This window comes from Ovis canadensis, chromosome X (assembly GCF_042477335.2).
Source record: "Ovis canadensis isolate MfBH-ARS-UI-01 breed Bighorn chromosome X, ARS-UI_OviCan_v2, whole genome shotgun sequence".
NCBI lineage: Eukaryota > Metazoa > Chordata > Mammalia > Artiodactyla > Bovidae > Ovis > Ovis canadensis.
Genome location: NC_091727.1, coordinates 3,007,863 through 3,152,041, shown reverse-complemented (window position 1 = coordinate 3,152,041; position 144,179 = coordinate 3,007,863). Strand labels below are relative to the sequence as shown.

Sequence of the window (144,179 nt, the reverse complement as noted above, 5' to 3'; positions counted from 1 at the left end):
TTTTCCTATCTCTCGTGGAGGCTAGTGGTCTTTCATTCCAGACAGAGAGTCAGACGTGATGGAACTCAGCATTGCCAAGACACTTCGGATCATGGTCGCTGGGACGCTGAGGAGAAAGTTCATTACTTAAAGTCAGGCATTTATAAAGTCTTGGCTGTGCTGTGCTTAGTTGGACAGTGTCCGACTCTGCAACCCCATGGACTGTAGCCCGTCAGGCTCCTCTGTCCATGGGATTCTCCAGGCAAGAATACTGGAGTGGGTTGCCATGCCCTCCTCCAGGGGCTCTTCCTGATCCAGGGTTCAAACCCAGGTCTCCTGCATTGCAGGCAGATTCTTTACCAACTGAGCCACAAGGGAAGCCCCAGAATACTAGACTGGGTAGCCTGCCCCATCTCCAGGGGATCTTCCCAACCCAAGAATGGAACCGGGGTCTCCTGCATTGCAGGTGGATTCTTTACTAGGTGAGCTACCAGGGAAGCCCTTATAAAATCTAAAAAAGTATAAAAATAATTTCAGTTTCAACCAATGATTCTTGTTGTTCAGTTTCAATGTCATGTCTGACTCTTTACGACCCCATGGACTGCAGCATGCCAGGCTTCTTTGTCCTTCACTATCTCCCAGAGTTTACTCAAACTCATGTCCATTGAGTCGGTGATGCCATCCAACCATCTCACCCTCCGTCATCCCCTTCTCCTCTTGTCATCAGTCTTTCCCATCATCAGGGTCTTTTCCATTGAGCAGGCTCTTCCCATCACGTGGCCAAAGTATCAGCTTCAGCATCAGTCCTTCCAATAAATATTCAGAGTTGATTTCCTTTAGGATGGACTCGTTGGATCTCCTTGCTGTGCAAGGGAATCTCAAGCACCGTATTTTGAAACCATCAATTTTTGGATGCTGGAGCTACCCACTTCAGTATTCTGGCCTAGAGAATTCCGTGGACTGTATAGTCCATGGGGTCATAAAGAGTTGGACACGACTGAGCAACTTTTACTTCGTTTCAGCTTTCTTTATGGTCCAACAAATGAATGAAAAATTAGCTAATTGCCCAAATCAGTAAATCTCACATATCACAATTTGTTGAGGAATAAAAACACTATTTTAAAAAAGAACATTGTAAAGCTATCATCCTTCATTTAAAAATACATTTATAAAGAATGGAAACATCCTGAAACATTTGAATGGGAAAAACATTTGAATGGTGCCCTGAGTACATTCCGTAAGAGGTCCCTCTCATTGTAGCATTTGTAATTCGATGATTTGGGCATTCCCCCTTACATTTAATTGATAATAAATTGATAATAAGTAGGACTGCTGTAAGGGCTTCCTTGAAGCTCAGTTGGTAAAGACTCCGCCTGCAATGCATGACACCTGGGTTTGATCCCTGGGTCGGGAATATGCCCTGGAGAAGGGAAAGGCTACCCACTCCAGTATTCCTGCCTGGAGAATCCCATGGACAGAGGAGCCTGGCGGGCTACAGTCAGTGGTGTCGCAGAGAGTCGGACACGACTGAGCAGCTAAACCACCAACCACCACCAGGATTGCTGCACTGATGAATGTCACTGCGACTTTCCGTAAGGAAAGACTAAATCAGACCCCGTGAGCTTGGGTCCCCATGGCGTTTCTAACATAAGTAGGTGAGCAGTTGATGAGGACTCCGGGTAAGCTGAGAAGCAATTACGCTAGCTGGAACAAAGCCTGGAAGGGCCCTCAGTCCGGGAACTCCGTCAGGAAGGCACAGGGATTTCACTCCCAGAGCAGTTCTCTTGCTGATGGAGATACGAAGAAGGAAGCGACACGGAGAGAGAACACACGGAGTCTTCGTGGAGACACAACCCAGACAAGGCAGTGGTCCCCACTAAGTGGGAGGAGCGTGGTGCTGAGGTTGTAGCCACGACAACAGCGTCTGTCCAGGAAGCAGAGAGACACCATCAGAGCCGGTTCCCTTGTGGGAACAGCAGTCATCCGTGATCCCCTCTCCTCCTGGCTGCGTCTGTGTTCCAGCATCATCAACACTGACACTCAAGAAATCCAATGAACTGAAGCCGTTGGGAAAAAGCATGACTCAATGATGTTTACCAGGTCCTCTTGACAGGCATATTGTATTAGCCGCTTAGTCTTGTCTGACTCTTTGCCACCCCGTGGACTGTAGCGCGCCAGGCTCCTCCGTCCATGGGATTCTCCAGGCAAGAATACTGGAGTGGGTTACCATTCCCTTCTCCAGGGGATCTTCGTGACCTAGGGATGGAACACAGGTCTCCTGCACTGTAAGCAGATTCTTTACCTCTGAGCCACCAGGGAAGCCCAGAAGCCTCTTATCCCCTGTTTATTTAGATGGTAGACTCTCTGATGATACAAAGGATGTCATTAACAAAATATAATAAAGAGTGAGTCTCCAGAGCAAAAGCAGATTCGCACTTTCTGAGCCGGGGGTCGGGTTAGGATTCATTTTTGACTTTTCTCAGATAAATATAAATGCTTTTTAAAATTTATTTTTAGAGAGATTTAATTGACATAGAGCATCACATTAATTTCAGGCATAGAATATAATGATTCAGTATTTGTATACACTGTGAAGTGATCACCACAATAAATCTAATTAATATCCAACACCATGCATAGTTACAAACTATTATACTTGTGATGAGGACTGTTAAAATCGACTCTCTTAGTAACTTCAATGTATACAACACAGTATTGTTAACTGTGGGCTTCCCTGGTGGCTCAGACAGTAAAGAATCTGCCTGCGATGCAAGAGAGGTGGGTTTGATCCCCTGGGTTGGGAAGATCCCCTAGAGGAAGAAATGGCAACTCACTCAAGTATTCTGGCCTGGAGAATTCCATGGACTGTATTGGTATAGTCCATGAGGTCACAAAGAGTTGGACACAACTGAGTGACTTTCATTTTCACGAGCATATACATTTATGTATATGATATATATATCTATACATATACATGTATACATATAACATTTATATAACATGAATATACATTTATGTTATATATAGCATATATAATTATTCTAATATAATATAAATATAAATTGTTACAACTACTTCTAAATATAACAAATAATTATAAATTATAATTGTAAAATACACATTTTAATATATAATATACCATTTACAATATCATATATTATAATACAGTATATGTCATACAAATGTATCTGCATACCTTAACATCTTTTTCTCCCTAATATGTTATTCACTGTTCAATCTCATGAAATAAAAATGGGTAGTTCTTGTTCATCCTTGGTATTTTGGGTTAACATGTTTTTTTTGTTGTTGAACATATAACACCAATTTATATTTTCCTTTCCTTTTGCCATAAGAAAATATTTGTTTGACATGTGGACCAGGAAGCATATGCAGTTTTTATGTACTTTCCCTCTGTGAGTGTAATATGTGTGAAAAAGATAAGTAATTTAAATACCAGACTCTGATGCTCACGTTTACTAAAAGGAGTTCACTGCAAGATTGCCAAAGAAAGCAGTCAGCACACCTTTGTGCGTGCGCTGAAAAGAAAAATGGCTCTGAAATCAGTATCTCTGGCCAAGATGTTATCACCAAGCCACTGATTTTAACGCATCACGTCATGAGTGGATGAAGCGCTAGTCGCTCAGACTCTTTGTGACCCCATGGACTATAGCCTGTCGGCTCCTCCGTTCATGGGATTTTCCAGGCAAGAATATTGCAGTGGGTTGCCATGCCCTTCTTTAACAATGATAAAGCTAAAGCACATTGGAGAATTACTTTTGTTGCATCTTGAAAATGATAATCCTTGATGTTGAGTGGCTAGAACTAAGATCCTAGTATAGTGAGGTTTTTGTATTTGTTTGCTTGTTTTAAATGATGTGGTCTAGTAGGTTATTTAGACTCAAGTTTCTGCTTAAAAAAAACAACAACCTTGAATTTTAGGAAAAAAGCACTTTTGAAGTATGATGGTGCTCAAGAAGAGAAGAATAATGCCTAAGTTGGAACTTCAAACATGAAAAAATAAGACAAAATTATAATAAAAAAATTGTAAAACTATGTAAGTTTTTTTTTTCATCGAAATAAGTGACAGTTCCTTTTACAGCTTACTTCTACAAATCAGCATTGGATGTTTGGAGCTGGCGGACTGATTATCTCCACTGTGCTCAGTTTACAGAGTTGAGGATTATCGTTTTTATAGAAATACCATTTTCCCTCCAAATCCAAAATGATTACTTCGTATCCTGTGCCATTCAGAACTCACCAAGGATCTTTCCTTTTGGCATGAAAAGGCAGAGAAATCTGTGCTTCTCTAGAGGAAAATCAATTTGAAAAGAAAAAAAAAATATTTTTATTACTTCTAAGGGAAGAGATTAAATCTAATTAAAAAAGTAATAAAAATACTATTTCTTCCACAGCATTTTTCTTGTTAGATTCGGGTTGTGTGTGTGTGTGTGTGTGTGTGTGTGTGTGTTTTCTGGCTTCACATTTTATTAGCTTCCTAGTGGAAAGAGGAATGATTTTAGGATGCTTTCCAAAAGCTTATTCTAGTAAAAACTAGAACAGAGTTTTAACTGAATCATTCTCATCTTTGAGAACAAAATTCTGACTTTGAGAAGAAATATACTTCTATAAATGAACAGAATTTGAAGTGGAAAGAATATTTATTCTGCATATATGTACATACAATCTGTATGCAAATGAGCTAACTTTTAAAAATGAATGTGCTTCTTTAATTTGCAGTTAATTATGATAAAAAGGGGTTTGGCCTGATAGCTTTTAAATTGCACATTAACTTATGTTGAAAACTCCACAGAACTAATTCTTGCCTTTGGGGGCCGATGTGGGTATCAGACATGCTGGTTCAGAGACAAGACTTTTCTCCTATAATTTAGAGAACTCCTTTTAGGACATTTGTGTTTGGTCTGAAAAAAAAAGTGTTCAACCTAGAACTGGCCCACTTTCCAGTTTTCTTAGAAGCTCGCCAAAACAACAGTAAACTCGATTGTGGATGAACTGATGTGGGTTAGGAGAAGGAAGAGGTTTCGGTGCTGTGCTCATATTTCAGATTCCATATAGGGTCTCATATATGATAATACAAGCTTCCCTTACTTCAGATTTCATTTAGGATCTTACATATAAGATATTTTGCTTTTGAACTGTGGTGTTGCAGAAGACTTTTGAGAGTTACTCGGACTGCAAGGAGATCCAACCAGTCCATCCTAAAGGAAATCAGTCCTGAATATTCACTGGAAGGACTGATGCTGAAGCTGAAGCTCCAATCCTTTGGCCACCTGATGCGAAGAGCTGACTCATTGGAAAAGACCCTGATGCTAGGAAAGATTGAAGGCAAGAGGAGAAGGGGACGACAGAGGATGAGATGGTTGGCTGGCATAGAGTCAGACACAGATGAGCAACTGAACTGAGCTGATATGATGATATCCGCTCTGTAGGAGTGACAAAGGCAAGTTGACTTACTTTTGTAGTATTTTGAAATGACTCGGAAAGCGTAAAGACCATTGCTTTTCTCTACCATCTGCATGCTCTGTTGTGCCCAACTGTTTGCAACCCCGTGGACCATAGCCCGCCAGACTCCTCTGTCCATGCGATTTCCCAGGCAAGAATACTGGAGTGAGTTGGCATTTCCTTCTCTATCTTATCTTGAGGTGTGAGGCTAAGGACATAATGAGATGGAAAGAGGGAGAGGGAGAGAGAGAGAGAGAGAGAGAGAGAGAGAGAGAGGAAAGCAGAGAGAGGAAAAAAATATAGGGAAGTATCAGTAGAGTCTTTGTCCCCTGCAAACTAATATAAGAGTTGGATTCCCACCTGGGAAGTGGATCAACACCTTAGGAAATGGGGTGGGGGAATTGGGGGAGGCAGGGAAAGTGAATATCAGCTTCTGTTAGATCAACTGTGGGTTCATTCCTAGGGTATCCTAGGGTTTCATGGATGAATTACTCTCACTATAGACCTGGAAATCATAGATGATTAAAAAAAATTGTCACAGTAATTATGAATGACCACTAGCACTCTGTACAAGGAACTTGAAATGTGTACACTCACTCGTCACTCTTATCAGAGACTTCCAGATAAGGGTCTGCAATGCTTACATAGATAAATCTCAAGAGATGAGACAAGGCATCTCAAAGGGCTTCCCTGGTGGCTCAAGTGGTAAATAATCTGCCTGCAGTGCAGGAGACCCAGGTTCGATCCCTGAGTCAGGAAGAACCCCTGGTGAAGGGCATGGCAACCCACTCCTGTGTTCTTTCCCGGAGAATCCCCATGGACAGAGGAGCCTGATGGGCTACAGTCCATGAGGTCTCAAAGCGTTGGCCACAGCTGAGGGACTAGCCTTTTCAACCTTTCAAGGCTCCTTCAAAGTGTTCACGATTACTGCCCCAAAGTTTTCTTTGACAAGAAGTAGAGGAAATTCCCAGGTGATCCAGTGGTTATGACTTCATCTTCCGAGGCAGGGGGTGTGGGTTTGATCCCTGGTGGGGGAGCTCAGATCCCATACGCTTTACGATCAAACAACAGATAAAGGAAGCAATATTGTAACATGTTCAATACAGACTTTAAACATGGTCCTCATCAAAAAAATTTAAAAAAAAGAATGTATATGGATGTGAAGAGCCAGCTCATTGGAAAAGAGCCTGATGCTGGGTAAGACTGAAGGCAGGAGGAGAAGGGGACGACAGAGGATGAGATGGTTGGATGGCCTCATCGACTCAATGGACATGAGTTTGAGCGAGCTCCGAGAGATGATGATGGACAAGGAAGCCTAGCGTGCTTCGGTCCATGGGGTCGAAAATTTGGACACGACTGAGCGACTGAACAACAACTAAATTCCCAAACTAAGCAAATAATCCTAATAGACGATATATTCAGACATACTACATATAGTATCCTCTCATCCAGTGAGGAAAGTTGCTTACTCATTAGCAAAAGTCAGAAGTAGAATGTGGCATTTAAAATGCTCTCTCCCTGTAGCTTCTTTTCTCTGTATCTTCATGAACAGAGATGACTTTCCTGCAGGCTGCATGCATTCAATCCCTGGTTGGGGAGCTAAGATTTTGTATGCTTCATGGTGCAGCCAAAAAAATAAAAAATAAAACCCATAAATTTTGAGGAATGATTCTAATTGCCATAGGGAGAACATTGTGGACCAGGCAAATAGTTTTCATGAATAGACTTTTTTGGACGCTATGCAGACACTCTATTTTCGTGTGCAAAAGTCTGCGTGATCATTACAAACTGAAGAAGCAGGACCACACGCTGCAGTTCAGTTCAGTTGCTTAATCGTGTCCAACTCTTTCCGACCCCAAGGACTGCAGCACGCCAGGCCTCCCTGTCCATCACCAACCCCCGGAGCTTGCTCAAACTCATGTCCATTGAGTCAGTGATGCCATCCGACCATCTCATCCTCTGTTGTCCCCTTCTGCTCCTGCCCTCAATCTTTCCCAGCATCAGGGTCTTTTCCAATGAGTTAGTTCTTCCCATCAGGTGGCCAAAGCATTGGAGTTTCAGCTTCAACATCAGTCCTTCCAATGAATATTGAGGGTTGATTTTCTTTAGGATGGACTGGTTGGACTGGTTGCAACACACTGCATTAGATTCTAAAAATATCCCTGTCTTAAGTTCATCATCTATGCTGAAAACTCACTGTCTGCAACTAATTGCCTGTCAACAGTCACGATAATCTGATCACATTTCTTAATAAGGAGCTAAAAACTGTTGATCTTAAGGAACAATAATTAATACAGGTTCCCTATAGTGCCGGCATCACATTCTCGTAGCTGCAGTGTCTTGCCAGCGTAAAGGACTCAAGAGTGAGCCGGTGACCCACATAGATCTCACATGCGGAACCGCTCAACCATCTCCTAAAAATTATTTCCCTCATAAAATGTAAACAATCACAGGCAGATTGCTGGAATGTAAAGTCATGCTTTGCTTGTTGAGTGGGATCTGCAGTCATCTGGAAATGCCAAGGAGCTCTTCAGAACAGAAGGGTTTACCTACAATACACCAAACGTTCTGTCTGAGTCTCCCTCAGGTTACAGTGGTAAGAAAACAGCCTCGTGGAGGCGTTTGGAGCATGCCATGCGTCAGGAAGTTCCCCTGGAGAAGGGATTGGCTACCCACTTCTGTATTCTTGGACTTCCCTGGTGGCTCAGCTGGTAAAGAATCCACCTGCAAGGCGGGAGACCCGGGTTTGATCCCTGGGTTGGGAAGATCCCTTGAAGAAGGGAAAGGTTACCCACTTCAGTATTCTGGCCTGGAGAATCCCATGGACAGAGGAGCCTGGCGGGCTACCATCCACAAAGCATGGAGTCACAAATTGTCAGACACAATTGAGCGACTAACACTTACTTAGAGACAATTAACAATGCTGTGATAGTTTCAGCTGGACATAAGTTGTCAGCTGCTCAGTCGCGTCTGACTCTTGGCGACCCCATGGACTGTAGCCCCACCAGGCTCCTCTGTCCATGGGATTCTCCAGGCAAGAATACTGGAGTGGGTTGCCATGCCCTCCTCCAGGGGATCTTCCTGACCCAGGGGTCCAACTGGCCTCTCCTGCATTGGCAGGGGGGTTCTGTCCCACTGAGCCACTGGGCAAGTCAAATGCTATAGATGCATAACTAATGAAAACTTACTGTATGGCTCAGGAACACTGCTGAACTCTCTGTGATGACCTCAGTGGGAAGGAAACCCCAAAAGAGGGGGGGGGTATATTTATACAGAAAGCTGATTGACTTTGCTGTACAGCAGAAACCAACACCAGCCTGTAAAGCAACTATACGGCAATAATAATTAATTAAGTAGGAAAGATGAAGAGAGTTGACAGGACAAACACACTCTTGTCCTCAGCAAACCCTTTCTGTCCATGGTTGCAGATGATTCGTAGTTCCTCCCTCCTGGTTTGTGCTTCATGCCGTCCCAGGGAGCCTCCTTTCTCACTGTGTGCACACCTGCCCCCCCCCCCGCCCCCCGGGGAGGTGTAGTGGGAGCATGTTTCCCATCCTGTTGATCCAGGGGGACTGGAACCATGATCAAGGAGCAGACTCATCACTGTTTCCCTTGCTGCTTGAAATACAGGGCATCCAACAGGAAATGAACTCCTGCCGCCCTCAGAGCTTCACAGCTTATTTGTAGATGTGGCATCGAGTCCACATTCCACACCTAGCCAATAGGGCAGCCAATAATACCTACCTGTTTTGCCGTATAACACAAAGTGGTTGTTCAGTCCCTTGCTGCTGCTGCTGCTGCTGCTGCTGCTGCTGCTGCTGCTGCTGCTGCTGCTGCTGCTAAGTCGCTTCAGTCGTGTCCGACTCTTCACAACCCCATGGACTGCAGCTCACCAGGCTCCCCCGTCCCTGGGATTCTCCAGGCAAGAACACTGGAGTGGGTTGCCATTTCCTTCTCCAATGCATGAAAGTGGAAGTGAAGTCGCTCAGTCGTGTCCAACTCTTAGCGACCCCATGGACTGCAGCCCACCAGGCTCCTCCATCCATGGGATTTTCCAGGCAAGAGTACTGGAGTGGGGTGCCATTGCTTTCTCCGGTTCAGTCCCTTAGTCGTGTCCGACTCTTTGCGACCCAATGGACTGCAGCACGCCAGGACTCCCTGTCCATCACCAACTCCCGGAGTTCACTCAGACTCATGCCCATCGATTCAGTGATGCCATCCAGCCATCTCATCCTCTGTCACCCCCTTCTCCTTTTGCCATCAATCTTTCCCAGCACCAGGGTCTTTTCCAAAGACTGTATCAGGTGGCCAAAGTATTGGAACTTCAGCTTCAGCATCAGTCCTTCTTATCACTAGTCAGGGTTGATGTCCTTTAGGATTGTTTTGATCTCCTTTCCATCCAAGGGACTCTGAAGAGTCTTTTCCAGCACCACAGTTCAAAAGCATCAATTCTTTGGCCCTCAGCCTTCTCTATGGTCCAACTCTCACGTCGGTATATAACTCCTGGAAAAACCATAGCTTTGACTAGATGGATCTTTGTTGGAAAAGTGATCTCTCTGCTTTTTAATACTATAAGGGGGGGAAACATCAAATACTTGTAACATAAATTATCTCATTTGTACTGATCAGGAGTAAGGGGACTTAACTGATGTTCTGGAAACCACTTGCATTCTACTTATTTTGAGAGGATGACTTTAGATTTTTATGGAAGACTGCTAAACACACACAAACACTTCCTCTGATTAATGTGAACTTCTCTACCTGAAATTAGCTTCATCAAAGAAAAAAATCATCTTAGGATAGCAAATATAAGTGCCTTATCTCCTAATTTTAAACATAATCATCTCCTTGCTTGCATACTGATAGAAAGTTAATCAGAGAGAGAAATCTCTAACAATTTTTGTCCCTTTAAATATTAATAGGATATACCTGATGTTTTATGTTTCAGGAATAAATTTCATGACTGTCTACTATATTTCCTCAGATAGAAGTCTCAATAGATAGTTGTTTTCATCATGAATTCCTTTCATTTTTACATGTGCCATAGTTGGCAAATTTTGTATAGTCAGTGGAAATATAATTTTTCATGAAGATCAGGCAGCACAGTTTTGTGAATTAATAGCGAAAGAGCTTAAACAGAACATGTAACCACATTTTGTGGTGACGTTTATAAATATACTTTAGCTTTAAATCTATGAGATTGTTTGCATGCCCAAGTCAGAAAACCAGTGTATAATTTTGTCCTTTGTCTTACGTATCATGTCTCAAACTTGTAGTAGTTGTGCTGGAGAGATTCTGTCTCTTTCACATTGCGCTTGCAGGCTATGTCGCTTCGGTCGTGTCCGGTTCTGTGTGACCCCATGGACTGTAGCCTGGCAGGCTCCTCTGTCCATGGGATCGTTCCAGCAAGAACACTGGAGTGGGTTGCCATGCCCTCCTTCAGGGGATCTTCCCCACCCACGGATGGAACCTGCATCTCTTTCATGTCCTGTGTTGGCAGGTTGGGATCGTTACCACTAGCGGCACCGGGGAATTCCCACCATTTTCACCTTTAGAAAAATGTAATAAAAATCTTCTAGTGATGTTAGCTGTACCTTTTAAAAAACTGGTATTTAACAAATGGCATTAAATTGAGAAAAGACGGTTTTCCTTGAGTTAAATTTTGTTTTCCTCAGTGTTACATTAATTTTCGAACACAAACTCACCCCCACTGGTCAGTCACTGACAAGCATATTGAATATCTACATGTGGCTTGTTGGGATAAATAGATTCTCAAGAATTCTTTTAAGCCACAGTCTATCAATCTATGCGCTCAAGAGTTTTACAGAATATATTCATTTTGAGAAAGTACCTCCCAAGATTTTTAAAGAACATGATGTTAAGATACTTTCTGAAATTATTTGACCGTATGTAATATGTGCATATATATGCAAGGGCCAAAAATCAGGCCTCTTTGTAAGTGGCAACGTCCATTGTTGGGACTGCTAAGGTTTCAGCCAGGGAAACTTCAAGCTGGATTAGAAATAGTCTTAGTTTTGTAGTTTAATACTAGGTTGATCCATTTTGGATTATGGAAAAAACTGATACTTCCTAACTATGTATTTCAGGGCTTATAAACTCATTATATATGCAAGACCTATGTTGATTAATATTATATATATCCTCTGCTTCATTGATGGTCTTAATTCTCAGATTTCAGTTTCCTCCATTTTTAAAACCATTCCCATTCAATGTCATAGCAACTGCTATTCAAACATTTCTTAAGTAAGATCTTTAGCACCCTGCTTCCTAAACTGAATCATCATTGTTTCGTCACTAACTCATGTCCACCTCTTTTGTGATCCACCATGGACTGTAGCCCGTGAGGCTCTTCTCTCCATGGGATTCTCCAGGCAAGAATACTGGACTGGGTTGCCATTCCCTTCTTCAGGGGATCTTCCTGACCCAGGGATCAAACCTGGGTCTTCTGTATTGCAGACGGATTCTTTACAAGGAAGTCCCAAATCATCACTAGACACTTTTTTTATCATAGCATTATTTTTTGTGCGTGTGTCTGTCTATAGTGCACGTGTTTCCATGAGTGAAACTGTAATAATTGAATCTGTTTACCTGTAGAAAACTTAGCTGTTATCACTATCTCCCTCTATATTTGCATAATGTCTGTCCATACCTAATGTCTAATCTATATCTACAGAGAGATGATAAATAATGAAAGTCTTTCTAGGTGGTTGAGAATGTTAAAAGTAGGGACAGACTTTTGTTTCTTTTTAACTGCCTCAGTTTTATGTCAAAAATATAAATATTATGTTGTAATACATAAGAAAGGAAAGGGATTCCATTTAATATTTATGTTATAATGTTGATTGTCCATAAAACGTATAGTAAATAAGGTGTTATCCCTAGCCGTTTTATAAATAGGATCTCTTAACTTTAAACCAAGCATTTTGGAGCAAGAAATGATGATTTCATATTTGAGGAATATTGGCAGGTGTTTACAACTCAGAGTTCTGGTGTTATTTCCAGGAAATAAGAATGATACATTTGCATTCAAAAGCATGATTTTTTCTTTTTTTTTTTTTTAGAACTGAAAAACATCTGGAACGGTGTTTATTTATTTATCTATCTTGATGGATAAATCTGAACAGTGCATTTTAAGCTCAACCATATACAGTTTTAGGGCTTTCTTAGTTGCTCAGATGGTAAGGAATCTGCCTGCAATGCGAGAGACCCAGCTGTGATCCCTGGGTGGAGAAGATCCCCTGGAGAAGGGAATGGCAACCCACTCCAGTGTTCTTGCCTGGAGAATCCCATGGACAGAGGAGCCTGGCGGGCTACAGTCCATGGGGTTGCAAAGACTCGGACGTGACTGAGCGACTAACACACACACACACATACACACACACACACATACACACACACACATATACACACACACACATACAGAGTTTTGCTGTTTCGTGCAGTGTACACACATCCTTGCGTCATTTTCATTTCCTACCTATAGTACATACTTGCCAGCATATTTATAATTATTGCGTTATTAAATGTGATTTTAAGAATTTTTGACATGAGGTTCAATTATCCATGCTTGGCCAAGTGTCAAGGTTCATGGGGCCATCCTGTATCTATTTCAGACGTTAGCGCAATTTTTATGATCCAGTGTCTCTTCTTCTGTGGCTTTCTTTTGGCTTTCTTTTATCGTCCTTACAGAGAACTGTTTATAAAGCAGCACTATGATTCATTTGACTCTCTCTCTCTTCCTTTGCTTCTCTTTGCTAAAATTCTTAAAACTCAATTTAATTAGTTCAGTTTTGGTAAAGATAATTAAAGCAAAGAGACAAACATGCACGTTGCTGAAAGTACTAAAGTGAGAGATTTATTTGAAAAGCTCCATTAGGTGACAGCATGTATTTGCACACATAGGAAGGTATGCATTGTATATTTTCCATATCTGCAGCCATGTATCTTTATTCATTTTCATTTTGTTCTGTGTACTCACCACTCACACAAATGATGGAGAGAGCCATTCTGAAATGTTCTCAGTATTTTACTTAAATGGTCAGGGGGAAAAAAAAAAAAGACTATTTAAATAGGAGACTATTAACTCAATCATTGAAGCAGAAAATGTTCCGAGAGTCATCCAAAAGTATCTTCCTTTATACCACTTTCATTTTCATTCCAGAAAGTTGGGTTATTAAGACCATAATGTTTTCCTGGAAATTCTGACATTTACAGATAGGTGCAAGTCAGCTGGAAAGCAAGTCCAAAGACTTATTAGGCATCTGTAGCTAGCAGCTGAGTCTCTCCATGTGGACTTCATTTTCGTCACCTATTGTCTAGATTTATTTTAGGTTAAAAGTGAAGTGAAATGGAAATCTGTGTTGTGTTACTCGCTCAGTCATGTCGGACTCTTTGCGGCCCCATGGGTTGGAGCTCAGCAGGCTCCAGGCAAGGATACTCCAGGCAGGAATTCTCCAGGCAACAATACTGGAGTGGGTTGCCATTTCCTTCTCCAGGGCATCGTCCCAACCCACAGAAAGAACCCAGGTCTCTTAGGTCTCCTGCATTGGCAGGCAGCTTCTTCATGGTCTGAGCCATCACGGAAGCCCTTAGTAACTAAAAAGACAATTCTGATTTTTCACAGTTGAAATTGGTCTGAGAAATAGCACCCACCTGATGGGACGTCCCTGATGCGTCAGTGATTAAGACTACACCTTTCAATGAAGGGGTTGCCGATTTGATCCCTGGTTGGGAAACCGAGGTACCACGTGTCTTGGGGCCAAAACACTAAGATGTGAAAAAGAAGTAATATAGTAACAACTTCACTGCTGCTGCTAAGTCGCTTCAGTCATGTCTGGCTCTGTGCAACCCCACAGATGGCAGCCCACCAGGCTCCCCTGTCCCTGGGATTCTCCAGGCAAGAACACTGGAGTGGGTTGCCATTTCCTTCTCCAATGCATGAAAGTGAAAAGTGAAAGTGAAGTCTCTCAGTCGGGCCCGACTGTTAGCGACCCCATGGATTGCAGCCTACCAGGCTCCTCCGCCCATGGGATTTTCCAGGCAAGAGTACTGGAGAGGGTTGCCATTGCCTTCTCCGACAAATTCACTAAAGCCTTTAAAAATGGTTCACATTAAAAAAAAAAAAAAAAACCTTGAAAAAATGCAACGAAAACAAGAGGCAGAAGGGACATATAAAAGCCAATTTTGTGTTTTGCATGTTCTCATGAAAAAGATTTTTAGTACATCTTTTCTCTTTATAATTTCTTTAAAAATAACATTTGACAAAATAATGCTACTTGCCGTGAAACTGATGGACCTGGAGACTGTGATCCTGAGTGAAATTAGTCACACAGAGAAGGCCAAATACCCTATGGCATCCCTTATACGTGAAATTTAAAACGAAATGATACAAATGAACTTATAAAACAGAAACAGCCTCACAGAGTTTGAGAATAAGCTTATGGTTGCTGGGGAGAAGGATGGGGGAAGGGATAGTCAGGGAGTCTGGGATGGACATGGACCCACAGCTGCATTTAACATGGAGAACCACCAAGGACCTGCTGGACAGCACAGGGAACTCTGCTCAATCCTCTGTAATAACCTGATGGTTCCCAGGAGGAAGGATGGGGGAAGGGCTACTCAGGGAGTCTGGGATGGACATGGACACCCTGCTGTGTTTAACATGGAGAACCAGCAAGGACCTGATGGACAGCACAGGGAACTCTGCTCAATCCTCTGTAATAACCTGATGGTTCCCAGGAGGAAGGATGGGGGAAGGGATAGTCAGGGAGTCTGGGATGGACATGGACACACTGCTGTATTTAACATGGAGAACAAGCAAGGACCTGCTGTCCAGCACAGGGAACTCTGCCCCGTGATATGTGGCAGCCTGGATGGGAGGGGAGTTTAGGGGACAAGGGATCCGTGTGTATGTGTGCCTGAGTCCCTTTGCTGTCCACCTGAAACTGTCACAGTGTGGGTCATCTGCTATTTCTTGTCATTCAGTTGTGAAGTCCTCTCCAGTGAGTCAGCTCTTTGCATCAGGTGGCCAAAGGATTGGAGCTTCAGCTTCAGCATCAGTCCTTCCAATGAAAACTCAGGGTTGATTTCCTTTAGGATGGACTGCTTTGATCTCCTTGCTGTCCAAGGGGCTCTCAAGAGTTTTCTGTAGCACTACATTTTAAAGCATCAATTCTCATTGCCTGTACCTCAATACAAAATTTTTTTAAAAAAGAAATAAATAGAAATAACATTTGAAATGCTTCTTTGCTAAGAGATTACTGAAAAATAGATTCCACCAAAAGAAAACAAACAAAAAACGCAAGAATGCTAATGGTTGAAACTGCTGTCCAGTTTTCACTTTTTGAAGGCTTCCCAGGTGACAGTAGCTCTGAAGAACCCCCCTGCCATTGCAGGGAGCAGATTCGATGCAGGTTCTATCCCTGGGTCAGGAAGATCCCCTGGAGGAGGGCAGGGCAACCCACTCCACTATTCTTGCCTGGAGAATCCCATGGACAGAGGAGCCTGGTAGGGGCCACAGTCCATTGAGTCTCAAAGAGTCGGACATGACTGAAGTGACTTAGCAAGCAACCACTTTACCTTTTTCTTTGTTGGTTGGCTGATCAATTTTTCTCTTTATTAGGCCCCTGGAAAGGAATTGCTCACCCTGGAGATAATAAATTAACAAAAAAAAGAGCCTGTCCTGGTTTGTTTTCTTTTTTTTTTTTTCATTCTTGCTTGTCGAAGGGGTCCATCTCAGTGTGGCTGCTCCCAGGATGATGGAATTGGGAACTTTTATTAGTTTAATTGTTGAAATGCCTTTCCCTATAGGCCACTTACAGAACTCTTAACAGAAGGCTGTAAATTGTGGGAGACAGCCAGATGAACTAGGACACAGTCTCATTTGCTGTTGAACTGGACAAGCAGTTAATGGTTGGCAGGGGGACGTGGGCGGACGGGAGTGAAGCAAAGCTAGATAGAAACGTCTGCTAATAGACAGACACGTGTAACATGGGATATTTTGTAATTAGATGTCTTTGGTTTTTTGGAGCAGAGGGCTGTTGTCTCCGGGAGCTTGACCTGCAAAAAGCATGACCTAGCCTCAAGCCAGAAAATACGTATTCAGTGCCAATGTTTAAGGAGGTGCTGTGAATTTCCCGAGAGAGGCGAAGACTCCGAAGACTTCCACAGATTTGTGTCAACAGCATCAACTGTCCATGGTTCATAAACTTGTGAAAATAGAATTGCTTATCCATTTGTCAATCATTAGGCTGGGTGGCATCACCGACTCGATGGACGCGAGTCTGAGTGAACTCCGGGAGTTGGTGATGGACAGGGAGGCCTGGCGTGCTGCGATTCACGGGGTCGCAAAGAGTCGGACATGACTGAGAGACTGAACTGAACTGAGCCCTATTATACATTTCTACCGATTTTTCCCTAGGGGGCCTGTCTGAAACAAAAAGACATTAGTTTTGCTATGTTTTGGACCCAGGTCCGAGATCATCATCATCTTTTTTTTTGTTGTTGTTAATATTTATTCATAGATTTATTTGGCTGCGTTGGGTCTTTGTGGTGGCATACGGGATCTTTTGCCTTGGCACACGGACTACAGTTTGTATCCCCTGGAGAATGAATAGGCTACCCACTCCAATATTCTTGGGCTTCCCTTGTGGCCCTTGAGGTTTGAACTGTAGGGACTGAACCCACGTCCCCAGCATTGCATGGTGTTCCTAACCACTGGACCGCCACGGACGCCCCCAAGGCCATTCTTTCAGCAACCTTCTTCCCCTAGACTCTGAGAGACAAGCCCCTCTTCATCACCTAGAGACTTCTGTGGGGCCTTGTGAGACTGCGTGAACTAGAATCGTTGTTACATGGACACTCATTCTCTAGGCTGCCGTGATTTCAGGACTCACAGTTTGCGAGCAAAGAGGCAAGCCTTGAAAACATTAATTGTAGCTGAGCAAAAGCTTGAGACTCGCTGACCCCTCAGCCGAAGAAGATGGTAGTGTGTGATATGGTAGTATGTGAACGTCCCTCAGTCGTGTCCGACTCTTTTGTGAACCCTCAGACTATACAGACCATGGAATTCTCCAGGCCAGAATCTTGGAGTGGGCAGAGGTTCCCTTCTCCAAGGGATCTTCCCAACCCAGGGATGGAACCCAGGTCTCCCGCATTGCAGGTGGATTCTTTACCAGCTGAGCCACTAGGGAAGCCCAAGAATACTGGAGTCGGTAGCCTATCCCTTCTCCAAGGGATCTTCCCACCCCAGGAATTGAACCCAGGTCTCCTGCATTGCAGGTGGATTCTTTACCAACTGAGCTATCAGGGAAGCCCCCATAAGCTAATAATAACCTAAGAAGATATACATTTTCAAACATAAAGTTTTAAGTGACGGAAACAAGTCCTCATTTTTTTTTCAATTATATGAAAAACCCTAGTAAATTCATTCTAGTGTAATATATATGTGCTGTAAAAAAAAAAATGTCTTTCAGCGACTTATAGTCTCATTCTCTGTGAAGAATTTCAGAAACAGGAAATGTGGGCCTGCCCTCCCTTGTGTGAATCTGTAAATACATTTTGGAATTAAAACTATTTTGAATTTCAGCTAATTAATGTACCTTCCAGAGTCTAAAAAGTTTTGCAAATCTTTGTGCAAATTTATCTTTCGCTGCACAATATTAAAGACAGAAACGGGCCCTCTTTTCCAGAGCATGGTCTGCTAAGAATCTAGTGTGTGGGGAACCGTGGTGAGGTGTTTACTGCCTGGTAATGTTTTCTCAAGAATTAAATGGTAGCAGCAATCTCCCTGACTCAACGATTCATACACCTCCCGTCTTCTGACCACACCTCCACTCTCTGCTGGCCTTATGAGCGAGTTATGGAAACTCTGAAGCCTTCTGTGTTTGAGAAAAGTCACCCCTTCACTCATCAAGTTATTGGAGAAACGTCTGTAAAGGGTAGCACGTGTGGTGTCTGTGTGCAATCTCTCAGTGACCTCTTCCCATTAACTACAGAGCTGCCCCCGTGATTTTCAGTCCAGGACCAAGAAAAACAGCATGTGTGCAGACACACACACGCACACACACAAAGACACACACACACACACACACAGAGAAATAACATGTACATACAGACACACAGACATATACACAGGGAAACGCAGAGACACACACACAGACACACACACACACACAGATGCATACACAGACATACAAACCCACACACACATAGACACACACACACACAAACACAGCTGCACACAAACAGAGCCACGCTGGTATCCTCAATCTGTGGGCACATAGTAGCTCTGGTTCCATATTTGTCTTGCAAAACTTGGCACGTAGATAAGCCTGGGGCTTGGTTGCCCAGGACCCTTCCAGGCGCTCCGCAAGTTTCAAGATTCCTCCGCCATCTCTGTCTATGGTGTTGCAAGCCTCAGACTCACAGCAGGCAGCATCCAGGCAGGTTAGAAGCAAGGTCAGAGGCCCGCTCTGCTTTGCCTCTGAAGCCCCAACAAGACTATTTATTTAATTCCCCTAAGGATGGTCCAGCCAGACTAAATAATAATAGTTTGGTCATTAAGCAAAGTCAAGGACCTTCGGTTCCTCCTCAAGGGGTGCAGGCAATACTCTGAGCCGTATTCTGTGGGCTGTCTTATAGCTACCGAAACTCTCACCAGGTGGAGAGGTTTCGATGACCAGACTGTAGCCAGGTCATGGGCTGACACAGTTCCAAGACCTGGCCTCGAGAAATGGGAATGGAGCAACTCTGGAACTCAAGGTTAACTGCACCTGAGATAGTTAAGATGACGCTTAGCAGACAACCGGTGATCAGTTTCAAGCTGACTGTGAGAGGTGCCTGCTGTTTGTACTTGCGTGGAGCAGCCCCCCTCTGGCTGTAAAAGCTCTTGCCTCCTGACTGTCAGCTGGAGGGAGGGGGCGGGCAGGGTGTCAGCCTTTGGACAGGAGTTCGGTCTCCACCTCTCCCTTGCTGCCGGCTTTCAAAATGAACTTTCCTTTCCATCAACCTGGTCTTATCACTGGCTTCGGAGCAGGGAGCAGCCAGACCCCACTTTGGGTGGCATTACGAAGCTGCCCACGTTGGTGGGTTGTTCCACTTCATTTCTGATTAGAATTCATGTGTGAATACCCCATCTTTTTTTGTTTGTTTGTTTGATCCCTTGTCTGTGCTGTGGGCATAATGAGAGTACTTCCAGTTTGGGGTTCTTGAGGAGGAAGCAGCAGGCAGTTAGTTGACTTTCGTGGGGACCGGGCTCAATCATCTTACATAAATATCTAGGGGGGAAACTAGATAGGAGAGATTGCCATAGATGTCGGGGAAGTGGGAGGGAACTTGTCAGAGTGGCTGAACTGGTTTTCATCCTCCCCTGCAGGGCATGACAGCTAAATAGGCTCCCTTTTAAGAACCCTGAAGGGTCTGTAAGGAAAGACACAGGGAAGGGGAACAGCTGCTGTCTTTTCACATGTCTTTTCTGGCATCAGAGAAGTTGGTGCTGGAAAATAAAATATATACGGTAGCAAAGAAACCCCTGCTGACGCAGCAGACCTGGTTTTCATCCCTGGGTTGGGAAGATCCCCTGGAGGAGGAGCTGGCAACCCACTCCAGTGTTTTTGCCTGGAGAATCCCACGGACAGAGGAGGATGTGCTTTGTCACTCAGTTGTATCTGACTCTCCGAGAACCCTGGAGTGCAGCCCACCAGGTACCACCATCCGCATGGATTCTCCTGGCAAGAATACTGGAGTGGGTAGCCATTCCCTTTTCCAGGGGATCTTCCCAACCCCAGGGATGGAACCCAGGTCTCCCGAATTACAAGCGGGTTACTTACCGTCCCTAAGTCCCACTCGTGTGACCTCCATGGAGTGAAGCCCGCCAGGCTCCTCTGTCCATGGGATTCTCCCGGCAAGAATACTGGAGGGGGTTGCCATTTCCTTCTCCCAGAGTAGCCTAGTGGATTACAGTCCATGGGGTCATAAAGAATTGAACAGACTGAGCTACTGAGCAATAAGCAGCCCAGGTGTCTCTACTGTAGCAATCACGCTGCAATCGTGGGTTAATCCGTGATTAACCGCTACCCTGAATTTTTGGTTTGTTTTTATTGTAGTAAAAGTCACATAATAATAAAACATATTATTCTAACCATATTTAACTGTGGTAAAGGGCTTCCCTGGTGGCTCAGACGGTAAAGCATCTGCCTGCAGCAATCCAGGAGACTCGAGTTCGATTCCTGGGTCGGGAAGATCCCCTGGAGAGGGAAATGAGGTAAAAGTCATATAATAATAAAACATATTATTTTAACCATATTTAACTGTACAGTTCAGAGGCAGTAAGCACATTCTCATTGTTGTGTCCTGCAAGTATTTATTTATCATCTCTGGCCTAGTTATTATGTTGTTTTTCTGTAAGGTTATACCCAACTCTTGCCACCTCATGAATTGCACGGATCCAACTCTTGCTGTGTGTGTGTGTAAGGTTGTATCCTTCTGTGTAAGGTTGAATCCTTGCACAAGGATACAAAGTTGCATCCTTACTTTTGTGTAAGGTTGTATCCAACTCTTGCGAAACCCCATGTAGCCTGCCAGGTTCCTCTATCCATGGTGTTTTCCAGGCAAGAATACTGGAGTGAGCTGCCATTTCCTTCTTCAGGGAATCTTCCGACCCACGGATCGAACCTGAGTCTCCTGCATTACAGGCAGAGTGCTGTCTGAGCTGCACTCTAGACCGTGCTTTTACATTTTAATTATTTATTTTTATTTTTGACTCGACTGGATCTTTCTTGCGGCACACAGGCTTCCTTTATTTGCAGGGAGCCGGGGCTACTTTTCCTTGGGGTGGAAGGTTTCACGGTGTCTTCTCTTGCTGCACAGCACTGGGCTACATGCTCAACGGCTTCAGGAGTATTTCTCTCTCTCTCTTTCTCTCTCTCTCTCTCTTTCTCTCTCTCTCTCTCTCTATATATATATATTTATTTATTTATTTTTCTTTGAAAGCTTTACTCTTTAACCAAAGACCTACAGAGAGTTACCAGTCTTCCAGTCAGCAGGCAACCTGCAAGGCTGCGTGGTTGGCTGCAGTCTTTCTCTCCAGGAACCTGGAGTCTCAGCTACGCTTGGTTGAGCTGAGCGACTGGCTGGCACCACGCGCCCCTCCCCAGGCCTGCGCACCTGTGCCTGCGTGTGCGGGGTACCCTCGTGATCGCGGGGGGCTGGGGGCACAGTCCTGTCTGCACAGAAGGACCGAGAGCAGGCCTTGTCCGCATCTCCTGTGTGCCCCTGGCCTCACTGTGCTGTCTCTATGGGCCTGCCCGCCAGTGTGTGTGTGTGGGGCGGGGGGGGGTACCCTTGTGATCACAGGGGTCTGGGGGCGCTGTCCCGTTTGCATAGAAGGACCTCGGGCAGGCTTTGTCTGCATCGCTCTTGTCTCTCTGGCCTGGCTGCATAGTCACCACCGGGCCTGCAGCTTCGTCTCCTACCATCCACCCTCCGCCCTGGCCTTCCCTGGAGGCGGACTGGCGGCCGGGTCCTCCCATCGCCTCGCCTGGTGCCAGCTGGACGCCCTCTCCTTCCACCATGCTGGGCGTCTGCATTTGCTGGGCGTCCAGCTAGACGAACTTGGTTCAGTGACCTGTTCCGGAAGCCAGCAGGAGCCAGTCCTTTTAAATTAAAAAAAAAATTTTTTAAAATTTATTTTTGACTTTGCTGGCTCTTCGGTTGCTTTTGTGTGGGCTTTCTGTAGTCATGTCGAGCGGAAGCTTCTCTTCCTTGCAGGGAACAGGGGATTCTCATTGTGGTGGCTTGTCTTGTCGTCCAACATGGACTCAACACTTGTGGGTCCCAGACTTAGTTTTTCTCCAGGAGACATGTGGGATCTTTGTGGAGCAGCCCCGTGTCTCCTGCATGGGCAGGCAGATTCTTTTTTTATTTTTACTTATTTTTTTTTAACAGTATACCATTTATTATTGATGGTTTTAATGAAGTTAGTGAAGCTGAAGATAAAATCAGGCAAAATTTATGTATTTGATAGCTTAGTGCAAGTTACGTTTACGTTTAGATCCATCTTTTTGAATACATCACCAGTCAGTTCAGTTGCTCAGCCGTGTCTGACTCTGCGACCCCATGGACTGCAGCACACCAGGCTTCCCTGTACATCAACAACTCCCAGACTTTACTCAAAATCATGTCCACTGAGTTGATGTCACTAATGTTTATACATATTTGCACATGTTTGTACACATTTGATGCAGAAGGTGATGGCACCCCACTCCAGTACTCTTGCCTGGAAAATCCCATGGATGGAGGAGCCTGGTAGGCTGCAGTCTATGGGGTCACGAAGAGTCGGTCTCGACTGAGCAACTTCACGTTCACTTTTCACTTCCGTTCATTGGAGAAGGAAATGGCACCCCACTCCAGTGTTCTTGCCTGGAGAATCCCAGGGACGGGGGAGCCTGGTGGGCTGCAGTCTATGGAGTCTCACAGAGTTGGACACGACTGAAGCAACGCAGAAGCAGCAGCATACACATTTGATGGATATATTGCTCATTATTCCAAACACACTTTCTAGGTTCTAGAAAGTTTATTTGCAAAAAATCTTGGTATTTATAGACAACATCTATTCATTTACATGATAGAGTTTTACAAATGTCCTTTAAATTTAGTACTTTTTTGTCATGGGAGTATTCTGATATGTAGTTGCCAAATAATAATAATGGCGTTCGCGCTACATTTTTAAAAGAAAACAGCAATTGACTTCATCAAGTACCTAGTTTAGATCGTTGTGGTTGGCAGGTGGATTCTTAACCACAAAGCCACCAGGGAGACCCAGGGATGGCTTTAAGAATGAGCTGTGCGCATTCAGGGATGGTGGCTTTTTCTGTGGGGTTCAGGTGTCCCGCTCCAGGCATCTGTTTGGGGACCCAGCCACGTGCGTTACAGAGAAGCAAGCAGCTGATGACTCATAGGAGCATGACACGCAGACACCCTGGATCCTTCCAGGCCTGCTTGGAACAACCCTTCAGAACCCCCATTCCAGGGCCTTGGCTCTGAATGCAGAAAAGCTGGGTCCTTCTCTGCGTCCTGCTCACTATAAACCGTGAACGTGGCTTTTCCTTCTGTCTCGGCATCCCTGACAGCACATCCCATTCTCACCAAGGGTGGAGGTTGGGGGACCGACCTGGTAAAGGGACCCAAGGCATCCAGTTGTACTGACTTGCGGTGGGGTTAGGCTGACTGCGGTGTTTACTAGGAGATCACGTGTTGAGGGAGGAAGACTGAGCTAGTGGAGGTGATGGAACCCCAGTTGAGCTGTTTCAAATCTTAAAAGATGATGCTGTGAAAGTGCTGCACCCAATATGCCAGCAAATTTGAAAAACTCAGCAGTGGTCACAGGACTGGAAAAGGACAGTTTTCATTCCAATCCCTAAGAAAGACAATGCCAGAGAATGCTCAAACTACCTCACAACTGCGCTCATCTCACACACTAGCAAAGTGATGCTCAAAATTCTCCAAGCCAGGCTTCAACAGTACATGAACTGTGAACTTCCAGATGTTCAAGCTGGTTTTAGAAAAGGCAGAGGAACCAGAGATCAAATTGCCAACATCCACTGGATCATAGTAAAAGCAAGAGAGTTCCAGAAAAACATCTATTTCTGCTTTATTGACTACGCTAAAGGCTTTGACTGTGTGGATCACAATAAACTGTGGAAAATTCTGAAAGAGATGGGAGTACCAGACCACCTGACCAGCCTCCTGAGAAATCTGTAGGCAGGTCAAGAAGCAACAGTTAGAACTGAACATGGAACAACAGACTGGTTCCAAATCAGGAAAGGAGTACGTCAAGGCTGTGTATTGTCACCCTGCTTATTTAACTTCTATGCAGAGTACATCATGAGAAATGCTGGGCTGGAAGAAGCACCAGCTGGAATCAAGATTGCAGGGAGAATATCAATAACCTCAGATATGCAGATGACACCACCCTTATGGCAGAAAGTGAAGAGGAGCTAAAGAGCTTCTTGATGAAAGTCAAACAGGAGAGTGAAAAAGTTTGCTTAAAGCTCAACATTCAGAAAACTAAGATCATGGCATCCGGTCTCATCACTTCATGGCAAATAGATGGGGAAATAGTAGAAACAGTGACAGACATTATTTTTGGGGGCTCTAAAATGACTGCAGATGGTGCCTGCAGCCATGAAATTAAAAGACGCTTACTCCTTGGAAGAAAAGTTATGACCAACCTAGACAGCATATTGAAAAGCAGAGATATTACTTTGCCAACAAAGATCTGTCTAGTCAAAGCTATGGTTTTTCCAGTGGTCATGTATGGATGTGAGAGTTGAACTATAAAGAAAGCTAAGCGCTGAAGAATTGATGCTTAACTGTGGTGTTGGAGAAGACTCTTGAGAGTCCCTTGAACTGCAAGGAGATCCAACCAGTCCATCCTAAAGGAGATCAGTCTTGAGTGTTCATCTGAAGGACTGATGCTGAAGCGGAAGCTCCAGTACTTTGGCCACCTTATACAAAGAGCCGACTTATTAGGAAAGACCCTGATGCTGGGAAAGATTGAAGGCAGGAGGAGAAGGGGGGCGAGAGAGGATGAGATGGTTGGATGGCATCACTGCCTCAATGGACATGAGTTTGAGTAAACTCTGGGAGTTGGTGATGGACAGGGAGGCCTGGCGTGCTGCAGTCCACGGGATTGCAAAGAGTCAGACACGACTGAGTGACTGAACTGAACTGAACTGTGCAGACTAGTGACTCAGTTGTACACATACAGATATTCTTTTTCTGATATTCTTTCCCCATGTGGTTTATTTCAGGAGACTGGATATAGTCCCGTCCTCTACAGTAGGACCTGTTGTTTGTCCATCCTGCATATACAAGTTTGCATCCGCTAATGTCAAACTCCCACGCCATCCCTTCCCTACCTCTTGGCACCCACAAGTCTGATCTCTATGTCCGCGAGACTCTATTTCTGTTTTGTCAAACAGGTTCACTTGTGGACGCTCTATGTTATTATTGCATGTTGTTCCCATTGCAATCCAGGGGAGGCACTGTAAAACTACTGTCTGTGGTTTATTCTCTCTTCTTACCAAGACAGTTTAAGGATTCACACCACGTGTCCTAAACAGGGTTATCACCTGCTTCATTGTGCCCTCGATTTCTACCCGGTTGGATTTACATGCTTTGTGCGTTAGATGTATGGCACACGCCCTCACTGACACCTATGTGCATTAATCAGTTTATTGATCACTTTAGGAATCCAGTAACATCAACAAGAGCACAGGGGACTCGTAGTAGGCAAGTCGCGGGTCGTGACTTCCTGGGAGAGACGAAATGACAATTTCAAGGAAAAGGTCTATTATCCTGATACAGATGATTAGTGCTATGATGCTGCTCGTATTCTTGACTTTGTTTTCTGCTTGAAACACGAAAAAAAAAAAAGTAGCACTTGCTGAGCTGATTAGGATTAACATGATGTTGGTGATAGCAGAAAGGAGAAGAGAGAAGCAGTGGATGGTGGACCCAGGGGAGAATTTTTTCCCTTCACCTTTCACAGAAGTCCTTCTGTGAGTGGGGCCGTGAGGGATTATCCTACAAGACCCTTTTCACAGAAGTCCCTGTGTGTGTCCCTGTGGGCTTGCATAGCGTTACCACCTGGTGAAACTAGCGATAAGCAGTCCTGCATCAGCTCATCTGCTGAGAGTCGCTAGGTTACATATTCAGAGGCCTGAGATGTAGGAGACGATATCCTGTGTCACCTGTGCGGCTTACGTCGATTGCAGTCTCCTTTATCATCACAGATGTGTTGCGGCTGCAAGGTCCTTCATTCCCAGTGGGATTCACCGGGGGGGGTCATCACATCTCACAGCTCGGGGCTTCACACCGCCTCCTCCTCTGTCCTCAGAGCATCTCACCGTGGAGTCTACACCAGTGTTGTGTTTGGACATTTAAATCCAACCACTTACGGAAGCCCGAGGCTTTGCTGTCCAGCAAGGTGGACTGTTTTCTTCTCCTATTCTTTCTGTAAATCAGTTTTTATTGAAACATCCTAGATTTGCAGCGTTGCGTTACTTTCAGCTGTACAGCAAGTGATTTGTCTGTACATTTGTGGTGGTTTAGTTGCTAAGTCATGTCCCACTGTTTGCATCCTATGGCCTAAAGCTTGCCAGAGTCCTCTGTCCATTGGATTTTCCAGGCAAGAATACTGGAGTGGGTTACCATTTTCTACTGCAAGGGATCTTTCTAACTCATGGACAGAAGCCACGTCTCCTGTGTCTCCTCACTGGCAGGCAGATTCTTGACCACTGAGTCACCTCCAAAGCCTCAGTTATACATATATGTAGGTAAATGTATTTCGAAGAAGGCAGTGGCACCCCACTCCAGTACTCTTGCCTGGAAAATCCCATGGACGGAGGAACCTGGTGGGCTGCAGTCCATGGGGTCGCTAAGAATCGGACAGGACTGAGCGACTTCACTTTCACTTTTCACTCTCATGCATTGGAGAAGGAAATGGCAACCCAGTCCCGTGTTCTTGCCTGGAGCATCCCAGGGACGGGGGATCCTGGTGGGCTGTCGTCTATGGGGTCACACAGAGTCGGACTCGACTGAAGCGACTTAGCAGCAGCAGGTGAATGTATACCTTTTAGATTCTTCTTTTGAACGTTATTACAAGACATTGCGTATAGTTCTCTGTGTTATCCACTATGCCTTTGTCATTTATTTTAAAAGTTTTACTGTGTATCTGCTCATCTTAAACTCCTAATTTACCCCTTGCCTGCTTCCCCTTTGGTGACCATTAATTTTGTCTGTGTTTGAGAGTCTGTCTCTGTTTTATGAATGGTTCATTGGCATCATATTTTTACGATTCCATGTGGAAGTGATGGCATATGATGTTTGCCTTTCTCTGTCTGACTTAGTTCACTTAGTAAGATCATCTCTGGGCCCATCCGTGTGGCTGCAAATGGCATCGTTTCATTCTTTTTCACGGCTGAGTAATATTCCATTGTGTATGTATCCCATTCTTAAAACAGTGAAAACTTGCACCTCCCCCAAAGAGCGAACCGACGGAGAAAAACCTCAGTGTCGGAAGTGTTACGTCTCTACTCACCCAGCTGATGTTCTCTGTTCTTATGGAGGACAGTCGTCTGTGAAAGAGAATGAATAAGGGGAATAATGACCATTGATATGCCTCTGTTTCCAAGGATTATTTCATAACAGCTTTGTACAAAGATATCTGTGTCAATGGGAATTTTGAATTGGATGTCCTAGTGACGTGTTTTCATTTTGGAAACCTGTCATCCTCTGGGGCTTTACCTGTTTCGATGACATGTTCTATATTTTCATTTGGAATCCCTCTCTCAGTGTTCAGCTGCTGATACTTCTGAAATTCTTCTTGAGTGAAACTGGTTCCTTTGGCTGGATTTCATAGCAGACAGGGCAGAAGAGGTGTGTATTAGAATCTGTTTTGGGTTGTAGAGAGTCACCTGGCTCCTACCTGTAGTGATCAGTAAGTCTCACCAACACCGCTGGCCTCCACCATCACCTAAACCCAGGTATTTTTCTACAGACGTGCCTGTGTGTGCACACAGGTCTTCACGGGAGTCCATGGGGGTAGAGTCCACATAGTTACCATGTTACCACGTTCCAGTTCTTACCACTACTGAGTGAGCTACAGGTCATTCAGCTGTGAGCTTAAGCATGCCCCAGGGAGATGCAGCTTTTCATGGTACAGTGGAGAAGGTCGTGGTAAGTCTGAGACTCAACTCTCAGACTCTAATGCTTCCTGTCCACTTTGTCTACATCCTAGAATTCCATCCCTGGGGTTTTCACGAACCCTCATGAAATGGAGAAGGAAACGGCAACTCACTCCAGTCTTCTTGCCTGGAGAATCCCAGGGACAGAGGAGCCTGGTGGGCTGCCGTCCATGGGGTTGCACAGAGTCGGACATGACTGACGCAACTTAGCAGCAGCAGCATGGAATGAATGGGCGGGGGGATGATTTGGAATTTTCAAAAGCACACTGACCCCACTGAGATGGTGGATCACCTTATGTTCAATGCCCCATAGCTGATATTTTCTGCCTGCTTTTTGTCTGTGAACGATTTTAGTCAAAGTGTAAGTTTATCAGAGGATTGCGAATGTCATATAGCAAAGGAAAACTGTCAGAGGAGATGAAATAATAATAATGTAGTCATGAAGCATAGACAAGGATCTGTAGTTCCTCCCCAAGAGCAATAGATACTGTTCTGGGTCATATCCTATGCGCTGTCTTATAGACGCTGAAACCCCACCCTGATGGACAAGTTAACTACAGGATGACTAGATTGTAGCTGCAACATAAGCTGCCACAATTCAGAGAATTGGTTTCAAGGAGTTGGGAACTGTCGATTCACTGTGCCTAAAACAGTCACGATGATGCTGTTCGGACCACTGATGATCGATTTCAAAATGACTGTTGGAGCTGACCTCTGTTTTTGCAAGGAGCCCTCTCCCTCTGTCTATAAGAGCACTTTTCCCTCTGTTTGCCAGTTGTGGGCTGGGGCAGTCAGCCTTTGGACAGAAGTCCACTCTCCCTGTAGGTGTCTGCATCTGAATGAGAGCAGACTTTTCTTTCTAAGAAGCTGGGCTCTTGGTTGCCTTTTGAAAGGCAGGCAGCAAGATCCCACATTTGGTGACAACGTCACACATGCTACTGAGGAAAACTCACACTTTGTCATCCTCAAAGAACAGACACAACCCCCACCCATCCCCGATGAGGATATAATATCAGAGGGGATAAAGCGGTGTGGGAGTGAACCCAGGGGATTGGGCGGATGGCAGAATGACTACCATTCCAGACCACGCTGCCTCTGCAGTCTTCAGTGTGGTCCGGTGGTATCTGCAGAGCATTGGGTTCAGGTTCAGGCAGTACTTTCATGACTGTGACAAAGGAGAAAGCATTTGTCATGGAGATGAATGCAGTCATGGCCGGGGACCTGTGAGTTTCTAAACTCAGGTTTACACCTTGGTTCACTTTGGCGTCAGGACCCAGCAACTCTGTATGATACTTGACAAGAAACTCATGGAGCATCCTGAAATGTTTCCTTGGATCTCTGGGATAACTATATCTCATTTTTAAAAGAGCCATCTGATAGAATCCCCCAGTGGATACTTTTCCACAGTTTTCTAGCAGACAGACTTTCTGTATCCCCGACTCACATCACATGAAGTCTGAATTCGCCGTGTGAACACACATCTGTTCAAATGCGCTTCATATAAGGTGCTGTGCTCAGTCGCTCAGTCATGTCTGACTCTTTGTGACCCCATGGAGTATAGACCACCAGGCTCCTCTGTCCGTGGGATTCTTCAGGCAAGAATACTGGAGTGCATTGCTATTCCCTCCTCCAGGGGATCTTCCCAACCCAGGGATCAAACCCAGGTCTCCCACACTGCAGGTGATTTCTTTCACATCTGAGCCACAGGTCAAGCCCTAATATAAGTTATGTGTGTACCTCTCTCCTTTCTGTAAAAATACTGATCATGTGAACACATCTAGTTTGTATTGGGGAAGCTATAGTACATACCGCAACCTTCAGTTAATTTTGTGATCTTCTGTCCATCATCATTTTCAAAATAAAGTACCAGGATGTTGTCTGATACGTGAATGATTTGCAAATAATTTGCACCTTCGACTGTGGCAGAGGAAAAAAAACAAACAAACATCAAACCTCAATATGATTAACTTCTTTTCATTTGAGCCTGACTTATTCTTCACATGCTATCGTGAGTCTTGCCTTGGATGGTGAACTGTATCTCACTGAGATTTCTAGTGATGCGTTGTTAGAAGTAGTTAAGATAGCTAGTGAACTAGGAAAGCTTTCTCCACCCCACCCCCTCTTCTCCTGAAGATGAAGACTTCCAGTCTTCTAGACTGAGCAGTCTTTGAATGAAAAAAAGTTGTCTATTGTGACTCTAGGAGGTGTTGAACCTCAGCTATGTCATAGGACCTCACAAGAGCTGACTGTTAAATTTTCAAGAATTTGGTAACCCAGTTTGCAAGTACAATCATGGTTTGAGAGGAATTCAAAAATTTAAATGAATGATATTAAAATAAATGTCAGTCCATCATCCAGAGTTATTTCCTAGGACAAGAGGAGATAAAAGAGGTACAGATTAGTCTATCGCAAAATGTTGGGCATATATAATGTGAAATGCTTGCAGATTAGATCCTGCGGCTCTGTGTCCACAGTTGAAATTAAAATAAATGCATAAGACCACAATTAGAGTGCTCTGTTGTACATTTTTTTCCCCATAAAAATGAAACATACAGACATTTGATCACTGAGTAGACTATTACAGTACTGATATTAATATTTGAGATTTATGTCCTCTTATTTTAATTATAGGTAGAAATCTATGTTAATCCCCCTTTTAAATTATGTATTAATATTCATATTTGAGAATTATTTCTCCTTATTTTAAGGTATAGAGATAGAAGTCTATGCTAAAGTCCCTTTCAAATTATATAAAAAATGAGGTTGAAATTTTGGCTGTTATTTTAACTGTTTCCATTTTTGGACTTTAAGTTAATCATGTTCTACTTACTAAACCTATTAATGAAAAACTTTGAATATTTAAAGAATTTCTTTAGTCCAAACAAATTTAATCATGTAGGTCAAGTAAAAGAAAAAATTGTAAAAGAGTCATCATTATCCTAAGTAGGTGATCACACTTCTCCATGCCCAAGGAACATGAGGAGTCCATGTTCTGGGGCTTTTTCTCAGAGACCATCAGTGGCCACATTCCAACCTCGGACCTCATCCTGGTGTTGTGGGACGGAATTCATTGCTGAAAAGTTAAATGGCTTTTCCAAGGTTGCACTGGTGACAAGTACAGGAAATAGTCCACCCGTCGAGACATCTAGTTGTTTTGGGTGAAACACAGACTATCCATCTGAACATGCTCCATGCTTTGGGGAAGACCACCTGTCCGAGGAGCTGGAATACTCACATTCTATGAAGTAAACACCTCCTTCTTGTCTCTTTAGCACTCCTGAGAAAAACTGGCATCTCCCGTCAAATCTGAAAAACACAGCAGACAAGACAATTCCTTCCCACCCGTTCACTCTCCAGGGCTTGAGGAGGACACCCTTCTGGGAATAGAGTTCGCACACCCAACTTCACAGCCATGCCTCACATCTCTCGCTGCACATTGGAGCCTGGACCCCATGTCAGAAGTCAACAGACTGCTGGCTTTCAGCTGAGGAGGACTGTGCTTACTTGACGTAAAATGAAATGGAGAGGTGTTCGCAGTCATCAGTGCATTCGATCTTGCGATTGTAACACCTCAGCGGGCCCCCTTCCACAATCTTCTCCTTGTTATCCGCGGCCGAATAAATCGTGCGCCACTCACCTGTAACCTAAGAAGGAAGTTCCTCATAAACAGCAGTCAATCTCTTTTCTGCTTACTTACCAATACACCGCACCACTATGCTTCTGCGTTTACCACAGAAGAGAAGCAAATTGAATCTTATTAAAGCAAAGAGGAGTCCCTCCCTCTACCTTGCAGAACGACACGACAGGAAATCATCTTTCCTATTGGAGCACAAAGCGTAGAATTCAGAAAGTTTTGCAGACAATGCAGAGTGTTTTGAAATAGCTAAAAGCACGCCTGTAAAGGCCGTGACAGTCCATATCTTTCTGAACGTTAGCTTGTTAGGCTTTTTGTTTGTTTCTTTTGCCTACAGATGAATAAGATAAATGGAAAATAACCAAGAACAGATAAACAGAGGGCAATATTACGTTCATGTAGATATGTCGACCACAGAAGGTACACAATCTGGTCATACATGTACACAGAATCATCTCTGTCAGATGCACACACAGCCTCTCACACACACATGCACACACACACACACACACACTCGATCAAGCAAGCAAGACCTCCTAGCAGATCAGCTCATGCTGGGTACCTTTGAGGGGTCTATCTCAGCTGGAGTTTCCTGGGCGGCACAAACCAGGACAAGGACGAGACTCAGCAACAGAACCTTCATCTTGTGACTCTCGACGTCCTTCTTCTACAGAATCTGAGGGCTCCCCGGTTACTGGAGAGTATGTACACTGGTCCCGCTTTTCATAGGATACATCCCTTGGCAGAATACATATTGGTCAAACAGTGGCTAATCGCACCATCACGGTGACCTAAGCATAATCTTCTGACATCCTGGTTGGCAGCGGAGCAGTTTGGCATTCTGTCCTTCTTATACAACTCCTGTGTTATTTCTTTCACATTGAAGAGGTCTGTTTAAGCTTATTTTCTAAAACGAATGTTGGCACCTTTGGTTTAAGATAAATAGGAGGTATCTCTACCAGGAATCAGTTACCAGGGAATTCGTCAGAGGGGTCAATATATATATTTTTAATATTAAAATTGCACTACAGATGATGTACAATATTTTTTTGCTACAAGTGTAGCACATAGGTATTTATAATTTCATTTCTACCTTTAGACTTATAAAATATTGCCTTTGTTATTCCCTATGTTTTCCAATCTTTATTTGTCAAATAATCTTTGTATGTTATTAAGAGTTGGGCACGACTGAGCAACTGAACTGAACTGAACTGACCTCTTATTCCACTCCTTGTCTGCGTGTTACTGACTTCTTTCCCTCAGCATATTCATTTGAATAAACATCTATGTATTTTTCTAGACTCCTTCCCCACTGCCCCTGCATAGTGCCATCAGGATATGTCCCACTTTTATCCATTCCGGTGTTGATGGATACACATTTATAGACACGATTTCGTAAGGAAGTGAGCCATCTTAACTCCTGGGTAGAGACTTAGGGGTTGAGCTGCTGGATCTCTGTGGCTCTGATTTTCGATCCCTACCAACAGGAGATGAGAATTTCTGCTGCTCCATCCTTGCCAGGACTCAGTATGGTCAGCTGTTTTCATGTCAGAGACTGTAACGAGTGTGTTAGTGCATACAGTTTCAGGAGTATTTTCCATTTCCTCGGTGAGTAAAGTGGGGTGGTTGCCATCTGTTTATTCCCTTTGTCAGGCATCTCTGCAAGTCGGTTTGTTCACTACTGTGTGAATTATTTGTTTTTCATGAAGTCTGTAGGTTTTTACCTTTTCTGGATATGAGTCTCTTTTCAGATGGAGATGTGCGAATATTTTCCCCCTGTCACTGGCTTCACTTGTGTTTCCTTAAGGTTGTCCCTCAAAGATGTAAATATTTTGATTGAGGCTTGGTTATTAACATTCTGTTCCCAGTGTGGGATCCTGTTTGGTGTATATTTTAATCAGTAACCGCCTAATCTTTGATCACTGTGTCCACCTGTGTTTTAACTCTAGAGTCTTTCTTGCTTTGGGTCTTACATACACGTCTATGAATCTCTCTGTGTTAGTTGTAAAACGTGGAGCAATGAAAGAGTTGAAGTTATTATTATTATTTTTTTGGTCACATGAATTCTCAATTTCTCCCACAGTTTTCCTTATAAGATTATTGTTCTCTTCTGAATTTCCTTTGTAACTGTATCCAAAATCTATTTGTCTCTATATTCCTGTCCTTTCCCCACGAGCATATTTGGTTGTGTCCTGGTTTGTGTTTCTCCATTCTTGGTTCTCTTTTTGGGGCAGTGTTAAAAAGACAGTTAGAACGTGAGGATCACACGAGTGGCCTTCAACAAGTTTGTGTCAAAAGCAAAGCATTCACAGTTCCCATCTTGTGAAAATAGAATTGTCATCCATTTACGGATCATTAGAGCAGTACATGTTTCTGTTGATTTTCACAAAGCGTGTCTGAAAGAGCAAGACATTAGTTTTGCTGCATTTTGGAGCCAAAAGAAATAATCCTTGAATAAATGGTGGCTTCAGAGTTCTCAGCATAAGCAAATACTCAGTTTCACACATAAGGGTTTAATTGACTTAAGTTCTACTTCAGGTTTTTTTTTTTTCTTTTGTTATATTTTTTCCTGTTTATTTATAACTAGCTAAAGAGCTCCTGTGATTTAAAGAAATATGTAATGAACTGAATGGTGACTATGACAAATAGGATTGCACATATACCTGTCAGTGGCTTAGAGCAAAACTTTTAAGTGTTTTTATCACACACACACACACATACACACACGGGGTAAAATGAGTAACAGATGTGTTAGTCAACTTATGTCTTATGTAAATCACCAATGATGGTTTTTCTTTGACTCTAGCTTCCTACTCCTGATCTTCCTGCAAACTTCTAAGAGTTGGTATATCCACACTGATTAAAGTTTATACACTTGTGAGAGAGGATCCCTCTTCCCCAGGATGTGATATATTGTCAACTGGATAGAGATCCTTGAAAATAATTTTTCAGGTAAAATTTTTTTTAACGGTTCCTATTTCCTGCCTGGTTCCTAATGTTTTCATTATTCACACGTCAACTGTTTCCCTGAGAATTTTTTAAAAGTATTTTAGTGGGGTATCTCAGTGGCCATACTTCTTATAGCTTTTGCTAAGGGTTTGTTTTCGTTTTAAATTTTACAACGCACACTGGCTCTTGCTTGCTGTGTTCTGCCTTTCGCTCGTGATGGAGGGAGGGCTTGTCGTTGTGATGGTTCTCTTGTTCAGGCTCTGGAGCACGAGCGGAGTTTGTGTAGTGTGTGGCCTTTGCTATCATACACACGTGGGATCTTCCAGGATATGGATTCAGTGTGTGTCCCCTGCGTTGGCAGGTGGAATCTGAACCACTGGACCCCTGGGGAAGGCCCTCTGCTCCGTTTGTCCTTTCTTCGTTTTAATTCTTGTTTAAGGTCGCTTCCTTGGATCAGACCTAAGTGAGCATAGCTTCATTCTTCCTGGGGCTATTAGTAGCTGTCCTCCACACCGCGCCAGGAGCAATATTGGACACCTTCCAACCTGGAGGTGGGGGGCTCATCTTTCAGTGTCATGTCTGTTTGGCACTTTGTACAGCTCATGGGGTTCCCACAGCAAGAATACTGCAGTGGTTGGCCACTGCCCCCCTCCAGTGGGTCGCCTTCTGTCAGAACTGTTCACAGTGACCCGTTCTGTCTTGGGTGGCCCTACACGAAATGGCCCGTAGCTTCGCTGAGTCATGCCAGCCCCTTCAGCACAAAAGGCAGTGATCCATGTAGGGAGTATAGCTTATTCGTCAACCGCCATTGTTCTGTTTTCCATCAACAACCCGAGTCAACGGACACCAGTATCTTGACCTTGGACATCAGTGTGTGCTTGTAACATGCATTCAGAGTGCACACAGCTTACATTGAGCCCTGGCAGGGTCCAGGCCCAGTGCCCTATTCTGTCTTGCCTCTCACTTCACAGCCGTTCAGGTGCACCCAGCCTTCCACCTCCTCGTGAATCCACCAGAGATCTCCAGAGTGGTCTAGGATGGCCTCATCTTTTTCACCTCCCTGACACATTTTTCCTGGTGCCTTGTCTGGTCAAGTGGCATGACCTACGGGACACCCATGATGCTTCTTTGGCCCATTGGTTGGCACCAGTCAATGACTATTACTTTGAGAAATATCTGACGAGCAAGCACCTTCTATGCAGAGCTTTAGGTAACTCTGCACCTGCATTGCGTCAGCATCAAAGTCTCTGCTTCTGGGGTTTGAGAAGGAGAGTAGCCCCCCTCTAGTCGGACATCACAGACCCTGTGCTTTGTAAACACCATCGCTGCCCTTTCTTTAGTAAACACTGTTCACTTTTGGTGTGTGTGTGTGTGTGTGTGTGTGTGTGTGTGCGCGCGCCCGCGCGCTCAGTTCATAAATCATGCCTGACTCTAACGGCTCCTTGGACTGTAGCCTGCCAGACTCCTCTGTTCATGGGTTCTCCAGGCAAGAATACTGGAGTGGGGTTCCATTACCTTCTCCAGGGTATCTTCTTGACCCAGGGATCAAACCTACATCTCTTCCATCCCCTGAAACAGTAGGTGTATTTTTTTTACCACTGTGCCCCCTGGAAGCCATGTAAGACTTCATTCTGAAACATCTCTACCACCTCCTGCAACCCCACAGCAGATGAACACTGCTTGACACCATCGTTGAGTTGTTTTCAGGTTCCACTTAGGACAGCTCAGAATAAGGTACCTGAAAACCAATCCCATTTCTCATGTGACAACTGATCAGAACCTCATTTCAGCATATAAAACTACCTTCTGTGGCTTTTTCTCTCATCTCACAGAAACACTTGCAGAATTCACACCATGCATCCTAAACAGAGTTATTTCCACCTTCTTTGTACACTCGATTTTCCACACAGTTGAATTTACATGTGTAGAGTCTTTGCAAATATAGAAACTTTGTTCACTACACATATGTGCTTTAATCAATTTATTGATCAGTTCAGGAATCCAGTAACATTAGCAAGAACAGAGGACATTCATAGTTGGACAGCCGTGGGTTCAGGGTCATGATTTCCTGGGAGAGAATAAATGATGATTTTGAGGAAAAGGTCTACCGTCTTCATATGGATGATTGGAAGACCTTAGTGCTTTGATGCTGCTCTATTCTTGCTTCATTTTTCTCTTTTAACATGAAAAAAAGTAAAACATTGTTGACCTGATTAGCACGAATATGATATTGTCTGAAACATGATAGAAGCAGTTGCTGATGGAAGCAGTGGGGAAATTTTCCTACAAGACTCATTTCACAGAAGTTGGTCTGTGTGTGTACCCCTGGGGGTTCCATGAAATTACCATGTGGTGAAACTAGCTGTGAGCAGTCTGGTATGAGGTCTGATATCGAGAGACACTAAGTTACATGTTCACAGCTCTTTGAGATGCAGGAGATTATATGCTGTGTGCCCTGTGCCGCTTACATCTTCTGTGATATCATTAATCATCACACATGTGTTGTGGCTGCGAGCCCATTCATTCACAGTGGGATTCCCCAGCGATCATCATCACTCCCAGCTCAGGCCTTCACACCACCTCCGTTGTCCTCAAAGCATCTCACAGTGGATTCTACACCAATGTCAGTGTTTAGATATTCTCAATCAAAGACTAAGGAAGCCCAACCCTTTGACACTTGGCAAGGTGAAGGGTTTGGTCATCCCAATCTTTTTTTTAAGTTAATTTTTATTGAAATGTAGTTGATGTTCAATGTTGCATTAGATTCAGGTACAGAGCAAAGTGACGCATTCATACTTTTGCTGCTGCTTTCTCGGTATGTTGTTGCTACCGTGACGGTATGCACTATAGCTTCCCAGATTCCTGCGTCCATTGGAATTTCCAGGCAACTTTACTGGTGTGGGGGTGCCATTTCCTATTCGAAGGACCTTCCTGACGCAGGGATAGATTCATGTTTCCTGTGTCTCCTGCATTGGCAGGCAGATTCTGGAACTCGGAGTCACCTGGGAAGCCCTCACTTACATATATGTGTAGGTAAATGTATACCTTTTTTCATTCTTCTTCTTAAAAGTTATTAGAAGACACTCAGTATAGGTCCCTGTTCTCTCCAGTTGGTCTTTGTCATTTGTTTTGTGTATTTTAGTGTCTATCTGCTCATATTATCTGTGTTTGAGTCTGCCTCCATTCTTTATTGGTTCATTTGAATGCTATTTTAGATTCCACGTGGAAGTGATGGCATATGATATTTGCCTTTCTCTTTCTGAGCTACTTTACTTAGTAACATCATCTCTAACCCCATCCAGGTTGCTGCAAATGGTATTTTTCATTCTTTTTGTTGGCTGAGTAATATTCCATTGTGTATGTACCCCATTCTTAAAGAGGCAAAAACCCCCCTCCCCCAAAGTGTTAAGCTACTGAGGAAAAAAAAAAATATGTTGTAAGCGTCATAATTCTACTTACCCAACCGCTCTTCACTGTTCTTATGGAGGACAATTGTCTGTGAAAGAGAATGAATAAGAGGGAAAATGATTATTGACATGCCTCTATTTCAAAGGATTATTTCAAAACAGCTCTTATTCAAGATATCTCTGCCAATAGGTAATTTGAATGGGATGTTCTGGTAATGTGTTTTCATTTTGGAAACCTGTCATCCTCTGGGGCTTTACCTGTTTCGATGACATTTTCTATATTTTCATTTGGAACCTCCCTTTCGCTGTTCAGCTGCTGATACTTCTGAAGTTCTTCTTGAGTGAAACTGGTTCCTTTGGCTGGATTTCATAGCAGACAGGGCAGAAGAGGTGTGTGTTAGAATCCGTTATGGGTTGTAGAGAGTCAGCTGGCCCCTACCTGTAGTGATAGGTAAGTCTCAGCAACACCACTGCCCTCCACCATCACCTAAACCCTGCTTTCCAGGTAGTTATTTACAGAGGTGCCCAAGTGCACACAGGTCTTCAGATGTGTCCGTGGGGGTAGAGTCCACACGGTTAACATGTTATCCCCTTCCAGTTCAGAGTACTAGTCATTGAACTGCTAATCATTCAGCCGAGACCTTAGGCAGCCCCCTGTGAGATGCAGTCTTTCATGGGACATCACAGAAGGTCATGGCGGGTCTGAGACTCGGAATTCCTCCCAACTCCATCTCTTCCTGTCCACATTGTTGACATTCTAGAAGTCCATCCCTGCTGTTTTCATGAACCCTTGTGAAATGAATGGGCACGGGAATGGGGAAGTTTTGAAACCACACTGGTCCTAGTGAGATGGAACAGAACCTTGTGTTCCTTGCCCCACCCACCCTGTTTTTTGGCCTGCCTTTTGTCTGTGAAATATTTAAGTCAAAGGATAAGTTTAATCAGAGAAATGAGAATGCGGGAAAGCAAAGGGAAATGGTCAAAAGAGACCAAGGAAGAATAATGTAGTCATGAAGCAAAGACAAGCACCTGTAGCTCCCCTCCAAGGACAACAGATACTGTTCTGGGTCATATCCTGCAAGCTGTTTGTTACCCCATGGACTCTAGCCCGCCAGGCTCCTCTGCCCATGGGGTTTTCCAGGCGAGAATACTGGAGTGGGTTGCTATGCCCTCCTCCATGGAATCTTCCCTACCCAGGGATCAAACCCAGCTCTCCCACATTGGATGTGGGTTCTTTCCCAGCTGAGCCACCTGAAGCCCTATCATAAGGTGTCTGTACCTCTCTCCTTAGTGTAAAAGTACTGATCATAGGAGCTCATCTACATAAGCTCCAGTGCTTACCAAGACCTTCAGTCATTTTTGTGATCCTCTCCCCATCATAATTTTCAGCATAAGTTACCAGCATGTTTTCTGACACATGAATCACTTCCAAAGTATTGGTACCGTCGACTGTGACAGAAAAAAAAAAAAATTCAAACCTCCGTATGATGAACTTCTTTCCTTTTCAGTTGAACATGTATTATTCTTCTCACGCTCTCTATCGTCTGTTTTCTCTCTGATGGTAAACTTTGTCTCAAAGACATTTCTAGTGGTGTATTGTTAGAATCTTTAAGAGAGCTAGTGAAGTAGGAAAGCCCTCTCCACAGCCCCCTCTCCTGAAGATCATCAAGAATTTCAGTCTTCGAAACTGAGCACTCTGTGGACGATAGCAAAGTTGCTTGTTTGCAACTATAGTTGAACCTCAGCCATCTCATAGCCGCTCACAAGAGCTGACTGTTACACTTTCAGGAATTTTGTGACCCAATTTGCAAGTACCATCATGGTTAGAAAGCAGTTCTAAAAAATTAGATGAATCTTAGTAAAATGAGAGTTACTGCATATCCAGAGTTATTTCCTAGCATAAGAGCTAACAAAAGAGGTATACGTTAGTCTACTGTCTGATGTTGGACATACATACTCTTGAACGATTGCAGATGAGATCCTGTGGCTGCATGTCCACAGCTCAAATTAAAATAGTTGCATCAGACCAAGATCAGAGTGCTCTGTTGTATACGTTGTCAATGAAAATGAATCCTGTGGACACTGGATCACTTAATGTAATGTTACAGTGTTGGTATTAATACTTGAGGATCATTTCCTGTTATTTTCAAATACAGGGAAAGAAATCTGTTAGTGCTCCTTTCAGCTTATGTATTGATACTATATTTGAGAAATATTTCTTGTTATTTCAAACTGTGGAGATAGAAGTCTATGCTAAACTCACTTTCAATACATGCAAAGATTCTTTGAAATTTTTGCTCTTGTTTTGAAGTGAAGTGAAAATCACTCAGTTGTGTCTGACATGTGTGAACCTCGGCCTGCCACCCATCAGACTCCCCTGTCCATGGGATTCTCCAGGCAAGAAGACTAGAGTAGGTAGTCATTTTCTTCTCCAGGGTACTTCCAAACCCAGGAATAAAACCTGGGTCTTCTGCATTGCAGAGCTCTTATTTTAGCTGCTCTCATTTGGGGGCTTTAAATTAATCATGTTCTACTTACTACACTTACTAATAAAGAAAGTTAATACTTAAGAAATTTCTTCACTTTAAGCAAATTTGATCATGTAGATGAAATAAGAGGTAAAAACAACTTTGAAAGAGTCTTTATAATCTTAAAATAGTAATATATACATAATCTTATGCCCTTCACCATGCCCAGGGAACATGTATAGTCACCGTTCTGGGGCTTTTTCTCAGAGATCATCAATGGCCACATTCCACCCTTGGACCTCATGCCGGTGTTGTGGAACAGAATTGATTCCTGAAAAATTAAATGGCTTTTCCAAGATTGCATTGGTAATGAGTAGAGGAAGCAGTCCACCCATCCAGACATCTAGTTTTCTTTGATGGAACCGAGGCTATCCAACTGAACATGTTGCATGGTTTTGGGAAGACAGCCCATCGGAAAAGCTGGAATACTTATATTCTATGACGTACACATATCCTTCTTTTCTCTTTGCCACTTCTGTGAGCAACAGACATGCGCCATCGTCCCTGAAAAACCAACAGACAAGACATTCCTTCTCACCATCCATTTCCCAGTGCTTGAGGACACCCTTGAATAGAGTTCACACCCTCAGCTTCACAGCCATGACTCCCACCTTTCACTGCACATTGGAGCCCAGACCCTGTCTCCAAAGTCAGCAGTCTCCTTGCTTTCCATTAAGGAGGACTGTGCTTACTTGAGATAAAATGTAATGGAGAGAGATTCACAGTCATCGATGCATTCAATCCGACGATAGTAATTCCTCAGTGGGCCCCCTTCCACAATCTTGTCCTTGTTATCTGCAGCTGCGTAAATGGTACGCCACTCTCCTGGAATCTAAGAAGGAAGGTCTCCATAAGCGTCAGTCAATATCTCTTTTGGTTACTCACCAGTACACAGCACCACCTTTGCTTCTGCCTTTCGCACAGAAGAGAAGTAAATTCAGCCTTATTAAGCAGAGTTCTACCCCTTACCTTGTTGAATAACATGACATGAATTCATGATTCCTGTTCAGGCAGAAAGTGTAGAATTCAGGGGTTTTTTTGAAATAAAACATGTCATGATTGGTCATGACTCTCTGAATGATAGCATGATAAATTGTTTCCTTTTTTTTTTTTTAGCCTATAGACTAATAAGATGAAGAAAAAATAAAAGAGCGGATAGACAAACGGTTGCATTTTTCTCAGGTAGTTACATGGACCCCGGTATGTATACAATCTGACCCTGCATATAAATGAGCTAATCTCTTACATGTACACAAAAACAAGCACACACACACACATGCACCCAGACATACACACACACACACACACACACACACACACACACACACACACTCAAACAAGCAAGACCTTCTAGGAGATCACCTCATTCTGCGTACCTTTGAGGGGTCTATCTCAGCTGGAGTTTCCTGGGCAGCACCAACCAGACCACAGAGGAGAGTCAGGAACACAGCCTTCATCTTGGGATTCTCGTGGCCCTTCTTCTAGAGAAGCTGAGGGCGTCCCAGCTGTTGGAGAGGTTGTGAATTGGTTGCACTTTTTATAGGATACGTCTCTTGGCAGAATACATAATGATCAAACAGTGGTCAGTCACACCATGTGCTTACATAGATGCCATCTTCCCATATCCTGGATGGCAGCTGAGCTTTTTTCGTGGTTTTCTGTGGATCTTATAAAGCTATTTACTTTTAGACAAGCTGCAGTGGACCTGGACATTAAGTCTTCGCTGTAAATAAGAAATCACAGGACACTTGAGGTATTTCCAGGACAGTGATATTTATATTCTTGTCCATCCTCCAAGCGTCCAAGACACATATCCTCAACCTCTGTGTTATTTCGTTCCCATTGAAGAAGTCTGTTTAAGCTTATTTTCTACAAGTACAGATGGCACTGTCCAATTTAAGAAGATAAATATGAGTTGTCTCTACCAGGACTCAGTTCTCAGGGCCTTCGTCAGAGGGGTCTGCATGTTTTTTATGTTGAAATTGAAATATAGTTGATGTACAATATTTTTTGGTACTGGTATACCGTATAGGTATTCGTAATTTTATTGCTTCTTTTGAAGTTACAAGTATGCAGGCTTTGTTTTATTGCCTATGTAGTACAGTATATATTTATATGTTATTTATTTTAACATAGTAGTTTGTACGTCTTATTCTACTCCTCCTGTCTGAACCTACCACTTTCCTTCACCCCACTGGTTGCAACTAGTTTCTTCTCTGTATCTTTTTTGTTGTTGTTGTTATATTCTGGAGTTTGTTTTATTTTTTACTTTGCACATATAAGTGGGATGCAACACTTTGGCTCTCCATTCTTTTATTTTTTCTTCATCTTATTTTTCTGTAGGTCTATAAAAAACTTGGCATGTTATCATTCATAGAGTCCTGAACTGTCACAGCCATTTGCCATGATATTGTACGGTATTCGTCTTTCTCCATCTGACTGCTCTCACTTAGCATCATACCCTAAGGTCCATCCACACTGCTCTAAAATTCACATATTTATGGTTGGCAAGTATTCCACTGATTTGTGTATGCATATACACAAATAGATACCGGAGAAGGTAATGGCACCCCACTCCAGCACTCTTGCCTGGAAAATCTCACGGACGGAGGAGCCTGCTAGGCTGCAGTCCATGGGGTCGCTAGGAGTCTGACATGACTGAGCGACTTCCCTTTCACTTTTCACTTTCATGCATTGGAGAAGGAAATGGCAACCCACTCCAGTGTGCTTGCCTGGAGAATCCCAGGGACGAGGGAGCCTGGTGGGCTGCCGTCTATGGGGTCGCACAGAGTCAGACATGATTGAAACGACTTAGCAGCATACACAGGTACGTCTATGTGTGTATACGTATATAGATGTTCAAGCTGAATTTAGAAAAGGCAGAGGAACAAGAAATCAAATTGCCAACATCTATTGGATCATCCAAAAAGCAAGAGAGATCCAGAAAAGCATCTGTGTGTGTGTGTTAGTTGCTCAGTCGTGTCTGACTCTTTGCGATCCCACAGACTGTAACCAGCCAGGCTTCTCTGTCCATGGATTTCTCCAGACAAGAATACTGGAGTGGATTGCCATTCCCTTTTCCAGAGGAACTTCCCAACTCAGGGACTGATCTCTCGTCTCCTGCATCGCAGGAAGGTTCTTTACTCTTTGATCTACAGGTGAGTCCATCTACTTCTGCGTTATTGACTATGCCAGACTTTGACTATGTGGATCATAACAAAATGTGGAAAATTCTTCAAGAGATGGGAATACCAGACCAACTTACGTGCCTCTGGAGAAATCTGTACGCAGGTCAAGAAGCAACAGTTAGAACAGGACATAGAAGAATGGACTGGTTTCAAGTTGGGAAAGGAGTACATCAAGGCTGTATGTTGTCACCCTGCTGATTTAACTGATATGCAGAGTACATCATGAGGAATGCTGGGCTGGAAGAAGCACAAGCTGGAATCAAGACTGCCAGGAGAAATATCAGTAACCTCAGATATGCAGATGACACCACTGTTATGGCACAAAGTGAAGAACTAAAGAGCCTGTTGATGAAGGCTAAAGAGAAGAGTGAAGAAGCTGTCTTAAAACTCAACCTTCCAAAAACTTAGATCACAGCATCTGGTCCCATCACATCATGGCAAATAGAGGGGAAACAATGGAAACAGTGAGAGACTTTATTTTCTTGGGCTCCAAAATCACTGCAGATGGTGACTGCAGCCATGAAATTAAAAGTCACTTGCTCTCTGGAAGAAAAAGCTATGACCAACCTAGACAGCATATTGAAAAGCAGAGACATTACTTTGCCAACAAAGGTCCATCTACTAAGAGCTATGGTTTTTCCAGTGGTCATGTATGGATATGAGAGTTGGACCATAGAGATGGCTGAGTGCTGAAGAATTGATGCTTTTGAACTGTGGCGTTGGAGAAGACTCTTGAGAGTCCCTTGGCCTGCAAGGGGATCCAGCCAGTCAAACCCAAGGGAAATTAGTCCTGAATATACATTGGAAGAACTGATGTTGAGGGTGAACCTCTAATAATTTGGCCACCAGATGCGAAGAACTGATTCATTGGTAAAGACCCTGATGCTGGGAAAGATTGAAGGTGGGCGAGAAGGGGATGACAGAGGATGGCATCACCAACTCAATGGACATGAGTTTGAGCAAACTTGGGAAGATGATGAATGACCGGGAAACCTAGCTAGTTGCAGTCCATGGTGCTGCAAAGAGTCGGATATGACTGAACGACTGAACTGAACTAATGTATATAAATAAATATATATGCATAAACTTCCTATGCTTCTTTGGGCTTCCCAGGCAGTGCTAGTGCTAAAGAACCCACCTGCCAATGCAAGAGATGAGTGCAGATTCCGTCCTTGATTTGGGAAGATCCCCTGGAGAAGGAAATAGCAGCCAACTTCAGTGTTCTTTCCTGGAGAATCTCAGACACAGGAGCCTAGCGGGCTACAGTCCCTGGGGTCACAAGGGTTGGACATGACTTAGTGACTAAACCATCATCACCATGCTTTCTTTATATATTTTATTTAAATTTAATGAAAAATTTTCAACAGGAGAAAATTTTCATCTTCTGCCCCACTCAAGAATGCCTCCCAAATTTGTCTCTCCAATGTACTTTTGCCTTTAGGTTATAAACTACAGTCAGTGCAGCGTATGAGATTTCTGCCCTGCATGCAGCCCCTGACACTGAGATCCAGGTTCTTTCAACCATCCTCCTGCCTGTTGATGCATCAGGCAAACTAGATTAACGAACCTATGGGCAGCCACTCTCTAAATGACAGTCTCTTGGACAGTTTGCTTCCAGGATGCCACCAGCACGACGATGATCATCAGTTCAGTTCAGTCGCTCAGTCATGTCTGACTCTGTGACCCCATGGACTGCAGCACGCCAGGCCTCCCTGTCCATCAGCAACTCCCAGAGTTACTGAAACTCATGTCCATTGAGTCAGTAATTCCTTCCCACCATCTCATCCTCTGTCGTCCCCTTCTTCTCCTGCCCTCAATCTTTCCCAGCATCAGGGTCTTTTGAAATGAGTCAGCTCATCGCATCAGGTGGCCAAAGTATTGGAGTGTCAGCTTCAGCATCAGTTCCTCAAATGAACACTCAGGACTGATTTCCTTTAGGATGGACTGGTTGGATCTCCTTGCAGTCCAAGGGGCTCTCAAGAGTCTTCTCCAACATCACAGTTCAAAACCACCAGTTCTTCAGCGCTCAGGTTTGTTTTCAGTCCAACTCTCACATCCATACATGACTCCTGGAAAAACCATAGCCTTGACTAGATGGACAGTTGTCGGCAAAGTAATGTCTCTGTTTTTTAATATGCTGTCTAGGTTGGTCATAACTTTCCTTCCAAGGAGTAAGTGTCTTTTAATTTCATGGCTACAGTCACCATCTGCAGTGATTTTGAGCCCCAAGTCAGCCACTGTTTCCACTGTATCCCCATCTATTTGCCATGAAGTGACGGGACCAGATGCCATGATCTTAGTTTTATGAATGTTGAGCATCATCTTGTAGGATTTGAAATAGCTCAACTGGAATTCCATCACCTCCACTAATTTTGTTCATAGTGATGTTTCCTAAGGCCCGCTTGACTTCACATTCCCAGTTGTCTGGCTCTAGGTGAGTGATCACACCATTGTGATTATCTGGGTCATGAAGATCTTTTCTGTACAGTTCTGTGTATTCTTGCCACGTCATCTTAAAATCTTCTGCTTGTGTTAGGTCCATATCATTTCTGCCTTTATTGAGCCCATGTTTGCATTAAATGTTCCCTTGGTACCTCTAATTTTCTTGAAGAGCTCTCTAGTCTTTCCCATTCTACTGTTTTCCTCTATGTCTTTGCACTGATCACTGAGGAAGGCCTTCTTATCTCTGCTTCTTATTCTTTGGAACTCTGCATTCAGATGCTTATATCTTTCCTTTTCTCCTTTGCTTTTCACTTCTCTTCTTTTCGCAGCTATTTGTAAGGCCTCCCCAGACAGCCGTTTGCTTTTTTGCACTTCTTTTCCATGGGGATGGTCTTGATCCCTGTCTCCTGTACAATGTCACAAACCTCCGTCCATAGTTCATCAGGCACTCTGTCTGTCACATCTAGTCCCTTAAATCTATTTCTCACTTCCACTGTATAATCATAAGGGATTTGATTTAGGTCATACCTGAATGGTCTACTGGTTTTCCATACTTTCTTCAATTTGAGTCTGAATTTGGCAATAAGGAGTTCATGATCTGAGCCACAGTCCACTCCAGGTCTTGTTTTTGCTGACTGTATAGAGCTTCTCCATCTTTGGCTGCAAAGAATATAGTCAATCTGATTTTGGTGTTGACCATCTGGTGATGTCCATGTGTAGAGTCTTCTCTTGTGTTGTTGGAAGAGTGTGTTTGCTATGACCAGTGCACTCTCTTGGCAGAACTCTATTAGCTGTCGGGAGCCAGCATGAGGAATTCCACTCGTGACAAGGTCATGCGGCAGAACTCTGATGGCAAGGCTAATCAGACCTCAGGTTTTCCCCCTGGAATTTCCTGAGCATCCACCCCTCAAAAATAAGAATCTGCCTGCTTTTCCACTCTTCTAATATTCTCTGGAAAAAAGTCAAATCAGGGCTTTAGTCTTCTGCATTTGAAAGGGATGTTTCAGTTAAAACCCCCTCTGATAGCTCTCTAGCTTGCCTAACAGGTTCCCTCGGACCTCTTACAGCTTGTGAATTGCTTACAGGCCCCCAACTGCGAGAAGCATAAAGCTTAAAAGCATCTTAAAGATACAGAGCCTTTTCTAAAGAGTTAAAAATTATATTGGTAGAGGGTTTTCACTGTTGACTCAATGACTGCTGCCAGGCCTCCGTATTCTTTACCTTTTTGGCACCTGGGAGGATGTTAATCAATGTAAACGAGATATGGAAAAAGATATATAGTAGTTTTGATGTTACCAACACTAGACTTTTGAGTTAATTACTTTTCTCTTTGTTATATATCACTGCACTCCTCTTGTGTCCTTGCTACTTAAGAATGCAACTTTATTTAGTGCTTTCTGAGAGGGGCACCAGACTTTGGGAAGATCAACACAAATAAGTCTTCTGGTTGACAAACCCTTATCAGAAAAAAGGCTGCAAAATGTTAATTTGCCCTTTTTGGCCAGAAGATGATGTAAATCACCTAAGACTTGTGTATACAATTAGGTATGCAGAGAGAAAAGCCTGGTTTTGATAACAGTCTGGACTGCTAACGCTGCATAACTTTGTGTTAACCATTGATCTCCATGTTTTATCAAAAGTATAAAAGGCCTTCTGAACAATAGAGGACAGAGCCAGTCGCTGGACTGGTTTCCCCCGTGTCTCCTCTTTACTCTAATTTCAGGCGGAATTCCCATCTGGAGCGGGGTGGCTCACTAAGTCTACTTACTTGCCCTGGTTTTTAAGACCCGCATGAAAGGGAGCTTAAGGAGGGGCACCCTTAGATATTCAAGTGGGCGCTGGTGGCCCAGCATAGATAGTGCAGGCTCCTTGTCTGGAACTTTATTGGCCTTCCCCATAAGCCAAGTTATTCAGCCTTCTTTCTCCCCTTAATATTCCTACTATACTATTGTTTCTTAATCTAATCTTATATTAATAAACAAATAAGTCTTTCCTCGCCAACGCCGTCCTCGCTTTGAATTCCCTGGATTCACCGGGGCTGGACCCGGCAATTAGCCTTTGCCCTGCTTCATTCTGTACTTCAAGGCCAACTCTGCCTGTTACTCCAGGTGTCTCTTGACTTCCTGCTTTTGCATTCCAGTCCCCTATAATGAAAAGGACATCTTTTGGGGGTGTTAGTTCTTGAAGGTCTTTTAGGTCTTCATAGAACCATTCAACTTCGGCCTCTTCAGCATTACTGGTCAGTACATAGACTTGGATCGCCATGAATTTGAATGGTTTGCCCTGGAAACGAACGGAAACCATTTTGCTGTTTTTGAACTGCATCCAAGTACTTCATTTACAACTCTCTTGTTGACGGTGATGGCTACTCCATGTCTTCTAAGACGGCAAGACAGTAAGTGTGGCGAGTTCGCATTTAGAACCAAACCCTGTTCCTGCCAGAGACTCTCAGAGGGCCCAAACAAACCTTGTGCTCACCAGAGATCCCACAGAGACTGAGGCAGAACTGTGTTTGGGCATCTCCTGCGGAGGTACATGTCAGCTGTGGTCCACCGCACCGACAGGGGCTCTGGGTGTGGCTATGACATAAATCGTCTTGGAGGAGGTCGCCATGAGCCCCACTATAGAGAAGCCAGAACTTACAAAGATTGGGAAATAGACTCAGAGGACACAACAGAACCTTGTTCTCCAGGACTCAAGAGAAACGAACACTGACCCCATAGGAGACATGCCTGTGGGTGTCCAGGAGTCTCTGGCGACAGTGTGGGTCAGTGTTGGCCTGCTGCAGGGGTGTGGGTATGGGCTGTGGCAATGCATGCTTGGGATGTTTTGATGGAGGTCACCATTTTCTTCATTACTGCCACCATAGTTTGAGTGAAGTGAAGTGAAGCCACTCAGTCATGTCTGACTCTTTGGGACCCCATGGACTATAGCCCACCAGGCTCACCGGTCCATGGAATTTTCCAAGCAAGCATACTGGTGTGGGTTGCCATTTCCTTCTCCAGGGGATCTTCCCAACCCAGGGATCGAACCTCGGTCTCCAGCATTGCAGGCGGATTCTTTACCATCTGAGCCACCAGGGAAGCCTCCATAGTTTGGCCCATCGGTTTGGCAGTGGTCAGCCATACGGTCAGGGTCTCTGGGTATGGGAATGGCATTAATCCTCTTGGAGGAGGTCGCCATTAACCCCACTATAGAGAAGACAAAACTTATATAGGACTGGGAAATATACTCAGAGGGCACAACAGAAGCTGGTGTACCAAGACTCAAGAGAAATGAACACTGACCCCATAGGAGATATGCCTGTGGGTGTCTGGGAGTCTCTGGCGACGGCCTGGGTCAGTGTTGGCCTGCTGCAGGGTTGGGGGCATGGACTGTAGCAGAGCATGCCTGGGATCTTTTGAGGGAAGTCACCATTTTCTTCATTACCCCCACCATAGTTTGGCCCCAGGTAAATAGGGAGAATCCCAGGGGTGGGGGAGCCTGGTGGGCTTCCGTCTATGGGGTCGCACAGAGTTGGACACGACTGAAGGGACTTAGCAGCAGCACAAAATGACAGGGAGAGAACACAGCTCCACCCATCAAGAGAAATTGGATTAAAGGTTTACAGAGCATGGCCCCGCCCATCAGAGCAAGAGCCAGTATCCCCCTCAGTCAGTCTATCCCATCAGGAAGCTTTCATAAGCCTCTTACCTCTCTCCATCAGAGGGCAGACAGACTGAAAACCAGCATCACAGAAAACTAACCAGTCTAGTTGCATGGACCACAGCCTTGTCTAAACTCAGTGTAACTATGAGCCCGGTGTGTAGGGCCACCCAAGACGGACGGATCATTGTGAAGAGTTCTGACAAAATGTGGTCCCCTGGAGAAGCGAACGGCAAGCCACTTCAGTATTCCTGCCTTGAGAGCCCTATGAACAGTATGAAAAGGCAGAAAGATAGGACACTGAAAGAGGAACTCCCCAGGTTGGTAGGTGCCCAGTATGCTACTGGAGATCAGTGGAGAAATAACTCCAGCCAGAATGAAGAGATGGAGCCAAAGCAAAAACAACACCCAGTGGTGAATGTGACTGGTGATGGAAGCAAGGTCAGATACTATAAAGAGCAATATTGCATAGGAACCTGGGATGTTAGGTCCATGAATCAAGGCAAACTGGAAGTGATCAAACAGGAGATGGCAAGAGTGAACGTCGACATTTGAGGAATCAACAAAGTAAAATGCACCGGAATGGCTGAATTTAACTCAGATGACCATTATGTCTACTACTGTGGGCCAGAATCCATTAGTAGAAGAAATGATGACCATGGTAATAATAAAAAACGAAAACGCATGGATCCTGACTAGAGCTGTAAAATACAAAAATTAAACTAGACCTGTGTTACTGAACTGAGCTGTACAGCTGAACTGAAAGAAGAGTTTTTAAAACTCTTGGTTGAGATGTAACGGACACACAACAGAAACTCACATATTTCTGATTGTACAGTGGATAAACTTTGGATGAATAGAGCTGTGAAACCTTTTCCCCAGTTAGTATCTGAGTATATCTGTCAGCTTCAAAACTATCCTTGGGCTCCCTGATGATACCTACTTCTGCCCTTTTCAACCACCTCCCCCAGCCCAGACTTGGGAACCCACTCCTCAGTTTGCAGGCACAATAGGTTAATTGGTATTCTTTAGAATTTTTCAAACTTTGAATCTGTGTGTGTGTGTCTGGCTTATTTCCGTCAGCATATTCGTTTGAGCAAAACCTAAATTTTTGTATTCCCATGGGCCCTGCATGATGTCTTCAGGGTATGTCCCACTTTTATCCTTTGCAGTGTTGATGGATACATGTTCATAGGCAGGTTTTCTAAGGAACTAAGCTGCTCATCGGCTGGGTCGTCACTTAGGGGTGGAACTGCTGGGTCTCAGTGACTTCTGAGTCTTGATTCCTGCCTACAGGAAACGAGAGTCGCCTTTGCTCTGTCCTTGCCAGCATTCCATGCGCCCAGTCGTGTTCCGTTTAGATAAGTGTGTGGTGGTATGCAGTTACACTTGTGATTTCCATTTCCTGAATGAATACAGAGGGGGAGCTGCCATTTGTCTATTCTCTTTGTGAAGTGTCTCTGCAAGTCATTTGTTCCTTCCTGAGTTTATTAAGGTTTTATTTTTTATGCAGTTTGTAGGTTTGTAAGATATTCTGGATATGAGTCCCTTTTCAGATAGGGACTCAATATCTTTCCCCCATCGCTGGCTTGTCTTCTGCTTCCGTAAGGTTGTCCCCCAAAGATGCAAATATTTTGACTGAGGCCTGGTTATTAACATAGTGTTCCCAGTGTGGGATCCTGCTTGGTGTATATCCTAATCAGTAACTATGCAAACTTTGTCCACAGTGTATCCACGTGTGTTTTGCCTCTAGAGTCTTTCTTGCTTTCTGTCTTACACAGGTCTGTGAGTCTCTCTGTGTAACTTGTAAAACACGTAGCAATGCATGGGCTGAAGTGATTATTATTATTATTTTTTTGGTCATATGAATTTCCAATTTCCCTGACAGTTTTCCCTATACGATAATTATTTTACTGAATTTCCTTTGTTACTGTATCCAAAGTCTATTTGTCTGTATATTCCTGTCCCTTTCCCAGGAGCAGATTTGGTTGTGTTTTGGTATATCTTTCCCCACTCTAGATTCCTTCCTTTGGGCAAGGCAAAGACAGTCGGAGGATGAAGGTCATATGACTAGCCTTCAGCAAATCTGTGCCAAAAGCAAAATGTTCACGGTTCACAAGCTTGTGAAAATAGGATTTTCATCCATTTATGCATCTTAGAGTATTGCATGTATGTTTTGATTTTCACAAAGGGTGTCTGAAATAGCAAGACATTAGTTTTGCTACATTTTGGAGCCAGAAGAAATAATCCTTGAGTAAATGCTGGCTGCAGAGTTTTCAACAGAAGTAGATATTTACTTTCAAACATAAGGCTTTAATTGACGTAAGTTCTACTTTCTTTCTTTCTTTTTTTTTTGTATGTGTTTTTCTGTTTACTGTATTATCTGAAGAGCTCATGTGATTTAAAGAAAGATGTAATGAACAGCATGGTGACTATGATGAATAGGATTGCACATACACCTATCCATTGATTAGGGCAGAACTTTAAGTGTTTTTATCTCTAACACACACACACACACACTCGCGCGCGCGCGCACACACACACACACACACACACACACACACGGGCTTACTACGTGAGGAGACCAATGTATTATTTAACTTGTGTCTTATGTAAATCACCAGCGACGTTTTTTTTCTCTGACTCTACCTTCCTGCTCGTTAACTCCCTGGAAAGTCCTGAGTTCCTAGATTCAGTGGATTAAATGTAATGCACTTGTGATAGAGGATCCCTCTTTCCCAGGATTTGCTATAGCCTCAATTGGATAATGTTCCTTGAAAGTAATTTTTCAGATAAAATTTTTTAATGGTTCATGTTTCTTACCTGATTCCTACTGTTGTTTTCATGATTCAATCTGCACCTTTTACTGTTAGAATTTTTAAGACACTTTTAATGGTGTGTCTCAGTAGTGATACTTCTTATAACCTCTGCTCAGGTGTTTTTTTTTTTTTAATTTAAAAACACAGACTGGGCCTCAGTGCTGTGCTCTGAGTGCTTTTCTCTACTTGCAGTTCAAGCGCTTCTCATGGGGACAGTTCTATCTTTCAAGCTCTTTAGCACAAACACAAGTCCATGGGCTTGTCATTCAGCACGTGGGATCTTCCCCGATGAGGAATTCAGTCTGTGTCCCCTGCATTGGCAGGTGGATTCTGAACTAGTGGGCCTCTGGAGAAGTCCCTCTGCTCAGATGTTTTGGTTTGTTTCTTAGAATTAGTTGGTTTTTTTTTTTTAACTTTTTGTTGTTGTTGTTGTTGTTTAATTTTTTACTTTTTTAAAAAAAATTTTTATTTTTACTTTATTTTACTTTACAATACTATATCGGTTTTGCCATACATTGACATGAATCCACCACGGGTGTACACGCGATCCCAAACATGAACCCCCCTCCCACCTCCCTCCCCACAACATCCCTCTGGGTCATCCCCGTGCACCAGCCCCAAGCATGCTGTATCCTGCATTTTAGGCTGGCTTCCTTGGGTGAGACCTAAGTGAGCATAGCTTCACTCTTCCCAGAGCTATTAGCAGCTGCCCTCCACTCTTCCGCAGTAGCAATACTGGACACCTTCCAACCTGGAGGGCTCATCTTTCACTGTCATATCTGTATGCCATTTGACACAGCTCATGCAGCTCTCCAAGCAAGAAAACTGGAGTTGGTTTGCCATGCGTTCCTCCAGGGAATCACGTTCACCTTCTGCCAGAACTCTCCACTGTGACACGTTTGTCATTGGTGGCCCTACACGAAACGGCTCATAGCTTCACTGAGTCATGCCTTTCAGCACACAGGCAGTAGTTCAGGAAGGGGGCACAGCTTATTCGTCAACCAATACTGTTCCATTTTCTGTCGACAACTTGAGTCAATGGACACAAACACCTGGACCTTGGAGAGCCGTGTGTGGTTGTAACATGCATTCAAGGTGCGTGCAGCTTGCAACGAGTCCTGGCAGGCGACATCCCCAGTGCCCTGTTTTGTCTTCCCTGTCACTTCTCAGCCTTTCAGCTGCACCGAGCCTTCCACATCCTCAGGAGCCTACCAGGGGGCTCCAGAGTGGTGTAGGACTGCCTCATCTTTCCCATACCACTTACAGACTTTTCTGATCTCTTGTCTGGTCCAGTGTCATGACCTGCGGGGGTGCCCTTGATTCTCCTTTTGCCCATCAGTTGGCAGCAATCCATGCCTATCACTTTGAAAAGTGTCTGATGAGGGGCTTTTATACAGAACTGTAGGTAGCTTAGCACCTGCAGCAGCATCAAGGCCTCTGCCTCCGGGATTTGAGCTGGAGAGTGGCTGCCCCGAGTCAGACACTGCAGACCCCATGCTTTGTAAATACCACCCGAGCTCTTTCTCGGTAAACACTGTTCATGTCTGTTGTTTGTGTGTGTGTGCTCAGCTGAGAAATCAGGTCTGACTCTTGCAACCCCGTGGACTCTAGCCTGCCAGGCTCCTCTGTCCGTGGGATTCTCCAGGTGAGAATTCTGGAGGGGGCTACCTCTTCCTTTTCCAGTGCATCTCCTTGGCCCAGGGATTGAACCTGCGGCTCAGGTGTCTCCTCTCTTTGTAGGTGTATCTTTTTTCCCCACTGCACTTCCTGGAAGCGCATGTAAGACTGCATTCTGCAACATCCTTACCACCCCTGGCAAAGCCACAGCAGATGAACGCTGCTTAACACCATAGTTCAGTTTTTATTTCAGGTGCCACTTGGAACAGCTCAGATTCTGTTTGTAGTAGTCTGACTAACCAGTTCCATCTCTCACATGACATCTGGTCAGAAGCTTATATCACCATATAAAAGTACCATCTGTGGTTTATTCTCCCTTCTCGAAAAGAGACTTGTGTGATTCACACCATGCGTCCTATGTAGATAAATGTATACTTTTTTAGATTCTTCTTCGTCAGGTTATTACAAGACATTGGGTATAGTTCTCTCTGCTCTTCAGTAGGTCTTTGCTGTTTATTTTACATATTTTAGTGTGTATTTGCTAATTTACCCCTTGCCTGCTTCCCCTTTGGTAACCATTAGTTTTTTCTCTGTTGAGAGTCTGTTTCTGTTTTATTAATGGCTCATTTGCATCGTAGTTTAGATTCCACATGGAAGTGATAAAACCATGTTTCGCTTTCCTTTGTGACTTGCTTAGGAAGATCATCTCTAGCTCCATGCATGTTGCTGCAAATGGCCTATTTCATCCTTTTTTTCATGGGTGGGCAATACTCCACTGTGTATGCATCTCATTGTTAAAGCAGTGAACGCCTCCCCCCACCAAAGTGTTAGCCTAGTGTAAAAAAGCTCAGTGTTATACGTGGTATATTTCTACTCACCCAACTGATTTTCTCTGTTCTTGTGGAGGACAATTGTCTGAGAAGGAGAATGAACATGGGGAATAATGACCATTGACATGCCTTTATTTCCAAGAATTTTTCATAACAGCTCTTTACGAAGATGTCTGTGCCAAGGGGCATTTTGAATTGAATGTCCTAGGGATGTGGTTTTCATTTCAGATACCTGTTGTCCTCTGGGGCTTTACCTGTTTCAATGACATTTTCTATATTTTCATTTGGAATCCCTCTTTCATTGTTTAGCTCCAGATACTTTTGAAGTTTTTCTTGAGTGAAACTGTCTCCTTCTGCCAGATTTCATAGCAAACAGGGCGGAAGAGGTGTGCCTTAGAATCTTTCATAGGTTATAGAGAGTCACCTGGCTCGTACCTGTAGTGATGGGTAAGCCTCACCAACACTGCTGCCCTCCACCATCACCTAGGCAGTGCTCTTCAGATAGTTTTCCACAGAGGTGCCCAAGTGTGCACACTGGTCTTCAGCTGGGTCCGTGGTGGTAGAGTCCACACGGTTAACATGTTCCACTCCTCACAGCTCCCGAGTGAGCTACAGATCATTCAGCTCTGAGCTTAAGCATGCCCCAGGGAGATGCAGTCTTTCGTGGAACGTCGAAGAAGGCCATGGACAGTCTGAGACTCAGAACTCCCCCCAACTCTAACTCTTCCTGTCCATTTTGTCCACATCCTAGAAGTCCATCCCTGAGGTTTTCATGATCCCTCCTGAAATGAATGCGGCGGGGGAATGATTTGGATTTTTCAGAAGCACACGGACCCCATTGAGACAGTGCAGGACCCTGTGATCCTTGCTCCACTCAGCATGATTTTGGCCTGCCTTCTGTCTGTGAAAGATTCTACTCAAAGAATAAGTTTAAGCAGAGCAGTAAGAACCTGGGAAATAAGGAAGCCAGTCAAAGGAGAGCAAATAATGGTGTGTTCGTGAAGCAAAGACAAGGACCTCTATTTCCTCCCCAAGGGGCAATAGATACCGTTTGGGGCCATTCTGTGAGCTGTCTTATAGACACTGAAAGCCGCACCCAGTGGACAGGTTAACTTCAGGATGACCAGACTGTAACCGTGACATAAGCTGCCACGATTCAGAGAATTGACGTCAAGGACATGGGATTACAGTGACCCTGGAGCTGTCGATTAACTGTGTTTGAAACAGTCATGATGATGCTGGTCAGACCACCAATCAAGTTCAAAGTGACTGTCTGAGTTGACTCTGTTGTTTCTGCAAGGAGCCTGTTTCCTCTGTCTATAGAACTCTAACTTCCTGAATGTCAGTTGTGGGGTGGGGCATTCAGCCTTTGTACAGAAGTCCACCCTCCACCCAGTTGTCAGCATCTGAACGAAAGAAGACTTTTCTTTCTATGAAGCTGGCGTCTCATTTGGCTTTTGAAGGGTGGGCAGCAGGAACCCACTTTTGGTAACCACATCACAGATGCTACTGAGGAAAAAACTCATGCTTTGTCATCCTCAAAGACCAGACACAACACCCACCCATCTCCAGTGAGGGTATAATATGAGAAAGGATAGAGGGACATGTCAGTGAATCCAGGGGATTGGCCAGATTGCAGAAAGACTGACATTCCTGACCACACTGCCTCTGCAGTCTTCAATATGGTCCAGTGGTATATGCAGAGCTTTGGGTTCAGGTTCAGGCAGTACTTTCATGACTGTGATAAAGAAGAAAGTGTTTGTGGTGGAGATGAATGCAGTCATGGCCGGGACCTGTGAGTCTGCTAAACTCCGAGTTAAACCTTGGTTCTTTTTGGTGTCAGGACCCGGCAACTCTGTTGTGTGATACTCGGCGAGAAAGTCATGGAGCATCCTAGAATATTTCATTTGAAGTCTGGGATAAGTGTATCTCATTTTTTTTTAATAGTTCTTGAGCTCTGCTTTTATTTTTAAATTTATTTATTTTTTAATTGAATGAGCTCTGCTTTCATAATTTTTTTAAATTTATTTTTAATTCATTTTTAAAATTATTTTATTATTATTATTATTATTTTTTTTTACTTTACAATACTGTATTGGTTTGGGAACTTATGTATCTCATTTTTAAAAGAGCCATCTGATAGAATCCCCAGTGGATACATTTCCTCATTTTTCTAGCAGACAACCTTTCTATATCCCTGACTCATGTCCTGTGAAGTCTGAATTCTCCATGTGAACACACATTTGTTCCAGTGTATTCCATATAAGGTTCTGTGCTTAGTCACTCAGTCATGTCCAACTCTTTGTGACCCCATGGACTGTAGCCTATCAGGCTCCTCTTTCCATGGGTATTTTCGAGGCAATAATATTCGTGTGGGTTCCCATGCCCTCCTCCAGGGAATCTTCCCAACCCAGGGATCAAACCCAGGTGTCCCTCACTGCAGGTGGGTTCTTTCCAATCTGAACCACCAGTCAGGCCCTGATATAAGTTATGTGTGTACCTCTCTCCTTTCTGTAAAAACACTGATCGTGTGAACACATCTAGTTTATATTGGGTAAGCTACAGTACCTACCGGCAACTTCAGTTACTTTTGTGATCTTCTGTCCATCATCATTTTCAAAATTAGTTACCAGCATGTTATCTGGTACATGAATCAGCTGCAAAACATTTATACCCGTGTCTATAACAGAAGGAAAAAAAATCAAACTTCAATATGATTAACTTCTTTTCATTTGAGAGTGTCTTATTCTTCACATGCAATCATCAGTCTTCCCTCAGATGGTTGACTCTATCTCACTGAGATTTCTAGCGATGTGCTGTTAGAACTGGTTAGTGAACTAGTTAGCAAACTAGGAAAGCTTTCTCCGCACCCCGTTCTCCTGAAGAGAATGAAGACTTCCCGTCTTCTAGACTGCGCAGTTGGTGGATGAGTCAAAAGTTGCTTATTGCAGCTCTAGTAGGTTTGAATCTCAACCATCTCATGCGAGCTCACAAGAGCTGACTGTTAAATATTCAGGAATTTTGTGACCCAGTTTGCCAGTACAGTCATGGTTAGAAAGGAATTCAAAAATTTTAAATGAATGATATTTAAATCAAAGTTAGTACATCATCCAGAGTTATTTAGTAGTAGAAGGGCTAATTGAAGACGCACAGATGAGTCTATGGCAAAATGTCAGACGCATAAACTCTGAAATGATTGCAGATTTCTTCCTGTGGCTGTGTTCCCACAGCTGAAAAATAAAATAAATGCAGCAGACCAAGATTAGAGTGCTCTATTGTACATTTTTTCCCGTCATCATGAAACATCGACATTTGATCACTGGATAGAATATTACAGTATTGATATTAATATTTGAGATTTATTTCCTGTTATTTTATTACAGATAGAAACCTATGCTAATTACCCTTTCAAGTTATGTATTAATATTCCTATTTGAGAATTATTTCTCCTTATTTTAAGCTATAGAGATAGAAGTCTATGCTAAAAGTCCCTTTCAAATTATGTAAAATTAAGTTTGAAATTTTCACTCTTATTTTAGCTGTTGTCATTTTAGGGCTTTAAGTTAATTTTGTTCTACTTACCAAACTTGCTAATGAAAAACTTTTAATATTTAAAGAATTTCTTTACTTAAAGCAAAATTCATCATGTAGGTCAAGTGAAAGAAAAAATTGTGAAAAAGTCCTTATTATCCTATGTAGGTTATTTCAGTTCTCCATGCCCAAGAAACGTGAGGAGTCAATGTTCTGGGGCTTTTTCTCAGAGACCATCAGTGGCCACATTCGACCCTTGAACCTCATCCTGGTGTTGTGGGAAAGAATTGATTGTTAAAAAATTAAATGGCTTTTCCAAGGTTGCCCTGGTAATGAGTAGAGGAAATAGTTCACCGATCTAGACATCTAGTTGTCTTGGATGAAACGGAGACTATCAATCTGAATACGTTCTTTGGTTTGGGGAAGACAACCCGAGAAGCTGCAATACTCACATCCTATTTCGTAAACTTCTCCTCCTTCTCTCTTTAGCACTTCTGTGAATAATTGGCATCTCCCGTCAATCTTGAAAAGCCAACAGACAAGACATTCCTTCATCACCATTCACTCCCCAGGGCTTGAGGACACCCTTCTTGGAATAGAGTTTGCACACCCAACTTCACAGCCATGACTCACACCTCTCAGTGCACATGGAGACCAGACCCCATGTCAGAAGTCATGTTCTCCGTGGAGGCAGATTGTGCTTACTTGGCATACAATGTAAGGGAGACGTATTCACAGTCATTGATACATTCAGTCTGAGGATAGTAACCCCTCAGTGGGCCCCCTTCCACAACCTTCTCCTTGTTGTCTGCGGTGCATAAATGGTGCGCCACTCTCCTGTAACCTAAGAAGGAAGTTGCTCATAAATGCCAGTCCATCTCTTCTCTGGTTACTCACCAATATACAGCACCACTATGCTTCTGCATTTACCACAGAAAAGATGTAAATTAAATCTTATTAAGCAAAGAGGAGTTATACCCCCTACCTTGCTGAATAACACGACATGAAATCGTCTTTCCTGTTGGAGCAGAAAACATCAAATTCAGAGATTTTAGCAGAGAATTCAGAGTTATTTGAAATAAATGAAACAATGACAATAAAGATTGTCACAGTTCATAACTTTCTGAATGATAGCACTTTTTTTTTAACATACAGACAAGATTAAAAAAGAAAAAAAAGGGAAAGAGCAGATAGACAGAGGGTGATATTATGCTCATGTAGATACGTGGACCAAGATATGTATACAAGCTGTTCATGTATAGAAACATATAAAAGAATATCTGTGCCACATGCACACACAACCTCGCAGACACACACACGCAAACACACACTCACACACTCAAACAAGCAAGACCTCCTAGCAGATCAGCTCATGCTGGGTACCTTTGAGGGGTCTATCTCAGCTGGAGTTTCCTGGGCGGCACAAACCAGGACAAGGACAAGACTCAGCAACAGAACCTGCAACTTCTGACTCTCATCATCCTTCTACAGAATCTGAGGGTGCCCAGTTACTGGACAGAATGTGCATTGCTTCCACTTTTTATAGGACCCGTCTCTTGGCAGAGTACATAGTGATCTGACAGTGTTTAATCACAAGACGTAGGTTACATAGATGTGGTCTTCTGACATCCTGGTTGGCAGCGGAGCATTTTGGCATTCTGTGCTTCTTATACAACTCCTGTGTTTTATCTTTCACATTGAAGAGGTCTGTTTAAGCTTATTTTCTAAAACTGATGATGGCGCCTTCAGTTTAAGAAGATAAATATCTGGTGTCTACCAGGAATCAGTTATCAGGGCATTCCTCAGAAAGGTCTATATTATTTGAATATTGAAATTGAAATATAGTTGATGCACAATATTTTTTGTTACAGGTGTACCTTATAGGAGGTATTCATAATTTTATTTCTCTTTCTGAAGTTATATAAATATTGGCTTTTTTATTCCCTGTGTTGTACAATCTTTATTTTTCAGATAATCTTTGTCCATTATTTATCTTATACATAGCACTTTGTACCTCAAGTTCCATTTCCTCGTGTGTGTGTTTCCAACTTCTTTCCCTCCGCATATTTGTCTGAATAAACATCTATATTTTTTTATAGACTGTTCCCATTACCCCTGCATAGTATCATCAGGATATGTCCCATTTTTATCCATGCCAGTGTGGACGGATGCATGTTCATAGACGAGTCTTTGTACGGAAGTGAGCCATCTTATCTTCTGGGGAGAGACTTGGGCGTGGAACTGTTGGATCTCAATGCCTTCTGATTTTCGATTCCTGCCAACAGGGAATGAGACTTTCCATTGCTCCATCCTTGCCAGGACTCAGTGGGGTCAGCCATTTTCATTTTATTATTATAATAATGTGTGATTGTATCCAGTTTCCATGGTACTTTCCATTTCCTGAAAGAATAAAGAGGTGGAATTGCCGTTTGTCTATTTTCTCTGTTAAGTGTCTCTGCAAGTCACTTGTTCATCACTGAGTGAATTATTTGTTTGTTTTCTATGAAGTTATTACGTTTTTCAACACATTCTGCACACGAGTCTCTTTTCAGATGGAGATAGGCCAATAGATTTCCCCCATCGTTGCTGGCTTCTCTTGTGTTTCCTTAAGCTTGTCCCTCAAAGATGTAAATATTTTAATTGAGGCTTGATTATTCATGTTCTGTTCCCAGTGTGGGATCCTGGTTGGTGTATATTCTAATCAGTAACAACCTAATCTTTAGTCAGAGATTATCCACCTCTTCACCTCTAGAGTCTTTCTTGCTTTTGCTCTTAAATGTACGTCTATGAGTTTCTGTGTAAATTGTCAAACATGGAGCAATGAAAGGATTGAGCTCTTGGTATCTTTTTTGCATGTGCGTTTCCAATTTCTCCAATAGTTTTCCCTATAAAATTATTATCTTCTTCTGAATCTCCTTTGCATCTGTTTCCAAAATCTGTTTGTCTCTATATTCCCGTCCCTTCCCCTAGAGCAGATTTCTTTGTGTTCTGGTTTGTGTTTCCCCATTCTTGATTCATTTTTGGGGGGCAGTCTTAAAGACAGTTAGAACGGTAAAGCGTCTGTCTACAGTGCGGGAGACTCGGGTTCAATCCCTGGGTTGAGAACATCTGCTGGAGAAGGAAATGGCAATCCACTCGAGTACTATTGCCTGGAAAGTCCCATGTTCAGAGGAGCCTGGGGGTCCAGGCTGGGAGTCCATAGGGTCGCAAAGAGTTGGACATGACTGAGCGACTTCACTTACTTACTAAAGACAGTTAGAACGTGAAGATCACATGCGTGGCCTTCAACAAGTTTGTCTCAAAAGCAAAGCTTTCATGGTTCACAAGCTTGAGAAGATAGGATTTCTCATCCATTTATGGATATTCGAAAGTGAAAGTAATTCAGTCACATTCAGCTCTTTGTGACCCCATGGACTATAGAGTCCCTGGAATTCTCTAGGCCAGAATACTGGAGTGGGTAACTGTTCCCTTCTCCATGGTATGTTCCCAACCCAAGGATTGAACCCAGGACTCCTGCATTGCAGGCAGATTCTTTACCAGCTGAGGCACCAGGGAAGCCAGAGTAGTGTGTGTTTCATTTTACTGAGGGTGTCTGAAAGAGCAAGACATTAGTTTTGCTACGTTTTGGAGCCAAAACACATAACTGTTGAATAAATGCTGGCTGCAGATAAGGAAATGGAAACCTACTCCCGTGTTCTTGCCTGGAGAAATCCAGGGATGGAGGAGCCTGGTGGGGTACCGTCTATGGGGTCGCACAGAGTCAGACACAGTACTGAAGCGAGTTAGCAGCAGCAGTAGCAGCTTCATCCTTTCTGGGGCTATTAGGAGTCGCTCTCCACTCTTCCCCAGCAGCAATATTGGACACCTTCCAACCTGGCGGGCTCATCTTTCAGTGTCATGTCTGTTTGCCTTTTTATACAGCTCATGGGGTTCCCACAGCAATGATACTGGAGCGGTTGGCCATGCGCTCCTCCAGTGGGTCACGTTCTCTCGGAACTCTTCACTATGGTCTGTCCTGCCTTGGGTGGCCCTGCACGAAAAGTTTCATAGCTTCACTGAGTTATGCCAGCCCCTTCAGCACACAAGGCAGTGATCCAGGAGAGGGTATAGCTTAGTCGTCAACCACTACTGTTCCATTTTCTGTCAACAACTCCAGTTAATGGATACAAATATCTTGACCTTGGAGACCACAGTGTGGTTGTTACAAGCAATTAAATGCATCTAGTTTACAAAGAGCCCTGGCAAGGTGGGTGCCCAGTGCCCGATTTTGCCTTTCCTCTCACTCCTGCAGGATTTCAGGTGCACCCAGCCTTCCTTATCCTCAGAAGCGCATGACAGACGACTGAGTTGTCTAGGACTGCCTCATCTTTCCTATCTCCTTTAAACATTTTTCCTGGTCTCTTTTCTGGTCCCACCAAAGAATACTCAAACTGTTTTTTTTTTTTTTTTTCTTGCATGGGAGGTCCTCCAAAATCACTGCAGATGGTGACTGCAGCCATGAAATAAAAAGACGCTTACTCCTTGAAAGAAAAGTTATGACCAACGTAGACAGCATATTAAAAAGCAGAGACATTACTTTGCCAGCGAAGGTCCATCTAGGCAGGGCTATGGTTTTTCCAGTGGTCATGTACGGATGTGAGAGTTGGACTATAAAGAAAGCTGAGTGCCGAAGAATTGATGCTTTTGAACTGTGGTGTTGGAGAAGACACTTGAGAGTCCCTTGGATTGCAAGGAGATCCAAGCAGTCCATCCTAAGGACATCAGTCCTGGGTGTTCATTGGAAGGACTGATGCTGAAGCTGAAACTCCAGTCCTTTGGTCACCTGATGCAAAGAGCTGACTCTTTTGAAAAGACCCTGATGCTGGGAAAGATTGAAGGCACGAGGAGAAGGGGATGACAGAGGATGAGATGGTTGGATGGCATCACCTACTCAATGGACATGAGTTTTAGTAAACCCCGGGAGCTGGTGATGGACAGGGAGGCCTAGAGTGCAGTGGTCCATGGGGTTGCAAAGAGTTGGATAGGACTGAGTGACTGAACTGAACAGAACTGTCTGGTCCAGTTGCATGATCTATTGGGTACCCATGATGCTATTTTCTTCCCATCAGTTGGCACCAATCAATGACTGTTATTTTGAAAAATGTCTGATGAGGAACTTATATGCAGAGCTTTAGGTAATTCTGCACCTGCATCAGCATAAAGGCCTGTGCTTCTGAGGTTGAGCTGGATAGTAGCACCCCCTAGTTGGACACGAGAGACCCCGTGCATTGTAAACACCATCAGGGTTCTTTCTTTAGTAAACACTGTTCAGTTTTGTTGTATGTGTGTGTGTGCTCAGTTGATAAATTGCGTCTGACTCTTGTGACCCCATGGACAGTAGCCCACCAGGCTCCTCCGTCTGTGGGATTCACCTGGCAAGAATCCTGGAGCGGATTACCATTTCCTCCTCTGGGGCATCTTCTCGACCTAGGGATCAAAGTTTATCCTTGTGTCTCCTGCCTTAGTAGGTGTATTCTTTCCCACTGTGCCCCCTGGGAGACTGCAGGCTGCAAAATCCTTACCAGCCCCTGCAACCTCACAGCCGATGAACACTGCTTAACCCCATACTTGAGTTGTTTTCATGTGTTCCTCAGGACAGCTCAGATTCTTTTTGAAGCTGTCTGACTAAGCAATTCCATCTCTCCCGTGACATCTGATAGGAACCTTATGTCACCATATACAACTACCCTCTGTGGGTTTTTCTCTCTTCTCGGAAACACACTTGCAGAACTCACACCACATGTCCTAAACAGTTACCTCCTGCTTTGTTGTACAAAGGAAGATTTTCTTCATAGTTGAATTTACATGTTGTGTGCATTTGCCAATGGAAGTTTGTTCACTACACATATATGCAGTAATGAATTTATTGATCAGATTAGGAATCCAGTAACATCCGGAAGAAGAGAGGACATTCCTAGTTGGAAACCCGTGGGTTCTGGGTCATGATTTCCTGGGAGAGAGGGAATGATGATTTCAAGGGAAAGGTCCATTATCTTCATACGTATGATTGGGACACATTCCTGCTTCGATGCTGCCCGTATTCTCCCTTCATTTTTTTCTTTGAGCCTGAAAGGAGAGTAAAAGGTTGTTGAGCTTTCTAGGGTTAATATGATATTGCCCAGAGGGGGAATTATAAAAGAAAAACCGTTTTTAATGGAAACAGTGTAGAAGTTTTCCTACGAGATTCATTCCGCAGAAGTTCATCTGTGTGTGTTTGCCCCTGTGTGGTTGCACAGAATTACCACCTGGTGAAATTAGTTGTGAGCAGTCTGGTATCAAGTCTTATGTTGAGAGGTACTACATTACGTATTCAGAGCTGTGAAATGTAGGAGATTGTAAACTAAGTGACTTCTGTAGGCTCATATTTCATCAGGGATGTGTAGTGGCTACCAAGTCATTCCCAGTGGGATTCCCCAGCAATCATCGTAACTCACAGCTCAGGGCATCACACCACCCCCATTGTCCTCAAAGCATCATTCTGTGGAGTCTAGACCATGTCAGTCTTCAGATATCTAATACAAATACTTAAGGAAGTCTGAGCTTTTGGCCAGCGGCAATGTGAAATGTTCTGTCATCCCATTCTTTTTGAAAATTGATTTTTGTTGATGTGTAGTTGATGCACAATGCTGTATTACAGGAACAGGAAAGTTGCTCAGTCATGTCCAACTCTTTGCGGCCCCATGGACTGTAGCCTACCAGGCTCCTCTGTCCATGGGCTTTTCCAGGCAATAGTACTGGAGTGGATTGCCATTTCCTTCTCCAGCGGATCTTCCTGACCCAGGGATCGAACCTGGGTCTCCCGCATTGTAGACAGATGCTTTATGTGGCATTAGTGTCATGTATAGAGGAAAGTAATTCATCTAAACATTTGTTGTTTCCGAGTCACTAAGGTGTGTCCCAAACTTTGTGTCCTATGGACTATATCTTGCCAGACTCCTCGTTCATTGGATTTTCCAGGCAAGAATATTGGATGGGGTTTCCATTTCCTACTCCAAGGGGTCGTCCTGAGCCAGGGATAGAACCAGCCTCTCCTGTGTTTCCTGCATTGGCAGGCAGTTTCTTGACCTCTGAGTCACCTTGGAAACCCTCATTAATATATGTGTGTGTGTGTGTGTGTGTGTGTGTGTGTGTGTAGGTAAATGTATACCTTTTTATCGATTCTTCTTCTTTTATGTTACTACAAGACATTGACTATAGTTCAATTGTAGATCTTTTTAGTTTATTTTATATATTTTACTGGGTATCTGCTCATCTGAAACTCCTAATTTACCCTTTGGTAACCACTAATTTTCTCTATGTTTGAGAGTCTGATTCTGTTTTATGAATGGTTCGTTTGCATCATGCTTTAGACTCCACATAGAAGTGATAGCATATATTTGTGTTTCTCTTTCTGACTTAACTTCTCTCAGTAAGACCATATCTAGGTCCTTCCATGTTGCTACAAATGACAGTATTTCATTCTTTTTCATGACTGGGTAATATGACATTGCGTATGTATCCCATTCTTAAAGCAGTTAAAAATACCCTCCCGCCCCCCTTCCCCCAAAAAATGTTAACCTACAGAAAACAAACTCAGTGTTGCTACCTGTCACCTGTCTACTCACCCAACTGATGTTCTCTGTTCTTGTGGAGGACAGTTGTCTGTGAAAGAGAATGAATAAGGGGAAAGATGGCCACTGACATGCCTCTGTTTCCAAGGATTATTTCAAAGCAGCTTTTATAACAGATGTCTCTGCGAAAGGGAAATTTGATAGGAATGTCCTAGTGATGTGTTTTCATTTCCGATACCTGCTGTCCTCTGGGGCTTTACCTGTTTCGATGACATTTTCTATATTTTCATTTGGAATCCCCCTTTTACTGTTCAGCTCCTGATACTTCTGAAGTTCTTCTTGAGCGAAGCTGTCTCCTCTGCCTGGATTTCATAGCAAACAGGGCACAAGAGGTGTGCATGAGAATCCTTTATTGTTACAGAGAGTCACCTGGCTCCTACCTGTAGTGTCCAGTAAGACTCAGCAGCACCATTCTCTCCCCATCACCTAAACCCTGCTCTCCAGGTAGTGTTCCACAGACGTGCCTGAGTGTGCTCACAGGTCTTCCGGTTTCTCCATGGGGTGAAGTCCACATGGTTAACATGTTATCACGTTCCCATTCTCACAAGTACTGAGTGAGCTACAGATCATTCACCTGTGAGCTTAAGCTCACAGTGAGATGCAATACTTTGTGGTACACTGAAGAAGTTCATGGCGAGTCTGAGACTCAGAATTCTTCCCAACTCTAACTCTTCCTGTTCACTTTGTGTGCATTCTAGAATTCCATCCCTGGGGTTTTCATGAACCCTCATGCAATGAATGGAGAGGGGAATGATTCGGAATTATCAAAAGCACACTGACCCCCCAATGAGACGGTGCAGGACCTTACGTTCCTTGCCCCACCCCTGACATTTTCTGCCTGCCTTTTGTCTGTGAAAGATTTTAGTCAAAGAATACGTTTAATCAGAGAATTGAGGATGTAGATAGCAAAGGAAAACAGACAAAGGAGATGAAATAATGATAATGTAGTCATGAAGCAAAGACAAGGACCTGTGGTTCCTCTGCAAGGGCAGTAGATATTACTCTGGGTCATATCCTGCGAGCTGTCTTACAGACACTGAAACCCCCACCTAGTGGACAAGTTTACTACCTGATAACCAGACTGCAGCCACGACAGAAGCTGCCACGATTTAGAGAACTGACGTCCAGGAGATGGGAACATAGCGACCCTGGAACTGAAGATTAACTGTACCGAATACATCAAGATAATGCTGGTCACCCGCTCACGGCCAATTTCAAAACGACTGTCAGAGCTGACTGCTGTTTCTGCAAGAAGCCCCCTCCCTCTGTTTACAAGAGCTCCTGCCCCACTGGTTGCCAGTTGTGGGGTGGGGCAGTCAGCCTTTGGACAGAAGTCGACCCTCCCACTTTGTTTTCAGCATATGAATGAAAGCAGGCATTCCTTCCTACGAAGCTGGGCTCTTAGTTGGCTTTTGAAAGGCGGGCAGCAAGAACCCACATTTGGTAAAAACATCGCATGGCCCACTCAGGGATTCGTTCAGGCTTTGTCATCCTCAAATACGACACAGAACAGCCATCCACCTCTGATGCCCATATAGTAGCAGAAAGGATAACGGGATGTCAGAGAACCCAGGGGATTGCGCGGATGGCAGAATGATTGACGTGCCTGTCCACACTTCCTCTGCGGAATTCAGTGTCATCGAGAGGTATTTGCAGAGCTTAGCACTCAAGTTCGGGCAGTATTTTAAACATTGTGACAAAGAAGAAAGAGTTTGTTGTAGAGATGAATGCAGCCATGGCCGTGACCTGTGAGCCAGCTAAACTCAGACGTAAACCTTGGTTCTCTTTGGCATTAGGACCTGGCAACTCTGTTGTGTGATACTTGGTGAGAAACTCATGGAGCTTCCTGGAGTATTTCATTTGGAATCTGGGACAAGTGTATCTCATGTTTAAAAATGTCATCTGATAGAATTCCCAGTAGGTACATGTCCTCATTTTTCTCGTAGACAGACTTTCTATATCCCTGACTCATGTCACATGAAGTCTGAATTCTCTGTGTAAACACACGTCTGTTCTGGGCTTCTTCATATGGTGGGCTAGGGTTAGTTGCTCAGTCCTATCTGACTCTGATCCCATGAACTCTTGCCTGCCAGTCTCCTCTGTCCATGGGGTTCTCCAGCCAAGAATACTGGAGTGGGTTCATATGCTCTCCCCCAGGGATTTCCTGACCCAGGGAGAGAATCCAAGTGCCCTACATTGCAGGTGAGTTCTTTCCTGTCTGAACAGCAGCGAAGCCATAATATAAAGTATCTGTGTACTTCTCACATTAGTATAAAAATGCTGATCATAGGAACACATCTACTTTGTACTGGATAAACTACAGTATGTACCAACACCTTCAGTTATTTTTGTGATCTTCTCTCCATCATCATTTTCAAAATAAGTTACCACCATGTTGTCCGATACATAAATCAACTGCAAAACATTGGTACCCGTGACTGTAACAGAAAAAGAAGAAATCAAGCCTCAGTATGATCAACTTCTTTTCTTTTCATTTGACCGCGTCTTCTTCTTCACATGCTGTCATCAGTCGTCCCTCGGATGGTGAACCTTGTCTCACTGACATTTCTAGTGGTGTGTTGCTGAAACGAGTTCAGACAGCTGGTGAACTAGGAAAACTTTCTCCACACCCCTTTCTCCTGAAGATGAAAGACTTCCAGCCTTCTAGACTCAGCAGTCGGTGGACGAGGCAACGTTTCTCATTGCAGCTGTAGTAAGTGTTGAACCTCAGCCGTCTCATACCAGCTCACAAGCTCCAACTGTTAAATTTTCAAGAGTTTTGTGATCCAATACGGAGGTGCAGTCATGGTTAGAAAGGAATTCTAATAATTTGAATGAATCATAGTACAATAAAAGTTAATGCCCAATCCAGAGTTATTTCCTAGTACAAGAGCTTAAAAAAAGAGGTACAAATGAGTCTATTGTGAAATGTTGGACATATACACTCTGCAGTGATTTCAGGTTAGATCCTGTGGCTGTGTGTCCACAGTGGAAATTAGAAAAGATTCATCAGACAGAGATTAGAATCCTCCGTTCTACATTTTTTCCATGAAAGTGAAATATATGGACACTTGATCACTTAATATATTACAATATTGATATTAATATTTGAGAATTATTTTCTGTTATTTTCAACTACAGAGATAGAATCTCTGTTAATACGGCTTTCAAATTATAGATTGATATGTGTATTTGAGAATTATTTCTCCTTATTTTAAGCTCTAGAGATAGAAGTCTATGGTATAAAGTCCCTTTCAATTCTGTAAAATTAGTTTAAACTTTTGGGCTCTTATTTTAGCTGTTGTAATTTGGGGGGCTTTAAGTTAATCATGTTCTACTTACTAAACTTGCTAATGAAGAACCTTTAATATTTAAAGAATTTCTTTAGTTTTTGCAAATTTGATCGTGTAGGTCAAATGAAACAAATAAATTTTGAGAGAGTTGTTACAGTCCTAAGTAGGTTATCACACTTCTCCATGCCCAAGGAACATGAGGAGTCAGTGTTCTGGAGCTTTTTCTCAGAGGCCATCAGTGGCCACATTCCAACCTTGCACCTCATCCTGGTGTTGTGGGACAGAATTGATTGCTGAAAAGTTAAATGGCTTTTCCAAGGTTGCATTGGTAATGAGTACAGGAAATAGTTCACCCATCCAGACATCTAGTTGTCTTGGATGAAACAGAGACTATCCATCTAAACATGTTCCATGGTTTTCTGGAAGACATCTCTTCTGAAAAGCTCAAACACTCACACTCTATGACGTAAACATCTCCTTCTTGTCTCTTTATCACTTCTGTGAATAACTGGCATCCCCCGTCATCCCTGAAAACCAAACAGACAAGACATTCCTTCTGACTGTTCATTTCCCAGGGCTTGAGGACACCCTTCCGTGAATAGAGTTCACACACCCAACTTCACAGCCATGACTCACACCTCTCACTGCACATTGGAGACGGGACCCCATGTCAGAAATCAACAGACTGCTTGTTTTCAGCTGGGTCAGATTGTGCTTACTTGGCGTAAAATGTAAGGGAGGGGTATTTGCAGTCGTTGATACATTCAATCTGATGGTAGTAACACCTCAGCGGGCCCCCTTTCATAATCTTCTCCTTGTTATCTGCAGCTGCGTAAATGGTGTGCCACTGTCCTGTAACCTAACAAGGAAGGTGTCTGTTAACATCAGTCAATCTCTTTTCTGGTTCGCCACCAATACACAGCACTGTCTTGGTTCTGCATTTACCACAGATGAGAAGTACATTGAATCTTATTAAGCACAAGATTGGAAAAGGTCAGTTTTCATTCCAATCCCAAAGAGAGGCAGTGCCAAAGAATGCTCTAACTACTCCACAATTGAACTCATCTCACACGCTAGTAAAGTAATGCTTAAAATTCTCCAAGTCAGGATTCAGCAATACACGAACCATGGAATTTCAGATGTTCAAGCTAGTTTTAGAGAAGGCAGAGGAACCAGAGATCAAATTACCAACATCTGTTAGATCATCAAAAAAGCAAGAGAGTTCCAGAAAAACATCTATTTCTGCTTTATTGACTATGCCAAAGCCTTTGACTTTGTGGATCCAAGAAACTGTGGAAAATTCTGAAAGAGATGGGAATAGCAGACCACCTAACCTGCCTCTTGAGAAACCTATATGCAGGTCAGGAAGCAACAGTTAGAACTGGACATGGAACAACAGACTGGTTCCAAATAGGAAAAGGAGTATGCCAAGGCTGTATATTGTCACCCTGCTTAATTAACTTATATGCAGAGTACATCATGAGAAACGCTGGGCTGGAAGAAGCACAAGCTGGAATCAAGATTGCCGGGAGCAATATTAATAACCTCAGATATGCAGATGACACCACCCTTATGGCAGAAAGTGAAGAAGCACTAAGGAGCCTCTTGATGAAGGTGAAAGAGGAGAGTGAAACCGTTGGCTTAAAGCTCAACATTCAGAAAACTAAGATAATGGCATCCGGTCCCATCACTTCATGGGAAATAGATGGAGAAACAGTGGAAACAGTGTCAGACTTTATTTTTTTGGCCACCTCATGTGAAGAGTTGACTCATTGGAAAAGACCCTGATGCTGGGAGGGATTGGGGGCAGGAGGAGAAGGGGACGACAGAGGATGAGATGGCTGGATGGCATCACCGACTCAATGGATGTGAATCTGAGTGAACTCCGGGAGTTGGTGATGGACAGGGAGGCCTGGCGTGCTGCGATTCATGGGGTCACAAAGAGTCGGACATGACTGAGCAACTGAACTGAACTGAACTGTGTTATTCCTTTCACACTGAAGAGGTCTCTTTAAGTTTATTTTCTAAAACTAAAGATGGTACTGTCCTGTTTAAGAAGATAAATATGTAGTATCTCTACCAGGAATCAGTTTTCAGGGAATTCCTCCTAGGGGTCTCTGTTTTTTTATGTTGAAATTGTGGCATAGTTGATGTACAATTTTTTTGTTGTTGTTGTTACAGGTATACCGTATAGGTACTCATAATTGTATTTCTCCTTTTGAAGTTATAAAAATATTGGCTTTCCCCTCCTTTGCTGTACAATCTTTATTTTTCAATCTTTGTCCATTATTCATTTTATACATAGTACTGTGTGCCTTATTCCACTCCTCCTGAGTGCGTGTTTCCGACTTCTTTCCCTCAGCATATTTATTTGAATAAACATCTATATATTTTTATAGACTCCATTACCATTGCCCCTGCAAACTATTGTCAGGATATGTCCCATTTGTATCCATTCCAGTGTTGATGGATACGTGTTCATAGACAAGTCTTTGTAAGGAACTGACCGTGTTGTCTTGTGGGTAGAGACTTGGATGTGAAACTGCTCGATCTCAATGCCTTCTGATTTTCAACTTCTGCCAACAGGAGATGAGACTTTCCATTGCTCCATCCTTGCCAGGACTCAATATGGTCAGTTGTTTTCATTTCAGAGATTATAATAAGGGTGTGACTGTATCCAGTTACAGTAGTAACTTTCATTTCCTGAATGAATAAAGTGGTGGGATTGCCGTGTGTCTATTTTCTCTGTTAAGTATCCCTGCAAATCATCTGTTCATTCCTGAGTGAATTATGTTTTTTTTTAAATTTTTAGGTTTTTAATATAGTCTGGATTGAGTCCCTTTTCAGATATAGATGTGCCAATATTTTTCCCCACTTGCTGGCTTCTCTTGGGCTTTCTTAAGGGTGTCTCTCAGAGATGTAAATATTTTGACTGAGGCTTAGTTACTAGCGTACTGTTCCCAGTGTGGGATCCTGGTTGGCATATATTCTAATCAGTAACCACCTAATGTTGGTCACAGAATATCTGCCTGTGTTTTGCCTCTAGAGTCTTTCTTGCTTTTGGTCTTACATACAGGTCTATGAGTCTCTCTGTGTCGGTTGTAAAACAAGGAGCAATGAGGGGGTCGAAGCTTGTATTTTTGTTTTTTTTCTATTTGGCATATGAATTCACAATTTCTCCAAAAGTCTTCTCTATATGATTATTATTTTCTACTGAATATCTTTTGTAGGTATTCAGCTCAGTTCAGGCGCTCAGTCATGTCCGACTCTTTGTGACCCCATGAACCACAGCACGCCAGGTCTCCCTGTCCACCACCAACTCCTGGAGTCCACCCAAACTCCAGGTCCATTGAGTCGGTGATGCCATCCAGCCATCTCATCCTCTGTCATCCCCTTCTCAGCCTGCCATCAATCTTTCCCAGCATCAGGGTCTTTTTAAATGAGTCAGCTCTTCGCATGAGGTGGCCAAAGCATTGGAGTTTCAGCTTCAGCATCAGTCCTTCCAATGAACACCCAGAACTGATCTCCATTAGGATGGACTGGTTGGATCTCCTTGCAGTCCAAGGGACTCTCAAGAGTCTTCTCCAACACCACAGTTTGTAAGTATATCCAAAATCTACTTGTATATTCCTGTCCCTTCCACAAGAGCAGATGTGTGTGTGTGTTGGTTTGTGTTTCCCCATTCTTGGTGCCTTCATTTTTGGCAAGGCTAAAGATAGTTGGAACATGAAGATCATATGACTAGCCTTCAACAAGTTTGTGTCCTAAACAAAGTGTTCATGGTTCAGAAGCTTGTGGAAATAGAATTTCTCATCCATTTATGGATCATTAGAATATTATATATTCTGTTGATTTTCACAAAGGATGTGTAAAATAGCAAGACATTAGTTTTGTTACATTTTGGAGCCAAAATAAACAATCACTGGGTAAATGCTGGCCACAGAGTCCTCAACATATGCCGATATCACATTAAAACATAAGGCTTTAATTGACTGAAGTTCTACTGGTTTTTTTTTTTTTCTCTTTTTGTATGCATTTTTCTGTTCAGTGGTAATTACCTGAAGACCTCCTATGGCTTAAAGAAAGATGTAATGAACAGCATTTTGACTATGGAACTGAACTGAATAGTACTTCACACACACATGTCAATCACTTAGAGCAGAAATTTAAGTGTTTTTAATCTCATATACACACACACACGTACATGGGGTAGCTATGTGAGGAGACAGATGTGTTAGTTCTCTTGTTTCTTATGTCAATCAGCCATGTCATTTATTTTTCACTCTTCCTTACTACTCCTTAACCGCCTGCAAACTTCTCAGTGTTTGTACATCCACATTGGTTAAACGCAGTCCACTTGTCATATATCCCTATTCCCCAGGATTTGATATATCGTCAACTGGATAAAGATCCTTGAAAATAATTTTTTAACCACTCTGTATAATAGGCTCCAGTTTCATCCACCTCATTAGAACTGATTCAAATGAATTCTTTTTAACGGCTGAGTAATACTCCATTGTGTATATGTACCACAGTTTTCTTATCCATTCATCTGCTGATGGACATCTAGGTTGTTTCCATGTCCTGGCTATTCTAAACAGTGCTGCGATGAACATTGGGGTACACATGTCTCTTTCAACATTTCAATGTATGGCAAAACCGATACAGTATTGTAAAGCAAAATAAAGTGAAAATAAAGATGAAAAAAAAAGTTTAACCAAAATTTTTTTTAATGGTTCGTATGTCCTGCCTGGTTCGTAATGTTGCTTTCATTATTCAAACTGCAGCTTTTTCTCTTAGAAGTTTTAAGCTCTTGTAGTGGTGTGACTCGTGGTGACGGTTCTCTCTTCCGGGCTCTTTACCTCAAGCACAGCTGATGGAGTGCATGGGCTTGCTTGTTGTACAGCATGTGGAATCTTCCCAGATGAGGAATTCAATCTGTGTTCCCTGCATTGGCAGGTGGATTCTGAACCACTGGGCCCCTAGCAAAGTCCCTCTGCTCAGTTGCTTTTTTCCTGTTTCTTAGTTTTGCTTCTTGTTTTAGGCTGCCTTGCTCGGGTGAGACCTAAGTGAGCATAGCTTCCTTCTTTCTCGGGCTATTAGCAGTTGTCCTCCACACCTTCCCAGTAGTGACACTGGACACCTTCCAACCTGGGGGACTCACGTTCAGTGTCATATCTCTTTGCCATTTGACGCAGCTCATGGGGATCTCACAGCAAGAATACTGGAGTGGTTTGACACTCTCCTCCTACAATATATCATGTTCTGTCAGAGCTCTTCACAGTGACACGTTTGTCATTGGTGGCCCTACACGAAATGGCTCATAGCTTCACTGAGGCATGCAAGCCCCTTTAGCACACAAGGCAGTCATCCATGAAGGGAGTATAGCATAGACATCAACCAACATTTTTCTGTATTCTGTCAACAACTTGAGTCAAAGGACACCAATATCTTGACCTTGGAGAGCCGTGTGTGGTTGTAATGTGCATTCAAGGTGCGTGCAGCTTACAATGAGCCCTGGCAGGGAACGTGCCCAGTGCCCTGTTTTGTCTTCCCTTTCACTCCACAGCCTTTCAGCTGCACGCAGCCTTCCATGTCCTCAGGAGCCTACCAGAGGTCTCCAGAGTGGTCTAGGACTGCCTAACCTTTCCCATCCCCCTTATACATTTTTCCTGGTCTCTTGTCTGTTCGAGGGGCAAGACCTACATGATGCCAAATATTTTCCTTTTTTCAAATCAATTGGTACCATTCAGTGAGTATTGCTTTGAAAAATGTCTGATGAGGAACTTTTACGCAGAACTTTAGGTAACTCTGCACCTGCAGCGAGGCCTCTGCTTCTGGGGTTTGAGCTGGAGAATAGCCCCCTTAGTCGGACACCACAGACCCCATGCTTTGTAAACACCATCAGTGCTCTTTCTTTAGTAAACACTGTTCACTTTTGTTGTATGTGTGTGTGTGTGTGTGCTTGGTTGATAAATCGTGTCTGATCTTGCGATCCCGACCCCATGAACTGTAGCCCACCAGGCTCCTCTGTCCATAGGATTCTCCAGGCAAGAACACTGCCATTTCCTCCTCCAGGGCCCTTCTTGACCTCGGGATTAACCTGTGTCTCCTGCAGCTCTTGCATTTGTAGGTATATTTTCTTTACCACTGCACCCCCAGGTAGCCCATGTAAGACTGCATGCAGAATCCTTTCCACCCCTGCAGCCCCACAGCGGATGAATGCTGCTTAACCCCATAGTTGTGCTGTTTTCAGGGGCCACACTGAACAACTCAGATTCTGTTTGTAGTTGTCTTGACTAACCAATCCCGTCTCTCATGTGACATCTGGTTGGAATCTTATACTGCCATATACAACTACCATCGGTGGTATATTCACTTTTCTTTGAAGGACACTTGCATGATTCACACCATGCGTCCTAAGCAGAGTTATTTCCCCTTTCCTTGAACACTCGATTTGCTGCATAGTTGAAATTACATGTTTTGTGCATTTGAAAATGTAGCACCTTTGTTCACTACACATTTGTGCTTTAATCAATTTATTGATCAGTTTAAGAATCCAGTAACATCAGCAAGAGCAGAGACACTCATAGTTGGAAAGCTGTGGGTTCAGATTCTTGATTTCCTGGGAGAGAAGAAATGATGATGTCAAGGAAAAGGTCTATTATCTTCATCTGGATGATTGGGACACATTAGTGCTTCGGTGCTGCTCATATGCTTATTTCGTTTATTTCTTTAAAAATGAAAAAAAAAAAAGTAGCACTTGTTGAGCTGATTAGGATGAACATGATGTTGGTGATAGCAGAAAGGAGAAGAGAGAAGCAGTGGATGGTGGACCCAGGGGAGAATTTTCCCTGCACCTTTCACAGAAGTCCTTCTGTGAGTGGGGCCGTGAGGGATTATCCTACAAGACCCTTTTCACAGAAGTCCCTCTGTGTGTCCCTGTGGGCTTGCATAGCGTTACCACCTGGTGAAATTAGCGGTGAGCGGTCCTGCATCAGCTCGTCTGCTGAGAGTCGCCTGGTTACATATTCAGAGGCCTGAGATGTAGGAGATGATATCCTGTGTCACCTGTGCGGCTTACGTCGTCTCCTTTATCATCACGGATGTGTTGCGGCTGCAAGGTCCTTCGTTCCCAGTGGGATTCACTGGGGTGTCATCACATCTCACAGCTCGGGGCTTCACACCGCCTCCTCCTCTGTCCTCAGAGCATCTCACCGTGGAGTCTAGACTGGTGTGAGTGTTTAGATATTTAATCCAAATACTAAGGAAGCCCGGAGTTGTTGCCACCTGGCAAGGTAGACTTCTTTGTTATCCTATTCTTTTTCTGTAAGTTAATTTTAATTGGAAAGTCCTTGGTTTGCAATACTGTGTTACTTTCTGCCGTACAGCAGCGTGATTTATTTATACCTTTGTTGTTGTTATTTAGTCACTAAATTGTGTCCCACTTTTTGCGCCCTATCGACTGCAGCTTGCCAGACTCCTCTGTCTTTTGGATTTCCGGGGCAAGAATACTGGTGTGGTTTACCATTCCCTGCTCCATGGGATCTTCCCCTTTTCAGGGATAGAACTCACCTCTCCTGTGTCTCCTGCATTGGAAGGAAGATTCTTGACCTCTGAGTCACCTGGAAAGCCCTCAGTAAATGAGAAAATGTAGGTAAATGTATGCCGTTGTACATTCTTGTTCTTGTGAGTCATTTCAAGACATTGAGCATAGTTCTCTCTGCTCTCCAGTAGGTCTTTGTCATTTACTTTCGTGTCTATCTGTTCATCTCAAACTCCCAGTTTATCCCTTGCTACTTCCCCTTGGTAACTATTAATTTTGCCTGTGTTTGAGAGTCTGTTTCTGTTTTATGTATGGTTATTTTAGATTCCATGTGGAAGTGATACCATATGATATTTGCCTTTCTTTTTCTGACTTCCTTCACATAGTAAGATCATTTCTAGATCCATCCATGTTGTTGCAAATGGCATTATGTCATTTTTCTTCGTGGCCAGGTAATATTCCACTGTATACATATACCATTCTTAAAGCAGTACAACCCTACCCCACCCCACCCCACCCCCCAAAAAAAGTGTGAACATAGTGAAAAAAAGCTCAGTGTTGTTGGTGTCACATGTCTACTCACCCAACTGATGTTCTCTTTTCTTATGGAGGACAATTGTCTATGAAAGAGAATGAATAAGGGGGGAAATTACCATTGACATGTCTCTATTTCAAAGGATTATTTCAGAACAGCTTTTATAAAACATGTCTCTGTCAATAGGAAATTTGACTTGAATGTCCTAGAGATGTATTTTCATTTTGGGTACCTGCTGTCCTCTGGGGCTTTACCTGTTTCAATGGCATATTCTATATTTCCATTTGGAGTCCCCCTTTCACTGTTCAGTTCCTGATACTTCTGAAGTTCTTCTTGAGTGAAGCTGTCTCCTTTCACTGGATTTCACAGCAAACAGGGCAGAAGGGGTGTGCGTTAGAATCTTTTATAGGTTATAGTTGGTGATGCCATCCAGCCATCTCATCCTCTGTCGTCCCCTTCTCCTCCTGCCCCCAATCCCTCCCAGCATCAGAGTCTTTTCCAATGAATCTACTCTTCTCATGAGGTGGCCAAAGTACTGGAGTTTCAGCTTTAGCATCAGTCCTTCCAAAGAACACCCAGGGCTGATCTCCTTTAGAATGGACTGGTTGGATCTCCTTGCAGTCCAAGGGACACTCAAGAGTCTTCTTCAACACCACAGTTCAAAAGCATCAATTCTTCAGCACTCAGCTTTCTTCACAGTCCAACTCTCTATACATGACCACTGGGAAAACCATAGCCTTAACTAGACATACCATTGTTGGCAAGGTAATATCTCTCCTTTTCAATATGCTGTCTAGGTTGGTCATAACTTTCCTTCCAAGGAGTAAATGTTTTTTAATTTCATGGCTGCCGTCAACATCTGCGGTGATTTTGGAGCCCCAAAAAATAAAGTCTGACACTGTTTCTACTGTTTCCCCATCTATTTCCCATGAAATGATGGGACCAGATGCCATGATCTTCGTTTTCTGAATGTTGAGCTTTAAGCCAACTTTTTCACTCTCTTCTTTCACTTTCATCAAGAGTCTCTGGTTCCTCTTAACTTTCTGCCATAAGGGTGGTGTCATCTGCATATCTGAGGTTATTGATATTTCTCCTGGCAATCTTAATTTCAGCTTGTGCTTCTTCCAGCCCAGCGTTTCTTATGATGTACTCTGCATATAAGTAAAATAAGCAGGGTGACAATATACAGCCTTGACATACTCCTTTTCCTATTTGAAACCAGTCTATTGTTCCATGTCCAGTTGTAACTTTTGCTTCCTGACCTGCATACAGGTTTCTCAAGAGCCAGGTCTGGTGGTCTGGTATTCCCATTTCTATTAGAATTTTCCACAGTTTATTGTGATCCACACAGTCAAAGCCTTTGGCATAGTCAATCAAGCAGAAATAGATGTTTTTCTGGAACTCTCTTGCTTTTTCAATGATCCCGTGAATGTTGGCAATTTGATCTCTGGTTCCTCTGCCTTTTCTAAAACCAGCTTGAACATCTGGAAGTTCACGGTTCACGTATCACTGAAGCCTGGCTTGGAGGATTTTGGGCATTACTTTACTAGCATGTGAGATGAATGCAGTTGTGCGGTAGTTTGAGCATTCTTTGGCATTGTTTGGCATTGCCTTTCATTTGGAATAAGTGAGCATACCTTCATTCTTTCTGGGATTATTAGTAGGGGTCCTCCACTCTTCCCAGTAGCAATAATGGAGACCTTCTGACGTGGTGGGGGTGGAGCTCATCTTTCAGCGTCATAACTTTTTGCCTTTTTATACAGTTCATGCAGTACTCACTGTAGGAATCCTGGAGTGGTTTGCCACTGCCTGCCCCAGTGATCACATTCGGACAGCACTCTCTGGGATGACACGTCTTTCTTGGGTGGCCCTACACGAAATTGCTCATGCCTTCACTAAGTTATGCATAGCCATTTGCCACACACGTCTGGAGAAGGGAATGGCAAATGGCAAACCACTTCAGTATTCTTGCCTCGGGGACCCCATGAACAGTATGAAAAGGCAAAAAGATGTGACAATGATCACTGATCTTCCGGGGCCAGTAGGTGCCTGATATGCTGCTGGAGACGAGTGGAGAAACATTTCCAGGAAGAATGAACAGGTGTAGCCAAAGCGAAGACAACGGTCAGTTGTGGATGTGTCTGGTGATGGAAGTAAAGGCTGATGTTGTGAAGAACAATATTGCATAGGAACCTGGAATGTTAGATCCGTGAGTCAAGGTAAATGAGAAGTGGTCAGACAGAATATGGCAAGACTGAACATCAACAATCTAGAGATAAGTGAACAAGAGGGACTGGATTGGGTGAATTTAATTCAGGTGACCCTTATATCTACTACTGTGGGCGAGAATCCTTTAGACGACGTGGAGTAGCCCTCATAGTCAACAAAAGAGTCCAAAAGGCAGTACTTGGATGCAGTCTCAAAAACGACAGAATGATCTCTGTTCGTTTCCAAGGCAAACCATTCGATATCACAGTGATCCAAGTCTCCTCCCCAAATGCTAATGCTGAAGAAACTGAAGTCGAACACTTTTATAATGACCTAGAAGACCATCTAGAACTAACATCGAAAAAGATGTCCTTTTCCTTATAGGCGACTGGAATGCTAAAGCAGGCAGTCAAGAGATCCCAGGAGTAACAGGCAAGTTTGACTTTAGAGTACAAAATGAAGGAGGGCTAAGGCTAACAGAATTTAGCAGAGAGAATGCACTGGTCATAGCAAACACCCTCTTCCAGCAACACAAGAGACGACTGCACACAGGACATCGTTAGATGGTCAATACGAAATGATATTGGTTATATTCTTTATGACACGAGGCAGTGATCCATGCAGGAGGCATAGGCTAGTAGTCAACCACTATTGTTCCATGTTCTTTGAACAGTTCAAGTGATCAGGCACTAAGATCTTATCCTTGGAGAGCTTCGTATGGGTATAACATGCATTCAAAGTGCATGTAGCTTACAGTAAGCCCTGGGTGACCAGGGCTCTAGTCTGTCCTTCCTGCCCCTCCACTAGTTTTTCAAGTGGACACAGCCTTCCACATCCCCAGAAACCTACCAAATGTCTCCAGCGTGGTCTAGGCCTACCTCATCTTCCCCATCTCCCTGAGACATTTTTTCACAGTTTCTTGGCTGGTCAGCCGCACGATCATTTTGGGTACCCACAATATTCCTTTCTTTTCCCCTTCAGTTGGCACCAATCAATGAATATTATTTTGAAAACATCCCTGATGAGGCGCATTTATGCAGAACCTCAGGTTACTCAGGACCTGCGTCAGTAACGAGGCCACTGCTTCTGGGGGTGGAGCTGGACGTAGCCGCCCCAAGTTGGACACGACAGACCCCGTTCTTTCTAACTACCATCAGTGCTCTTTCTTGAGTAAATACTGTTCACTTTTTGCTGTACACATATCCATGCTCAATCAGTAAATGGCATCTGACTCTTTGCGACCTCATGCACTGGAGCCCACTGGGCTCCTCTTTCCATGAGATTCTCAGGCAGGAATACTGGAGTGGGTTGCCATTTCCTCCTCCAGGGGATTTTCCTGACCTAGGGGTCAAAACTGCATTTTTTTACGTCTCCTACATTGCCAGGCAGGTTCCTTTCCACTGTACCACCTTGCAAGGCCATGTAACACTGTATTCTGCTAAATCTTTACCACTAGCAGCTTCCCTGATGGTTCCGCTGGTGAAGTATCCGCCTGCAATGCAGGAGACCTGGGCTCGATCCCCTGGAGAAGGGAACGGCTACCCATTCCAGTACTCTGGCCTGGAGAATTCCACGGACTGTATGGTTCATGAGGGTCACAAAAATTGGACACGACCGAGCGACTTTCACTTCACTTCACTTCACCCCGCAGCTGATGAACACTGCTTAACTGCATAATTGAGTTGTTTTCAGGTGCCAGTCAGGACAGAACATATTCTATTTTGAAGCTGTCTGACTGACTAGTCCCATCTCTCACGTGACATCTGGTGGGAACCTTACATCACTTTGTAATAAACTACCAAATGTGGCTTATTCTCTCTTTCACCGTAACACTTGCAGGATTCACACCGTGTGTCCTAAACAGAGTTATTTCCTCCTTCATTGTATACTTGATTTTCTGCCTGATTGGATTTACAAGTTTTGTGCATTTTCAAATATGGCACATTTCCTTACTGACACATATGTACGTCAATCAATTCATTGAATAATTTAAGAATTCAGTAACATCAGCAAGAGCAGAGGAGATTCATTGTTGGAAAGCCATGGGTTGAGGGTCATGATATCCTGGGAGATAAGAAATGATGATTTCAAGGAAAGCGTCTGTTATATTCATATGGATGATTGGGACACATTAGTGCTTCTATGTTGCTCATATTCTTTTTTTTTTTTTCCTCTAAACAAGAGAAAAAGTAATACATTGTTGAGCTGATTAGGATTAACATGATATTGGCCAGAGCATGAAAGGGAAAATAGAAGAGGTTACTGATGGGAGCTGTGGATAAATTTCCCTACAAGAGACATTTCACAGAAGTCCCTCTGTGTGAATGCCCCTGTGGGTTTGTATAGAATCACCATCTGGTGAAACTAGCAGTGAGCAGTTGTGCATCAGTTGTGTTATGTTGAGAGGCACTAAGTTACGTGTGCACATGTCCAGGATGTAGGAGATGGTATAGCAGGTAACTTGTGCCACTTATATCATCTGTAATCTTATTTATCATCATGAAGGTGTTGTGGCTGCAAAGTCCTTCATGCACAGTGGGATTCCCCAGGGATCATCATATTTCCCAGCTCTTCTTCCCAGGTCTTCTCCTTTGACCTCAGAGCATCCCACCGTGGACTGCAGACCAATGTGAGTGATTGGACATTTAAATCCAAAGACTTAAGGAAGCCCGAGACTTTGTCACGTGGTAAGATGCATGTTTTGTTATCTCAGTCTTTTTAAAAAATTAATTTATATTGAAATGTACATATTGCAGGCAATGTAATTTATTTGTGCGTTTCTTCTTGTTCGGTCACTAAGTCACATCCGTCTCTTGTGTTCCTGTGGAATGTAGACTGCTGGACTACTCTGTCCGTGGGATTTCCCATGGAAAAATATTGGAGTGTGTTGCCATTTCTTCCATCAGGCTATCTTTATGACCCAGAGATCAAACTCACATCTCCTGCATTGGAAAGCAGATTCTTTACCCTTGAGCCGCCAGGGAAGCCCTCAGTTATACATCTGTGTAGGTAAATATATACCTTTTTAGAATCTTTTTGTTTATAGGTTATTACAAGACAAGTAGATTTCTGTGTTATATAGTAGTTCCTATATAGTAGGTCCTGTTATTTATTTTATGTATAGTAGTGTATATCTATTAATCTCAAACTCCTAATTTTCCCCTCCCCCAAAATTTTCTCTTTAGTAATGACAAATTTGTCTCCTGTGTCTGTGAGTCTGTTTCTGTTTTAGAAATAGTTCATTTGCATCTCATTTTACGTTTCCCCTGTAAGTGATGTCATATGATATTTGCTATTCTCTTTCTGACTTACTTCAGTTAGTATGATCATCTGTCCAACCGTGTCACTGGACATGGAGTTACTTATTCTTTTTCTTAGCTGAGTAATAGTTCATTGTGTATCTATCGCATTCTTCAAGCAGTACACAACAGAAGAAATGTCTTCGCTTACAAAGAAAACTCAGTATTGTATGTATCACTGTTCTACTCACCCAGCGGAGGTTCTCAGTTCTTGTTTAGGACAGTTTTCTGTGAAAGAGAATGGATAAGGGGCAAAAAATGACCACTGACATGCCTCTATCTCAGAGGATTGTTTTATAGCAGCCTTGGTAAAAGATGGCTGTGCGAATAGGAAATTTGAATCGAGTGTCCTTGTGATGTGTTTTCATTTATGATACCTGTTGTCCTCTGGGGTGTTACCCATTTTGGCGGCATTTTTTCAGGAATCCCTCTTTCGTTGTTTGGTTCTTCATACTTCTGAATTTCTTCTGCAGTGAAACTGACTCCTTCGGCTGGATTTCATAGCAAACAGGGCAGAAGGTGTGTGCATTAGAATCTTTCATAGGTTGTAGAGTATCACCTGGCTCCTACCTGTAGTGTCCAGTAAGCCTCACCAGCACCACTGCCCTCCACCATCACGTAAACGCTGCTCACCAGGTCATTCAGTACAGCGGTGCCTGTGGTGCATACAAGTCTTCAGATGGGGGGTCCATAGGGGTACAGTGCACACAGTTAACATTTTCTCACGTTCTACTTGTTACAACTACTGAGAGAACCACAGACCATTCACCTGTGAGCTTAAGCATCTCCGAGTCAGATGTATGCACTAATGATATGCCAGAAAAGGTCCTGGTGGGCCCTGAGAAGGTCCTGGTGGGCCCTGAGAAGGTCATGGTGGGCCCTGAGACTCAGAAATCCTCCCAACTCTTAACTCTTTCTGTGCAACTTGTCTAATTAATTAGTAACTGAAAGTTTCTCAGTTGTTTCTGACTCTTTGTGACCACATGGCCTGTAGCCGGCCAGGCTCTTCTGTCCATGGAATTCTCCAGGCCAGAATACTGGAGTGGTTTGCCATTTCCTTCTCAAGGGAATCTTCCCAACTCTGGGATAGAACCTGGTCTCCTGCACTGCAGGAGGATTCTTTACTATCAGCCACCAGGGAAGGCCAAGAATACTGGAGTGGGTAGGCTATCCTTTCTCCAGTGGATCTTCCCAACTCAGGAATCAACCTGGGGTCTCCTGCATTGCAGGCAGATTCTTTACCACTGTAATTCTTCCTGTGGTTTCATGAACCCCAGACACATGAGATGGTTAGATAGCATCACCGAGTCAATGGACATATTTTGAGCAAACTCCGGGAGACAGTGAAGGACAGAGGAGCCTGGTGTGCTGGAGTCCACGGAGTCGCAATGAATCAGGCAGGACTTAGCAACTGGAAAACAATATTCAAATGACTGGGGGAAAGTGACTGGGAATTTTCACCAGGCACATTAATCCCATTACACATGCTACTGAGGGGAAAATACACACTTTTTCATTCTCAGAGAGCAGACACAATCTCCACCACCCACCAATGTGGATATAATATCAGAAAGGTTAAAGCTACCTGTCAGTGACCTCTGTGGGGTTGGCCAGATGCATAATGATTAGCATACCTGAACACATGACTCTGAAAGTTCAGTAGGAACCAGTGCTTATTTTCAGAGCATTGGATTCAGGTGTCACGCATCCTTTAAGTGATTTTGACAAAAAATAGAGTATATGTGGTGTAGATGAACGCGGTCAAGGATGGGGCCTGTGAATCTGTTAAACTCAAATTTAAACCTTGGTTCACTTTGGTGTCAGAATTTGGCAACCCCAACATGTGATATTTGGCAAGAATCCTACGGACCATCTTGGAATATTTCATTGCATCTTCATGATAAGTGTGTCTGATGTTTTAAAATGCCATCTTATAGAATCCCCCGTGGATACATTGGTTCAGTTTCCTATTAGACAACATTTCCGCCGCCCTGACTCATGTGATGTAAAGTCTGAATTCTCTCGCTTGAACACATGTCTGCTGTAGTGTACTTAATATAATATAAGCTGTGTATGCACCTCTGTTCTTAATATAAAAATACTGATAATATGAATATGACTAGGTTGCATAGAATATGCTACATACGTACCGAGGCACGAGTCACTTTTGTGGTCTTCACTCTATCAAAGTTTTCAGCATAGAGTACCAACGTGTTGCTGATACACGAATCAGTTCAGAAAAATTTTTACACGTCTGTGACCAAAAAAAAAAAAAAAAAAATTGAAACCTCAGTACAATTAACTTTTTTCCTTTTCAACTGGACATGTCTTGTTCTTCTCACACTGTCTTCAGTCATGCCTCCTATGGTAAACTCTGTCTCACTGACATTTCTAGAGGCTGTGTTGCTAGAATGAGCTAAGACAGCTAGTGAACTAGGAAAGCTTTTTCCACACACCCCTCTTCTTAAGACACCAAGGACTTCCGGTCTTCTAGACTGAACGGTCTGTGAACGATAGCAATGTCGTTTATTGCAGCAACTATCGTAGGTGGTGGGACTCAGCTGTCTCATACCAGCTCACAAGAGCTAACTGTTCAATCTTCAGGAAAGTGGTGGCTGAATTTGCAAGTACAGTGGTGATTAAAAATTAATTCTATAAATTCTAATAAATCATATTAAAAGTTATAGAAAAATCAAAGTCATTTACTAGTATAAGAGGTGATAAAGGGGGTAGAAGTGAAGATATTAGAAAATGTTGGACATATGTACTTGAAATGATTCTTAGTTTCTGTGGCTACATGCCTACAGTGGAAATTATAAACGGCGCTTCAGGTGAAGATTAGAAAACTCTGTTGTACATTTTTCCTGTGAAAATAAAATATTTAGACATTTAATCCCTTATTATGATAATATTAAGTGATTACACTGTTAAGTATTGGATTTGAGAATTATTTCCCATAATTTATACTATAGAGATAGAACTCTGAAACGGTGTTCCTTTTGCTTTCATATTATGCAAAAATTAGTTTGAAACTTTTTGGCATTTTACCTGTTTTCATACTTTTCTGTGAGATTTTAATTGATTAGTTTCTACCCCTTAAATACATACATGAAGAACTTTCAAGATTTAAAGAATTTCTGTAGTTAAAGCAAATTTGATCATGACGGTCAAACAAAGGGTCAAATAAATATGTGGGTCAGTTAGTGTTGCAGAGAATTTGCCTGTCAGTGCATTAAATGGGAGTAGGAAATGACAACCCTCTTCCGTCTTCTTGCCTGGAAAATCCCATGGACAGAAGATCCTAGTGGGCTACAGTCCACGCAGTCACAAAGAGTCAGAGCAACTAACGCGCTTGAGAGGATGCACGTATCAGACACTCTGGAATACTCACATCCTTCGACATAAACATACCTGTCTTTCTTTGCAACTACGTTGAGTAACATGCATGTCTCCTAACGCCTGAAAAACAAAGACATCCCTTCCTCACCATTCCCTCCCGGTCTGTTCTGCAGCGCTTTAGGACACCTTTCCATCAATAGTGTCCACACACTCAACTTCACAGACATGACACACACCTTTCAGTGCACACTGAAGGCAGGACCCCATCTAGGTAGACAGCAGTCTCCTTGTTGTCATTTTAGGCAGATTGTACTTACTTGACATAAAAAGTAATGGAGAGTTGTTCTCAGATGTTAATACACTGAAGCCGAAGTATGTATCCCCTCAGTGAGTCTCCTTCCTCAATCATCTCATTACCCACGGCCGTGTAAACGGTGCAGCGTTCTCCTGGTATATAACAAGGATGGTTTCCATAACCATCAGGCAGTCTCTTTAGTTGTTTCGTACCAATACACAGCGCACTCTTTGCTTCTGCATTTACTTCAAAAAAGAAATACATTCAATCTTATCAGGTGAAGATGAGTTCTACCCCTCACCTTGCTGAACAACATGAAATGAAGTAATGATTCATATTCAGTCACAAGCATAGCATTCAAGGTTTCTTGAAAGAGCTGAATGAATGCCACTGAAAACCTTGGCCTTCATAGCTGTCTAAATGAAAACATGTTAGGGTTTTTTTTTTTTCTAACATACAGAAAAACAGAATAAAAGACAAATGCAAAGTGCAGAAAGACAGCTTTCTATTATGCTCACGTACAGATATTGCCCATGGTACATATAAAATCTGTTTGTACATGTAAACAAGACTCTTTCACACACTCACACACAGACACACACACACACACACACACTCACAGTACCAAGACCTTCTCCTGCTTCATCTCGTTCTGGGTACCTCTCAGGGGTCTAGCTCAGCTGGAGTTTCCTGAGTGACACAGACCGCAACAAGGACAAGAGTCAGCGACAGAACCTTCATCTTATGATTCTCCTGGTCCTTCTTCTGGAGAAGCTGAGGACATTGGAGAGGATATGAATTGGTGCCACTTTTTATAGGACAGGCCAACTGGCAGTATACATAATGATCAAACAGTGGTTAACCACATGACCTTGCTTATTTGCAGCTGGTTCTCTAATATCCTGCTTGGCAGATGCGCCTACGTAGCAATCTGCAGTTATTATAATGAGATTAATTGGAGGACCATCTACAATGGATCTGGACGTTTGTCCTTCAGACTAAGTGAGAAATCCCAGGACGTATGAGGTATTTCAAGGACAGTGATATTTTTATTCTTTTATAGTCTCAGTTTCCAAATGGGATCCACAGTGCAAGACACATAGCCCCAAGTCCTGTGCTCTTTAACATCGAAGAGGTCTCTTAAGCTTCTTTTCTAAAACAAACGATGGGCCTGTCCAGTTTAAGAAGATAAATATGGGGCATCTCTACCAGGAATCTGTTATCAGGGCATTCTTCAGAGGAGGAAATAAATATAGTTGATGGTCACATTTTTTTTGGGGGGGGGGTTACAGGTGTTCCGTGTAATGATTCACAATTTTGTATACTTCATTTATAGTGTAAAAATACTGTCTTATTCTCTATGTTGTTCAATACATCTTTTAACATAATTTTTTTCAGCTTAGCTTACACCTCGTACTCTGCTCATCATATATTACCTCCACCCCTTTCCTCCTCCCACTGGTTACCGCTACTTTGTTCTCTGTGAGTCTTCTCCTTTTTTGTTATATTCAATAGTTTGATTTATCTTTTAGATTGCATGATAAGTGCTATTATACAGTCTTTGCCTTTTTCCGTCTGACTAATTTCATTTAGCCTAATGCCCTGGGTGCCATCCGCATTGCTGCAAATGGCAAAAGGTTCAATGTTTTATGGTTGGGTGGTCTTCCACTGTGTTTGCGTATGGATACAAACACACTTGTGTGCATCTGTGTGTACACACAGAGACATCTGTACATGCATTCTATGACGTCTTTGGGCTTCCCAGAAGGTACTAGTGGTAAAGGACCCACCTGCCAACGCAAAAGATGTAAGCGATGGGTCACAGTTCAATCCCTGACTCAGGAAGATCCCCTGAGGGAAGAAATGGCAACCCACTTCAGTGTTCTTACCTAGAGAATCCCACCAGCAGAGGAGCTGGGTGGGCTACCGTCCATGGGGTCACAAGGGTTGGACATGCTTAGGGACTAAACCATCATCACCACGGCGGCTTTATATTTATATTTTAATATTTAAATTTAACGAAATATTTTCATCATGAGGCAAATTCTTATCTTCTACCCCACTCAAAGATCCCTCCCAAATTTGTCTCTACCATTTCATTTTACCTTGAGGGTACAATCATGTCACTAGAGCGTATGAGATTTCTGCTTTACATGTATCCCCTAACATGAAAATCCAGGTTCTCTTAACCACCGTTCTGACTGTTCATACATCAGGCAAACTAAAGACACCATGGACAGCCACTGTCTAAGTAGAACTCACTTGGACAGTTTGCTGCCACCAGCCCTGTGATGACCGTGGTGAAAATGCAACAAGGGAATGAATGAATACTGATTAGAAGTATATTAAAAAAGAAGAAATTGAACTTGACCTCTGTAAATGAGATGACCTCTATAGCTGAACTGAGAGATGAGTTTTAAAAACTCTTTGTTGAGATGTAAATGATACACAGCAAAATTTCACATATTTCAGGTGGTACCATTGCTAAGCTGTGACTAAATAGAGCTGTGCAAACTTTTCCTCAGTCAGTGTGTGAGCATATCTGTTATGTTCCAAACTATCCTTTGGCTTCTTGGTCATCCTTTCTCCTCTAGCCCCTTCTCCACTGCCTCCCCAAAACCAGGTTGGGGAACCCCTTCCTCAGTTTTCTGCAACAATAGATTAGTTGGTCTTCTTTTAGTTCAGTTCAGTCGCTCAGTCGTGTCTGACTCCTTGCGACCTCATGGACTGCAGCACGCCAGGCCTCCCTGTCCATCACCAACTCCCGGAGTCCACTGAAATCCATGTCCATCGAGTTGGTGATGACATCCAGCCATCTCATCCTCTGTTGTCCCCTTCTCCTCCTGCCTCCAATCCCTCCCAGCATGATGGTCTTTTCCAATGAGTCAACTCTTCACATCAGGTGGCCAAAGTACTGGAGTTTCAGCTTCCGCATCAGTCCTTCCAATGAACACCCAGGACTGATGTCCTTTAGGATGGACTGGTTGGATCTTCTTGCAGTCCAAGGGCCTCTCAAGAGTCTTCTCCAACAGCACAGTTCAAAAGCATCAATTTTTTTAGATGTTTTCCAAAATTAAATCTGTGTGTGTTTCTGGCTTCTTTCACTTGGCATATCCATTTGAATAAACTTTTTTTTTTTTTTCAGACCCCATTCCCATTGCCTCTGCACAGTATCATCAGGATATGTCCCATTTTTATCCATCCAGATATTGATGGCTACATGTTCATAGAGAGGTCTTTGTGAAGAACGGAGCTGTCTTATCTCCTGGGCAGAGACTTAGTGGTGGAACTGCTGGATCTCACTGCCTTCTGATTTTCGATTCCTGCCAACAAGAGATGAGAATTTCTGTTGCTCCAGATCCTTGCCAGGACTCAATGTGGCCAGTTGTTTTCATTTCAGAGATTGTCATAAGTGTTTGATGCTATCCAGATTTAGTAGTAATTTCCATTTCCTGAATAAATAAAGACTTGGGATTGCCATTCGTCTATTTTCTTTGGTATGTGTCTCTCCAGGTCCTTTGTTCAATACTGAGTCCATTATTTGTTAACTTTGTATGAAGTTTGCAGGTTTTTAATATATTTGAATATGAGTCCCTTTTCAGATGGAAGATGTGCCAATAATTTCCCCCCCAGTCGCTGACTTCTCTTGTGCTTCCTTATGGTTGTCCCTCAAAGATGTAAATATTTCCATGTTGATTGAGGCCTGCTCACTATAATGCCGAATTCCCAGTGAAGTATCCTGCTTGGCGTATATTCTCATCAGTAACCACTTAATCTTTGGTCTTGGAATTTCCACCTGTAGTTTACCTGTCGAGTGTTCCTTGCTTTAGGTCTTACATGTAGGTTTACCAGTCTCTCTGTGTTAGCTGTAAAACATGGAGCAGTGAATGGGTTAAAGCTCTTTTGTATTTTTTTGGCATATGGATTTCCAATTTCTCCGAGAAATTTACTCATATTATTTTCTACCGAATTTCATTTACAACTTTATCCACAACCTATTTGTCCCTTCCCCAGGAGCAGGATTTGGTAGGGTTTTGGTTTGTTTTTTCGCCATTATTGATTCCTGCTTTGGGCAATGTTAGACACATTCAGAACACGATGGTTGCATGACTAGCCTTCAACAAGTTTGTGTCAAAAGCAAAGTGTTCACAGTTTACACCTTGTGAAAATAAAATTTCTAAGCCATTTATAGATCATTAGAGTATCATATATTTCTACTGATGTTCACAAGAGGTATCTGAAATAGCACAACATTAGTTTTGCTATGTTTTGGAGCCAAAAACAAATGATCATATCAGGTCTTATGTTGAGAGGTAGTAAGTTACGTATTCACAGGTCCGAGATGTAGGAGACCATATATGTAAAATGCGCCACTTACATCCTCTGTAGTCTCATTCATCATCATGAAGGTGTGGCTGCAAGGTCATTCATTCAGAGTGGGATTCCCCGGGAATCGTCATATTTCAAGCTGAGGGCTTTACACAGCCTCCTCCTTTGCCTTCAAAGTGTCTCACCATGGAGTCTAGCCCAGTGTGTGTGTTTTTAGATTTAAATCCAGGGACTAAGGAAGCCTGAGCCCTTGGCACGTGGCAAGGTGAAGTGTTTTGTTATCCCATTCTTTCCTAAAATTAATTTTTGTTCCAATATAGTTGCTGTGCAGTGTTCTGTTAGTTTCAGTAAAAAGCAAAGTGATTCATTTATACGTTTGTGGTTGTTTAGTTGCTAAGTCGTGTCCCATTCTCTTGTGAGCACACACACACACACACACACACACACATATATATATATATATATATATATATATATATATATATATATATATATAGCTTCCCAGATGCCTCTGTCCATTGGATTTTTCAGGCAAGAATACTGGTGTGGGGTACCATTTCCTACTCCAAGGGATCTTCCCAACCCAGGGATAGAACCTGCATCCCCTGTGTCTCCTGCATTGGCAGGCAGATTCTTGACCATTGGGTCACCTGGGATGCTCTCAGTTATAAATATATGGAGGTAAATGTACACCTTTTAAAATTCTTCTTCTTATAAGTTATTACAAGACATTGAGTATAGTTCTCTGTGCTATCCGATAGGTCTTCATTGTTTATTTTATATATTTTGGTGTGTATCTGTTCATCTCAAACTCCTAATGTATCCTTTGCCTGCTTTCCCTCAGCTCAGTTCAGTTCAGTCACTCAGTCGTGTCCGACTCTAGACTTCTTTTCTAGAGAAAAGAAACTCAGCCTTGTATTTGCCACATTTCTAGTCACCCAACTGATGTTCTCTCTCCTTATGGAGGACAACTGTCTGTGAAAGAGAATGAATAAGGCAAAAAGTGACCATTGATATGCCTCTATTTCCAAGGCTTATTTCATAACAGCTTGTCTAACATCTGTCTGTGTGATTGGGAACTTTGAATTGGATGTCCTAGTGATATACGTTCATTTCAGATACCTGTTTTCCTCTGGGGCTTTCCTTGTTTTGATGAGATTTTCTGTATTTTCATTTGGAACCCCATTTTCCTTGTTCAGTTCCTGATACTTCTGAATTTCTTCTTGAGTGAAACTGTTTCTTTGGCTGGATTTCATAGCAAACAGAGCAGAAGAGGTGTGCACTAGAAGCCTTTTTAGGTTATAGAGTGTCGCCTGGATCGTACATATAGTGTCCAGTAAGTCTCACCATAATTACTGCCCTCCACCATCACCTAAATAGTGCTCACCATGTAATTTTCTACAGAGGTGCCCAAGTGTGTAAACAGGTCTTCAGATGTGTCTGTGGGAATAGAGTCCAGATAATTAACATGTCATCACATTCTAGTTCTCGCAACCTCTGAGACAACTACAAATCATTCACCCGTGAGCTTAAACATGCCCCAGTGACATGCAATCTTTCATGGCACATCGGAGAAGGTTGTGGCGAGTCTGAGACTCAGAATTTGCCCCAACTCTATCTCTTCCTGTCCACTTTGTCTATATCCTAGAAGTCCATCCCCGGGGTTTTCATGAACACTCGTGGACTGAATGGGGTGTGGGGAATGATTTGGAATTTTCACCAAGCACACTAATCCCACTGATAAGGAACAGGACCCTGTGTTCCTTGCTGCACCCACCATGTTTTCAGCCTGCCTTTTCTCTGTGACAGATTTTAGTCAAAGAATAAGCTTAATCAGATAATGGAGAATGTGCAAAAGCAAAGGAAAACAGCTAAAGGAGACCAGATAATAATAATGCAATCATGAAGCAAAGCCAAGGACCCGTAGTTCGTCCCTAAGGGCAATAGATTATAGTCTGGGTCATGTCCCCTGAGCTATCTTAGAGACACTGAAACCCCTACCCAGGGGACAAGTTTACTACAGGATGACCAGACTATTGTCATGACATAAGCTGCCATGATTCAGAGAAGTGACGTCAAGGAGATAGGGACATAGCAACCCTGGAACTGACGATTCAGTCAGTTCAGTCGCTCAGTCGCGTCTGACTCTTTGCCATCCCATGGACGGCAGCATGCCAGGCCTCCCTGTCCGTCACCATCTCCCAGAGTTTGCTCAAACTCATATCAATCAAGTTGGTGATGCCATTCAACCATCTCTTCCTCTGTCAATGCCTTCTCCTGCTGCCCTCAATTTTTCCCAACATCAGGGTCTTTTCCAATGAGTCAACTCTTCACATCAGGTGGCCAAAATATTGGAGTTTCAGATTCAACATCAGTTCTTCCAATGAACACCCAGGACTAATCCTTTTGGATGGACTGGTTGGATCTTGTTGCATTTCTTTTTTTTTTTATTTTTTTTTTTTAGTTTTTTATTTTTTAAATTTTAAAATCTTTAATTCTTACATGCATTCCCAAACATGAACCCCCCTCCCACCTCCCTCCACATAACATCTTTCTGGGTCATCCCCATGCACCAGCCCCAAGCATGCTGCATCCTGTGTCAGACATAGACTGGCGATTCAATTCACATGATAGTATACATGTTAGAATGTCATTCTCCCAAATCATCCCACCCTCTCCCTCTCCCTCTGAGTCTAAAAGTCCGTTATACACATCTGTGTCTCTTTCCCTGTCTTGCATACAGGGTCTTCATTGCCATCTTCCTAAATTCCATATATATGTGTTAGTATACTGTATTGGTGTTTTTCTTTCTGGCTTACTTCACTCTGTATAATCGGCTCCAGTTTCATCCATCTCATCAGAACTGATTCAAATGAATTCTTTTTAACAGCTGAGTAATACTCCATTGTGTATATGTGCCACAGCTTTCTTATCCATTCATCTGCTGATGGACATCTAGGTTGTTTCCACGTCCTGGCTATTATAGACAGTGCTGCGATGAACATTGGGGTACATGTGTCTCTTTCAATTCTGGTTTCCTCGGTGTGTATGCCCAGCAGTGGGATTGCTGGGTCATAAGGTAGTTCTATTTGCAATTTTTTAAGGAATCTCCACACTGTTCTCCATAGTGGCTGTACTAGTTTGCATTCCCACCAACAGTGTAGGAGGGTTCCCTTTTCTCCACACCCTCTCCAGCAATTATTGCTTGCAGATTTTTGGATCGCAGCCATTCTGACTGGTGTGAAGTGGTACCTCATTGTGGTTTTGATTTGCATTTCTCTAATAATGAGTGAAGTTGAGCATCTTTTCATGTGTTTGTTAGCCATCCGTATGTCTTCTTTGGAGAAATGTCTATTTAGTTCTTTGGCCCATTTTTTGATTGGGTCGTTTATTTTTCTGGAATTGAGCTGCATAAGTTGCTTGTATATTTTTGAGATTAGTTGTTTGTCAGTTGCTTCATTTGCTATTATTTTCTCCCATTCAGAAGGCTGTCTTTTCACCTTGCTTATAGTTTCCTTTGTTGTGCAGAAGCTTTTAATTTTAATTAGATCCCATTTGTTTATTTTTGCTTTTATTTCCAGAATTCTGGGAGGTGGATCATAGAGGATCCTGCTGTGATTTATGTCAGAGAGTGTTTTGCCTATGTTCTCCTCTAGGAGTTTTATAGTGTCTGATCTTACATTTAGATCTTTAATCCATTTTGAGTTTATTTTTGTGTGCGGTGTTAGAAAGTGATCTAGTTTCATTCTTTTACAAGTGGTTGACCAGTTTTCCCAGCACCACTTGTTAAAGAGATTGTCTTTACTCCATTGTATATTCTTGCCTCCTTTGTCAAAGATAAGGTGTCCGTATGTGTGTGGATTTATCTCTGGGCTTTCTATTTTGTTCCATTGATCTATATGTCTGTCTTTGTGCCAGTACCATACTGTCTTGCTGACTGTGGCTTTGTAGTAGAGCCTGAAGTCAGGCAAGTTGATTCCTCCAGTTCCATTCTTCTTTCTCAAGATTGCTTTGGCTATTCGAGGTTTTTTGTATTTCCATACAAATCTTGAAATTATTTGTTCTAGTTCTGTGAAAAATGTGGCTGGTAGCTTGATAGGGATTGCATTGAATTTGTAAATTGCTTTGGGTAGTATACTCATTTTCACTATATTGATTCTTCCAATCCATGAACATGGTATATTTCTCCATCTATTGGTGTCCTCTTTGATTTCTTTCATCAGTGTTTTATAGTTTTCTATATATAGGTCTTTAGTTTCTTTAGGTAGATATATTCCTAAGTATTTTATTCTTTTCGTTGCAATGGTGAATGGAATTGTTTCCTTAATTTCTTTTTCTACTTTCTCATTATTCGTGTATAGGAATGCAAGGGATTTCTGTGTGTTGATTTTATATCCTGCAACTTTACTATATTCATTGATTAGCTCTAGTAATTTTCTGGTGGAGTCTTTCGGGTTTTCCATGTAGAGGATCATGTCATCTGCAAACAGTGAGAGTTTTACTTCTTCTTTTCCAATTTGGATTCCTTTTATTTCTTTTTCTGCTCTGATTGCTGTGGCCAAAACTTCCAGAACTATGTTGAATAGTAGCGGTGAAAGTGGACACCCTTGTCTTGTTCCTGACTTTAGGGGAAATGCTTTCAATTTTTCACCATTGAGGATAATGTTTGCTGTGGGTTTGTCGTAGATAGCTTTTATTATGTTGAGGTATGTTCCTTCTATTCCTGCTTTCTGGAGAGTTTTTATCATAAATGGATGTTGAATTTTGTCAAAGGCCTTCTCTGCATCTATTGAGATAATCATATGGTTTTTATTTTTCAATATGTTAATGTGGTGAATTACATTGATTGATTTGCGGATATTGAAGAATCCTTGCATCCCTGGGATAAAGCCCACTTGGTCATGGTGTATGATCTTTTTAATGTGTTGTTGGATTCTGATTGCTAGAATTTTGTTGAGGATTTTTGCATCTATGTTCATCAGAGATATTGGCCTGTAGTTTTCTTTTTTTGTGACATCTTTGTCAGGTTTTGGTATTAGGGTGATGGTGGCCTCATAGAATGAGTTTGGAAGTTTACCTTCCTCTGCAATTTTCTGGAAGAGTTTGAGGAGGATAGGTGTTAGCTCTTCTCGAAATTCTTGGTAGAATTCAGCTGTGAAGCCGTCTGGACCTGGGCTTTTGTTTGCTGGAAGATTTCTGATTACAGTATCAATTTCCGTGCTTGTGATGGGTCTGTTAAGATTTTCTATTTCTTCCTGGTTCAGTTTTGGAAAATTGTACTTTTCTAAGAATTTGTCCATTTCTTCCACGTTGTCCATTTAAGTATGAAAGGGGAAATCAACAATAACACAATAATAGTGGGAGACTTTAATACCCCACTCACACCTATGGACAGATCAACTAAACAGAAAATTAACAAAGAAACGCAAACTTTAAATGATACATTAGATCAGTTAGACCTAATTGATATCTATAGGACATTTCACCCCAAAACAATGAATTTCACCTTTTTTTCAAGTGCTCATGGAACCTTCTCCAGGATAGATCACATCCTGGGCCATAAATCTAAACTTGATAAGTTCAAAAAAATCGAAATCATTCCAAGCATCTTTTCTGACCATAATGCATTAAGATTAGATCTCAAGTACAGGAGAAAAACTATTAAAAATTCCAACATATGGAGGTTGAACAACACACTTCTGAATAACCAACAAATCACAGAAGAAATCAAAAAAGAAAACAAAATATACATAGAAACGAATGAAAATGAAAACACAACAACCCAAAACCTGTGGGACACTATAAAAGCAGTGCTAAGAGGAAAGTTCATAGCAATACAGGCATACCTCAAGAAACTAGAAAAAAGTCAAATAAATAACCTAACTCTACAACTAAAGCAACTAGAAAAGGAAGAGTTGGAGAACCCCAGAGTTAGTAGAAGGAAAGAAATCTTAAAAATTAGGGCAGAAATAAATGCAAAAGAAACAAAAGAGACCATAGCAAAAATCAACAAAGCCAAAAGCTGGTTCTTTGAAAGGATAAATAAAATTGACAAACCATTAGCCAGACTCATCAAGAAGCAAAGAGAGAAAAATCAAATCAATAAAATTAGAAATGAAAATGGAGAGATCACAACAGACAACACAGAAATACAAAGGATCATAAGAGACTACGATCTTGTTGCATTTCAAAGGACTCTCAAGAGTCTTCTCCAAAACCACAGTTCAAAAGTATCAATTCCTCGGCACTCAGCTTTCTTTTTAGTCCAACTCTCACATCCATACATGACTACTGGAAAAACAATAGCCTTGACTACATGGACCTTTGTTGGCAAACTAATGTCTATGCTTTTTTATGTTGTCTAGGTTGGTCATAACTTTTCTTCCAAGGAGTAAGCAGTGTTTAATTTCATGGCTGCAGGCATCATGTACAGTGATTTTGGAGATCAATCAATAAATAAAATCTGTCACTCTTTCCATTGTTTCCCAATCTTTTTGCAATGAAGTAATGGGACAAGATGCCATGATCTTAGTATTCTGAATGCTGAGTTTTAAGGCAACTTTTTCACTCTCTTTCACTTTCATCAAGAGGCTCTTTAGTTCTTGTCACTTTCTGACATAAGGGTGTATATGCCAATAAAATGGACAACTTGGAAGAAATGGACAAATTCTTAGAAAAGTATAACTTTCCAAAACTGAACCGGGAAGAAATAGAAAATCTTAACAGACCCATCACAAGCACAGAAATCAAAACTGTAATCAGAAGTCTTCCAGCAAACAAAAGCCCAGGACCAGAAAAGTGAAAGTGAAGTCACTCAGTCGTGTCGGACTCTTTGCAGCCCCATGGACTGTAGCCTACCAGGCTCCTCCCTCCATGGGATTCTACAGGCGAAAGTACTGGAGTGGGTTGCCATTTCCTTCTGCAGGGGATCTTCCCAACCCAGGACCAGATGGCTTCACAACTGAATTCTACCACAAATTTAGAGAAGAGCTAACACATATCCTACTCAAACACTTCCAGAAAATTGCAGAGGAAGGTAAACTTCCAAACTCATTCTATGAGGCCACCGTCACCCTAATACCAAAGCCAGACAAATATGCCACACAAAAAAAGAAAACTATAGGCCAATATTACTGTTGAACATAGATGCAAAAATCCTTAACACAATCCTAGCAAACAGAATCCAACAACATATTAAAAAGATCACACATCATGACCAAGTGGCCTTTATCCCAGGGATGCAAGGATTCTTCAATATTTGCAAATCAATCAATGTAATTCACCACATTAATAAACTGAAAAATAAAAGCCATATGTTTATCTCAATAGATGCAGAGAAGGCCTTTGACAAAATTCAACATCCATTTATGATAAAAACCCTCCAGCAAGCAGGCATAGAAGGAACACACTTCAACATAATAAAAGCCATAATTGATAAACCTGCAGCAAACATTATCCTCAATGGTGAAAAATTGAAAGCATTTTCCCTAAAGACAGGAACAAGACAAAGGTCCCCACTCTCACCATTACTACTCAACATAGTTTGGGAAGTTTTAACTATGGCAATCAGAGAAGAAAAAGAAATAAAAGGAATCCAGATTGGAAAAGAAGAAATAAAACTCTCACTGTTTGCAGATGACATGATCCTCTACATAGGAAACCCTAAAGACTCTACCAGAAAATTACTAGAGCTAATCAATGAATATAGTAAAGTTGCAGGATATAAAATAAACACACAGAAATCCCTTGCATTCCTACACACTAACAATGAGAAAACAGAACGAGAAATTAAGGAAACAATTCCATTCACCATTGCAACGAAAAGAATAAAATACTTAGGAATAAATTTACCTGAGAAAACAAAAGGTCTATATATAGAAAGTTATAAAACACTGATGAAAGAAATCAAAGAGGACACAAATAGATGGAGAAATATACCATGTCCATGGATTGGGAGAATCAAGATTGTGAAAATGAGTATGCTTCTCAAAGAGATCTATAGATTCAATGCAATCCCTATCAAGCTACCAACGGTATTTTTCACAGAGCTCTAACAAATAATTTCACAATTTGTATGGAAATACAAAAAACCTCGAGTAGCCAAAGCAATCTTGAGAAAGAGGAATGGAACTGGAGGAATCAACCTGCCTGACTTCCAGTTAAACTAGAAAGCAACAGTCATCAAGATGGTATGGTAGTGGCACAAAGACAGAAACATAGATCAGTGGAACAAAATAGAAAGCCCAGAGATAAACCCACTCACCTACGGACACCTTATCTTTGACAAAAGAGGCAAGAATATACAATGGAGTAAAGACAATCTCTTTTACAAGTGGTGCTGGGAAAACTGGTCAACCACTTGTAAAAGAATGAAACCAGGACACTTTCTAACAGCATACACAAAAATAAACTCAAAGTGGATTAAAGAACTAAATGTAAGACCAGAAACTTATAAAACTCCTAGAGGAAAACATAGGCAAAACAGTCTCTGACGTAAATCATAGAAGGATCCTTTATGATTCACCTCCCAGAGTAATAGAAATAAAAGCAAACATAAACAAATGGGACCTAATTAAACTTAAAAGCTTTTGTACAATGAAGGAAACTATGAGCAAGGTGAAAAGAATGCCTTCAGCATGGGAGAAAATAATAGCAAATAAAGCAATTGACAAACAATTAATCTCAAAAATATATGAGCAACTCCTGCAGCTCAACTCCAGAAAAATAGACGGCCCAATCAAAAAATGGGCCAGAGATCTAAACAGACATTTCTCCAGAGAAGACACACAGATGTTTGTTTGGTTCAACACACACTTGAAAAGATGCTCAACATCACTCATTATCAGAGAAATGCAAATCAAAACCACAATGAGGTACCATCTCACGTCAGTCAGAATGGCTGCTATCAAAATGTCTGCAAGCAATAAATGCTGGAGAGGGTGTGGAGAAAAAGGAACCTTCTTACACTGTTGGTGGGAATGCAAACTAGCACAGCCACTGTGGAGAACAGTGTGGAGACTCCTTTAAAAATTGGAAATAGAACTGCCTTATGACCCAGCAATCCCACTGCTGGGCATACACACTGAGGAAACCAGAATTGAAAGAGACATGTGTACCCCAGTGTTCACTGCAGCACTGTTTACAATAGCCAGGACATGGAAGCAACCTAGATGTCCATCAGCACACGAATGGATAAGAACGCTGTGGTACATATACACAATAGAATATTACTCAGCTATTAAAGAGAATGCATTTGAATCAGTTCTAATGAGGTGGATGAAACTGGAGCCTATTATACAGAGTGAAGTCAGTCAGAAAGAAAGAGAGCAATACAGTATAGTAAAGCATATATATGGAATTTAGGAAGATGGTAACGATGATCCTATATGCAAGACAGCAAAAGAGACACAGACATAAAGAACAGACTTTTAAAAAATTATTATTTCTAAATTAGATTTTGCCACACATTGACATGAATCAGCCATGGGTGTACATGTGTTCCCCATCCTGAGTATATTAACGGATATATATATGGAATTTAGAACAATAGTAATGATGAATCACTGCAGATGGTGACTGCAGCCATGAAATTAAAAAACACTTACTTCCTTGGAAGAAAAGTTATAACCCACCTAGATAGCATATTGAAAAGCAGAGACATTACTTTGCCAACAAAGTTCTGTCTAGTCAAGGCTATGGTTTTTCCAGTGATTATGCATGGATGTGAGAGTTGGACTGTGAAGAAAGCTGAGCATTGAAGAATTGATGCTTTTGAACTGTGGTGTTGGAGAAGACTCTTGAGAGTCCCTTGGACTGCAAGGAAATCCAACCAGTCCATTCTAAAGGAGATGAGCCCTGGGTGTTCTTTGGAAGGAATGATGCTAAAGCTGAAACTCCAGTACTTTGGCCACTCTTGCGAAGAGTTGCTCTTTGGAAAAGACTCTGATGTTGGGAATGATTGTGAGCAGGAAGAGAAGGGGACGACACAGGATGAGATGGCTGGATGGCACCACTGACTCGATGGACATGAGTCTGAGTGAACTCCGGGAGATGGTGATGGACAGGGAGGCCTGGTGTGCTGTGATTCATGGGGTTGCAAATAGTCGGACATGAGTGAGCGACTGAACTGAACTGAACTGAACTGAATGATGGCCCTATATGCAAGACAGAGAATGAGACGCAGATGTACAAAATAGTCTTTTGGGCTCTGTGGGAGAAAGCGAGGGTGGGATGATTTGAAAGAACAGGTTTGAAACATGTATATTTCCATATGTGAAACAGATCGCCAGTCCAGGTTCCATGCATGAGACAGGCTGCTCAGGGCTGGTGGACTGGGATGACTCAGAGGGATGGGATGGGGAGGGAGGTGAGAGGGATGGTCAGGATGGCAAACAACATGTACACCCATGGCTGATTCATGTCAATGTATGGCAAAAACCACCACAATATTGTAAAGCAATTAGCCTCCAGTTAAAATAAATTAAGAAAAAGATGAAGAAACTCTATATACTTAACAAAAACAAGACTAGGAGCTTGACTGTGGCTTAGATCATGAACTCCTTATTGCAAAATTGAGACTTACATTAAAGAAGGTAGCTGATGATTAAGTGTACCTTAATCAGTCATCAAGTGTACCTTTAAGTGTACCTAAAACAATCATAGTTACACAGTTCAGACCACCAGTGACCAATTTCAAAATGGGTGTTGAAGGTACCTGTGCTGTTTCTTCATGGAGCCCCCTCCATCTGTCTATAGAGATCTTACCCACTGAGTATCACTAGTTGAGATAGACAGCCTTTGAACAGAAGTCCAACCTTCCCCCGGTAGTTGGCACCTGAATGAAAGCAGACTTTACTTTCAAAAAGGTGGATTCTTGGTTGGCTTTTGAAGGGTGGGCAGCAGGATCCCACTGTTGGTAACAACATCACCCATGCTACTGAGGGAAAAATTTATGCATTGTCATCCTCAATGACCAGACACAACCCCCTCCCCACCCCAATGAGGATATAATATCAGGAAGGATAAAGGGACATGTCAGTGAACCCAGGGGCTGGCTGGATGGCAGAATGACTGACATGCCTGTCCACACTGCCTCTGCGGGATTCAATATGATTCAGTGGTATTTGCAGAGCATTGGGTTCAGGTCTCAGGAAGTGTTTTAATGATTGTGACAAAGAAGAAAGCATTTGTGTTGGAGATGAATGCAGTCATGGCTGGGACCTGTGAGTCTGCTAAACTCAGATTTAGCAGATTTGGTTCACTTTTGTGTCAGGACCCAGCAACTCCATTGTGTGATATTTGACAGGAAACCGATGGACCGTTTTGGAATATTTCATTGGATCTCTGGGATAAATGTATCTCATTTTTCTAAAAAAGCCATCTGATAGAATCCCTAGTGGATTCATTTCCTCATTTTTCTAGCAGACTCTACCATTCTGTGGCACTGACTCATGTCACATGGAGTCTGAATTTTCTGTGTGAACACATGTCTGCTCCAGCGTTCTTCACGTGAGGTGCTGAGGTTACATGTCCAACATTTTGCTACCACATGGACTGTAGTCCACCAGGCTACTCTGTCCATGGGGATTTTCCAGGCAAGAATACTGGACTGGGATGTTATGCCCTCCCCCAGGGTATCTTTCCATCCCAGTGATCAAACCCAGGTCTCCCACATTGCAGGCAGATTCTTTCCTGTCTGAGCCACCAGCAAATCTCTAATATAAAGTATACATGTACTTTTCTCCATAGCATAAAAATACTGATCATATGAACAGATCTACCTTGTACTGGGTAATCTACAATATATGCCAACACCTCGATGTGATTAACTTCTTTCCTTTTCAATTGAATGTGTCTTATTCTTCACACGCTATCTTCTGTCTTCCTTCTGATGGTGAACTCTGTCTCAATGACATTTCCAGTGGTGTGTTTTTAGAACTAGCTATGACAGCTTGAAGTAGGAAAACTTTCTCCACACACCCCTCTCCTGAAGATAATTAAGACTTCCAATGTTCTAGACTGAGCAGTCTGTGAAGGACAGCAAAGTTGCTTATTGCATCCATAGTAGGTGTTGAAGCTCAACCATCTCATACCAGCTCACAAGAACTGACTGTTAAATTTTTCAGAATTTTGTGACCCGGTTCACACATACAGTCATGGTGAGAAAGGAATTCTAAAAATGTAAATGAATCATATTACAAGTTTGTGCATCAACCAGAATTATTTCCTAGGACAAGAGGTCATAAAAGAGGTACCGATTAGTCTATTGTAAAGTGTTGACATATATACTCCTTAATGATTGCATATTAGATCCTGTGGCTGCATGTCCACAGTTGAAATTAAAATAAATGCATCAGACCAAGATTAGAGTGCTCTGTTATACCTTTTTTTTTCCCCAAGAAAATAAAGCAGATGGACATTTGATCACTGAATTGAATATTACAGTATTGATATTAAGATTTGAGAATATTTTTGCTGTTATTTTCAGCTACTGAGATATAAGTCCGTGTTAATTCCCCTTTTGAATTATGTATTGATATTCATATTTGAGAATTGTTCATCATTATTTTAAATTATAGAGATAGAAGTCTATGGTAAAGTTGCTTTCAAATTATGTAAAATTTAATTTGAAAGTTTGACTCTTATTTTAACTGTCCTCATCTTTGGGCTTTAAACTAATCATGTTCTACTTACTAAACTTGCTAGCGAAGAACTATTGTTTATTTATTTTAGGTACTAAACTGAATTTGTTTATTTCTTTTTCTTCTCCAACATCACAGTTCATTTTTTTAAATATAAATTTATTCATTTTAATTGGAGGCTAATTACAATATTGTATTGAACTTTTAATATTTAAAGAATTTCTTGAATTAAAGCACGTTTGATCATGTAGGTCAAATAAAAAGATAGGAAAAAAATTCACGGAGTCATTGTAATCTTAATTAGCTTTACACAGTTCTCCATGCCCAGGGAACACGAGGCGTCAACGTTCTGGGGATTCTTCTCAGATACCGTCAAAGGCCACGTTCCAACCTTGGATCTCATCCTGGTGTTTTGGGACAGAACTGATTGCTGAAAAATTAAATGGCTTTTCCAAGATTGCATTGGTAATGAGTAGAGGAGATAGTCCACCAATCCAGACATCTAGTTGTTTCGTATGGAACCAAGACTATCCATCTGAACACGTTCCAAGGTTGTGGGAATACATTGGAAAAGCTCAACACTACATTTTGTGACATAACGCATCTCCTTCTTGTCTCTTTGCCACTTCTGTGAATAACAGGCATGTCCTGTCAACCCTGAAAAGGCAACAGACAAAACATTCCTTCCTCACCAGCCATTCCCCAGGGCTTGAAGACACCCTTTCGAGAATAGAGTTCACATACTCAACGTCACAGCCATGACCCACACGTTTCACTCACATTGGAGACCAGACCCCATTCAGAAGTTCACAGTCTCCTTGTTTGCAGTTGGGTCCGATTGTGCTTACTTGACATAAAATGTAAAGGAGATGCGTTTGCAGCAGTTGATACATTTTGATCTGATGATAGTAACCTCTCAGTGGGCCCCCTTCCACAATCTTGTTATCTCTGGCCATGTAAATGGTATGCCAGTCTCCAGTAATCAAAGAAGGAAAGTCTCTATAAACGTCAGTTAATTTCGTCTCTGGTTACTTACCAATACACAGCAATATATCTGCTTCTGTATTGTCCATTGTAAAGGAGATCAGCCCTGGTATTTCTTTGGAGGGAATGATGCTAAAGCTGAACCTCCAATGCTTTGGCCACCTCATGCAAGGAGTTGACTCATTGGAAAAGACTGATGCTGGGAGGGATTGGGGGCAGGAGGAGAAGGGGACGACAGAGGATGAGCTGGCTAGATGGCATCACTGACTCAATGGACATGAGTTTGAGTGAACTTTTGGTGATGGACAGGGGGGCCTGGCGTGCTGCAGTTCATGAGGTTGCAAAGAGTTGGACACGACTGAGCTACTGAACTGAACTGAACTTATCACAGAGGAGAAGCAAATTGAGTCTTATTAAGCAAAGAAGTGTTCTACCCCCTACTTTGCCAAATAACATGAAATGAAATTGTGATTCACATTTGCGTAGACAGCATAGCATTCAGAGTTTTTTGAAACAGTGAAAACAACATCAGTAATGACCGTGACATTTCATAACTCTCTGAATGATAGCATGTTAAGATTTTTTCTTTTATGAAAAGAAAATGAAAGAGTGGATACATAGAGGGCTTTATAGCTAGAGATATTATGCTCATGCAAATACGTGGACCAAGGTATCCATAGAGTATGTCCTCCATACAAACAAGAATATCTCTGTCACATGCACACACCAACACAACCTCACACACACAGACACAGACACAGACAGACAGACAGACAGACAGACACACACACACACACACACACACACATACACACACTCAAACAAGCAAGACCTCCTAGCAGATCAGCTCATTCTGGGTACATGTGAGGGGTCTATCTCAGCTGGAGTTTCCTGGGCAGCGCAAACCAGGACAAGGATAAGAGTCAGTAACAGAACGTTTATCTTGTGACTCACATGGTCCTTCTTCCAGAGAAGGTGAGAGTGTGCTGCCTGTTGGATAGGCTGTGAATTGGTTCCACTTTTTATAGGATATGTCTCTTGGCTCAGTACATAATGATCAAGCAATGATTAATCACAAGGCCTTGGTTGCATAGCCATAATCTTCTGACAGCTTGGTTGGCAGCTGAGCTCTTTTAGTATTCTGTGCTTCTTATAGTGATATTAATTTTAAGAGAAGCTACAGTGGGTCTAGATGTTGTGCCTTCAGAGTAAATAAGAAATCACAGAACTCAAGAGCTATTTCAAAGACAGTGATTTTTATATTCTTTTCTGTCCTCAGATTTCAAAATGGGACAAACAGCCCACATCAAATATCCTCAACTCCTATCTTATTTCTTTCATGTTGAAGAGGCCTGTTTAAGCTTATTTCGGTGGCTCAGAGGGTAAAGCGTCTGTCTACAATGCGGGAGACCCGGGTTCGACCCGTGGGTTGGGAAGATCCCCTGGAGAAGGAAATAGCAATCCACTCCAGTACTCTTGCCTGGAAAATCCCATGGACAGAGGAGCCCGGTAGGCTACAGTCCATGGGGTCGCAAAGAGTCAGACACAACTGAGCGACTTCACTTTCACTTTCTAAAACCAAAGATGGCACTGTCTGGTTTAAGAAGATAAATCTGTGGTGTCTCTACCAGGAGTCATTTATCAGGGCATTCTTCAGAGGGGTATTATTGATGTACAGTTTTGTTGTTGTTGTTATTATGGGGTATGATGTAGATACTCACCATTTTATTTCTCTTTCTAATGTTATAAAAATATTGGCTTTTTTATTCCCTATGTTATACAGTATATTTTTGTACATTATTTATTTTCTACATAGTAGCTTGTACTTCTTACTGCACACCTTCTGTCTTAACCCAGCACTTTCCACCACCCCACTCATCACCACTGGTTTGTTCTCTCTGTGCCTGCTCCTTTTTTGTTATATTCAAAAGCTCGTTTCCTTTTTTTTTCAATTCCACATATGAGTGATATCATACAGTACCTGTCTTTCTGCATCTGACTAATCTCACTTAGCATAATGCCCTCCAAGTCCATCCATGCTGTTGCAAATTTCTCATTTTTATGGTTGCCAAATGGTCCACTGATTTGTGTATGATACACACAGATGTGTGTGTGTGTGTGTATACACCCACCCGCACATACATATATATACATATGCACAGGTATTCCACTGATTTGTGTATGATACACACACATATACGCATAAACATATATACACCTATATATGTATTTACAGGTGCACAAATATTCCATGTATTTGTGTATGGATACACATAGATACGTGTGTCTGTATATACATATATATATATATGCACAAGTATTCCACTGTATTTGTGTATGATGCACACACATATGTGTGTCTGTGTGTGTATATATATATATATATATATATATATATACACACATATACACATACATTTTGTGGCTTCTTTGGGCTCCTCAGGTGGCACTAAATGTAAAGAATCCACCTGCCAATGCAAGAGATGGGTGCAGATTCGATCCCTGAGTTGGGACGATCCCCTGGAGAAGGAAGTGGCAACCCACTGCAGCATTCTTGCCTGGAGAATCCCATGGACAGAGGGATCTGGCGATCTGCAGTCCCTGGGGTCACAAGTGTTGGACAGGACTTACTGCATAAACCATCATTACCATGCCCTCTGTATATTTTTATTTAAATTTAATGAAATATTTTCAACAGGAGCAAATTCTCATCTTCTACCCTACTCAAGGATCCTTCGCAAATTCATCATTATGATTTCATTTTGCCTTTAGTACATCACCTAGTTGGACCACAGCGGATCAGATTGCTCTTTTACATGTAGGCCTGACACTGAGATTCAGGCTCCTCCAACCATCATCCTGTCCATCCATGAATCAGGCAAACTAGATGAAAGAAACCAAGGGCATTCGCTCTCTAAATGACACTCACTTGGGCAGTTTGCTCCCATGATGTCACCAGCACTATGATGTTCATGTTCATAATAAAGTTACTTTCACAGCATCATTTTTTAGGGTTTTCCAAATTTGCTGGCATATTGAGTGCAGCACTTTCACAGCATCATCTTTTAGGGTTTGAAATGGTTCAACTGGAATTCCATCAGCTCCACTAGCTTTGTTCATAGTGATGCTTCCTAAGGCCCACTTGACTTCACATTCCAGGATGTCTGGCTCTAGGTGAGTGATCACACCATTGTGATTATCTGAGTCGTGAAGATCTTTTTTTGTACAGTTCTTCTGTATATTCTTGCCACCTCATCTTAATATCTTCTATTTCTGTTAGGTCCATACCATTTATTTCACTTATTGTGCCCATCTTGGCATGAAATATTCCCTTGGTATCTCTAATTTTCTTAAAGAAATCTCTAGTCTTTCCCATTCTAATGCTTTCCTCTGTCTTTACATTGATCGCTGAGGAAGCCTTTCTTATCTCTCCTTTCTATTCTTTGGAACTCTGCATTCAAATGGGTATATCTTTCCTTTTCTCCTCTGCTTTTGACTCCTCTTCTTTTCATAGCTATTTGTAAGGCCTCTTCAGAGAGCAGTTTTGCTTTTTTGCATTTCTTTTTCTTGGGGGTGATCTTGCTCCCTGTCTCTTGTACAATGTCATGAACCTCTGTCCATAGTTCATCAGGTAGGCCCTTAAATCTGTTTCTCACTTTCACTGTATAATCATAAGGGATTTGATTTAGGTCATACCTGAATGATCTAGTGGTTTCTCCTACTTTCTTTAATTTAAGTCTGAATTTGTCAATAAAGAGTTCATGATCTGAGCCACAGTCAGCTCCCAGTCTTGTTTTTGCTGACTGTATAGAGCTTCTCCATCTTTGGCTGCAAAGAATATAATCAATCTGATTTTGGTGTTGGCCATCTGGTGATGTCCATGTGTAGAGTCTTCTCTTGTGTTGTTGGAAGAGGGTGTTTGCTCTGACCAGTGCATTCTCTTGGCAGAACTCTATTACCCTGCTTCATTCTGTACCATAGGACAATTTGCCTTTTACTCCAGGTTGTTCTTGTCTTCCTACTTTTGCATTCCAGTCACCTATAATGAAAAGGACATCTTTTGGGGGTTGTTAGTTCTAGAAGGTCTTGTAGGTCTTCCTAAAACTGTTCCACTTCAGCTTCTTCAGCATTGGTGCTCGCAGCATAGCCTTGGATTACCATGATACTGAATGGTTTACCTTGGAAATGAACAGAGATCATTCTGTCGTTTTTGAGACTGCATCCAAGTACTGCATTTTGGACTCTTTTGTTGACTATGATGGCTACTCCATTTCTTCTAAGGGATTCTTGCCCACAGTGGTAGATATAATGATCGTCTGATTTAAATTCACCCATTCCAGTACATTTTAGTTCACTGATTCCTAAAATGTCAATGCTCACTCTTGCCATCTCCTGTTTGATCATTGCCAATTTGCCTTGATTCATGGACCTGACATTCCAAGTTCCTATGCAATATTGCTCTTTACAGCATCGGACCTTGCTTCCATCACCAGTCACATCCACCACTGGGTGTTGTTTTTGCTTTGGCTCCGTCTCTTCATTCTTTCTGGACTTATTTCTCCACTGATCTCCAGTAGCATATTGGGCACCTACCGACCTGGGGAGTTCCTCTTTCAGTGTCCTATCTTCTTGCCTTTTCATACTGTTCATGGGGTTCTCAAGGCAAGAATACTGAAGTGGTTTGCCATTGCCTTCTCCAGTGGACCCCATTTTGTCAGAACTCTCCCCCATGACCCGTCCATCCTGGGTGGCCCCACATGGCATGGCTCACCGTTTCATTCAGTTAGACAAGGCTGTGGTCCATGTGATCAGATTGGTTTGTTTTCTGTGATTGGGGTTTTCAGTCTATCCTCTGATGGAGAAAGAGAAGAAGCTTATGGAAGCTTCCTAATGGGAGAGAATGACTGAGCAGGGAAACTGAGTCTTGCTCTGATGGGAGGACCATGCTCAGTAAATCTTTAATCCAATTTTCTGTTGATGGGTTGAGCTGTGTTCCCTCCCTGCTATTTACTTTGGGGCCAAACTATGGTGGAGATAATGAAGATAACGGTGACCTCCCTGAAAATATCCCAGGCATGTACTGCCACAGTCCATGCCCCCAACCCTGCAGCAGGCCACCACCAACCCACACCTTCACCAGAGATTCCTGGACACCCACAGGCGAGTCTACTGGGGGTCACTTCCTTTCTCCTGGGTCCTAGGGCACAAGGTTCTGAAGTGCCCTCCAAGGGTCTATTCCCCAGTCCTGTGTGAGTTCTGGCAGCTCTATAGTGGGGTTAATGGTGACCTCCTCCAAGAGGACTTATGCCATACCCACACCCAGAGCCCCTGTCCCTGCAGCAGACCACTGTCAACCCGTACCTCCACAGGAGATGCTCAAACACAGTTCTGTCTCAGACTCTGTGGCGTCCCTGGTCCTGGTGCACACAAGGTTTGTTTGAGCCCCCTGAGTGTCTCTGGCAGGAACAGAGTTTGATTTTAAATGCTAATTTGCCCTTCCTACCATCTTGCTGGGGCTTCTCCTTTGCCTTTGGGCATGGAATATCTCCTCACAGTGCTCCAGTGTCTACCATTTTACTGAGTTCTTTTCTCCGTGCGTCTGTGTGGCACTGGAGCAGCAAGCTGTCGAGAGGAGATACCCTACATCCAAGGTCAGGAGTGGAGCCTGCCCTTCGCTGGAGCAGCCATGAAGAGATATCCCACGTCCAAGGTCAGGAGCGGTGGCTGCACTTCGCTGGACTGGCCACAACAAATTGTGGAAAATTCTTCAAGAGATGGGAATACCAGACCACCTGACCTGCCTCCTGAGAAACCTATATGCAGGTCAGGAAGCAACAGTTAGAACTGGACATGGAACAACAGACTGGTTGGTTCCAAACCGGGAAAGGAGTCCGTCAAGGCTGTATATTGTCACCCTGCTCATTTAACTTATATGTAGAGTACTTCATGAGAAACACTGGGCTGGAAGAAGCACAAGCTGGAATCAAAACTTCCAAGAGAAACATCAGTAACCTCAGATATGCAGATGACACCACCCTTATGGCAGAAAGTGAAGAAGAACTAAAAAGCCTCTTGATGAAAGTGAAAGAGGAGAGTGAAAAAGTTGGCTTAAAACTCAACGTTCAGAAAACTAAGATCATGGCATCTGGTCCCACTGCTTCATGGGAAATAGATAGGGAAACATTGGAAATAGTGAGAGACTTTATTTTTTGGGGCTCCAAAATCACTGCAGATGGTGACTGCAGCCATGAAATTAAAAGACGCTTGCTCCTTTGAAGAAAAGTTATGACCAGCCTAGACAGCATATTAAAAAAGCAGAGAGACTTCTTTGCCAACAGAGGTCCAGCTACTCAAAGCTATGGTTTTTCCACTAGTCATGTATGGATGTGAGAGTTGGATTTTAAAGAAAGCTGAGTGTTGAAAAATTGATGCTTTTGAACTATGGTGATGGAGAAGACTCTTGAGTGTCCTTTGGACTGCTGGAGATCCAACCTGTCCACCCTACAGGAAATCAGTCCTAAACGTTCATTGGAAGGACTGAAGCTGAAGCTGAAACTCCAGTCCTCTGCCCACCTGATGTGAAGAAGTGACTCACTAGAAAAGACCCTGATGCTGGGAAAGATTGAAGGCAGGAGGAGAAGGGGATGACAGAGGATGAGATGGTTGGATGGCATCACTGTCTCAATGGACTTGAGTTTGAGTGAACTCCAGGAGTTGCTTTCACTATTCTAACTGCAGGTCTTTCTCTGAGAATTTTCTAAGCTGTTTTAGCGGTGTGTCTCCGTGGTCACACTTCTTATAACCTTTGCTAAGTTCTTTTTTTTTTAAACGCACGGTGGGTGTTAGTTGCTGTGCTCTGCATTTCTCTATTTGTGGTTTGAGGGCTTCTCCTGGTGATGGTTCTCTTGCTGGGGCTCTGGAGCACAAGCATATCCGATGCAGCACATAGACTTGGTTTCCTCCAGCGTGTGGGATCTTCCAGGATCAGGAATTTAATCCACATCGCCTGCACTGGCAGATGGATTGCAAAGCGCTGGACCCCTAGGAAAGTGCCTCTGGTCAGCTTTTTTTTTTTTTCCCCTGCAGTTAAGCCAGCACAGCTTCATTCTTTCTGGGGTCATTAGTAGGTGTCCTCCACTCTTCCCCAGTAGCAATATTGGACACCTTCTGACATGGTAAGGGGACGGCTCATTTTTCAGTGTCATATCTTTGTGCTTTTTTTATACAGTTCATGCCAAATTCACGGCAAGCATCCTGGAGTGGCTGGCCACTCCCTCCTCCAGTGGCTCACATTCTGTCACAACTCTCCGCTATGGCACGTCTTTCTTGGGTGGCCCTATATGAAACTGCTCATAGCCTTACTGAGCTATGCATACGCCTTTGCCACACATCTCTGGAGAAGGGAATGGCAAACCCCGCTGGTATTCTTGCCATGAAGAGTATGAAAAGGCAAAAAGATGTGACGGTGAACGATGAACTTCCCAGGTCGGTAGGTGCCCAGTATGCTACTGGGGAAGAGTGGAGGAATAACTCCAGAAAGAATGGAAACACAGAGCCAAAGAGAAGGCAGCACCCAGGTGTGGATGCGCCTGGAATGGAAGTGAAATTCGATGCTGCTGTAAAGAATAAAATTGCATAAGAATCTGGAATGTTAAATCCAAGCATCAAGGTAAAATGCAAGTGGTCAAACAGTAAATGAAAAGAGTGGACATTGACATTTTAGGAATCAGTGAACTAAAATGGACCAGAATAGGTGAATTTAATTCAAATTAATTAATTAATTAAATTTTATTAATTAATTAATATTAATTAATTAAATACTGTGGGCAAGAATACTGCCCACAGTATTTATTGGGGACAAGAATACTGTGGGCAAGAATACCTTAGACAATATGGAGTAGCCCTCATAGTCAACAAAAGAGTCTGAAACGCAGTACTGGGGTGCAGTCTCAAACATGACAGGATGATCTCTGTTCGTTTCAAAGGCAAACCATTCAGTCTCACAGTAATCTAAATCTCTGCCTCAACCTCTAATGCAGAAGAACTTGAACAGTTCTACGATGCCCTAAAAGACTGTCTAGAACTAACACTGAGAAAGATGTCTTTTTCCTTATAGGGGACTGGAATGCTAAAGTAGGCAGTCAAGAGGTCCTAGGAGTAACAGGCAAGTTTGACTTTAGAGTACAAAATGAAGGAGGGCCAAGGCTAACAGAATTTAGCCAAGAGAACGCACTGGTCATAGCAAACAGCCTCTTCCAACAACACAAGAGGCGACTCTACACAGGACATCACTAGGTGGTCAATACAAAATGATATTGGTTATATTCTTTGCCACACGAGGCAGTGATCCATGCAGGCGGCATAGACTAGTAGTCAACCACTAATGTTCCATGTTCTTTGAACAGTTCAAGTGATCAGGACTAATATCTTATCCTTGGAGAGCTTCGTATGGGTGTAACATGCACTCAAAGTGCTTGTAGCTTACAGTAAGCCCTGGGTGACCAGGGCTCTATTCCGTCTTTCCTGCCCCTCCGTTAGCTTTTCAGGTGGACACAACCCAGGAATTGCACTGAGGTCTCCTGCATTGCAGGCAGATTCTTTAGCAGCTGTAATTCTTTCCTGTGGTTTTCATGAACCTCGGGCAAATGAGATGGTTAGATAACATTACTGAGTCACTGGACATGCTTTGAGCAAACTCCAGGAGACAGTGGAGGACAGAGGAGCCTGGTGTGCTGGAGTCCATGGAGTCGCAGTGAGCCAGGCAGGACTTAGTGACTGAACAACGATATTCAAGAGATGGCGGAGAAAATGATTTGGACTTTTCACCTGGCACATTAATCTCATCATGCATGCTACCAAGGGAAAAACACATGCTTTTTCCTTCTCAGAGAGCAGACATAGCCGCCACCTTCTGCCAATGTGGATAGTAATAGCAGCAAGGTAAAGCTACCTGTCAGAGAGCCCGTGGGGTGGGCTGGATGCACAGTGATTGACATACCTTACTATATGCCTCTGAAGGATCAGTAGGAACAAGGGGTTATTTTCAGAGCATTGGGTTCAGGTGTCAGGCATCCTTTAAGTGATTTTGACAAAAAATAGAGTGGATGCAGTGTAGATGGCTTCCCTGGTGGCTCAGACGGTAACGTGTCTGCCTACAATGTGGGAGACCCAGGCTCGATCCCTGAGTCAGGAAGATCCCCTGGAGAAGGAAATGGCAACCCACTCCAGTACTCTCGCCTGGAAAATCCCATGGACGGAGGAGCCTGGGGTTGCAAAGAGTGGGACACGACTGAGCGACTTCAATTTCATGTGGTGTAGATAAATGCAGTCAAGGACAGGACCTGTGAGTCTGTTATACTCAAATTTAAACCTTGGTTCATTTTGGTGTCAGAACCCAGCAACGCCAATATGTCATATGTGGCAGGAATACCGCTCACCATCCCGAAATATTTCATTGCCTCTCCACGATAAGTGTATCTAATGTTTTAAAAGCCATCTGATTGAACCTCCGGTGGATAGATTTGTTCATTATTCTAGTAGACAACCTCTGAATTCTCTGTGTGAACACACACCTGCCGTAGTGTCTTTAATATAAGATGTATACGCACTTCTGTCCTTAGTATGAAAATACGGATAATATGAATATGACTAGTTTGCATAGCAGAGAAGGCGATGGCACCCCACTCCAATACTCTTGCCTGAAAAATCCCATCAACAGAGGAGCCTGGTAGGCTGTGGTCCATGGGGTCGTGAAGAGTCGGACATGACTGAGTGAATTCCCTTTCTCTTTTCATTTTCATCCATTGGAGAAGGAAATGGCAACCCACTCCAGTGTTCTTGCCTGGAGAATCCCGGGGAGGGGGGAGCCTGGTGGGCTGCTGTCTATGGGGTCACACAGAGTTGGACAAGACTGAAGTGACTTTGTAGTAGCAGCAGCAGCAGTTTGCATAGAATAAGCTACAGTACATACCGAGGGCATAAGTCACTTTTGTGGTCAAAAACTCCTTCAAAGTTTTCAGCATAGAGTACCAACATGTTGTCTGACACAGGAATCAGCTCGGAAAAAATTTTTTACCCATGTCTGTGACAAAAAAAAAAAAAAAAGAAATTGAAACCTAAGTATTATTGACTTCTTTCCTCTTCAGTTGGACTTTTCCTATTCTTCACATGCTATCTTCAGTCTTCCTTCCCATGGTGAACTCTGTTACACTGACATTTCTAGAGGCTGTGGTTGCTAGAATGAGTTAAGACAGCTAGTGAACTAGGAAAGCTTTTTCTGCACACCCTTCTTCTGACTTCCAGTCTTCCAGACTGAACAGTGTGTGAATGAGAGAAACATTGCTTATTGCAGCTATAGGAGGAGGTGGAGCTCAACCATCTCATACCAGCTCACAAGAGCTGACTGTTAAAATTTTTAGGAATGGTGTGACCAGATTTGCAAGCATGGTCATAAGTAAAAAAAAAAGTAATTCTATAAATAAGCCATATTAAAATAAAATTTTATAGAAAAACCAAAGTCATTTACTAGTACAAGAGGTAATAAAGAGGTAGAAATGAGGATATTACCAAATGTTGCACATATGTACTCAAACCGGTTCTTAGTTCCTGTCGCTGCATGTCCCCAGTGCAAATTATAAAAGATGCTTCAGGCGAATATTAGAATGCTCTGTTGTACATTTTTTTCCCCATGAAAATCAAATATGTAGACATTTGATCACTTAATATTAAGTGATTTCACTATTAAGTATTGAATTTGAGAATTATTTCCAGTATTTTAAACTATAGATAGAAGTCTGAAACAGTGTTCCTTTGCTTTCAAGTTACGCAAAAATTTAGCAGAATTTTTTGGTCATTTTACCTCTTTTCATAATTTTCTGTTAGATTTTAAAGATTCTACGTCTTAAATACATATGTAAGTAACTTTTTGTTATAGCATTTCTTTAGTTAAAGCAAATTTTCTCAATCATGTGGGTCAGATAAATAATTGGGTGGGTCAATGTTGCAGAGAATCTGCCTGCCAGTGCGGTACATGTGGGTTCGATCCCTTGTTGTTGAAGATGCCCTGGAGGAGGAAATGGCAACTCACTCCAGTCTTCTTGCCTGGGATGATATCCCATGGACAGAGAATCCTGGTGGGCTGCAGTCCACGGGGCCGCAAAGAGTCAGACAAGACAGAGCAACCAACACACTTGAGAAGATGCATGCGTCAGAAACTCTAGAATACGCACATCCTACGACATAAACATCCCCGTCTCTCTTTGCAACTACATGGAGTGGCATGCATGTCTCGCAACGCCTGAAAAAGGAAGACCTTCCTTCCTCACCATTCCTTCCCCGTCTGATCTCCAGGACTTTAGGACACCTTTGTGTCAATAGTGTTTACACACTCAAATTCGCAGCCATGACTCACATCTTTCACTGCACATCGATAGCAGGACCCCATCTAGGTAGACAGCAGTCTTGCCATTTTCAGTTTAGGCAGATTGTGCTTCAGTTCAGTTCAGTTCAGTTCAGTCGCTCAGTTGTGTCCGACTCTGCGACCCCATGAATTGCAGCACGCCAGGCCTCCCTGTTCATCATCAACTCCCAGAGTTCACTCAGACTCACGTCCATCGAGCCAGTGATGCCATCCAGCCATCTCATCCTCTGTCGTCCCCTTCTCCTCCTGCCCCCAAATCCCTCCCAGCATCAGAGTCTTTTCCAGTGAGTCAACTCTTCCCATGAGGTGTCCAAAGTACTGGAGTTTCAGCTTTAGCATCATTCCTTCCAAAGAACACCCAGGGCTGATCTCCTTCAGAATGGACTGGTTGGATCTCCTTGCAGTCCAAGGGACTCTCAAGAGTCTTCTCCAACACCACAGTTCAAAAGCATCAATTCTTCGGTGCTCAGCCTTCTTCACAGTCCAACTCTCACATCTATACATGACCTCTGGAAAAACCATAGCCTTGACTAGACGGACCTTAGTCGGCAAAGTAATATCTCTGCTTTTGAATATACTATCTAGGTTGGTCATAACTTTTCTTCCAAGGAGTAAGTGTCTTTTTATTTCATGGCTGCAGTCACCATCTGCAGTGATTTTGGAGCCCCCTAAAATAAAGTCTGACACTGTTTCCACTGTTTCCCCATCTATTTCCCATGAAGTGATGGGACCGGATGCCATGATCTGAATGTTGAGCTTTAAGCCAGCAGTCTTGCCATTTTCAGTTTAGGCAGATTGTGCTTGCTTGACATAAAAAGTAGTGAAGAGATGTTTGAGTTGGTCCCACTTTTTATGGGATGGGTCTCTTGGCAGAATACATATGGATCAAACAGTGGTTAATCACACAACCTTGGTTATTTGCAACTCTTTCTCTTTTATCCTGGTTGGCAGGCGAGCTTTTCTGGCAGTCTGTTCTTATTATTATGAGGTTAATTCGAAGAGAATCTACAGTGGATCTCGACATTTGTCCTTCAGACTAAGTGAGGAATCACAGGACATACGAGGTATTTCAAGGACAGTGATATTTGTATTCTTTTTATATCCTCAGTTTCCAAATGGGACAGACAGTCCAAGACACATAGCCCCAAGTCCTGTGTTGTTTAACATTGAAGAGGTCTGTTAAACTTCTTTTCTAAAACAAAGGATGGTCCTGTCTGGTTTAAGAAGATACATATGTGGCTTCTCTATCAGGAATCAGTTGTAAGGGCATTCCTCAGTGGAGGAAATAAGTATAGTTGATGTGTATTGGTTTTTGTTGTTGTTGTTGTTGTTGTTGTTGTTGTTGTTACAGGTGTTCCATATAATAATTCACAATTTTGTATACTCCATTAATAGTATAAAAATATTGTCTTATTCTCCACTTTGTTCAATATATCTTTTTACATTATTTATTTTATTCAAATTAGTTTATACCTCTTACTCTGCTCCTCATATGTTATCCTCACCACTTCCCCCCACCCATTGGTCTCTACTGATTTGTGCTCTGTATCTACGCTGCTGCTGCTATGGCGCTTCAGTAGTGTCTGACTCTGAGCAATCCCATAGACGGCAGCCCACCAGGCTCCTCCGTCCCTGGGATTCTCCAGGCAGGAACACTGGAGTGAGTTGCCATTTCCTTCTCAGACGCATGAAAGTGAGCAGTGAAAGTGAAGTCGTTCAGTCGTGTCCGACTCTCTGTGACCCCATGGACTGCAGCCCACCAGGCTCCTCTGCCCATGGGATTTTCCAGGCAAGAGTACTGGAGTGGGTCTCCATTGTCTTTTCCCTGTGTGTATGAGTCTCCCATATTTTGTTATATACAATAGTTTGTTTTGTCTTTTAAATTCCACATTGAGTGATATAATTGGAGAAGGAAATGGCAACCCACTCCAGCATTCTTGCCTGGAGAATCCCGTTGAGAGAGGAGCCTGGTGGTCTACAGTCCATGGGGTCGCAAAGAGTAGGACACGACTGAGCAACCAACACACTATATAATAATGTGTTTGTCCTTGTCCATCTGACTTATTTTACTTAGCGTCATATCCTGGAAGTCCATCCATGTTGCTGCAAATGGCAAAATTTCACCGTTTCATGGTTGCGTAGTATTCCATGGCTACAGTCCATGTGGTCTCAAGAGTTGGGACATGTTTAGTGACTAAAGCATCATTACCACCACCGTGGCTTCTTTATATTTATATATATTTTAGATTTACTGAAATGTTTTGAACAAGAGCACATTCTCATCTTCTCCCCTACTCAAAGATCCCTCCCAAATTCCTCTCCACAATTTCATTTGGCCTTGAGGCTATAACTAGCATATGAGATTTCTGCCTTATATACAGCTCCTGAAACTACATGTAAGTTCAAAACGATATCCTTTAGCTTCTCGGTGACTCTGCCTCCTGTCCCTTTCGCAGCTGCCTCCACAACCTAGACTTGGGAACCTACCGCTCAGTTTTCTAGCATGATAGATTATTGGTATTCTTTAAAATTTTTCAAAAATTGAACCTCTGTGTGTTTCTCACAGGTTTCACTTAGCATATTTGTTTAAATAAATATCTTCATATATTTTTTTGTAGACTCTGTTCCCATTTCCCCTGCATATTATCTTCAGGATATATCCCATTTCCATCCATTCAGATGTCTGTAGATACATGTTCACACACAAATCTTTGTATGAATCTGAGCTGTCTTATCTCCTAGGTACATGCTTAGGGGTGGAACTGCTGGATCTCACTGCCTTCTGATTTTTGAGTCCTGCCAACAGGAGATGAGAATTTCCATTACCCCATCCTTGCCAGGACTCTGTATGGGCAGTCATCTTCATTTCGGACATTATAATAAGTGTGTGATGCTATCCAGTTACACTTGTAATTTCCATTTCCTGAATGAATGAAGAGGTGGGATTGCCATTTGTCTGTTTCCTTTGGTGTCTCTCCAAGTCCTTGGTTCATTACTGAGTGAATTATTTATTTTTTTTAATGAAGTTTGTAGGCTTTTAATACATTCTGCATACCACTTCCTTTTCAGATTAAAATAACATTGCTCAGTCATGTCCACCTCTGACTGCATGGTATGTAGCCTTCCAGGCTCCTCTGCCCATGGAATTTTCCAGGCAGGAATACTTTAGTGCGTTGCCATTTCCTTCTCCAGAAGATCGTACTGACCCAGGGAGTGAACCCAGGTCACCTCCATTCCTTTCTTCCCCAGTAGCATGTTGGACATGTTGCAGTACTGCAGGGGGTGTCGTCTCAGCTTGCGGTGTCATATCTGTTAGCTGTTTCACACAGCTTGTGGGGTTCTCATGGCGAGAATACTGGAGTGCTTTGCCACTCGGTCCTCCAGCGGATCTCGTTCTGTCAGACTCTCCACTATTCGTGTGTATGGCTGGCGCTACACGAAATGGCTCATAGCTTCACTGAATTATGCAAGCCCCTTCACCACACAAGTCAGTGATCCATGAAGGGGAAAATAGCTTAGTCCTCCAGCACTCTTGCTCCATTCTCTTACAACACAATTCAAGTGACCAGGCTCAAATGTCTTGCCTTTGGAGACCTTCATATGCATGGAACAGACAAAGTGTGTGCAGCTCCCAGTGAGCCCTGGGTGACCAGTGTTCTGTTCTCTCTTTCCTGTCACTCCTGTTGAATTTCAGGTGCACACAGCCTTCCACATCCCCAGGAGTCTATCAAGACCTCCAGAGTGTTCTAGGATTGCTTCATCTCTCCCATCTCCCTTAACCACTTTCCTGATCTCTCGACTGCTCCAGCGGCATGACCGTTCTGGGCACCCACAATGCTCCTTTTTTCCCATCAGGTAGGTCCACTCCAGTACTGTTGCCTGGAGAATCCCATGGATGGAGGAGGCTGGTAGGCTGCAGCCCATGGGGTCGCTAGGAGTCAGACACAACTGAGTGACGTCACTTTCACTTTCACTTTCACGCTTTGGAGAAGGAAATGGCAACCTACTGCAGTGTTCTTGCCTGGAGAATCCCAGGGACAGGGAACCTGGTGGGCTGCCATCTATGGGGTCATGCAGAGTTGGACACGACTGAAGCAACTTAGCAGCAGCAGCAGCAGCAGCAGCGGGCACCAAGCAATGACTATTATCTTAAAACACCCCTTGCGAGGGACTTTTCTGCAGAGTGGAGATAACCCAGCACCTGTATCAGCAGGAAGATCACTGCTTCCGCGGTTGGGGCTGGGCAATAGCCCTGAGTTGGATACCAGAGACCCGGTGCTTTGTCTCGATCGTGACTGCTCTTTCTTGAGTAAGTACTGTTCAGTTTGGTTGTATGTGTCTGTGTGTTCAGTTGATAAATCGTGTCTGACTCTTTGCCACCTCATGGAATGTATAGCCCACCAGATTCCTCTGTTCATGGGATTCTTCAGGCAAGATGACTTGACTGGGTTTCCAGTTCCTCTTCCAGGGCATCTTCTCAACCCAGGGATCGAACCTGAATCTCTTGCATCTCCTGCCTTTCTACGTGTATTTTTTTTTTTAACCAGTGCACCTCTGGAAGCCCATGGAAGACTGCATTCTGCTAAATCCTTACACCCCCTGCAACCCCACAGCAGATGAATACTGCTTTACCTCATAGTTGAGTGAATTTCAGCTGCTACTTAGGACAGCTTCCATTCTACTCGAAGTTATCTGACTGACCAACCCCATCTCTCTCATGACTTCTGGTGGGCACGTTATACAACCCTACAAAACCACCACCTGTGGTTTATTCTCTTCTCAACAGCACCCTTGCAGGATTCACACCATGCGTCCTAAACAGAGTTCCCCTGCTTTATTGTTGCTAGATTTTCCGAACAGTTGAATTTACATGTTTCGTGTGGTTGCAGTTATGCACGTTTGATCACTACACATCTGTGCATTAATCAATTTATTGATCAGTTTAGGAATCCAGTAACATCAGCAAGGGCAGAGGAGATTCATAGTGAAAGCCATGTTTCCAGGATCACGACTTCCTGGGAGAGAAGAAACGAGGATTTCAAGGAAAATATCTTTTATCTTCATGTGGCTGATTGTGACATATTAGTGCTGTGATGCAACACATATTCTTTCCTTATTCACTTCTATAAACAGAAAAAAATGTAGAACGTAGTTGAGCTGATTAGGATTAACATGATATTGGTCAGAGAATGAAACAGAGAATAAAAGCACTTGTGGTTGAAAGCACTGGAGAAATTTCCCTACAAGACGCATTTTGCAGAAGTCTCTCTGTGTGCATGCCCATAGGGGGTTGCCTAGAACTACCACCTGATGAAACTATTTGTGAGCAGTCGTGGGTCAGCTGGTATGTTGAGAGTTGCTGAGTTGCATATCCACAGCTCCCTGGTGTAGGAGAATACTGTGTAACCTGTTCCTCCTACGTGTCCTATAAATCTTATTTTTCATCATGAAGGTGTTGTGGCTGTAAGGTCATTCACTCGCATTGGTATTCACCAGGGATCATCGTATTTCACAGCTCAGGGCTTCACACAATCTCCTCTTTGGTCCCCGAAGCATCTCACTGTGCAGTCTAGACCAGCGCGATTGTTTAGATATTTAATTCCTAACACTTAACGGGATCCCCAGCCCTTACCATGTGGAAAGGTAAAGAGCTTTGTGTTTCCTTTTCCTTTTTAAAACTAATTTTTATTGGAATGCAGTTGATATGCAATGTTGAGTTAGTTTCAAGTGTATAGCGACATGATGGTTTATGCATTTTGTTGCTGTTGTTGTTTAGGCACCAATCCTGTCCCACACCTTTGTGTTCCTGTGGACTTTAGCCTGCCAGACTCCTCTGTCCATGGGATTTCCCAGGCAAGCCTACTGGAGTGGGTTGCCATTTCCAACTCCCGGAAATCTTCCCGACCCAGGGATCAAACCCAGATTTCCTGCATTGGCAGGTGGATTCTTTATCACTGAACCATTAGGAAGCCCTCAGTTAGACATGCATGTATATACAAGCCAGGAGTGTATATCTCTTAAACCCAAACTCCTAGTATATCCCTCTCCCCATTTTCTCTTTAGGAACCATGAGGCGTTTTTGGACTCTGAGCCTGTTTTTTTGTTTCGTAAATAATACATTTGTGCCATTTTTTTGTTTGGTTCCACATGGAAGTGATATCAAGCTTGCCTTTCTCTTTCTTACTTCCCTTAGCATGACAATCTCTAGATGTGCCCTTGTTACTGCAAATGGTATTATTTCATTCTTTTACATAGTTGAGTAATATAGTCCCTTGTGTATATATCCCATGGTTAAAGTGGGATGCCCCAGAAAAAAAGTCTTTACCTTAGAAAGAAAACTCAGTGTTGTGTATGTCATTAATCTACTCACCTAGAAGAGGCTGTCAGATCTTATTGAGGACAGTCGTCTGCGAAAGAGAATGAATAGGAGGAAAAATAATCAGTGGTATGCCTCTGTTTCAAAGGATTCTTTCATAACAGCCTTTGTAAAAGATGACTGTGCGAATAGGAAATTTGAATCGAGTGTCCTCATGATATGGTTTAGGAAATTTGAATCGAGTATCCTCGTGATATGGTTTCATTTCGGATTCCCTGTTGTCCTCTTGGCTTTACCTGTTTGAGTGAGGTCTTTTACATGTTCTGGTGGAATCCCCCTTTCTTTGTTCAGTTCCTCATAGTGCTGAATTTCTTCTTCAGTGGTGCCATCTCCTTTGGCTGGGTTTAATAACAAAGAGGGCAGAAGAGGTGTGCGTTAGAATCCTTGACAGCTTATAGAGTGTCACCCAATCCGAGTGTCCAATCGGTCTCATCATCACCATTGCTCTCTTCCATCACCTAAACCCTGCTCACGAGGACAGTTTCTACAGAGGTGCCTGAGTGTTGACATCAGGTCTTCAGGTGTGTCCAGGGGATAGAGTCCACATAGTGAACATTTTATCATATTCCAGTTCTTACAACTACTGGGTGAACTACAGACCATTTTCCCGTGAGCCTATGCATCTCTGAGTCAGATGCACGCTGGAATGGTCCGTTGGAGAAGGTCATGGTGGGTCCTGAGACTCAGATATCCTCCCAAGTCTAACTCCTCCTGTCTACGTTGTCTGCATCCTAGAATTCCATCTCTGGGTTTTCCTGGACCTATTAAGATGCATAGAGACCATCACTGACTCAATCGACAAACTTTGAGCAAACTCTGGGAGACAGTGGAGGTCAGAGGAGCTTTGTGTGCTGCGGCCTGTGGAGCCGCAATGAGTCAGACACGACGTATGACTGAACAACAATGTTGAAATGCATGGGGGATACATTTTTTGGAGTTTTCACCAAGCACACTAATCTCATCGCACATGCGAGACAGAGAAAAACTCAGGCTCTGTCACCCTCAGAAAAGAGACACAAGTCTCACCCACCCACAATTTGGATATAATATCAGAAGGGATAAAGGGTCATGTAAAATGCACCTTTTGGTTGGCCGATTGTCAGAAAGATTGACATGACTGAGCACGCTGCTTCTGAAGCATTCTATACGATCCAGGGTTGATTTGCAAGGTTTGAGTTTAGATTTTAGGTATTATTTTAATGATTGTGGCAAAAAAAAAAAAAAAAAAGAGAAAGCATTTGTATTCAAGAGGAATCAGTCATGGCCAGGACCTGCGAGTGTCTGAACTCCAAGTTCCAACCTTGGTTTACTTTGGTGTCCAAACCCGGCAACTCCAATATGTGATATTTATCAAGAAACGCATGGGGCATCCTGGAATATTTCATTGCACCTCCTGGGTAAGTGTATCTATTGTTTTTTAAAATGTCATCCAGTAGAATCCCCAGTGGACGCATCTTTTCAGTTTTCTACCAGACCACCTTTCTTCAGCCCTGGATCATGGCACATGAAGTCTGAATTCTCCCTTGTGAATTCATGTCTGCTCTAGTGTGCGTAATAAAATATAAGGTGTCCATGCACCCCTGTCGTTAAACGAAATGATGATAATATGAGCACTGTTAATTTGCTCAGAGTAAGCTTCAGTAACGTACCAAGGAGTTGAGTTACTTTTGTAAACTTCACACCATCAAAGTTTTCACCGTAGATTGCTAATGAGTTCTCTGATACAAGAATCAGTTTGAAAGAGTTTGAAAGTGGACACCCTTGTCTTGTTCCTGACTTTAGGGGAAATGCTTTCAATTTTTCACCATTGAGGATAATGTTTGCTGTGGGTTTGTCGTAGATAGCTTTTATTATGTTGAGGTATGTTCCTTCTATTCCTGCTTTCTGGAGAGTTTTTTATCATAAATGGATGTTGAATTTTGTCAAAGGCCTTCTCTGCATCTATTGAGATAATCATATGGTTTTTATTTTTCAATTTGTTAATGTGGTGAATTACATTGATTGATTTGCGGATATTGAAGAATCCTTGCATCCCTGGGATAAAGCCCACTTGGTCATGGTGTATGATCTTTTTAATGTGTTGTTGGATTCTGATTGCTAGAATTTTGTTGAGGATTTTTGCATCTATGTTCATCAGAGATATTGGCCTGTAGTTTTCTTTTTTTTGTGACATCTTTGTCAGGTTTTGGTATAGGGTGATGGTGGCCTCATAGAATGAGTTTGGAAGTTTACCTTCCTCTGCAAATAGTTCTGGAAGTTTTGGCCACATCAATCAGAGCAGAAAAAGAAATAAAAGGAATCCAAATTGGAAAAGAAGAAGTAAAACTCTCACTGTTTGCAGATGATATGATCCTCTACATGGAAAACCCTAAAGACTCCACCAGAAAATTACTAGAGCTCATCAATGAATATAGTAAAGTTGCAGGATATAAAATCAACACACAGAAATCCCTTGCATTCCTATACACGAATAATGAGAAAGTAGAAAAAGAAATTAAGGAAACAATTCCATTCACCATTGCAACGAAAAGAATAAAATACTTAGGAATATATCTACCTAAAGAAACTAAAGACCTATATATAGAAAACTATAAAACACTGATGAAAGAAATCAAAGAGGACACTAATAGATGGAGAAATATACCATGTTCATGGATTGGAAGAATCAATATAGTGAAAATGAGTATACTACCCAAAGCAATTTACAAATTCAATGCAATCCCTATCAAGCTACCAGCCACATTTTTCACAGAACTAGAACAAATAATTTCAAGATTTGTATGGAAATACAAAAAACCTCGAATAGCCAAAGCAATCTTGAGAAAGAAGAATGGAACTGGAGGAATCAACTTGCCTGACTTCAGGCTCTACTACAAAGCCACAGTCATCAAGACAGTATGGTACTGGCACAAAGACAGACATATAGATCAATGGAACAAAATAGAAAGCCCAGAGATAAATCCACACACATACGGACACCTTATCTTTGACAAAGGAGGCAAGAATATACAATGGAGTAAAGACAATCTCTTTAACAAGTGGTGCTGGGAAAACTGGTCAACCACTTGTAAAAGAATGAAACTAGATCACTTTCTAACACCGCACACAAAAATAAACTCAAAATGGATTAAAGATCTAAATGTAAGATCAGACACTATAAAACTCCTAGAGGAGAACATAGGCAAAACACTCTCAGACATAAATCACAGCAGGATCCTCTATGATCCACCTCCCAGAATTCTGGAAATAAAAGCAAAAATAAACAAATGGGATCTAATTAAAATTAAAAGCTTCTGCACAACAAAGGAAACTATAAGCAAGGTGAAAAGACAGCCTTCTGAATGGGAGAAAATAATAGCAAATGAAGCAACTGACAAACAACTAATCTCAAAAATATACAAGCAACTTATGCAGCTCAATTCCAGAAAAATAAACGACCCAATCAAAAAATGGGCCAAAGAACTAAATAGACATTTCTCCAAAGAAGACATACGGATGGCTAACAAACACATGAAAAGATGCTCAACTTCACTCATTATTAGAGAAATGCAAATCAAAACCACAATGAGGTACCACTTCACACCAGTCAGAATGGCTGCGATCCAAAAATCTGCAAGCAATAATTGCTGGAGAGGGTGTGGAGAAAAGGGAACCCTCCTACACTGTTGGTGGGAATGCAAACTAGTACAGCCACTATGGAGAACAGTGTGGAGATTCCTTAAAAAATTGCAAATAGAACTACCTTATGACCCAGCAATCCCACTTCTGGGCATACACACCGAGGAAACCAGAATTGAAAGAGACACATGTACCCCAATGTTCATCGCAGCACTGTTTATAATAGCCAGGACGTGGAAACAACCTAGATGTCCATCAGCAGATGAATGGATAAGAAAGCTGTGGCACATATACACAATGGAGTATTACTCAGCCGTTAAAAAGAATTCATTTGAATCAGTTCTGATGAGATGGATGAAACTGGAGCCGATTATACAGAGTGAAGTAAGCCAGAAAGAAAAACACCAATACAGTATACTAACACATATATATGGAATTTAGGAAGATGGCAATGAAGACCCTGTATGCAAGACAGGGAAAGAGACACAGATGTGTATAACGGACTTTTAGACTCAGAGGGAGAGGGAGAGGGTGGGATGATTTGGGAGAATGACATTCTAACATGTATACTATCATGTGAATTGAATCGCCAGTCTATGTCTGACACAGGATGCAGCATGCTTGGGGCTGGTGCATGGGGATGACCCAGAAAGATGTTATGGGGAGGGAGGTGGGAGGGGGGTTCATGGTTGGGAATACATGTAAGAATTAAAGATTTTAAAATTTAAAAAATAAAAAACTAAAAAAAAAAAAAAAGAAAAGAAAGAGTTTGAACCCATATCTGTGACAGGGAAAAAAAAATCAAATCTCAGTGTGATTAACGTCTTTACATTTGGCCATGTCACATTCTTCACGTTTATCATCAGTCCTCACTCTGCTCGTGAGATGCCACCATCTCCCTGGCATTTCCTGTGGTCTGTGGTTAGAACCTGCGGGAACAGTTAGTGAGCTTGGAAGGCTTTCTCCACACACCCCTCATCTTAAGACAGTAACGACTTCCAGTCTTCTAGACCAAACAGTCTGTGAACAATAGCAAAGTTGCGTATCGCAACTATAGTAGGAGTTGGACCTCAGTCATCTCATATGAATTCACCAGAGCTGACTGTGAGAGTTTCAGGATTTTTTTTGACCAAATTCACAAGTACAGTCATGATTACAAAGATATCCTGTGAATTTAAGGAAATCATGTGAAAATAAAACTTAACAGATAAAACAAAGTGACCTTCTGGTATAGAGGTAATCAGAGAGGTATAAATGAAAGTATTGCCAAATGTTAGAGATAAATACTCTGAAATGTTTCCTAATTAGGTCCTATGTCCAATATCCACAGATAAAAAAAAAATGCCTCTGACCAAGATTAGAATGTTCCACTGTACGTTTTCCCCATGAAAATCAAATAGGTATTTTTCATTATTTAACATTACAATATTGGTATTTGAGGTTTCTTTCTAGTATTGAAACTATAGAGATAGAGGTCTGTGCCAGTGCCCGTTTTGGTTTCAAATTAGGTAAAACTTAGTGTGAAAGTTTTTGCTGTAATTTTAGCTATTCTCATACTTATCTGTGAGATTTAAGTGAATCAGGTTCTACTTCTTCAACATGCTGAAAAAGAACTCTTCATGTTTAAAGGATTTCTTTAGCTAAAGAAAATTTGATCTTGACAGTTAAATAAGGGGTTTCTCAGGTGGCTCAGCAATAAAGAATGCGCTTGCCATTGCTGGAGATGCAGGAGACTTGAGCTCAATCCCTGGGTCAGGAAGATGCCCTGGAGGAGGAAATGACAACCCATTCTAGTGTTCTGCCTGCAGCATCCCATGGACAGAGGAGCCTGGTGGGCTAGAGTCCATGGGGTCAGAAATAGTCGGACACAGCTGAGCAACTGTCATAGTTGGAAAGACACACACATTGGCAGAGCTCGAATACTCACATCCTACTTGATAACCATCCCCTTCTCTCTCTGCAACTACATTGAGGAATGTGCATTGCTTGGGAAACCTGAGAAGCAAACAGACAAGAGGTTCCTTTGTCATCATCTGTTCCCCAGAGCTTGAGGGCACCCTCCCATCGATAGAGTTCACACACTCATCTTCACAACCATGACTCACACCGTTCACTGCACATTGTCGACCGGACCCCATGTCAGAAGTCAGCAGTCTCATTGTTTTCAGTTTGGGCAGATTTTGCTTACTTGGCATAAAATTTAATGGATAGTGAGGAACAGCTATCAATACATTCAAGCCGACGGACGTATGCCCTCAGGGGGCCTTCTTCCTCAATCTTCTCCTTATTATCTGCAGCTGTAAGAATGCTGCGCCAGTCTCCTGTAATCTAAGATAGAAGGTCTCCATAAATATCACTCAGTCTTTTCACTGGATTCTCACCAATACCCAATACAATCATTGCCTCTGCATTTACCTCAGAAGAGAAAAAAAATTCAATCTTATTAAACAAAGTAGGATTCTACCCCCTGCCTTGCAGAATAACATGAAATGAAATAATCATTCATATTCAAGCAGAAAGCATAGAGTTTGAGTCTCTTAAAATAGCTAAAAGAGCAACATTAAAGACCATGGCAGCTCATTGATCTCTAAAATATAGCATGGTAGGCTTTTTTCTTTTATTTTTTCACGTAGAGACAAGTAATTGGAGGGTAGGGAGAAATGCAAAGAGCAGAAAGATACAGGGTTTTATATATTCTCATGTAGATAGGTGGACCATGGCACGTCTACACAATCTGGTCATACATATAAACAAGGCTCTCTCTCTCTCTCTCTCTCTCTCTCTCTCTCTCTCTCTCTCTCTCTCACACACACACACACACACACACACACACACACACTCACAGACCAACAAAGACGTTCTCCCAGATCAGCTAAATTTGGGTACCTGTGAGGGGTCTAGCTCAGCTGGAGCTTCCTGGGCAGCACAAACCAGACCAAGGAGAAGAGTCAGGAACCCAGCCTTCATCTTGTGACTCTTGTGGTCCTTCTTCTACAGAAGCTGAGGGCGCCCCAGGTGTTGGAGAGGTTGTGAATTCATCCCTCTTCTTATAGGATGGATCTCTTGGCAGAATACATAATAATCAAACTATGGTTAATCACAAGATCTTAGTTACATAGACATCATCTTCTGATATCCTGGTTGGCAGGTGAGCTTATTTTATAACCTGTGGTTTTTATAAAGAGATAAATTTTAAGGGAAGCATTGATGTGGACAATTCCCTTCACATTAAATGAGAAATTAGAGAACATACGAGGTATTTCAAAGACACTGATACTTATATTCTTTAATATCTGGGACAAACAGTCCAAGACTCATAGCCCCAACTCTTGTGTTATTTATTTAGCACTGAAAGGCCAGTTTAAACTTATACCCTAAAACTAAAGACAGTATAATCTGGTTTAAAAGATTAATATGTGGCTTCTTTACCAGGAATTCGTTGTCAGGGCATCCCTCAGAGAAGTCTGTATTTTTTTGTTTTGAAATTGATATATAGTTGATGTACCAAATTATATAAGTTAGAGATGTACCATATAGTGATTGTAATTTTTATGTACTCCACTTATAGCTATAAAATATAGGCTTTATTCCCTATGCTGTACCATATATCTTTGTACACTGTTTATTTGATACATAGTAGTTTGTACCTCTTATTCCCCTCCTGTTACATTACCCCTGCACCCATTCCCACACTTCTAACCTCTAGTTAAATATTCGGATAGAGGCCTGGTTACTGTTCCCACTGAAGGATCCTTCTTGGTGTGTATTCTAATCAGTAACCACCTAATCTTTGCTCACAGAGTATCCACCTGTGTTTTCCTGCCAGAGTCTGTCTTGCTTTTGGTCTTACATATAGGTATGTGAGTTTCTCTGTTAGTTGTAAAACATGGAGTAACGAATGGGATGAAGTTCTTTTTTTTTTGGGGGGGGGTGCATATGGATTTCTAATTTCTCTAGCAACTTATCTCTATCAGTTCAGTTCAGTTCAGTAGTTCAGTCTTGTCTGACTCTTTGTGACCCCATGGACTGCAGCACGCCAGGCCTCCCTGTCCATCACCTACTCCCGTAGTTTACTCAAACTCATGTTCACTGATTTGGTGATGCCATCCAAACATCTCATCCTCTGTTGTCCCTCTCTCCTCCTGCCTTCAATCTTTCCCAGCATCAGGGTCTTTTCCAATAAGTCAGTTCTTCCCATCAGGTGGCCAAAGGATTGGAGTTTCAGCTTCAGCATCAGTCTTTCCAATGAATATTCAGGACTGATGTCCTTTAGGATGGATTGGTTGGATCTCCTTGCAGTCCAAGGGACTCTCAAGAGTCTTCTCCAACACCACAGTTCAAAAACATCAGTTCTTCGGTGCTCTGTATTCTTTACAGTCCAACTCTCACATCCATTCATGACTACTGGAAAAGCCCTAGCCTTGATTAGATGGGACTTGTTGGCAAAGTAATGTCTCTGCTTTTGAATATGCTGTCTAGGTTGGTCATAGCTTCTCTTCCAAGCAGTGAGTATCTTTTAATTTCATTGCTGAGTCATCATCTGCACTGATTTTGGAGCACTCCAAAAATAAAGTCTCTCACTGTTTCCATTGCTTCCCTGTCTATTTCTCATGAAGTAAAGGGACAGATTTGCCATGATCTTAGTTTTCTGAATGTTAACTTTTAAGCCAACATTTTCACTCTCCTCTTTCACTTTCATCAAGAGCCTCTTTAGTTCCTCTTCACTTTCTGCCATAAGGGTGGTGTCATCTGCATATCTGAGGTTATTGATATTTCTTCTGGCAATCTTGATTCCAGCTTTTGCTTCATCCACCCCAGCATTTCTCATGATGTATCTGCATATAATTTAGATAAGCAGGGTGACAATATACAACCTTGACACATCCTTTCCCAGTTGGGAGCCAGTGTGTTGTTCCATGTCCAGTGCTAACTGTTGCTTCCTGACCTACATACAGATTTCTCAAGAGGCAGGTCAGGTAGTCTGGTATTCCCATGTCTTGAAGAATTTTCCTCAGTTTGTTGTGACCCATACAATCAAAGGCTTTGGCATAGTCAATAAAGCAGAAGTAGATGTTTTTCTGGAACTCTCTTGCTTTTGTGATGATCCAATGGATGTTGGCAATTTGATCTTTGGTTCCTCTGCCATTTTTAAATCCAGGCTTGAACATCTGGGAGTTCACAGTTCACATACTCTTGAAGCCTAGCTTGGAGAATTTTGAGCATTACTTTGCTAGCGTGTGAGATGAGTGCAATTGTACAGTAGTTTGAACATTCTTTGGCATTGCCTTTCTTTAGGATTGGAATGAAAACTGACCTTTTACATGCCTGTGTCCACTGCTGACTTTTCCAAATTTGCTGGCATATTGAGTGCATCACTTTTACAGCATCCTCTTTTAGGATTTTAAATAGCTCAACTGGAATACCATCACGTTCACTAGCTTTGTTTATAATAATGCTTCCTTGGGCCGAGTTGAATTTGCATTCCAGAAAGTCTGGCTCTAGATGAGTGATCACACCATCATGATTATCTGGGTCTTGAACATCTTTTTGTGTGTAGTTCTGTGTATTCTTGCCAGCTCTTCTTAACATCTTCTGCTTCTGTTAGGTCCATACCATTTCTGTCCTTTATTGTGCCCATATTTGCATGAAATGTTCCCTTGGTATCTTTAATTTTCTTGAAAACATCTCTAGTCTTTCCCCTTCTATTGTTTTCCTCTATTTCTTTGCATTGATCACTGAGGAAGGCTTTCTTTGCTCTTCTTGCTATTCTTTGAGTCTCTGCATTCAAGTGGGTATATCTTTCCTTTTCTCCTTTGCCTAATGAAACTAATCAAACGGATCACATGGACCATATCCTTGTCTAACTCAATGAAACTATGAGCCATGCCATGTAGGACCACCCAAGATGGACGGGCATGATGGAGAGTTCTGACAGTGTGTGATCCACTGGAGAAGGGAATGGCAAACCCCTTCAGTGTTCTTGCCTTAAGAAGCCCATGAATGGTATGAAAAGGCAAAAATATAAGACAATGAAAGATGAGTTCCCCATGTTGGTGGGTGCCCAATATTCTACTGGAGAAGTGTGTAGATATAACTCCAGAAAGAACGAAGAGATGGAGTCAAAGCAAAAACAGCGCCCAGTTGTGGATATGACTGGTGATGGAAGTAAAGTCCAAACCTGTAAAGAACAATATTGCATATGAAACTGGAATGTTAGGTCCAGGAATCAAGGCAAATTGGAAGTGATCAAACAGAAGATGGCAAGAGTGAATATCATCATTAAGAATCAGTGAACTGAAATGGACCAGAATTGGTAATTTCATTTCAGATGACCATTATATCTACTACCATGGGCAAGAGTCACTTAGAAGTGGAGTAGCACTCGGAGTCAACAAAAGAATCTGAAATGCAGTACTTGGATGCAATCTCAAAACAACAGAATGATCTCTGTTCTTTTCCAAGGCAAACTATTCAATGTCACAGTCATCCAAGTCTAATGCTGAAGTCATCCAAGTAATGCTGACGAAGCTGAAGTTAAACATTTTTATGAAGACCTACAAGACCTTCTAGAACTAACACCCTAAAAAGATGTCCTTTTCATTATAGGGGACTGGAATGCAAAAGTTGGAAGTCAAGAAATAACCTGGAGTAACAGGCAAATTTGGCCTTGGAGATAAAAATCAAGCAGGCCAAAAGCTAACAGAGTTTTGCCAAGAGAACACACAGGTCATAGCAAACACCTTCTTCCGACAACGCAAGAGAAGAGTCTACACATGGGCATCACCAGATGGTCAATTCGAAAATCAGATTGATTATATTCTTTGCAGCCAAAGATGGAGAAGTTCTGTAAAATCAGCAAAAACAAGACCGGGAGCTCAGATCATGAATTCCTTATTGCAAAATTCAGACTTAAGTGGAAGAAATAGGGAAAACCACTAGACCATCCAGGTATGACTTAAAACAAGTTCCTTACGTTTATATAGTGAAGTGAGACTCAGAATTACTCCCAAGCCTAACTCTTCTGTCCATGTTGTCTATATCATAGAATTCTGTCTCTGGGATTTTCCTTGACCTTAATCAATTAAGATGGATAGATAGCATCAGTGCCTCAACGTACATGAGTTTGAGCAATCTCTGGGAGATAGTGGAGCTAGAGGAACCTTGCATGCTGTAGTCTATGGAGCCGTAATAGTCAGACACAACGTAGCAACTGAAAGCAATGTTGAAATGAATGGGGGGGGAAATATTTGGAGTTTTCACCAAGCACGCTTATCTCATTGTACATGCTACTCAGAGAATAACTCAGGTTCTGTCATCATCAGAGACCAGATACGAGCCCCATCCATCCCAAATATGCATATGATATCAGAAGGGATAAAAAGTCATGCTATTGAACTTTGTGGTTGGCCAGATGGCAGAGTGACATGTTTGACCACAGTGCACGTGAAGGATTCTATGTGATCCAGTTGTTATTTGCCGTTTGGGTTCAGGTGTCTGGAGAAGGCAATGGCACCATACTCCAGTACTCTTGCCTGGAGAATCCCATGGACGGAGGAGCCTGGTGGGCTGCAGTCCTTGGGGTCACTAAGAGTTGGACACAACTGAGCGACTTCCCTTTTACTTTTCACTTTCATGCATTGGAGAAGGAGATGGCAACCCACTCCAGTGTTCTTGCCTGGAGAATCCCAGGGACGGGGGAGCCTGGTGGGCTGCCGTCTATGGGGTCACACAGAGTCAGACATGACTGAAGCAACTTAGCAGCAGCAGGGTTCAGGTGTCAGGTGTTATTTTAGTGATTGTGACCAAAAAAAAAAGTTAAGCATTTATATTCAAAATGAATGCAGTCATGGCCGGGACCTGTGAGTCTAGGAACTCAAAGTTTAAACCTTAGTTCACTTTAGTGTCCATACCCAGCAACTCCAATATGTGATATTTAGCAAGAAATCCATGAAACATCCTGGAATATTTCATTCCACCCCCTGGGTAAGTGTATCTAATTTTAAAAAAAAGTCATCTGGTAGAATCCCCAGTGGATGCATTTCGTAAGTTTTCTAGTAGACAAGCTTTCTGCATTCCTGGTTCATGTCACATCATGTCTGAATTCTCGCATATAAACTCATGTCTTCTGTACTGTGCCTAATAAACGATAATGTGTCCTTAGTATAAGGACTTGTGTCCTTAGTATAAAAATATTGATAATATGAACATAGTTAATTTGCATAGAATAAGCTACAATAATCATAAGGGATTTGATTTAGGTCATACCTGAATGGTCTAGCGGTTTTCCCTATTTTCTTCAATTTGAATCTGAATTTGGTAATAAGGAGTGCATGATCTGAGCCAGTCAGCTCCTGGTCTTGTTTTTGTTGACTGTATAGAGCTTCTCCATCTTTGGCTGCAAAGAATATAATCAACCTGATTTCGGTGTTGACCATCTGGTGATGCCCATGTGTAGAGTCTTCTCTCGTGTTTTTGGAAGAGGGTGTTTGCTATGACCAGTGCATTTTCTTGGCAAAACTCACTAGACCATTCAGGTATGACCTAAATTAAATCCCTTATGATTATACAGTGGAAGTGAGAAATAGATTTAAGGGCCTAGGTGTGATAGACTGCCTGATGAATTATGGAATGAAGTTCGTGACATTGTACAGGAGACAGGGATCAAGACCATCCCCATGGAAAAGAAATGCAAAAAAGCAAAATGGCTGTCTGGGGAGGGCTTACAAATAGCTGTGAGAAGAAGAGAGGCAAAAAGCAAAGGAGAAAAGGAAAGATACAAGCATCTGAATGCAGAGTTCCAAAGAAAAGCAAGAAGAGATAAGAAAGCCTTCTCCAGTGATCAATGCAAAGAAATAGAGGAAAACAACAGAATGGGAAAGACTAGAGATATCCTCAAGAAAATTAGAGATACCAAGGGAACATTTCATGCAAAGATGGGCTCAATAAAGGGCAGAAATGGTATGGACCTAACAGAAGCAGAAGATATTAAGAAGAGGTGGCAAGAATACATGGAAGAACTGTACAAAAAAGATCTTCATGACCCAGATAATCATGATGATGTGATCACTAATCTAGAGCCAGACACCTTGGAATGTGAAAACAAGTGGGCCTTAGAAAGCATCACTACGAACAAAGCTAGTGGAGGTGATGGAATTCCAGTTGAGCTGCTTCAAATCCTGAAAGATGATGCTGTGAAAGTGCTGCACTCAATATGCCAGCAAATTTGGAAAACTCAGCAGTTGCCACAGGACTGGAAAAGGTCAGTTTTCATTCCAATTCCAAAGAAAGGCAATGCCAAAGAATGCTAAAACTACCGCACAATTGCACTCATCTCACATGCTAGTAAAGTAATGCTCAAAATTCTCCAAGCCAGGCTTCAGCAATACATGAACCGTGAACTCCCTGATGTTCAAGCTGGTTTTAGAAAAGGCAGAGGAACCAGAGATCAAATTGCCAACATCCGCTGGATCATGGGAAAAGCAAGAGAGTTCCAGAAAAACATCTATTTCTGCTTTATTGACTATGCCAAAGTCTTTGACTGTGTGGATCACAATAAACTGGAAAATTCTGAAAGAGATGGGAATGCCAGACCACCTGGCCTGCCTCTTGAGAAATCTGTATGCAGGTCAGGAAGCAACAGTTAGAACTGGACATGGAACAACACACTGGTTCCAAATAGGAAAAGGAGTACGTCAAGGCTGTATATTGTCACCCTGCTTATTTAACTTCTATGTAGAGCACATCATGAGAAACTCTGGACTGGAAGAAACACAAGCTAGAATCAAGATTGCCAGGAGAAGTATCAATAACCTCAGATATGCAGATGACACCACCCTTATCACAGAAAGTGAAGAGGAGCTAAAAAGCCTCTTGATGAAAGTGAAAGAGGAGAGTGAAAAAGTTGGCTTAAAGCTGAACATTCAGAAAATGAAGATCATGGCATCTGGTCCCATCATTTCATGAGAAATAGATGAGGAAACAGTGGAAACAGTGTCAGACTTTATTTTTCTGAGCTCCAAAATCACTGCAGATGGTAACTGCAGCCATGAAACTAAAAGATGCTTACTCCTTGGAAGAAAAGTTATGATGAACCTAGATAGTATATTCAAAAGCAGAGACATTACTTTGCCGACTACGGTCCATCTAGTCAAGGCTATGGTTTTTCCTGTGGTCATGTATGGATGTGAGAGTTGGACTGTGAAGAAGGCTGGGCGCCAAAGAATTGATGCTTTTGAACTGTGGTGTTGGAGAGTCCCTTGGACTGCAAGGAGATCCAACCAGTCCATTCTAAAGGAGATCAACCCTGGGATTTCTTTGGAAGGACTGATGCTGAAGCTGAAACTCCAGTCCTTTGGCCACCTCATGCGAAGAGTTGACTCATTGGAAAAGACTCTGATGCTGGGAGGGATTGGGGGCAGGAGGAGAAGGGGACGACAGAGGATGAGATGGCTGGGTGGCATCACTGACTTGATGGACGCGAGTCTGAGTGAACGCTGGGAGTTGGTGATGAACAGGGAGGCCTGGTGTGCTGCGATTCATGGGGTCATAAAGAGTCGGACACACCTGAGCAACTGAACTGAACTGAACTGAACTGAACTGAACCAACAGTCAATGGAACTATGTTTGCTCCAAATTTTTGCCAGGACTTGGTGTAACCAGTTGCTTTCCTTTCAGATATCATAATAAGTGTATAATGGGATCTAGTTACAGTTGTAACTTCCATCTCTTAAAGAAATAAAGATGTGGGACATCTTATAATGTCTGTACTTCCCATTTGTCTATCTTCTCTGGTTAAGCATCTCTGCAAGTTATTTGGTCATTACCCAGTAGGTAATGTATTTCCTTATTTTAAAGGTTGGAGATTGTTAATGTATTTTGGATACAAGTCCTTTTTTTCAGATAGAAGATGTGCAAATATTTTTCCCCCTTCTGGCCACAGGCTTCTCTTATCTTTCCTTAAGCGCATTCCTGAAGTTTGTAAACATTTCTGTGTTGATCAAGATCAGGTTACTATCGTACTGTTCCCAGTGAGTGAATCTGCCTAGGTGTATTTTCTAATCAGTAACCTTAGTTTTAGGTCACAGAGCTTCCACCGTGCTTTATCTCTAGAGTACTTCTTGCTCTAGGTCTTACATATAGGTCTATAAATCTCTCTGTGCTAGTTCTAAAACACAGAGTGATGAATGAAGTTCTTTTTTATATTTTTTCTGGCAAATGGCTATCCAGTTTTCACAACAACTTTGTTCCACAAATTTATTATTTTCCACTGAATTTCCTTTGTACTTTTATGCAAAATCCATCTGTGTGTATATTTCTGTCTCTTTTTCCTGGCACAGGTTTCATTTTTGTTTTCATTTGTTGTCCCCCATTCTTTATTTGTGTTTGAGACAGCAGTAAATTAGACAATTGAAAAATGAGGGTCATATGACTAGCCTTCAACAAGTTCGTGTCATAAGTGTTAAGTATTCACGGTTCACAAACCTGTGAACATAAGATTGCTCATCCATGTATAGATCCTTACAGTATTATGTTTTTCTACTGATTTTCCCAGGGAGCTATCTAAAGAGCAAGGCACTATGTTTGCTACGTTTTGAACCTAAAACAAATAATCATGGAGAAAATGCTTGAGACTTGCAGAGTCCTCAACATAAGCAGATACCCAGTTTCAAACACAAAGCTTTATTGACTTAAGTGAATCCTTTGTTGTTTTTATTTAGCCGCTCAGTAGTGTGTGACTATTGCAACCCCATGGACTGTAACCCACAACCCACAGGGCTCCTCTGTCCATTGGATTTTCTGATAAGGCATACTGGAATGGGTTGCTATTCCCGTCTCCAGGGGATCTTCCTGATCCAGAAATTGAACCCGGGTCTCCTGCATTGCAGGCAGATTCTTCCCCGACTGAGCTATCAGGTGTTTTTGTTTAGTTATAATTCCCTGAAAAGATCCTGTGATTTAAAGAAAGAGGTAATGAACAGTATGGTGACTATAATTAATAATATATCATGTATACTTGTCATTCACTTAGAACATAGCTTTTAAATGTTTTTATTTCACTCCCAACACACGCACAGGGTAACTACGTGATGAGACAGGTGTGTTCCTTCACTTTTTTATTATTAAAATCACAAGCGGCTTTTACTTTTCGATTGCACCCTCCTAGTCCTTAACTCCCGGAAAACTTTAAGAGTACACTGATCCACACTGATTCAACTCAGTCCTGTTGCTATTGTGTTGTTCAGGCCCTCGGTGGTGTCCAACTTTTTGCAACCTCATGCAATTCAGCACCCCAGGCTTTCTTGTCTTTCACCATCTCCCAGAGGTTGCTCATACTCATGTCCGTTGAGTTGGTGATGCCATCCAACCATCTCATCCTCTGTTGTCCCCTTCTCCTCCTGCCTTCAATCTTTCCAAGCATCAGGGTCACTTCCAATGAGTTGGCTCTTCGCATACCGTGGCCAAAGTTTTGGAGCTTCAGTGTTGGCATCAGTCCTTCCAATGAATATTCAGGATCGATTTTGTTTAGGATGGACTGGTTGGATCTCCTTGCAGTTGCAGGGACTCTGAAGAGTCTTCTCCAACACCACAGTTCAGAAGCATCAATTCTTCAGTGCTCAGCTTTCTTTTTGGTCCAACTCTCACAACCATATTGGAAAAAACCATAGCTTTGATTACACAGATGTTTGTTGGCAAAGTAATGTGTCTCCTTTTTAACACGCTACCTACATTTGTCATAGCTCTTCTTTGAAGGAGCAAGTGTCTTTTAATTTCATGGCTGTAGTTACCATGCCATGTATCAGATGGATATATTGTCAACTGGGAGAATGACCTTGAAAATAGCTTTTGAAGATAAAATATTTTTTAGCGGCTCATGTTTCCTGTTTGCTGACTGACACTTTCATTATTTATACTGCAGCTATTTCACTTTAAATTTTTGAAACTTTTAGTGGTCTGTCTCCCTGGTCACACTATTTATTGGTCACATTTTTTATTATTATATTTAAGAGCATTTGTGTAAACCTTCCTTTCATTCAATAAGAAGCCTGTTTGTATTGCAAAGGCTTTGAGTAACGTCTCTTCCATTAGTCTTATGCACAAAATGGAAGAGGGTTTTATAATTAACACCTGAACTTGTGTCTGTCCACACAATACCGTCTACTTCAGTCAGCAAAGCTGCACTGTCATTTAGTAAGTTTTGATTTTGGCTGCATTTCTCCTGTGACCTGCCACCTATCCACACTCAGTTTTTTATTTCATTTTCATGTGGTGCAGATACCTGAGAGCTCAGAGTTATAGAGAGTGCCAGGTACACATGTTCCCATAGACTCTTCTAGCAAAATAACTTGGGGAACAGGAACCCACATAGACACCTAAATGAAATTATTATTATTATTATTATTGACAGTAGTTTGGAGTTGATGTGTAGCAGGCCATGAAACAGTTCCTATTGCCAAATTTTCGAAATGTATTTATGAACTGCTCCTGTTAGACCAGAGCAAATGAAAGAATGATGCTAGAACCAAGCATACATTCAGAGAATGGAGCTGAGGGCTGGAGTCCCTGAAAATAAATGAGGTGCTCACAGCAGTGGTGGTGAATGGTGACAGAGAAGACAAATTCTATTCTGTCCCACATAAAGACTAAAAATTACCGTTTTCCTTGTCAGCATAATGTCAGTTCAGGTCAGTTCAGTCACTCAGTTGCGTTCAATTCTTTGCCACCCCATGAACCACAGCACACCAGGCCTCCCTGTCCAACACCGACTCCTGGAGTTTACCCAAATTCATGTCCATTGAGTTGGTGATGCCCTCTAACCATCTCATCCTCTGTCGAGCATAATGTAGGTGCTTTGAAATATTTCAACTAACTGAGAAATGCTTTATTTCGGATAAACTGTCCTTGGGCTTCCATCATAGCTCAGTTGGTAAAGAATCTGCCTGCAATGCAGGAGGCCCTGGTTTGATTCCTGGGTTGGGAAGATCCCCTGGAGAAGGGAAAGGCTACCCACTCCAGTATTCTGGCCTGGAGAATTCCATGGACACAGTCCATGGTGTCACAAATAGTCGGACAGATCTGAGCAACTTTGAGTTACTTACTTACTATGAACTTTGCTCAAGGGATCTGTAGTCTATTTATGAAACAATTGAGAAAATTGTATTATAAAATGTTATGAGGTAGATAAATGTAGAACACAAAGATGAATACATTACCAAAAGCCAGAAAGTAAAGAGGAAGAAACTGTTTGGATTAATTAAAAAACTATTTGGATTAAGCGGAAGAAACTATTTGGATTAAACTATTTGAAGGATAAAAATAAATAAATGAATAAAGAAATACGGAAGGATGAACAGTGTGGCCTTAAGCAGAAATGTGGGTATTTGGCCTGAAAGTTAGGTTAGCATCAGATTTGTTTTTTTTTTTTTTTTGCTGTGTCAACTCAGTTGCTCCAGGCCACCCATGATCTTGGTTCTCCGACCGTGGACGGAACTCAACATTCTGTGCTTTAGAAGCTGGAGTCTTAACTGCTGAACCACGGAGACAGTTCCTGAGTCAGTATTATTGAATTTCAAGACAACAATCATGTAAGATTTGTTTGTTTTTTTTTTACTCCTTGGAGATTGCTAAAAATGTTGAAGCAGGAAGTGACATGGTGAAGCATGTTTACCTGGATTCTGAACAAAGGGCACCTTGGGCATGGTGTGAGCTGTGTTGCTAAGCTTCCGGGTGGTGGTAGACTTGTGTCTCGAGAATACCGACTTCTGATGAGACACAGCAGGGAAGTGGCATTTCATCTGAGACATAAAGTAGCAGGAGGAATGCACTGTGGTGGTTCTGGACTCCAGTTTTGTGCCCCTGTCCCTGGTTCCCTGCAGGGTGAGAGTGCCCGCTGACCTCAGGTTACCGCGTGTCTTGCTGACATGGCTGGCAGGATCCTGAGGTGTGTGTGTGTGTGTGTGTGTGTGTGTGTGTGTGTGTGGCAGGGAGACACACCGTGCTGGGAGCTGAGCCCTGCAGTTCTTTTCGTTGTATTGAGATTTACTGATGCCCTCCTGGCTTCCTCTTACCGCTTTATAAAAACAAAATGGAAGTATCATTGATTTCCACTGTTGTGTTAGTTTCTGCCATGCAGCAGTGATTCAGTTACACATATAGACAACGTCTAGTGTTTTTCAGACTCTGTTCTGTTACAGATAGGTATGACATTGAATATAGTTCCCTGTGCTGTGCAGAAGCACCTTGTTGTTCCTCTCACTGCTTCTGGCTCATCTTTAGAATGTTCTAAAACCCTGCTTGCCCCAGGACCTCGTTATCTGTTGGCCTGATGCTCCTGCAGTGACAAGAAAAGTGTCTCTCAGCATCCCTCCGTCTCCTTTAGGAGATTCGGAGGAAGTAGCTCAATATCTCTGTACAGCGTAAGGTGTGACAGGTCACGGCAGTGTTCATGTGCCCTAGGCAGTATTCCATATGCGTAAAGTTATGTACAGCTGCCTTTAATGTATTGATACATTCAGGTATGTGACACATGAGTGGATGTCCATGGGATTTTCCAGGCAATAGTACTGGAGTGGGTTGCCATTTCCTTCTCCAGCAGATCTTCCCGACCCAGGGATCAAACCCAGGTCTCCCGTGTTGTAGACAGATGCTTTACCGTCTGAGCCACCAGGGAAGTACTTGGAAACTATATAAACATGTATGTGTTCACACCCGGCAGCTCTGGGCCTTTGTTGAGCATGCAGGCCTTCTGTACTTGCAGTGAGTGGGGTCTTCTCTCTAGTTGTGGTGCACTGGCTACTCATTGTATAGCTTAGCTTGTTGTGGAGGCTGGGCTCCAAATTGCGGAATTCAGTAGTTGCTGCACTTGGGCTCAGTATTTATGGCATACAGGCTGAGGTGTCCCAAGGTATGCGGAGTTTTCTCGGGCTTGGGATGAAACCCACGTCCCCTGCATTGACAGGTGGAATCTTTTACCACTGGGCCCTCACAGAAGTCCTAGTATTTATTCATAAATTGGATAAGTCAAGTAAATAACTTGTATACTTGTGTACATCTTGTAATGTCAATCTCACAACTATACATGATTCAGTTAAATTCAGTTCAGTGACTCAGTTGTGTCTGACTCTTTGCAACCCCGTGAATCACAGCTCCCCAGGCCTTCCTGTCCATCACCAACTCCTGGAGTTCACCCAAACTCATGTCCATCCAGTCAGTGATGCCATACAGCCATCTCATCCTCTGTTGTCCCCTTCTCCTCCTGCCCCCAATCCCTCCCAGCATCATGGTTTTTTCCAACTCTTTGAATGACGTGGCCAAAGTATTGGAGTTTCAGCTTTAGCATCAGTCTTTCCAATGAACACCCAAGACTGATCTCCTTTAGGATGGACAGGTTAGATCTCCTTGCAGTCCGAGGGACTCTCAAGAGTCTTCTCCAACACCACAGTTCAAAAGCATCAATTCTTTGGCAATCAGCTTTCTTCACAGTCCAACTCTCACATCCATACACGACCACTGAAAAAGCCATAGCCTTGACTAGACGGACCTTTGTTGGCAAAGTAATGTCTCTGCTTTTGAATATGCTATCTAGGTGGGTCATAACCTCAAAGGCATAAGCTTCTTTTAATTTCATGGTTGCATGATTAATTAAACATTAAATATATATATAAGTACAACTACACACTGTTATTACAGTAGGTATTGATAACACTCAACCATGTATCCATTTATAATGATATAATATTGATAAGCTTATATTGCAAGTTTTATGGAAAATTATTTCTGTATTTATAAATAAAACATAAAGTTACATTTCTATTTGTGGTATATTACAATTCAGTTCAGTCACTCAGTCATGTCTGACTCTTTGCGACCCCATGAATCGCAGCACACCAGGCCTACGTGTCCATCACCAATTCCCGGAGTTCACTCAGACTCACGTCCATCGCGAGTCAGTGATGCCATCCAGCCATCTCATCCTCTGTCGTCCCCTTCTCCTCCTGCCCCCAAGCCCTCTCGGCATCAGAGTCTTTTCCAATGAGTCAACTCTTCGCATGAGGTGGCCAAAGGACTGGAGTTTCAGCTTCAGCATCAGTCCTTCCAAAGAAATCCCAGGGCTGATCTCCTTCAGAATGGACTGGTTGGATCTCCTTGCAGTCCAAGGGACTCTCAAGAGTCTTCTCCAACACCACAGTTCAAAAGCATCAATTCTTCGGTGCTCAGCCTTCTTCACAGTCCAACTCTCACATCCATACATGACCACAGGAAAAACCATAGCCTTGACTAGACAGACCTTAGTCGGCAATGTAATGTCTCTGCTTTTGAATATGCTATCTAGGTTGGTCATAACTTTTCTTCCAAGGAGTAAGCGTCTTTTAATTTCATGGCTGCAGTCACCATCTGCAGTGACTTTGGAGCCCCCCCAAATAAAGTCTGACACTGTTACCAGTGTTAGGAAATGGTATATTTATTAAATTCATCTGGTGTAATACAAACATACATATGAACCTATGTCTTTCTTATATTCTTATATTCTTATTCCCTGTGAAGAAGAATTACAGAGTCAGGAAATGTGGGCTCACCATCCCATGAGCGAATCCTTAAATATGTTTTGGAATTTAAAAAATTTTGAATTTCAACTAATTAATTTACCTTACTTAGTTTAAAAAAATTGATCTTACTTTGCACAATAATGGAAGAAATGGCTCCCCTTTCCACAGTCTCCAAAGGATCCAGTGAGTTGGGAACTGTCATGAGGTGCTTACTGCCTGGTAATGTTTTCTCAAGAATTAAATGGCAGCAGCTGTTTCCCTGACTCAGCGAGTCATACACCTCCCATCTCCTGACCACACCCCCACT

General features: G+C 42.5%; 3 protein-coding genes and 1 pseudogene across 3 annotated transcripts; all 4 read right to left on the bottom strand.

The window, feature by feature from the left end:
• Positions 1-25,706: 25,706 nt before the first annotated feature.
• Positions 25,707-32,538, bottom strand: LOC138930134 (allergen Bos d 2-like). The gene is made up of 6 exons (XM_070289736.1): positions 32,405-32,538; positions 31,713-31,852; positions 31,444-31,514; positions 30,018-30,125; positions 27,769-27,870; positions 25,707-25,774 (listed from the first exon to the last, which is right to left on the bottom strand). Exons 1-6 carry the CDS (start codon positions 32,483-32,485, stop codon positions 25,707-25,709), a joined length of 570 nt encoding a protein of 189 aa, XP_070145837.1. The 5' UTR covers positions 32,486-32,538.
• Positions 32,539-35,734: 3,196 nt separating this feature from the next.
• LOC138930131 (allergen Bos d 2-like) lies at positions 35,735-42,183 on the bottom strand. The gene is made up of 6 exons (XM_070289725.1): positions 42,103-42,183; positions 41,419-41,558; positions 41,162-41,230; positions 39,540-39,649; positions 38,457-38,558; positions 35,735-35,877 (listed from the first exon to the last, which is right to left on the bottom strand). Exons 1-6 carry the CDS (start codon positions 42,181-42,183, stop codon positions 35,735-35,737), a joined length of 645 nt encoding a protein of 214 aa, XP_070145826.1.
• Positions 42,184-48,894: 6,711 nt separating this feature from the next.
• On the bottom strand, positions 48,895-66,520 carry LOC138930129 (allergen Bos d 2-like; annotated as a pseudogene).
• A 92-nt stretch (positions 66,521-66,612) lies between these two features.
• LOC138930124 (allergen Bos d 2-like) lies at positions 66,613-129,296 on the bottom strand. The gene is made up of 5 exons (XM_070289690.1): positions 129,216-129,296; positions 70,460-70,599; positions 70,197-70,267; positions 68,778-68,885; positions 66,613-66,749 (listed from the first exon to the last, which is right to left on the bottom strand). The coding sequence occupies exons 1-5, from the start codon at positions 129,294-129,296 to the stop codon at positions 66,613-66,615; spliced, it is 537 nt and encodes a 178-aa protein (XP_070145791.1).
• Between the last annotated feature and the right edge of the window lie 14,883 nt (positions 129,297-144,179).

Coding starts and splice junctions, on each gene's coding strand:
- LOC138930131 (XM_070289725.1), bottom strand. CDS start 42,183: ATGAAGGCTGTGTTCCTGACTCTCCTCTGTGGTCTGGTTGGTGCTGCC. Junction 41,231..41,418: donor TCCATTACATTTTATCTCAA/GTAAGCACAGTC, acceptor TTGGTTTTTCAG/GGACGATGGCGCATGTCTGT. Junction 38,559..39,539: donor AAAAATGACTGAAGGTCTTG/GTAAGCACTGGA, acceptor TATGAAATCCAG/CCAAAGGAACCAGTTTCACT.
- LOC138930124 (XM_070289690.1), bottom strand. CDS start 129,296: ATGAAGGCTGGGTTCCTGACTCTTCTCCTTGGTCTGGTTTGTGCTGCC. Junction 70,268..70,459: donor TCCCTTACATTTTACGCCAA/GTAAGCACAATC, acceptor TTTGGTTTTCAG/GGATGACGGGGGATGCCAGT. Junction 68,886..70,196: donor AGATGTTTACGTCATAGAGT/GTGAGTGTTTGA, acceptor TTTCTGTTACAG/TCACGGGTACCAATGTTTTG.
- LOC138930134 (XM_070289736.1), bottom strand. CDS start 32,485: ATGAAGGTTCTGTTGCTGAGTCTCGTCCTTGTCCTGGTTTGTGCCGCC. Junction 31,515..31,712: donor TCCATTTCATTTTACGTCAA/GTAAGCACAGTC, acceptor TGTGTTTTTCAG/ATTTGACGGGAGATGCCAGT. Junction 25,775..27,768: donor AGAACATGTCATCGAAACAG/GTAAAGCCCCAG, acceptor CGTCTCTCCCAG/GAAGTCACGACCCGCGACTT.